The sequence below is a fragment of the Medicago sativa genome, chromosome 7 (assembly GCF_051527215.1).
Source record: "Medicago sativa cultivar Bolivia chromosome 7, Bolivia_mono, whole genome shotgun sequence".
NCBI lineage: Eukaryota > Viridiplantae > Streptophyta > Magnoliopsida > Fabales > Fabaceae > Medicago > Medicago sativa.
In genome coordinates, this window is record NC_140755.1 from 82,514,120 (window position 1) to 82,647,948 (window position 133,829).

Consider the following 133,829-nt stretch of genomic DNA (forward strand, 5'->3'; position numbering starts at 1 on the left):
ATGATTATGTTGCTTCCATTTTTGAGACGATTAAATTAGGAGTCAAGATCATGATAATAGTGAAGTAGGCAAATGAAGCAAAGCTTATAGTCATTTTTGGTGCAGGTGACAATTGTTTGTAAGTTTGCAATGTTTATGACAACCGAAAAACTTAAACTGACACAAAATAATGTTAGAAAATTACAAAAACTTCTTTTGTCAAAAAAATAAGTTTGCTTACAATATCAAGAGTTTAGTACATAGAAACCTCTTAGGAAGGCTATCCTAAGAAAATTTTAAAGCGACAATTTAGGTGTAGATCATAGATAGAAGATAATAAGTGAAATAAAAGAGAAGGTAAAGAAATGCAAAGCTAAGAAAATGACAATATAAATTGGTTAATGGTTGATATAATATGAAGAAAAAAAGATGTACATCTTAGGAGAAGTTGCAGCCAAAGGAATGAAACATCAAGTAATGCGAGTATGGACATTATATGGTGAAATATTTTTTTGGAAAAAGAAAAACGAATAATCTGAAATTAATGTAATTGATACGTGGTTATTGTTAATAATTGATAGCAGTTACAAATTTCATAAGTTTCCATTTTCAAGTGAATAAAAATGTTTGCCTAGAAAAGGAGGTATAGATTTAGTCGTTGGTTGATACATGATTTCAGGTGAAATAATTTTGCGATTCAATTGCAGTAAAGTGGCATCAATGCATACTATTTTTGAACCTGATATTCAAATATATCATGATATTTGAAAGCTGATTTTCTTAGCCTTGAATGTTCAGCATTATAAACAATTGAATCATCACTATAACATTAATAACATTAATTGTAATTTCACCTATAACACTGCCATGTGTACTTGACAATAGAGGAGGGTTGAATTGTTTATATTGTAGATTTTCACTTTTTTATGTTATGTGGTTACTAATTTAAAATTGAACAAAAAATAAATAAAATTTATGGTGAACCTCCAATTATAAGTGGAAATTAATGACAAGCTGATCGTCGTGAAAATTTCTTTTTTCTAAAGAATCGTTGTGGGAATTTCTATTATAATTATAAATGATTATTACATACTTTTATTTACTAGAATTTCCATTTTTGGTGTATTATCTTTTTAAGAAATGATTATTATATATTTTTATTTGTATGAGATTCTATTTTTGGTATTTTTATCATGGATTATTTTATTAAGGAAATCATCTAAAAAAATTAATCGATTTTTATAATCATCACGTGCATTAAATCAAAATTAAAGAAGATGTTTTATCAAAATAAAAATGAATGACAATTAGATATTTAAATGTTTGAATTTTAATAAGAAAAATGATATATAATTAGAGACTACAATAAGTACTCCAACCCTTATTATACCAATTCATCCATTTTTTAAATAAAAAATTATATAACCGTTTTTTTATCCTTCATCAAATCAAACCATGCCCATAAGATTATTTTAACATTATTAACCACCTCCCTTTATTTTGGTGAAGCCAAATTGATCATAGAATGGATAATTAATCTGATCAAATGATGAGTCTTTTTATTCTTAGAGACAATCAAATTGAATCACAATTCCATAAATTACCGCATTACTTTTAACATTATTAAATTCATTTTCAGTAAATTTTAAGTATTTTTTTAAGGAAAATTTTAAGTATTTTAAAACAGGTTTTTTTTAAAAAATCCAATTACAATAAAAACAACATATATATTTCATGAAAGCCTAAAATATACCCCAATAAAATCAAACTAATTAATATAATAAATATTTTGAAAAATAAAAAACTTAAAGGCTAATAATTTTAAGTCTATAACGAAAATTATATTAAATTTATTTTTATTGTGTCTGATAATTGATTGTGTGACTGGATGTTAGTGTAAAACAAACATTGATAGTGTATATCATTTAATCTCATAATTTCCAAAAAAAACATTTCATTCACTAATAAAAAATAAACAAATAAATAATAATTAAAAAGAAGAAAATTCTCACGTGCTTGACATAAGAACGTCTTTTAATAGTATAATAATAATGATCATAAATATCTTTTAACACAAAAAACTTCATTGATCAATGGACCATAATGATTCTTGGGTATGACATTTAATGCCATTATTAAAAAAAATAAAAGTCATAGTGAATTTTTTGTTGGTAAATTTTTTTTATGGTGAATGAATGTTAATTTTGTATAAGGTAGAAAAAATCTTAGAGATAAAAGAGCACTCACTAAGTTATTTAGTATTTACATTTGCATACCTCCAAAGATACTAGAAGGGCTCAAAACCTGTAACCTTTAAATTTAAAGTATGTCTTTACACTGCTAGACTAAACCATCTTTGATGGTCGGTATAGGATAGAAATATGATATAATATGAAATTCGATAGAGACATGATATGATATAGACATGATAACAAAAATCTTATCATGTGTTTGATGCGTACATGATAACAAAATATCATTATAATTATATAAAAAAATTAATCTCACAATTAATTAAATATTGTAAAACTGATATGTATATAATTATAGTAACGAATATATATATTTTCAAACATTACTATCATTATAAGAATGTATTTTGTCAAGTTAGAATAACACATCTGCATTTCAACCAAAGACCAAATATGTAGGATTTTGAAATGACAAAGGTTGAATAAAAAATCGGCTTAATTGCAGTTTTAACTCCCTAACTTTCACAAAGTTACGATTTTAGCCCCCTAAAAAGAAAAAAACTACAAAACGACCCCTAAGTTTTGCATCTGTGGCAGTTTTAGCCCCCAATGCCAACTTTGACTCGGTCTACGCTGACGTGGCACCCTAAGTGAGGTGCCCCGTGTTATTTTTTTTTATTTTTTTTTTGTCTTAGGGGACAAAAACTGCTACAGATGCAGAACTTAGGGGTTGTTTTGTAGTTTTTTTATTAGGGGGCCAAAATTGCAATTTTATAAAAGTTAGGGGGTTAAACTGCAATTAAGCCTAAAAAATATTATGAAAGCGAATAAAATCAAAAAACTAAATTTTAAGATATTTTTTTTTTAAAAAATGACATCCAAATACTTTCAAAATAGTTAATCATAATGTTGATACTCCAAGGAGGAGTCTATACTGGATTTAATCATTAAATTAGTATAAGAGCAACCACACAATTAAGGTTGATAACACATCTTTACTTAGAATGTATAATAAGCATGTATTTTGTTAACTTCACATAACACATCTATGTTTTGCTATTGTCAGATCTCATCAAAGACCATAAGTGAAGGAAATGGAAATAATGAAGGTTGGATTAAAAAAATAGAATTAAAGCAAATGATATAAAAAAAACTAAATTTTAAAATAAAAGAATCAAGAAAATGACAAAAAAAAAGATCATTATAATGTTGGGACTTATGTATGGGCCTAAACAGGATAGGATAATCACATTATGCTAAGAGCAACCACAAAAGTAAGATTGACACCACATCCAAATTCTCAAGGTATTAAGTATTTGGGGTCATCTTACTTATATGTTCATCACCTTATGCTCTTCAATCTAATGTGCAACTTTAACTTAGATATGACATATTAATATCTATCATTTAACCAACTTGGGTAAGTCTGGTGGTATTGACTTGGGACCCAATGCTAAATTGGCTGGGCTAATTTAGCTTATTTAAAAAATAATTATTATCTCTTAAGTTTGAGACTCTCTGCATATGATCTGGTAGCACAACTAAATAAGACTAGAGAAGGTGTAACATGGTAAAAAAAAGTGGGTTGGTGGTGATTTAATGAAGGAAGATTTTTGTTCCTTTCCTGAAAATGGAGAAAAGAAGAGAAAAAATAAACTAGAAAAATTGAGAAGACATAAAAGGAATTTGAAATGAAAGAAATAATAAGAAAAAAGGGGTTTATGCGTTGTCAGTGAATATAGAGAATAAAGTAGTTGTTGGACGTGTTTGTTGAAGGAGTTGTATATTTTTGGAAAATTTTTTAACAAAAAATTAAAATAAAAAAATTACATTATTTTAAAAACTCTAACAAGCGTGTATTTTGTCAACTCAGCAGAACAGTATCCAGTTTTTCTTTGTAATCTCACCAAAGACCAAAAGTGAAGGATTTTAAAATAATAGAAGTGGAATAAAAAATATAACCTGAAAGCGAATGACTTCCAATAAATAAAATTTGAGATAAAAAAATCAAGCAAATGACATCCAAAAACTAACAAAAATGTTTATCATAATGTTGGGATAATATTGAGATTCCTGGTAAGCCTACCTACACTGATATGAATATTTATATTAGGCCAATATCAACCATACAAGTGAGATTGATACCGCATTTTAACACAAAACCATAAGGCATTAGGTACATGGAGCATCTCACTTGTATGTTGTTGAAAATTTACTCTTTCATCCAATGTAGAATGTACAATCACACTTGACATATTAACATATCTTAATCAAGTGTGTGAAGGTGAGAAAAAACACAAGAGGGGGGGGGGGGGGGGGGGGTTGAATTGTGTTTTGAAAAATTCTTCGTTTCTCCTAAAAACTGAACACACTGATCAGAAGCTAAGTGAGACAGCTTCTGAAGTGATAATCAGAATCTAAATGCAGCGGAATAAAACAGAGAGAGAGAAGAAGAACGACATAAAGCAATTATACTGGTTCCTTCCACAATCCGGAAGTAGTCCAGTCCCCCTTGCACTTCCAAGGAGATTTCACTATGAGTAATATCTGATTACAAATGCTCAAGCACACAAGCAAGAGACTTCCTTTGCTCAAGCACACAAGCTAGAGACTTCCTTTGCTCAAGAACACACTCAAGAGACTTCCTGCTCAAGCACAACTGCAAGAGACTTCCTAACTAAACAAAATTACACAGAAAATTGTTTAAGGTTGAACACTTGATATACAATCAGATGTGCTCTCAATACAAATCAGATACAGACTCAATGGACTTAAGAATTTCTAAGATATGACTTTGAGACACAGAAATTCTAAGTGAATGCAGAACAATTTCAGCAGAGGTTTGGCACTTGTAAAAATGTTATGAGTCTTTCGTTCAACGTTCTTGCATTACCAAATCTCTTAGGTCTTCACTCCTTTATATAGAGATGTGAAAGAGACGTTGTGAAATTGCTAGCACACCAAAGAGTTGTTGTTGAAGCTTGATCTTTCACCAATGATCTTTTGCCTGATTTGGTTATTGTCCTATGAAGAACCAATTTGAAATCCATTCCTTAACCAAAGGAACATATATGCAGGCGAGACCGTATTCTGGAGCTGTTTTCTTGTCTTGTAGCGTGGACACAAAACAGAGTAGTGGAGAACGTGGTTGTACAATTCGTACAATAGTACAATGTCAACGCTTTCGTCCAAATTGCAAGCACATGCCTTCAAACACCTTTGAAATGACCGTTGCAATGTTCCACTGATTTTCTGCTGTGTTTTCGAAATCAATAGACAGCTTTTGCAATGTAGATTCTTCAATCTTTGAATGTTTTGCAAATCCAGTTGATCTTCAGCTTCTGGTGAAATGACTTCTGATGAGGCAGCTTCTGATGATGCAGCTTCTGATGAAGCAGCTTCTGCAGCTTCTGATGATGTGGCTTCTGGACCTCTTGTCTTCAGAAGCACTATTCTTCAGGAGCAGCTTTACTTCAGGAGCGCTATTTCTTCAGGAGCAGTTTGACTTCAGAATCATCTAAGCTTCATTTTCTTTTGCTCTTTATTTGCTCATTCAGAACCAATCAATGATGTAACTTTTTTAACTGTGGTCCTGTACACTTGAACAAATATTAGCTAGTCCAATTTACAATTTTTAATACCTTGTTATCATCAAAACTTTTTAAGGTTCATTGTTAAACACATTTTGTTCCAACAATCTCCCCCTTTTTGATGATGACAAACAATAGTATTTAAAAATTGATCAATTGTTGTTAATCTAATTAACAAGTTGACCTTGGGGTTCTGAGGTTTGTAAGCTCAGAGTCTGAGGTTTGTAAGCTCTAACTCCCCCTGAGTCTGATAGTCTTTAAGGTGAGGTTTGTAAGCTCCCCCTAAGTTCTATCCAGGTTAATTAAATTCATTTTTCGCACAATAATATCAGAGCTAAAAAAAATTGAAAGAATTGACTTATAGATAAGAAGAATGGTTCAATTAATTGTTATTTGAAATTTGATACTCCCCTTTTTGATACACCGATAAAAAGGATAGAAATTTTCAAAATTTTCAAACATTAATTAATGGGGCTCAGAGCCTTTAAATACTATCACATGTACTCCCCCTTTTGTCATTAGCAAAAAGACATAAACAAAAAGAAGAGATGAGAAAAACTCAAGATTAAAGGTTCAGAGCATAATTCAAATAAATTAAAGCATATTAACCATCTTCAAAAATTAAATAAACAATCATAGCAAGCAAATAATAACACACAAGGTATAAACAAGATATAAACAGTTAAAGATGTAATATTTAAAGGTGAGAAAAACACAAGATAGAAACAGTTAAAGATTTTTAGAAGCAGGAAGAATTCAGAAGCATCTAATATCAGAAGCAAAAAGACTAAGTCAGAAGCAGAAATGAACAAAGAATATCAAAAGCCTAAAAAGACAGAAAAATAAGCTAAAAGTGTGCAACTATGGGTTTGGCTTATTTCTCTAAAATCTTCTTCAGAAGCTCTTGAACATCAACATACTTCTTGTCCATAACTTTTCTGTAGTTGTCTTCTCTGATCTTGGCTTCTTGCATGTCAGCTTCCAACTGTGATATCTTCAGCTTCTGTTCTAGTAGCTCTGTTTCAAGCCTGTCATTTTCTTCTTTGAGCACCTTGTTCTCCTGAGCTAGAGCCAGGTTAGGTGCATCAATCTTCTCTAGGATCTCAGAAGGAATGATCAGATTCAGCTCCTTAGGCAGGAATTCATCAGGTTCTCTGCCTCTGATACTGAGTGGATTCTTCACCCAAGTACCAAGAACTTCTACATTTCCATCATTCTCTTCAATGCCATTCAACCAATCTTCCAGCTTCTGCTTGGCTTGCTCTTGAGCCTCAATACAGGAATCATGCAGAGCTGAAATCAGGTTGATGACCCTTTCCTTGATCCTTCTCCATTGCTTCTGATAGCTTATTGTATGACCCAAGTCATTTCTACTTGCTATCAGTCTGAGAACTTCAGAAGCAATATCTTCCCACACATCTTTTAGTACTTGAGAATCCAGGTAAATGGTGGGAGGTGAAGGTTGTTTAGAGGGTTTTGGAGGGGCTAGGGGAACAATTGGTAGGTTTGATGATGATTGGTCATTTGTAGTTGATGATTGGCTGGTTGATGGTTGGTCAGGAGTAGGGTCAACTACCATATCAGAGGCATGATCATATTGATCATCCTCAGAGTCTGTGTCCATATCACATACACCAGTATGGTGGATGATCTTGATGACTTGAACTGGTGAAGAAGATATGGAAGCAGAGGTTAGCTCAGGAACAATGTGTTCAGGAGCGGTAGTTTCAGGTTCAGGTTCAGGAGTGGGTTTAGTAACTGGTTGTTCAGGAACAGAATGTTCAGGAACGGTCTTTTGAGGAGTTGGTTGTTCAGGAACAGATGGTTCAAGAACAATTGGGGGTGATGAAGTTGTAGGGGGTGAAGAGGCTTTTTCTGGTGAAGGTGTTTGTTGTGGGGGGTCTTCTGAAACAACTTTATCAGAAGCAGATGCTTCTGGAGTTGTCTCAGAGGCTTTCTCTGAGGTTGTGGTAAAGCCAAATTGGGGTAGTTCACCTAGATAATGACTTTCTAGGTGATCTAAAAGAGATGTGTCTTCAGAAGGAATAGAGGATGTGCTATAAGATGTGTGAGAAACTTGAGATACCTTAGATAACATTGCTGAGTTATCTACTGCTTCTGAAGTTCCAAGATTCTGAACTTGCTCCACATTTTCAGCAACAGCTTCATCCACTATTAGAGTCCTTTCTCCTTCCTGTTCTTTTTCAAGTTCTTTCATGGCTTTCCGTTCTTGCCTATTTGCCAAATAGTCATCAGAAAGTTCCTTAGCCATTCTCTTCATGGCTGGAGTCATTTCAACCATGGAACTTTTCTTGTCAACAGGAGCCTTCTTCCTTTTCAGCTTTGGCTCAGCCTCTTCTTCTTCTATTTCTTCGAGAGCTTCCTCTAGCTGCTCTTCGGTGATTACCAAATCTGCCTTACCTTTTTTCTTTTCTGAGGAATAGAAACAGCACCAACCTTCTGTATCTTTCCTTTATCCTTGGCAGAAACAGATTCATCTTCAGACTTAGCAACTTTTTGCCTTTTGGTTTTAGCAACAGCCGCTTCTGACTCAGTGCTAGTTCTGGCCCTCTTTCCTTTAGTAGGAGCAGCATCAGATTCTGAACTAGTTCTGGCTCTCTTCCCTTTGGGTGCATCAGAAACAGCTTCTGACACAGCAACTGCCTTGGCCTTCTTGCCTTTCCCTTTAGCAACAGCAGCTTCCTCCTGAGAGCTCGCATTTTCCTCCAAGACGTACTCAGCTACTAATTTAGCTAAGTGTTCAGGATTACTTTCCTTAAAGATGAAAGGAAAGTCCCTGATAATCTCAGATTCTTCTGTGGTCATCTCCAACCACTTTTCATCTTTAGGGGCTGTCTTGAAAACATGCATAGAATGCAATGTCTTGCTACTGATAGTCTTCTCAGCAGTAGAAACTTTGAAGCATTTATCAAAAGCATCTCTTGTCTTTTTCAAGAAATCCAGCACTCTTCCTTGATAAAAGATTTCTGATAACAATCTTCCACAGGGCACTTGTTTCCTTCCTTTGACAGTGCCTTCATTAATAGCCCAGCAGAGATAATCCATGACATATCTGGGGAAATTAATCTTCTCAAGCATGGCCATGAAGTAGATTGCCAGTTTCTGTTGATGATTTGGTTGGTCAGACCCTCCTGCTCTTAGAAAGAAGCAATCAGTACAGAATTTCACCAACATCCTGTGATGAATCTCCATTTCAGAAGGTTTAGCATCTTTGTTACCACCTAGAAGAGTGTTGTAGTAGCTTTGCAGCAGGACATCATCCTTCTTAACTATTTCTTGAAACCTTCCTTCTGCATTCATTCTACAAGCTTTAGCTATTATCTCTTCTGTGATGGTTATGGGAATACCCATCACTTCAGACCTTATCTCAAGGCTACTGAAGGAAGTGGGATTCAACTCTATCTCCATCTTTCCTTTCTTCGACCCAGCTTGTTTACCTGCTACCTTCACAGGCTTTTCATTGTACACTTCAGCTTTTAACCAAAAGTCCTTGACCAAGTTCACATAAGTTGGCCCATTTAGCATCTTGAAATACTCAGACAGCTTCTGAGTTTCTATCAATCCTTCCATGTTCACTTTGTACTTCTTAAGTGAAGTGAAATCCACCGGTGATTCTATTTGAACTATTAAAGATTTCCATGGAATATCCATAGTCTTCTCTTTGTAGACTGACCCAGATCCTGATGCGCCTTGCTTGCTTGATGATGCCATTTGATGATGATTGAAGAAGATTTAGAGAATTTAGGGTTCTAATGTTTTTGCGCTTACTTCGCAAGAGGTTTGAGAGCAAAATGTGTTTGTTGTGAGTGAGTAGTGTGTGAATTGACAAAGTGTTAAAAGTAAAACGATTGCAATTCAAAAGAGACAAACAAACATAACATTAATGACAAAATTGGGGGCGCGTGAAAAGTACTTTCAAAGCTATTAAATCATCATTGCCCTTTTAGTTATACACCAACACATACAGGCCACGTAAGAAGTTCACAGAGTAACTACCAAGTTAGTGGGCCAGAAGTTACTTTTAAAAAGTAACTCCCAACGTTTCCACTAATTCAACTATTCAGAAGCAATAAATCCAGCTTCTGGACTTCAGATGCTGACGTCATCATCAGAAGCGAGTTTTCCTCAGAACCTCAATAAAGAGCTTCTGATAGACTACTGCTTCTGAACTAACTTCAGAACCTAAAATCCTATTCAGGAGCAAGCAAACATCTAATCAGACACGTAGTGCATGTTCAAATTTTTCTTTATAAAATCAAATCTTTCAACAGTTAAAGGCTTAGTAAATATATCAGCCCATTGATTTTCAGTATCAATGAATTGTATATCTAAAATTCCTTTTTGAACATAATCTCTGATAAAATGGTGTTTGATTTCAATGTGCTCAGCTCTTGAATGCAAAATTGGATTTTTAGACAAACAAATAGCAGCAGTATTATCACAATAAATGGGAATACTGTTAGTAGTTATCTGATAATCTTCCAACTGATGTTTCATCCAAAGTAGTTGTGTACAACAACTTGCAGCTGAAATGTATTCTGCTTCTGCTGTAGACATAGCAATAGTTGTTTGTCTTTTGCTAGCCCAGGATATAAGATTATCACCCAGAAATTGACAATTGCCACTGGTTGACTTTCTTTCAATCCTATCACCAGCATAATCAGCATCACAGAATCCAATTAGCTTATAATCTAAGGATTTCCTATAAAGGAGTCCAAGATTAGTTGTTCCTTTCAAATACCTGAAGATTCTCTTGACAGCAGTCATATGAGATTCTCTAGGATCTGATTGGAATCTTGCACACAAGCATACACTGAATAAAATATCTGGCCTAGATGCAGTGAGGTATAACAAAGAACCAATCATACCTCTATACAGCTTCTGATCTACTTTAGCTCTTTCATCTTCTTTGCTTAAGGTGCACGTAGGGTGCATTGGAGTGTTCATCACTTTACAATCTTCAAGTTTGAACTTCTTCAGAAGCTCCTTTGTGTACTTTGATTGATGAACATAGACTCCATCTTTGCATTGATTGATTTGAATGCCAAGGAAGAACTTCAGCTCTCCCATCATGCTCATTTCAAATTCATCCTGCATTAACTCAGAAAATTCCTTGCAAAGAGATGCATTAGTAGAACCAAATATTATATCATCAACATATATTTGCACAACAAGAATATCTTTCCCAAGGGTCCTTCTGAAGAGTGTAGTATCAACCTGTCCTCTTTTAAAATCATTCTTGATTAAGAAATTACTTAGTCTATCATACCAAGCTCTGGGAGCTTGTTTCAAGCCATATAGTGATTTCTTCAGTTTAAAAACATGGTCAGGATATTTAATATCCTCAAATCCAGGAGGTTGCTTGACATACACTTCTTCTTCTATGACACCATTTAGAAATGCACTCTTGACATCCATTTGATATAATATTATGCCATGATTAACTGCATAGGAAAGAAGTAACCTGATTGCTTCCAATCTTGCAACTGGAGCAAACGTTTCAGTGTAATCAATGCCTTCTTGTTGACTATACCCTTGTGCAACAAGCCTGGCTTTGTTTCTTGTTACTTCACCTTGCTCATTCAGCTTGTTTCTGAATACCCATTTTGTTCCAATAATGTTCTTGTGCTGAGGTTTGGGTACCAGATCCCACACATCATTTCTTTGAAATTGATTCAACTCTTCTTGCATAGCTAGGATCCATCCATCATCTGAAAGTGCTTCATCAACTGTTGTAGGTTCAATCATTGAGATTAGTCCAATCATTGACTCTACTTGTCTGAAATGTGATCTTGTTCTTCTTGGACTATCTTTGTTTCCAATGATTAGCTCCTCAGGATGTGAAGACTTGTGTTTGAATGTGTTTCAGGGAGGATCTGCTTGATGTGAGCCATCTTGTGCTTCATCAGAAGCAGTTTCATCTTGTGCTTCTGATGTGGGTTCAACTTCTGGACTATCTTCAGATTCAGCTATCTGATCAGGTTCTGGAGTAACTTCAGGAACCTGTATCTCTGCAAAACTTTCATCTTGCTTTGAAGTTTTATCTTCAAGCTCCTTGTCATCAAATTTAACGTGCATAGATTCTTCAACACAGAGTGTTTCTGAATTATACACTCTGTATGCCTTTGACCTTTCAGAGTAACCTAAAAAGATTCCTCTTTGGGCCTTGGCATCAAATTTCTTTAGGTAGAGCTTGTTGTTCAGAATGTAACATATACATCCAAATTGATGAAAGTAAGAGATATTGGGTTTTCTTCCTTTAAAGAGTTCATATGCTGTTTTCTCCAAAATAGGTCTGATATAGATCCTGTTTTGAACATAGCATGCCGTATTCACTGCTTCTGCCCAAAAATGTTTTGGTAAATTGTTTTCATGAATCATGGTTCTGGCCATTTCTTGTAAAGTTCTATTCTTTCTCTCTACAACCCCATTTTGTTGTGGTGTTCTAGGAGAAGAGAATTCATGGAAAATTCCATGTTTTTCACAAAAAGCTTCAAATGGCTCATTTTCAAATTCTCCACCATGATCACTTCTGACTTTCAAAATTTTTGATTCTTTTTCAGATTGAATTTGAGTGCAGAAGCTACTGAATACATCACACGCAACATCTTTACTCTTTATGAATTTCACCCAAGTCCATCTGCTGTAATCATCAACAATGACTAATCCATATTTACTTCCATATAAGGATGCAGTACTCACTGGTCCAAATAAATCAATATGGAGTAATTCTAAAGGTCTTGAGGTTGAAACAATGTCTTTGGTTTTAAAAGATGATTTCACAATTTTCCCTCTCTGACATGCATCACAGAGTGCATCTGAATGATAGTCAATGTCTGGTAGCCCTTTCACAAGTTGTAACTTACTAAGCTTAGAGATTAACCTCCAGTTAGCATGTCCCAACCTTCTGTGCCACATCCATTTCTTATCATTCACTGATAGTAGGCAAAACACCTTCTGATCAGCCAGTTCAGAAAAATTGATTTTATAGACATTGTCAACTCTCTTTCCTTTGAACACAATGGATTTGTCTTCCTTGTTGATTACTGTACAGTTGGGTTTTTCAAAAAGCACATCATAACCATTATCACAAAATTGACTAATGCTCAAAAGGTTATGTTCAAGACCATCTACCAACCATACATTATTAATTGAGGTAGAGGAATTACCAATAGTTCTTGTACCTATGATCTTGCCTGACTGGTTGCCTCCAAATTTCACATTTCCTCCCTCTTTCATTGTTAGGCTGAGGAACATGGACTTGTCTCCTGTCATGTGTCTTGAGCAACCGCTGTCTAGGTACCATGATCTTTGCTTTGGCACTGCTCTTAGACATACCTGCATCATTGACATTTTTAGATTTAGGTACCCATTGTTCTATGGGTCCTGGAAGGTTAGTACTTAAGGCTTTACTCTTCACTTCTTGTACCTTGTGCTGTGAGTTGGGTTGCTTCTGATTAACCATCACCTTAGGTTTTGGTACTTCAGAAGCAGTAACTGTCTTCTTCTGAAACTTAGGCTTCAGAACCCCAGATTTTGGTTTTACCAGACTCTGAGGAATAGGTTCTGATCTTTTCAGGATCCTAACCTTTGAAGTCTTGGAATCAGATTTGATCATAGCCTTTGACTTAGAGTTCTTTGGCTTTGAAGTAATCTTAGCCTTAGGACTAGAAGCTTCAGGTTCTGATTGAACAACAGTTTCCAACTCAGCCCCTTCTGGTACAAAGAATGTTTTCAGACCTTCCTTGATGCATTCACAACAAGATTTTAGATTGGTTTTCTCAAGTTTCACTTCTGGAAAACCAATTCCTCTGCCATTGTTCTTGTAAATGCTATAAATCATAGAAGCTACTCTGCTTCTGTCAATGCCAGATATAATAAAATCTTCAAGAGCAATTTCATGATTACTTAAAGATTTTTCATTACACTTTTCTTGTAGCTTCTGACATAAGAACCTGAGCTGATCTTCATATGTTTTACACATGAAGTCAAAGCCCCTAAGTCCTTGTTCAGAAGCTTTCAGATCCAATAGAGTTGATTTTTGCTGTTGTACCAAATCAGCATATTTTTCTTTTAAATCCTTCAACTCATTGGTTCTTACTTCAAAATGTGTAAGAAGTTCTTTAAGTGACTCAACAAGTTCATCTCTGGGAATTTTGGAATATACCTCGTTTTCATCTTCTGAGTCTGAATCTGATCCAGCTTCTGAAGTTGCTGTTGCTACCAACCCAACAGCTACTTTTGCATCTTCATCAGCTTCCTCTTTATCAGATCCAGATTCACTACCCAAATCATCCCAGGTTGCCATTAAACTCTGCTTAATCTGCTTCTTGAATTTTCTTGGTTTGAATGTAGACCTCTTTGACTTGTCCTTTGACTTTTCTCTTTGAAGATCAGGGCATTCAGCAATGAAGTGTCCTGGCTTCTTACAGTTGAAGCATCCCTTCTGATCTTCTTTCTTTGAGCTTCTGGAGTTACCCCTTCTGGAGAGAAACTTTCTGTTCTTCTTGGCCAGATATTGAAGTCTGTTTGAGAGCATGGCCATTTCAGCAGCATCTGGTTCAGAATCTGAACTTGACTGTTCTTCCTCTTCAGATTCAACCACTTTGAGAGCTTTTGATGACTTGCCTTTGGATGGAAGAGCTATTGATTTACTCTTCTTAGTAGACTCATGTTCATTAAGACTTAACTCATGAACTTTGAGAGAACTAACAAGATCTTCGACACTTAAAGTGTTTAAATCTTTAGCTTCATCAATGGCAGTCACTTTTGGTCTCCATCTGGCAGGTAAGCTTCTGAGTATCTTGCTTACATGATCAGAAGCAACATAGCTCTTCTTTAGAATCTGTAGCCCAGAAACTAAGGTTTGAAACCTTGAGTACATCTCCTCAATAGTTTCATCATCCTTCATCTTGAATAACTCGTACTGATGTACAAGCAGGAGAGCCTTTGCTTCTTTGACCTTCTTGCTCCCTTCATAATTTGAGCAGAGAAAAGCAAACATAGCTTTAGCAGTGGATTTGTCACTCATCTTCATGTATTCTGCTTTGGGTATGGCAGTGACAAGGGCTCCTCTGATAATATGATGCTTCTTGTAAAGTTTCCTCAGTTCTGGAGTATGTTTCTTTCTATCCACAGCAGCTCCTTCTTCATCAAGGACTAAATCACCAACACCATCTTCCAGAATATCCCATAATTCTTCATCTAGGCTCATGATGTAACTGTAAAAGTTGGTCTTCCACCAAGAGAACTCTTCAGCATCTCCATTGAATTTTGGAATCTTTCCAACACTGGATTTCTTACTATCACTATAATCATGTGAGACATGTTTATAGCTAGTATCACCAGAACCAGTAGGAGGAGGAGTAGACATGTTTTTCTCAGATCTTTGACTGTTGCACGGTTAAGTGTTACACAACAGACCAAGGCTCTAGATACCAATTGAAGGTGAGAAAAAACACAAGAAGGGGGGTTGAATTGTGTTTTGAAAAATTCTTCGTTTCTCCTAAAAACTGAACACACTGATCAGAAGCTAAGTGAGACAGCTTCTGAAGTGATAATCAGAATCTAAATGCAGCGGAATAAAACAGAGAGAGAGAAGAAGAACGACACAAAGCAATTATACTGGTTCCTTCCACAATCCGGAAGTAGTCCAGTCCCCCTTGCACTTCCAAGGAGATTTCACTATGAGTAATATCTGATTACAAATGCTCAAGCACACAAGCAAGAGACTTCCTTTGCTCAAGCACACAAGCTAGAGACTTCCTTTGCTCAAGAACACACTCAAGAGACTTCCTGCTCAAGCACAACTGCAAGAGACTTCCTAACTAAACAAAATTACACAGAAAATTGTTTAAGGTTGAACACTTGATATACAATCAGAGGTGCTCTCAATACAAATCAGATACAGACTCAATGGACTTAAGAATTTCTAAGATATGACTTTGAGACACAGAAATTCTAAGTGAATGCAGAACAATTTCAGCAGAGGTTTGGCACTTGTAAAAATGTTATGAGTCTTTCGTTCAGCGTTCTTGCATTACCAAATCTCTTAGGTCTTCACTCCTTTATATAGAGATGTGAAAGAGACGTTGTGAAATTGCCAGCACACCAAAGAGTTGTTGTTGAAGCTTGATCTTTCACCAATGATCTTTTGCCTGATTTGGTTGTTGTCCTATGAAGAACCAATTTGAAATCCATTCCTTATCCAAAGGAACATATATGCAGGCGAGACCGTATTCTGGAGCTGTTTTCTTGTCTTGTAGCGTGGACACAAAACAGAGTAGTGGAGAACGTGGTTGTACAATTCGTACAATAGTACAATGTCAACGCTTTCGTCCAAATTGCAAGCACATGCCTTCAAACACCTTTGAAATGACCGTTGCAATGTTCCACTGATTTTCTGCTGTGTTTTCGAAATCAATAGACAGCTTTTGCAATGTAGATTCTTCAATCTTTGAATGTTTTGCAAATCCAGTTGATCTTCAGCTTCTGGTGAAATGACTTCTGATGAGGCAGCTTCTGATGATGCAGCTTCTGATGAAGCAGCTTCTGCAGCTTCTGATGATGTGGCTTCTGGACCTCTTGTCTTCAGAAGCACTATTCTTCAGGAGCAGCTTTACTTCAGGAGCGCTATTTCTTCAGGAGCAGCTTGACTTCATAATCATCTAAGCTTCATTTTCTTTTGCTCTTTATTTGCTCATTCAGAACCAATCAATGATGTAACTTTTTTAACTGTGGTCCTGTACACTTGAACAAATATTAGCTAGTCCAATTTACAATTTTTAATACCTTGTTATCATCAAAACTTTTTAAGGTTCATTGTTAAACACATTTTGTTCCAACAGTGTGCGACCATCCGTGCATGTAATTATGTGACATAGTCAATTAATGTCAAACAGAGACACAACATGTTCAAAAACGTGGGTTGGAAGTGGTTTCTTGAAGGAGTTGAAGGTTTTTGGGTAAAAAATTAGCATTTTAAAATGAGTTTAGTAAACATGTATTTTGTCAAATCACAATCGTTATAAAGATTCTTCTATTTTCAAATCATTCAAAAGACCAGGCGTGAATGAGTTTGAAATGATAGAGGTTGAATAAAAATAGCATGAAAGCGAATGACATCTAAATACTAATTTTTTAGATAAAATAATCAATAAATGACATTCAAACACCAGCAAAGTAATTCATTTTAATGTTAGAATGATAGATGGAGCCTAAATTAGGTTGGATCACTGTATTAGACTAAGAGCAACCACACAGGTGATATTGACACCGCATGTTCACTCAAATTGTCTAATAAGTATGTATTTTGTCGACTCAACATAATGCTTCTACAATTTTTTATACTGTGACCCACCGAAGACCAAAATGAAAGAATTTAAAATAATTAAAGTTAGACAAAGACATTGCATTAAGGTGAATGACATCAAAAAACTTAAATTTAATATAATAAAATTAAGCAAATGACATCCCAAAACAAAAAAATATCATTATAGTGTTTGGATTTCAGATAAATCCTACAATGGATTGGATTGTCACATTTGAATATTAGAAGCCTCATATGTAAGATGAAAACCACATCTCCATCCGAAACCTAAAGACTAGGTATATTGGCCATCTCACATATATGTTGTTCAATATCAAAAGTAGAAGTTTCACTCACACATGACACATTAACATCTCTCTCAACATCTACTCTTACATAAAATGTGAAACTTTAACTCGAATTTGACACATTAACATCTCTCCATTAAGTGTCAGACTCTATGTGCCCGTGATCGATCACCGAAATAAGTGAGAATGATACCACTCCCCCAAAATAAGTGAGAATGATACCACTCCTACTCCACCAAAATGTTGAAATAGGATATAATGCAACTGTTGTGCATTTTGAGCGAGCCAACACTGATGTGGATCCACACGTTTTAAAAAATAGAAATCAGATAAGTGAGAATGATACATCTTCATCCGAAAGGCTTAAGTATGATTTTTGTTTTTTACTTATTTGTTGTTCAACCTAAACTCTTTTATCCAATGTTAGACTTTAACTGACATTTTCTTCATCTTAATATTATCTCCATTAAGTATGACGATATTCTAGCCCGTGCTTGGCACGGGTGTCCATACTAGTTGAGTAAAATCTTTCAATTTTGATTGCGATTTTATTTATGATTTGCGATTTTGTTAATCCCTTTCGACGTGAAGTAAAATCCCGATTTTGATCTTGATTAAAACCATTTTCTCTCTCCTTCATTAATACATTTTTCTTAATAAATATGAAATGAGTAAAAGGCTGACTTAAATTGGAACAGAGGGAGTACATTAACTATTGTTTGTATTTGTACCAATTGCATTAATTATCAAGCTGTAATGTTGTATGTTCAACTAATGTTGCCAGTTTTCAATCTATTTCCATGTTCAAATTGATGAGTATTTTTTGCACGTATTACTGGTTTATGCGACAGCATGATTTTCATTACACACATTGTCATTTAAGTCATCTTCGAGAACATGGCAATATATTTAGCATGTCATCTTTACACATTGTCATTTATTTAGAGGATTGATACTTCAAAATGCTCTTTTATTAAATGCCCTTATTGTAATTGTATAGATGTTCCTTTTTTTCTGTTATGAATTTAAAGGTACTCACATTTATTTTGTTGGTCTATCCCTTTTATAGATTGTAGCAGCAACAAGGGTTTGGATTTGGCTTCGTTTGTCAGACTCATCATCTAGCCACTCTTGGTACAAGACACCGGTGATTACAGCCAACTAAAACAAGACTCTATTTGATAATGTCAGATTTTGAACTTATAGCTTATAAGTGCATATATCAAAAATGATTTGCTTGGTAATGTTTTTCTCTTAGGAGCTTACAATTATTTTTGTTAGTTTGTAGCTTATTTTGATTTGATAAGCTTGTTCAATTAGCTTATGACTTATTATTTTTTCTCTCTGTTTCATCTTGCTTGAAAACAAATGAATTTTAATTGAACGTATCTTTTTTGTCATTTCATATTTATAAACTATTTTAAATACTAATTTTACCAAAAATATAAATTCAATCAACTAACTTATTTAATATAAATTATGTAAGTTAATTTATAAGTTCATCCACTTTAAGTTAGTTTATTCTTATTAGCTATCCTCTATATTTTTTTTCATTCAAAACACAGCCTTTGTCGATCACTCTATAATGGACATTTTGTTTTGATTCAGTTCAATTATTTGCTATAACTTCTAACTTCTAAAAGGAACAATCCAACAGGAAGAAAACAAAACAATCTGAAACAAAACAATCTAAGAGTTTGGATTATCATAAAGGTAGTGACTCAAAAACTTAAATGATGATTATTTCAACAAATATACAGCATACATTATAAAACAAATACTTTAGTTCAACACAAATGTTATTTCAAACATAAATGTTTGAGTACTGGAATTATAGAATAATCACTTTCAATTATTTGGCTTCATCAAACATACAGATGCAAACATTTTGAGAATCTAAAGCCTCTTGCTGCTGGCATTCATCCATCTTCTCCAAAGCCATCAACTACTTGAATGCTGAGCAATCATGGGTCAGGTACTCACCTGACTGAGGTTAACATTTTCAGGACAACCCTCAATGACCAAGTATTCAAGGGTAGTGAGGCGATGCATGTCGCTTGGAAGACTCGACAGTTGAGGACAGTCAAAAATTAGGAGCCTCTTAAGACGAGTCATTGTTGTTAGACACTCAGGAAGGGTCGTAAGATTGGGAAATTCGTAAATTAGTAAGGTCTCTAAAGTATCTACGGCACCTTCAATCCAACTAGGAAATCTCTGAAGCCCTATAAGTTTCCGGATGGATAAATGTTTCATCATCAATCTTCGGTTTGGTCTTTCATTGTATAGTGATAGGTTTATCGTCTGACAGTCTGAAATTATCAGATCCCGTAATTTAGGAAAAATAAAAAGAGGTAAGGACTCTAGGCTACCACATGAAAGAATAGTCAATTTTTCAAGGGAATTGAGTTGTTGTGCTTCACTGAATAGAAACTTCATATTCTCACAATCACAGAAAGACAAAACTTGAAGATGGTTCAAGTTTTCAAATTCTGTGAGTGACATAACTGATTGCTTTGTTGTTATGTACAGTTCCCGAAGGCTAATCAACATCCCTAACCCTCGAGGCAATGTTTCAAGCTCCGTGCATCCAATAAGTCTCAAAACTTGCAAATTATGAAGTTTGCAAATAGAACAGGGAAGTCTTCTGACTTTGCGATTATTGATAAGGTTGAGAACTCGCAAATGCTCCAATTTAGCAATCGAATTAGGTAGGGTATCAAAGGAAGAATCTCTTAAACCTAAACATCGCAAGTATTTGTATCTTGATATCCATGTGTTCAGCAAAGTTTGACTATCAAGGCCTACTCCTTTCATGGGAAATAAAATAGTTCTCAAACTTTTGGACTTGGAGAATAAACCAATGTCCAGTGAATTATTTTCGACAACTGTTACGGTCTTGTATGTTCAGGTATACAAATAGTTCTCAAACTTTTGTATGTTCTACCGCTATAAACTCCTCTTTCGCAACATAAAGAGCAAGATCATGTATCAAATCATGTACTTTGAACGTGAAACAGTAGCCAAAGTGTTCGAAATCTTGAAGAAACGATCTAGAGTTTAACTCCTCAATATATTCTCTTGCAATATCCTTGAGTTGTTCACTTCCAATCCGAGATTGTACAATTCCATGAGCTACCCAAAGACTACACATATTGTCACTAGAGAAGACATAATATTTGGGATAAAGGGAAAAGTAAGCAAAACATTGCATTAAATAGGATGGCATTTGATCATAGCTTAACTTCAGTGCAGGTAAAATATCATCTTTCTTCTGTTCTAAATTCCATATCCCAGAATCTCTCACGAATATCCACTTATTTAAATCATATTTTGAGAATAAGGAACTTCCTAATGTTCTCACAGCAAGTGGAACCCCTGCACATTTTTTCACAATTTCTTTGCCAATATCCACGAGATTTGGATATTTAACTACTTCACCTTCCTTAAATGCCCATTTGACAAACAAAGATAAACAATCTCCTGGAGTAAGACCTTCCAAAACATACGAGGGAATAGTACCCATCATTGAAGCAATTGAGTTGCTACGTGTCGTCACTATGATTTTGCTTCCTGCTGCACCGACTTTTATCAAATCTATCAACTCAATCCATTTTGCACGATCATCATTCCATATATCGTCTAGGACAAGCAAAAACTTCTGACCAGCAAGTTTATGTCTTAAACGACTTTGTAGCTGCTCAATATCAAAGTTGTTGATGTTTTCTTGGTGAGCAAGAGAAACACTTGGTGGAACTGAAACTGGAGCGAATGTTGAAGCAGAAGCGGAGTTGATGATGTTAATAATTTGATTGATGTCAAAATCATCAGAGACGCACGCCCACATCTTTAACTGAAAAAGGTCATCCATCCTTTTATCATTGAACACCAACTTAGCCAATGTGGTCTTTCCTAACCCTCCAATTCCCACTATGGGGATAACACACAAACTTTTATCAACATCGCGGTGTGGATGGGGTTCAATCAAAAGCTTAATAATTTCTTCCCTCTCATTCTCCCTCCCAATTACACTAGAAGCATCAACATGGGAATGAGTCAATTTTCTCCTTTGCATAACAATTTCGGGACCAAAATCGATTTTCGCAAGACAAAACTTGTTCCCATCAGCTGCTACCTTATCCAATCTGTCCTTGATGTCTTTGATTTGGCGAGCCATCCTACGACGGAAAACAATTGGATTAGAGGAAGATAAGAGGTGGCATACCTTCATCCAAGTGCTTTTAGAAGCTTTGACAAATTGCTTGCTCTTGTGTTGTGTTGGAACTCAAATCCATCAAATACATCTTCAGCATCAGAGCAGATGTTTTGAATTTGCCTCAGCCATTCACGCAAGCCATGTTTTTGGTCCTTCTTATGCTCAGCATCCAAAAGAAGACCTCTAACAATTGCCAAAGTGTCTTTGATCTCTTGTAGATCTTCATACACGCCATAGGCTCGAGAGACTTCATCATAGGCATAAGAAGCAAGCTTCCCAAGCAGTGAATCAGCAATATCAAACACAAATGATTCAGCCATGTTAATGTAAATCGGGAAAGAGCAGAAATGGAGTTTGGATGTATATATTTATTTTCAGAAGTCAACCAACAAATATAGGCAGCCAATTATTTTATGGGAAAATTGCACTCACTTCTTAGAAATTATGGATAGGCCTAACACAACCCCACAAAACCAGCTTGTGATGTGAGAATTGCCCCTTGCTTATAAACATAAATGGTGGGTGGCCCCGATAATGGAAACCTGATAGCAGGTGGTCCAGTGGATCTTAGAGAATGCTCTAATACCATCTTAGAAATCGTGGTCTGGCCTAACATAGTCCCACAAAACCGGTTTGTGAGGTGAGGATTGCCCTCATTTATAAACACATTGTCAGACTATCTCTTATCTGATGTAGGACTCTTTAACACACCTTCCTTTAGGTTTCATTGAATGTCACAAACACCCCTCTAGTTGTATAGATTTTCCTTTGGCTTAAATATGTTATTCGTCCCTGCAAATAAGGGTCGCTTAAAATTTCATCCCTGCAATCGCTAATCCTTTTTTTTTGCACCTGCAAAGTTTAATCAGTTAAAAATTCGTCCCTTGACCAAGTTAATGACTGCCACGTCATCAAATTAACAAAATGGCATGGGAATTGACGAAAATACCCCTGGCTTATTTTTTTTTTGTTTTTTTTTCCTTCAAAAAAAAAATTTCAGTTTTTTCCCGGATTTTTTTTACGATTTTTTCCCAAAAAATTTTCAGTTTTAATTTTAACAGTTTTTTTCCGAATTTTTTTTTTACTTTTAATTATTTTTTCAGATTTTTTTAATTTAAAAAAGAATTTTCAAAATTTTGAAAAAAAAAATTTTTTGAAGGAAAAAAAAAATTAGCACAGGGGTATTTTCGTCAATTCCCATGCCATTATGGTAATTTTGATGACGTGGCAGTCATTAACTGGGTCAAGGGACGAATTTTTAACTGATTAAACTTTGCAGGGGCAAAAAAAAAGGATTAGCGATTGCAGGAACGAAATTTTAAGCGACCCCTATTTGCAGGGACGAATAACATATTTAAGCCTTTTCCTTTTTTTGTTATTAATTTAATTTAAAGGTACTCGTTTTTTCTTTTTCCTTTCTGAAGTGATAATTTATTTTGTTGGTTTATCCCTTTTACAGATTGTAGCAGCAACCAGGGTTTGGATTTGTCATCGTATGGCTGACTCATCAGCTAGCCACTCTTGGTACAGTTGATGGTACAAGATACCGTTGATTACAGCAACTAAAACAAGGCTCCAATTGATAATGTCCGGTTTTCAACTTATAAGTGCATATGTCAAAAATGATTCGCTTGGTAACGTTTTTCTCTTACGAGCTTGCAACTTATTTTTACTAGTTTGTAGTTTATTTTGATAAGTTTATTCAATTAGCTTATAACTTATTATTTTGGCTTAATAGCAGTTTTGACCCCCCTAAGTACTAGCAAGTTGCGATTTTGGTCCCTAACAAAATAAAATACAATCCAACCTTATAAGTACCGCCCAATCCAACCTTATAAGTACCGCCCTTTTTGCAGTTTTGGCCTTCCAGATCAATTTTGACCAAGTCAATGCTGATGTGGCCGCCACGTGTGTAATTTTTTTTTTTAATTATTAAAAAAATAAAATAAAAATTACACACTTCAGCACTCAGCATTGACTTGGTCAAAATTGATCTGGTGTCAAAAACTGCAAAACGGGCCGTACTTAGGGGGTTGGATTGTATTTTATTTTGTTAGAAGGCCAAAATCGCAACTTATACTTAAGGGGTCAAAAGTGCTATTAAACCTATTATTTTTTTCCTCCAATCAACTAACTTATCTGATACAAACTATAAGTTAATTTATAAGCTCATTCAAAACATAGCCTTTGTCGATCACTCTATAATGGACATTATGTTTTGATTCAGTTCAATTATTTGCTATAACTTCTAAGTTCTAAAAGGAACAATCCAATAGGGAAAAAACAAAACAATCTGCAACTGGTTTGTATCATGACAATGCTTGATAGCATGTAGGTTTCATTTTACTTTAGATAACAAGATAAATATTGCAGTAATATGTCATGGTTTCTCACACTTAATCAACTTTATTCTCTATTCTCTTAGTTGAGAAGTAGACTAATGGAGAGGTTTTTTATAGTCCTCATGCTCAAGAGGAATTATAAGAATAAAAAAAATGAAAGCAACTAAACCATGAATGATTAACCTTAGGAGAAACACACTATTAATTTGAATCTCCAATCCACATATAGATTTGGGGGCCTAGTCTCACATTTATATTTCAAGGTAAAAGAATTTATTGCACAATGAGGAGCAAGAGAAAATTGATGGTTCTATTTCTCAATACAAGTTTCGGAAGATAAAAGAAAAATGAAGCAAGAAGTGTACAAAATTACAATGGCACATGGTACATACATATATATAATTAGCAAATATTATTTGGCTCTCACTTCCAGTTATTGGCAACAATGTCAGCCAAATCAACAACCCTTTGTGAGTAACCCCATTCATTATCATACCAAGCAATCACCTTCACCATGTCATCTCCCATGACCATTGTCAATGACGAATCAACGGTTGAGGACACATCAGTGCACCTAAAATCTACAGACACAAGTGGCTCATCACAAACTGAGAGAATACCGCTCAGCTCCTTGGCTGCACTGTCTCTGAAAGCCTCATTCACTTCTTCAGCAAATGTCTTCTTTGAGACTTGAACAACGAGGTCAACAACCGAGACGTTTGGTGTTGGCACACGAAGTGCAATACCGTTGAGCTTGCCTTTGAGTGATGGGAGGACAAGGGCCACTGCCTTTGCTGCTCCGGTTGAAGTTGGCACAATGTTAAGAGCTGCTGCTCTTGCACGCCTTAGATCACGGTGGCTAGCATCAAGAAGCCTTTGGTCACCGGTGTAGGAGTGAGTGGTAGTCATGGTACCCTTGATGATACCTGTGATCCAATGTCTTAATATGTTAGAAATACATAAATGCTATAAACAGCTTAATTAAACGTTTAATTAAAAAGAGTTTATCATACTAGAGATTATGTATAAACTTAATGTTGTGGAGTTTATGAAATATAAACTGAGTATATCAGAAGTTATTTTATAAACAATTTTGTATACATATCTTAAAATAAGTTCAAATAAACTATTCTAGATGCACGATGCTATGCTACACTCTCCAGTTTTTATTATAAGCAAAAAGATACACGTATTTGTTAGAAAATATGGCGATAAGGTACATTACCGAATTTCTGATCAAGGACCTTGACAAAGGGAGCAAGGCAGTTAGTGGTGCAAGAAGCGTTGCTGATGATATCATCAGCGTGGCTGTAACCATCAGCATTGACACCAACCACGTAAGTTGGGATGTCTCCTTTTCCGGGGGCTGTGATGAGTACCTTCTTAGCTCCTGCTGTAATGTGCTTCCCAGCACCTTCTCTGTCCACAAACACTCCAGTTCCTTCAATCACCAAATCTATTCCCAACTCCCTGCAATAGCAATAACAATCTTTATAAATATGTGTATTGCTGCTTAATGATAAAGTAATTAACAGTTGATACACAATATTAATGTATGCCTAAGGCTAATGCGATACTGCAATTTACTGTTGTTATTGTTCAATCGCTAATCACTACAAGAAAATGATAAATAATTGCACGAGTTTTCAATACTAGTATCATACAAACACATTCATGCATCAAACTATCAAATTAGATAACTGAGATCCATTTAAATGGTTAATATAATCCGACAAATATTTTTCTGTATGCGGTCGACTAGAGATCAAATCTTATCAAAGTCTATTTGAATTGATTTATTTGAGTTTACCTACTCTAAAATAAAAATATGCGAGATTGTTTGAGAGAGCTCATAGAAACAACTTATGACATGACTATAAGCTTTTTTCAGCTTATTTGTGTAACATCTACGTGATAGCTCAACTTATCTGTTATATGAAAACAATTTGACTTTATTTTATCTCTTGTTGTACAAATAGTTTATAGACAAACACTCATATGATTTGTTAAAAAATAAAAATAAACACCGTTATAAGTGCCTAATTAAATTGTTTATCCAAATAGAATTGAATATCTATCACTTGTATCATACCATGACGATAGACGATTTCTATTTCTTATTTCCTAATTTTAGTTAGTTACAAAACATTCACATTATGTGAAGCAAAAATAGCTAAAAATGTTTTATCAATCCACACAAGACCACACAATTCCATTGCAACAAAATCAATGAATGAAGGAAGAGCTTACCCCCAAGGAAGGTTGGCAGGGTTACGGTCAGAGACAACTTTGATAACCTTTCCATCAACAGAGATACCATCAGTGCCAACAGGTTTAACATCAGCATCAAAGATTCCAAGTGTAGAATCATACTTGAGAAGGTGAGAGGCTTGCTTTACACCTCCGGTGTCATTGATGGCAATGACATCAAGAGGCGAGTCCTTACGACCATGCCAACATCTCAAGAAGTTCCTTCCAATCCTTCCAAATCCGTTTATGGCTACCTTAATTTTTGCTTCCACTACAACACCTTTCCTGGATCTTCCACTGCTTCCAACCTTCAAATGTACAAACATGTAGAAAGATTGATAGATGCAAAATTGTAAAACATGTCACTTAATTTGTTTAATCAGTTCATGGTAACCATCAAGTGTGTATTTTTGGGATCCGGCTACCCTGTAGTCAGGGATTCTCCGCATTCATGCAACGGGGACTTAAGTGGTCGTTCTATCAAGATCAGATGATCCATATTCAAGTTTGATATTTTAAAATTATTAAAAAAAACAATATTTTTTTGGACATTTTGATCTTGATCGAACGGCCACCTACGTCTCGAGTTGATATTTTTTGTGCAAACACATGACCTAACACTAATGTGATATGATATGAAAACTAGATGAGCCAATATATGAATCTAAAAGACTCATTCTATAAGTAAAATGGAAAGAATAAATTTGTTACATAATTTTGTAGCTATACATTAATATTGTTGAGCATAGATTATCCATAGAAGTCATTAAGTGTGCAATTAAAAAATCCATGTTAGACTTGGTTGATTATAAAAATATCTTGTATTCATACACATACTTTTATCAAGCACTTTATTTTACAACTAAAATTATAAGTCATTCATTGGAGATAAAAACTTACTGCATTGGTTTGGAAGGAAATGACAGAATGAAAGTCATCTGAAGTTTTTCTAGAAAAGGGAAGATATCCTGATGAGTTACGGAGACCAGAGAATTCAGAAAAGCCTTTCCCATTTACCTATATAATAAACCAAAGAATTAAAAAAAAAAAAAAAAAAAAAAAAAAAAAAAACATTAGTATAAAGCAATTAGCCCTAGCTTTATTGCTACAACATGGTACCACTAGTTAATATATGAGTTTATAAAGATACACTGCATTAATAATAATATGTTGAACCTTAAGAGCTGGGTTGGCTACAGAGAAAGTAGCCGAAGCCATGATTAAGCCTACAAGGAAGAAGAAATTGTAGTATAGAGTCTTGAAGAGAAGCAAATTGTTAGTTATATGTTATGTTGTTATTATGTTACTATAAAGTGTAGTAAGATGTGGGTACGTGGATGTGTGGTTGTGACTCATGAACCCAAACCATGTAAGGATTAGATTTTGGATAGCATTTTCATTCAATGAATGGTTGTAATTCATGCTTTGTTTTTGTGCTTGTAATAAGTCCAATCATGAATATCATCTTACTCTCACTCACTCATTTTTTTTCTATTGTAATATGATGGTTGGGCATGAATCTTTATGGCTTAGATTGGTTTTCTAGTTACATCAGTGGACAATAAAATTCTGTGAAACTATATAATTTTCCATTTTGTAGTTTAAATTATAAAAAACCTATTTTTTTCTTAGTCTGGTAAATATATAAGATCGTTGTTTCTAGGCTGAGTATCCTCCACAGCCAACTATGAAGACTAATCCTCAAGTCTAAGGAGATTCAAATGATCAACAAACTCTTCTTAAGAGTTTTAATGATGTTGAATGTTTAATTTCAAGTTTAAACTCATAACCTTGGTTAAGATAGAAAAAACTTATGGCATCTCGTCTAAACGTTTTTTGATAATATAAAATTATGTGAATATAATGTAATAATAACCTTTGAATGAAATTTCACTGGAATTCAACTATTGAAAAAATCGTAGGTAAAAAAAATATAATATAAAATATGTGGGCAACATGAGAAACCAACAAAGAAGGATTCAATGCATATAAAGTTAGTAGAATATATAAAGAGAGAAAAACAAGATTTTTGTCGACAAATTCATGATTTGTTGTGATATATCTATAATATTTATCTTTAATTTATTACTATGCAATATTAGAATTACTCATTTTACATTTTGAAGTAAATAGGTAAGTTTAGAATATAGTCTGATATAAAAAGAAACGACAAATATGTGACAGTGGATACTAATGGATATGAGTCATGTTATGGCCATTCTTCGTTGGGGCTCAAGTTGAACTCGATATTTGCTAACAAGTCCCGAATCCAATTTCCAATTTTTGTTTCTTCTTAAGGTCGTCATTCATCAATAAACACACATGATATATCCTAACGATAGGATATGTTTGCTTTTTCGAAAGAAAAAAAACTTTTAAAATCTCACTACAAATATCTACAAATATCCATGTAGTATCCCTAAATAAATTGGTATAAAATTCTTTATATTGATAAATAAATATCAATTGAACTCTAAAAACGTTGATGTCATTTTTTCACAAATAAAATTTGCAATAAAATCAAATATGGCGACTCGCGGTCTCATCTCTTTAGAGGCTCGGTTTTGTATGGCTGGATGTGGCCACCTTGAAGACGCACATCATATGTTTCTTTTGTGTCCACACTTCGCTTCCCTTTGGCCGATGGTGCGAGCTTGGATTGGGTTTGATTGTGTTGACACTCAGGTTATTCAGGATCACTTCTATCAGTTTATTTATTACACAGGTGGTCTGAAAGCACGGCGTAATTTTCTACCGCTCATATGACTTGTGCTCTTGGATCTTGTGGACTGAAAGAAATGATAGGTTGTTTAAAAAAAAAGGAATGCACTAGTTATCAGCTACTTGAAAAAGTAAAATATTCTTTGTGGTGGCTGAAAGCTAAGCATTTTACTTTTGTCTTTGGTACTCAGTTGTGGTGGTCGAATCCCCTAATGTGTTTGGGTATCGACTAGCACTGTTTTGTTGTTACTCATTGGACTGCTTGTACATTTAGTAGTCTCTTTGGCACGCCTTGTGTTGAAGGGATTGTTGTGGTTTTATTAATATATTTCATTTTGGCTTGTTAAAAAAACAAATTAAATTTGCAAAGTTCATATTTTCATAAGGTCATCAACAACTACACTCTTTGGTAAAAAAAAAAAAAAAAAATTGTTATGGGAATCCACATATATTTGGGGTAAGCTCTTTATGGACATTAAATTGTATTGATCATCTAAAACTGATAAAATAAAAATTGTTTTATTCTCTCCTACTAGGTGAATATTTGGATGAATTGAGAGACGAGAGTGACAAAATGACAAAAACTACACTTTATAGCTTCACAAAATCAAACCATGATGGTTCACTGTAATTTTAAACCCGCACTCATCAGTCCTGTGAGCTTAGCTCAGTTGGCAGGGACAATGCATAATATATGCAAGGTCTGGGGTTCGAATCCTGAACACCACCAAAAAAAAAACACCACCAAAAAAAAAAACCCGCACTCATCCAAACATGCACTAACTTGATCTATCGTTTATCGCGAGTCATGTTTTCCACTCTCCCTCACTTTTAAAGTCTACCTCCCTCTATCCCTAAGCATTCTTCCTAGCTTCGTCTTCCCTTTTCTATTGCGATTGACCTCATTCTTCCATTTTGTTGCCTGTCATCTTCAAGTACCATTGGGATTCATCTTTCATGCTATAGGTTATGATCAAGGCAATTGAGTAATTTTGCAATTATTGTTTGCTTGTGAAGTATATAGAAACATTCTAAAACAAGCTTTTCATGTCGAGTGGCCAAGAGCCTCCCACCCTAAGCTTATCCTACTCATTGCGGGGACCGGGGAATAAGGGGAAGCAAGCAATAGAACTACAATGCTGCAGAAAAAGATATGTTGACGCTACTCATTTTATATTATGTGGATAATATTAGAGGCAATTGTCCACTATTACTATGCTACCATACCATCTGTTTATTCCTCATCCAGAAACAGCCGACATATTTAAAAATTATGCATTGCTCTTAGTTTGTGGAAAGAAATGAATGTTTCACTAAAATAATTAGAACGGTCAAACCGCCACCTTGCAAACCATATTCTTTCCATCACCTTATATCCTATAATTTGACCAGCATAATATAATGTATAAGTACGATTTTGATTGATCTTCTAGACCAAAATGTATTTATTTAATACATTTCTAGCTCAGGTTCCTGCTGTATTTTGCATATAAAAAATATAAACTAGAGTTTCATATCCTTGAATAGTCTAGCATGATTGTAACCCTTGCTTGCTTATACCAGTCGGTTTAAGTTCTCCAAGTCTGAAGTCTCTCTACTTTAGCTAATTATAATCATATAAATTTATCATTTAGTGTAAACAGGCACTGTAAAGAACATTGCAATACTGACCAAAAAAAAAGACCACAATAAATGCATTAACAGTAGTCTAAAATGCACCAAAATTCATTGACATCAAATTTAGAGAATTTCAAACCATTCCAGTTATTCCGAAAGTGGAGCAGTGGAGTCTACTAAAATTATATTCCCAATTGCAGGTTAGGCTCCTCCCTCATTGAACAGCTCCGGTAATTGGAGGCTTCCATTTGTATTTCCTTTCCTCACACAAGACGATCAGATTACAGCAGCACGGCTTATGACAACGACTATACAATAGTAATTCTAGTAACTGTAGTATATGGCTTGTATTCGGATTAAATGTTGTCGAATTGACTTTTAATAGTTCAGTTTATCATAAGGTTTGAAAATCTCAGTCATCGCCCATCCAATTCTATGGTATCGTCTTTCGTCTAAACCAGGACTGATTCATGAAAAGAAAGAAAATAACAGAAAACATGACAGAACATACATACATACATACAATTGTCGATTGTGGATCGCGGGAAATAGTGGTTTGTTCAAATTCCGCTACGCAGCACTGCTATAGTGTTGCATCATCACAAGATTTTGTACTAGATAGCGTATCTACCACATAGAATCACCACCTCACTTTTAATACAAACAAGAAACTTTCTAGAATTTCAAACCAAGGACATTTCCAACACTGTTTGATTTTGCAGATCCAATAGAGGTTTTTATAAATGTTTTTAGTCTTTCATGGTTTCACTGCAATCAGCCTTGTGGGGAAGAACAATATATGCCGTAGTTTGGAGGATTTGATTAAACATTTGCTTTCAAAAACTATAGAATTCGTTTTAATCGGATAAGCATTGTTCCTACCGCTAATCAGTGGGCAGAGTGTTTAGTTTGTGATCTTTGTGTTTCAGACAATGAAATATGAATATGGTAGTCAATAACGATCAATTGCGACACTACAGAGGCCACGCGTAGTGTAGCGGTGACGGACCGCTACAGTTGCGGTCGTAGCATGGCTCTTTGAAATAGCGGCCGCGCAGGCCTGGATAGCAGAATTGCGGGGCATAGCGGCTGGCAGATCCAAGGCCGCTATTTCATTTTAATGGGAAAAACCGAAAATACCCTGATTTTAAAACACTTCCGAGGGTATTTTGGGGAATTTGCTTTAAACCCTAAATTTTTCTACACTTTCCCTCTTCTCTCATCTGCAAGCGCCGCGAAAAACACTTCCTCTCTTCTCTCTTTTCACAAACACAATCTCCTCTTCTTCGGTAAAGCGCAGTCACGATTCCTCTCATCAGGTTCGTTTCCTCCTCCTCTGTTCTCTTTTTTCTTTTCCTGTGTTCCATCTTTTTGTGTGTTCCATCTTTTCCTCTGTTTTATTGATGCCTTTGGTTATCTCAATCTTTTCCTCTGTTCAGTTTTTTTATAAAAGGATTCCTTTCAACATACTGGTTGTCTGGTTTAGAGGGTTGTACCAATTTTACAACTTAGAAATATCAAGGTTATGCATCTAGATTTTATTCTGGTTTAAAGGGTTGTGATCTTGGGCTTTATTGTGTTTATGTTTCATGAGATTTGAGTTTTATATTTAATTTTTATATTGATTAAATAGCGGTTATACTGCTATACTCTGTTCCGCTACCCCACTTTTGGGGTCGGCCACTACGCGCCGCTAACCGGGATTGACTACTATGAATATAATGTTATTTCCTATGAATTACTATCTTCCCTAACCTACTTATGTCTGAGATAACAGAGGTATGCCACAGAACCCTGGTCAGTCCAATGGAGACCAACATACATACCCACATGTAGAGATTTAAGAAAAGGAGCATGGTGGGTCTCCCTATCCCAATTACACCACTTTGCATCAGCTTTCTATTAGGTATAGGGGTTTCCCAATAAGTTTTAACAATTAAAGATATCAGATAATAACCCAATAATGTTCGGATAAAATGACACATATCTCTTACGACTTAAATTGGGTCTCGGGTTTGAATCTGATGCCTAAAAAGGCAGCCGCGCAAGAGCTTTTGGGGAGAATTTATCACCTATTTCAGCCCCATACTGCTATGCCAAAGATTACCCGTGAGAAACGAAAAGATATCGGGTCATAATCATAGTCATACAAACAAAAAGAAAAGAAAAATGCACTCATTACTCATTATCCAGACAAAGCAATACCAAACACAGCCTAAGCGCACAAACAATTAAAACCAAAACTCTTAAAAAGTTAGCATCAAACACATAACGAAAACATAAACAACACTGAAGTCTAAAAACATGTACATAAATGGGATTTTCCAGCTAACAAGAATGTAACAATACATACTAGTATCTTTATCTTACCAGAAACCATCCAATATTTGTTCTTCCACCAAACCCAAAGTATCTTAATCCTAAACCCAATGAAAGGTTAAATCTTTAACAACAACAAAAACAAATACTAATAAAATTTTCAGTTTTTCATAAGACACAACTTGCCTCTTGAGGAAGACTCAACCAAGCAAATTTCCAATTTTTCAAACCCTAAGAATCTGAAGCTTAGTCGAAAAAGCAATAGCAACCCAATCAGGCTGAGAAGAAGACCATTGAAGCTGTTCAATCTCAGCACCAGCAGTATAAGCCAAAATAGGATCAAGCCCACCTTCAACAGGCTGCCCCATTGAAGAAAGATCCCAAATCAACGCCTGAGAATCATCACCAGCAGTGCAAATATGACACGAACTATGCGGCGCCCACGCTATGGCATTCACACTAGCTTGATGTCTCTGCAACTCCACCACCGGTAGCGTTGGAAAACGAATATCAAGCACAACAACCTTAGCAGAATCCATTATAATCGTTGCCATATACCTAGGATCTTGTTTATTCCAACCTAGCCTAACCAACGGTGTATCAGGTTCAGAACTTTCGTAAATTATGGTAGAATGTTCTTTATCACGTAAATCAAAAACCCTAACAGACCCATCAGCAGAAACCGACGCAAAAACACCAACACCACCCCAAGCTATATCATAAACCTCTTTATCATGCGCAATTAACTGCGTATCAACGGTTTCTTTCTCAATATCCCAAATGGTACACGTTGTGTCGATACTCGAAGTACCGATTCGACGTGGTTCAGCTTCATTCCAATCAAAAGAAGTAATTGGGCCACAGTATTCACTGTTTTTATTACCATTGAGAAGACTTTTGAGTTCGACGCCACGAGACTCCGACGCTGATTCGTCGGAATCGGAGATCCGCCAAATACGGAGGAAATCGGAGGAGGTGGCGAGGAGGTCGGGGCGTTGGCAGTCTTTGTCAGGGATGAAGATGGATTTGGTGGGTGGGTAAGGATGTTCGAAGGAGAGATTTGGGTCGGATTTGATTTCGCCGGTGGTGTCATCAAGCTGAACGATTTCGACGCGGTTAGGGTATTGTTCTAAGAGAGAAGCGATAGCGAGGCGATATTTTTTGTCGCGACGGACGCTCCAGTTCATAGCGTAGATGTGCCATGGTGCTTCGTAAGTGTAGATTTCCGAACGTTTTTGTTGCTCGTCGGAAGTGTCTTGGGTTGGGTCGCTGCTTGTGCCCATGAGTTGAGTTGAGTGTGATGAGTGAATGAGAAATGAGGAAGAGAGAGATTGAAAGAGTGGCTATTTGGGAATTTGGATATAGTAGAGAGATAGGGTCAATCCTAATGGGGAAATACTTTGGGACCCACCGTTTTGCTAATTTTTATTTGGGTCTTGCTAACCATTGTCCCCTGAGCGCAATGGTTAAGGAAATCAAAAATACTCCCATCACTTTTTACCACTTCTAATGGAGTGGTAGTTTTACATTGAAAACTACAATTTTTAAACTTTTAAAAAATTGAATCCATCACTTTTTACCACTTCCCAACACAATATTTCTATTATTGTTTTCTTAACCAATGCCCTAAGGGCAATGTTTAACATTTTCCTTTTTATTTTTATCTTTATTATTATTTTTATTTTATTTTTTTTTGTCTTAAATGAAGTTGTAAACCACTAAAATTAAACTCACACACAACTGTGAGGTCCCGAGTTCGAACCCGGGTCATGACGTCCGGCCTTGCAATTTCGGCATTTGCCAGTTGAGCTAGGACTTCTAGACTTATCTTTATTTTTTGGCTTAATTACATAAATGGTCTCTTAATTTATTTGTTGTTTTCGATTTGGTCCCTTAATTCTAAATTTTTCTTATTCGGTCCCTTAAATATGCCCCGTCAGTCAAATTGATCATATCCGTTAGTTTTTTAATATCTAATATTTCAGATGTGATTTCAGCCATTAGATTGCAGATCCATTTTATGTAACGGTGATCCACCAACACCTAATTTGTTTCACTTTTCATCATCTTCCCTCTTTTTCTTTCTCCTCACATCTTCATCATCTTTTCATCCTCTTCTTCTCCCTTAAAAAATTCCAGAAACCTAAAAATTTCATGTATATGGTTCAAATTAATACAAATCAATCTTGTTTCTTCCTCATCAATAAAAAGTAAAGGTGAGAGAGATTTTTCACCATTGAATCCACTGTTCTTTGTTACCCTTTTTCACCATTTTCTACAGTTTGTTGTGCTGAATGAGATGAGATTAAATTGGATTTTGCCCTTGCTGGATCTTGTAAAATCATATTTTATCACACAACTTTCTCATCACACGCGCATATCTGCTTCTGCCTGCGGGTTCTCTCCGCCGTGCTCTCTACCATCCACCACCCTCCTCCTCCAACCTCAACAGAACAACACCACATACACAGCTAATGAATCTAGGGGGTTTAATAATTTGGGAATTTTGTCAATTTAGGGTTTTTATTTAAGGATTTTGTTATTTATCATCAAAATTGGGAATTGTTCTTGCTAATTACTTGTTGATATGCTAAAAATTGGAGATTATTTTAATTGAAGGGATGTGATATTGAAAGTTTTTTTTACACAAATCCATCAATTTTGATGATTGGGTGTAGTTTGTAGCTGGTACGAAATGGAGTTATCAAAGAAGCTTCTATTTCTCCTTCTTTTGCTCTCAACAATGAATTTTATTTCTTATCGTATGGTGTTTATTGTAATCAAATTGATTGGATTAATTATCAGTTTCGAAACGCGGCTGTTCCTGTTTTTGCACCCAACAAATTAGTGGATCCTTATGATGAATTGATATTGCAATTTTATATAAGAAAGAATTAACACAGTTGTTCCTTTTGATTCTCCCTTTCACACATATTTCTTTGATTCTCGTTAATTAATGGCTTCAATTTAATTGATGTGGGGAAAATTATTTTCTGTTCTAGAGTTTTTCCCCGGATTATCCAATTTAATTCTAGATTTTTTTTATTAATAATGAGATTCAATCAATTCTTGCTTTTTGTGGGCTTGATTGTTGTTGTTGATGAAGATGAAGGTCATGAAGAAGGAGAAAAATAAATTTTTGTGGTTTGTAGTTTACTATTACAACCAATGGACTTATATGATCTAAGGGCCTTTTTTTCTTTCAAAACTATTGAACGGTCAAGATTAAAAAAATTAATAAGGTGTATGGTGGACCACAGTCAAATTGATCCATCATATACATTTGGGGTTAAAGACTAACGGAATGGGATCAATTTGACTCACGGAGCATATTTAAGGGGCCAAATGGGAAAAATTTAGAGTTAAGGGACCAAATCGAAAACAACAAATAAGTTAGAGGACCATTTATGTAATTAAGCCTTTTCTTTAGTGGGAAAAACATGTAGGGAATTGGATCAACTACTCTTGAGTAAGACTCACTAATAGGATTTGCAAGTGAGGAGGGGAAAATGGAAATTAGGAAACTAAAAGTGAAAAAGGATAATGAGAGAGATAGAGATATAAGGTGTAGAGAGAAATGTCATAATAGATGATCTTCTCAAAAAAAAATCTCCTACGTCTCCTCCTCAAATGGAAAACTTGTATGATTCTTTCCATGTCGGTCTCATCCCCGATCTTATCACCCTTTGTCTTTGGATCTGACTTCATCTCAATCATTAAGGGAATTTCTCTAGTGATATTATCTTTTAGCATCTGATACTTCTTCCATGGTAATGAAGATTATGGCTTTCTTCTTGAGTTCATCGAGTGTCTCAGACAACCTACAAGTTAGCGAATTTGAAAAAGGTTCATGGTTTCAAACCATATAACATTGCATGTGATTCCACCCATGAACTTAGGTTTATGATTTGAGATGTCTCACCATTGAAATTGTAACACCCCGTTTTCCCAACATAAAATTTTTTCTTAATAAATATCAGAGTAATCCTTCGTAAACGGAATGTCACATATTCTTTTCTTAAAAATCATAAACTGAATAAATAAATATTTATCCTTCAAAATCATTCAACTTAAATATTCAACTTCGCAGCGGATTTAGTTCAACAATTTAAATAGTCTTGGCACGCAGGCCTCATCATAATTTCTTATAAAAAACATAGTTCAACTTAAATTCATGAAATCCATAAGTAATACGTAAGGATCAGAAAGCAATAACAAATTCCCATCCTGTTACGTATCAGAGCACCTAAGACACACTTGTGAGGAGTCCACTCACGACCGCAACTAATCTTTGTTGCCTGCAAGTTACCCATACGAAGAGCAACATTTTCAAGCAGAAGGGGTGAGATTCATAAACAATAATATTAAGCATATCATTCAACAATTATATCTAACATCTTAAACTTCATTAACTATTATCATTACTCTCCCTACATTAGTCATAAACATCATCATATGTCATCAATAATATCACAAACATCATCACATATCATCGACATAATAATCATGAACATCTTCGTATATCATCAAACATTAGTCATAAACATCATCATATATCATCTTAATCATAACATCATATATCATCGTATATCATAACCTCATATATCATCTTAATCATAACATCATATATCATCTTAATCATAATTTATCATTAGATACTTCATAAAACATCACAACTTAACGACTTGACTCGACTATGCAACTCCTTTGTCTTAAATCATCTTGACTATGCAAATGCATGTGGTACCATTCTAGGGCATAAGCCCTCGTCGCTATTGAGCATAAATAGGCTCCCAGGGCTTGAGCCCTCGTCACTTTTGAGCACAAGGCTCCAGGGCTTGAGCCCTCGTCGCTTTTGAGCAAATGCTTCAGGGCTTGAGCCCTCGTAGCTTTAATGAGTATGCATTAACTCAACATCTTACGTCTTAGAACATCATGAACATCTTATGAGACTCCTCAACTTAGACTGACCTTTACATCTTAAATAAGGTTCAACAGCAACATATACAGCATACAAACCATTCACAACATTTCATCATTAATGAATGAACAACAACAACTTAAACATCTTAAATATTCCACATAATACATATATATTAATATCACATTAATAATCACATTAATCATCTCAACTCAATAATAACAGCAACATGGCAGCACAGAAACATCATCATAGTATGGCAAGATCAAACAATAATCAACAGCATCTTAAACATCTCATATAATTCACATAGGCATATATATATATATATATATATATATATATATATATCATTATCATCTTACTATTGACATAAAATCATCTTAACTTAAGCTCTCTGGATATCTTATAATCTCAGGAACAACTCTCATTCCTACCCCAAGGATCAACTCCTAACACTTCGCACAGCAAGGATCACAAAAGCCTAAACAAGGTTACCTAGTCTTGAGTTACTCGCGAGGCGAGTTGGTTTGCTCGCAACGACGAGAAATACATGCCCTTTGGTCCTCCTCTAAATCTCTTGATCGCTGTGGCGAGCGACTTGCTCGCGAGAGCGAGCAAACATGGCTTCCTGGAATTTCACAAAAGACTTGCTCGCGGTGGCGAGCGATTTGCTCGCGAGGCGAGCGATGAAGTTCATCACTCGCGAGGCGAGTTCAGTTACTCGTTGTGGCGTGCGATTAATGTCAGTACGGGCAGAATTCTGTTTTTCTCAATTTTTCATCCAATCACATGGTTCTAACCTCAAAACTACTTCCAATAATCATCCTATGGATTATCTAAAGTATGTACATAGTTTCTACATCAATCTAACAACTTTTCATCCATTAATCCTCAATTCTTCACTTAAACCCTAATTCTCGATCTCTCAAAAACTTTTCCTACAACCCGTGAAATCTAATCTTTAGAATCATACACATAATAAGATTGAATGCTAGTCTCACCCTTACCTTAGATTAATTCCTGAATTAGCAGCAGCGTTCTTCTCTCCTAAGGTCTTCTTTGAGTTCTCCCTTTGTTTTCTTCTCTATAAACCTTGTTTTCTCCAAATCCTTGTTTTTGCATATATTTTCTTTCAACCTAAACTCTCCTCTATTTATAACACTAAATGTTCTTCCTAAATCTGTTTAGGCCCAATAATTCTTTCTATTCTAACCTCCAAATTTACTTACTCTAATAATTCTCATATTCTAATAAATAATATTAATACACCAAATAATACATAATAGCATATTTCATCAAAATATATATGTATATAATATTTTAACACCAAATAACAAATATATCTCTACATCAAGTAGCAAATATATCTCTACATCAAGTAACAAATATATTTCTACACAAAATAACAAATATATTTCTACACCAAATAACATATATATTTGTTACTTGGTTCCTACAAATATATCTCTACATCAACTTCCTAACCTCTATTTTTTCTTGGTTCTTCTTTATTGGACTGAGTATTTTGTCTTGGATTGTACATGCATTACGGATCCTTGACCTAACAGCTTAATTGGTATTCGTGTTGAGCCTATTAGATCGATACAATTACATAATGTCTTGATTTTGATGTAAAATTTGTCAAAAACAAAGTCCTATGGTACTTTTAGTTCACTTATTTATAAATAAATATGATGCCGCCTCTTCGATCCGTTATTTATACAACTATTTTTTTTCATCATTCATTATTGTTGTGTGCGGTTTGGAATTTTTCTCTATCTAGTACGAAAGGCTAAAAGATAAATAATATATATATATATATATATATATAATAAAAAAATGAATTTGATAATCATCGGAATTTTTATGTGAGATTTTTACTAAGATTAAATGATAAATTGAGTGAGCTAAAGGGGAAAACATGATTGATTCGGATTTTATAAATGGCTTCTCGTAAGTTTCAACTCCCAAGGTCTAAAACCTATTTAAACCAAGTTAACAAAGGATAAATATTTGTATTTATAAACTGATAAAAACAAAATTATTACATGCAAATGAATAAAAATATGGCTCAAATTCTCATTTTTGTTTATACATTCATCATCTTTTTTTCTCTATTTTTTGTTGTAACAAACGGAGGTATGTCCTTTTTTACACCATTTTCAAATTTATATTATACACAATATTATATTATCTTTTAATAACATTCCTTTTTTCTTATTTGTCAATGGAGCAACTTCTTGCATTACCGACGATGATTGTCCAAAGGTGGTTTCTTTTTTAGTTTTTAAGTGCATTAATAATATTTGTGTACGGGTTGAAACCTTGTAGATAATGATGAGTTATAATGCTCAACATTTTATTAAAATAAATAGAGGGGCACGTTAGAATTTTTTTAGAGGATATACATGCATGTCCTCGTGAGCTTAGCTCAGTTGGTAAGGACAATGCATAGAATATGTAAGGTCCGGGGTTCGAACCTCGGCCACCACCAAAAAAGAGGATATACATGCATGCGTTTTTTTCCTTCAAGGGATACATGCATACGTTTTTTTAAATGGGGGGTATTATTTGATGATTTATACACAAAATTATAATAATAGATATATACACGTCTGTCCCCGTGAGCTTAGCTCAGTTAGTATGCACAATACATAATATATGCAAGGTCTGGGGTTCAAACCCCGACCACCACAAAAAAAAAATCCATGAACATGACTCTTACTCTATATCAACCAAGAAAGCCGACTGACAAAACATTGACTTTAAAGTCGCAATTAATTATTTTAAATTGAGAGAATAATGATTCTTGAATTTTATGACAAATATATTTATGAAATTGTAACACGAGTCAAAATAATATACTTATATCATGAGATCTTTTTTAGGTCAAACGTGAGGTGTTATTGTATGACACATAAAATGAACATGTGGTTATCCACGTAGATCACACATCGATCCTCCATCACCAAAATTTTAAGTAGGACATTTTGAATTCATGTATTTTACAACAAGGACGACAAGAAAACCAAAACAAGAAGTAGACAATAGTTAAACTAATTCAAACAGCTACATCATCACCCTTTCAATAGTGTATCTTCTTTTGTCACAATTTTTTTTTTGAACAAACCAAAATGGAATTTATAATCAGAAGTGATTCATCTCGTACAATGTGTGCAAAAAATAATCACTTAAAACGATACAAATATCAGTTCACCGGTGCCACAATTACATACACCATGATTTCAAAACCAAAAACAAAGAAGATTACATAAAAATACCCATACAAGACATAGCGTGTTGCCACCAGTCATGGTAACTGAAAGCAAACGAATGCAACCTAGCTTTAAGCCACTGGAATGAGAGTAATTTCACTCCGTCAGATATAATGCTAATTGATGTAGCCTTCTGAGTAAAAATGCGGTTGTTCATCTCCTTCCAAATAGTCCACACACAAGCCAGGCAAGATAATTGTAAAAAAGAATGTGAAAAATGCGGTAAACCCACCATATGTCCAAACTGAAGATAACAGTCTCTACACCCCACCGGAGCGACGTATGATAAACCAAGCCAAAGTAACATATGTGTCCACGCTCGGCGAAAAAAATCACAGCCAATGAGAAGGTGTTCGACATTCTCAAGTGAGCCGCACCCTCCCACACAAGCTACGTTGTCCGAATGCAACCCCTGTCGACGTAACAAGTTATCTTTCGTAGGTAGTGCCAAATGAGCACGAATTAACATCTTTTAAGATAAATAAGTGGAGAATTTGAGATCTGAAATTCAACCATAAATATAGCAATGTCGCACCAACTTTGCATTACCTAAAGTACTATCTTTTTTATATATGGAAGGAAATATCAATCTTTGGACACATGGATATTTCATTATATGGCTATGATTTTAACAAAATTCCCATTCATTTTACAGATGAATACTCTTTCTTCTAAGCACCCTATCTTTCCATTTTCTTGGTTTGGAATAAATGTTACCTTATCCTAAGTAACTGCAACATAACAGAAATTCAAAAAATGAAGGTATCATGTTACACTCCACGTGTTAACATACCCCAAGAACCAAGATTTGGTTCAGAAGAAGCTCGTTTGTTTCTTCAAAACTGCAACAATTTCAAGCAACTCAAACAAATCCATGCTAGAATAATCCGTTTTCGTCTTACTCGTGACCAATTACTTATAAGAAAGCCATGTCAAATTTCTTCATCATATGGTAAAATTAATTATGCTACTTTGGTTTTTGATCAACTTAATCATCCTGATATCTTTACTTGGAATGTTATGATTAGAGCTTATAATACAAGTGGTTTACCTCAAAAGAGTATTTTTTTTGTTTAAGGATATGATTTGTTGTGGTTTTTTACCTGATAAATTTACATACCCTTTTGTTATAAATGCTTGTATTGCTTCTGGTGTTATTCATTTTGGTAGATTAACACATGGTCTTGCAATAAAAATGGGATTTTGGAATGATGTTTATGTGCAGAATAATATGATGAATCTTTACTTCAAGATTGGGGGGGATGTTGATGATGGGTGGAAGGTGTTTGATAAAATGTGTGTGAGGAATGTGGTTTCGTGGAAAACTGTAATTTCTGGGCTTGTAGCTTGTGGGAAATTGGATACTGCTAGGGAAGTATTTGAGAGGATGCCGTCGAAGAATGTTGTGTCGTGGACGGCGATGATTGATGGGTATGTGAAAAATGATAACCCGATTAAGGCTTTTGATTTGTTTGAAAGAATGTTGATTGATAATGTGAGGCCGAATGAGTTTACGCTGGTGAGCTTGATTATAGCTTGTACTGATTTGGGTAGTCTGAAGTTGGGTAGACGAATGCATGATTTCACGTTGAAGAATGGTTTTTAGCTTGGACCTTTTTTGGGTACTGCTCTTGTTGATATGTATAGCAAATGTGGTAGTCTAGATGATGCTGTTAAAGTGTTTGGTTTAATGGAAGTGAAAAACTTGGCTACTTGGAATACAATGCTTTACTAGCTTAGGTGTGCATGGGTTTGGGAATGAAGTGCTAGACCTTTTCGAAGAAATGGAAAAGGCCGGTGTAGTTCTTGATGCTATCACTTTTGTTGGTGTTTTGAGTGCTTATGTTCAAATTAATGATCTGGAACTAGGCCAGAAGTATTTCAGTCTCATGACAGAACATTACGGTATAACACCTATCTTGGAACACTATACGTGCATGGTTGGACTCTACACTCGAGGTAATGAGTTGAATGAGATTCGCACATTAGGGGATACAGTGTCATTGTCAATAGAAGCAAATCATAATGTTGCAGAATTGCTACAAGAGAATAAACACACTGGTTTTGATGACATGGAAAAACTCATATACGAGCATTACAGGGGTTCAAATTTATCAGAATTGGTTTTAGATCATTCTGCAACTCCAACCCAACCAAATTCCAACCCTTGGATTCAAATTGTATCATGAATTCCTGATCCACTTGTTGAGATTTGACTACACTGGACAGAAAGTGTAGGGGGTAAGGGTTACTACGATATCAACCAAACAAGGTACGTGAATTGTGACTTGTTTTAACGTTCTCTATCACACCATGTGCGAGCTTATGTGAATATACCGTCTAGGATGCTATTGAGAGAAGCTTCATACAATACAACCAACTGGTGCCTCTAATTTTATGTACAGTATGCTACTGGAATCATAATCATCTACACTGATATTTAGCATTATAGAATAATAATACCAATTTTTTAAAGCAACACAATGACATCAAGTTAATCTTCAAGTCATTTATATTTGTTTTTTTTAGAGGAATGAATTTATAGCATTTCATTACTCAATATGTGTTCAATACAATCTGGTATGTTAACCAGTGGCTGGAGACTAGCTGATAATGTGGCCGCCTTAGCTAACTCATGGGCAACCTCATTTGCTTGTCTCCGCATAAACCCCACACTAGAGTTTTCATAAAAGGACCTAAGCAAAGATTTACAATTTTGAATAATGCTTCCAAACTCTGTTACGTCATGCCTAGAGGATAAAAAACTATCAACTACTTTCTTCGCATCTAACTCAAAGTCAACAAGACCTAAGTTAAGCTCATGAACCCATTCTAGAGCCGATAATAATCCAAGAGCTTCTCCAACATGAACTTCACAAAGTGGGCTATACCATTCAGTTTTAGCTAAGACAAAAGAGCCTGTTTCATCTCGAATACACATACCTACTCCCACCCTGTTTAAATGCTTAGAGAAAGAATAATAAATGTTGCATTTGTAGCGACCTTCCATCGGTTTTTTCCATCGAACCAACTCAGATGGTTTATGTACAATGGGGGACGGCTGACGAAAAGACATAGCAGATTTCCAATCATGAAGCAACGACTTTGCGTGTTCGAAAACAAAAAATTGAGCATCATTCACATCATTCCAAATCTTATTATTCCTTTGTTTCCAAATACTCCACAAAATACAACAGAACAGACCCGCTTCATCAGCACATAAAACCTGCAGCATATTAAATATGATCCCAGCACAATCTTGCCCATGATTAATCACATTACTCATCCTTGTATAACCATCACACATACTCCAAATATTACTACTGCTAGGACAACGAAAAAATAAGTGAAAATTGTCCTCCTCACCATAGTTACAAAGGACACAATGAGAAGGGCAATTAACTCCTTTATCCTTAATCCTCATACGCGTAGGCAGACATTTTCTGCAAATTCGCCAGATGAAATTTTTCACTTTCGGGGGAATTTTAAGTTTCCAAAGCAAGTCCCAACGACCTTGCACTTTGAAATGATTGATATCAAATAATTCTTGCATACAAAGGCGATATGCACTACGAACAGAGCACTCACCATTCATATCTTTAGTCCACACCAACCGATCTTGTTGAACTGAAGGATATAACGGCGTGTTACTGATATGGTCCACAACCTGTTGGTCAAAAATAGATTGTAATAACAGAATATTCCACTCTTTTACATCAGGAAGAATGCAATCAGAAACTCGCAGATCAGCCAAAGTTGAATTATCAATGTTTTGTGTAACAAGATAAATGTTATCAAAAATCCAATTACTGTTCCAAACCGAGATAGAGGAACCATCACCTATCTTCCACCTACTTCCAGCCTTCAGAATCAACTTAGAATTGCAGATACTTCTCCAAACAAAACTTGATTTATGACCCAAAGTGGATTCAAAAAAATTACACCAGGGAAAGTATCGCGCTTTATAAATTCTTGTAATAAGAGATTCAGGGTTGGTCATGATTCTCCAACCTTGTTTACCCAACATTGCAAGGTTAAAAGTCCCCAAACTTTTAAAACTCATACCACCATCCTTTTTGTTCATGGACAGTTTATCCCACGATATCCAGTGTATCCCTTTCTTTTATGCTCCTGAATGGCCCCACCAGAAAGAGTTCATCATTTTTTCAATTTCATCGCAAAGGGACGAGGGAAGAGTAAACAAACTCATGAAATAAGTAGGGATGGATTGTAGAATAGATTTAATCAACACATCTCGACCAGCTTTTAAGAGACATTTGCTACTCCAATAGTTGATCTTCTTCTAGATTCTATCCTTGATAAAATTAAAGGTAGCTTCCTTACTCCTACCAATCATGGAAGGCAAACCTAAATACTTACCAGTACCCAACACTGCTCGAACACCAATAATATTTGCGACACTGTTATGATCAGTAGTTGAAATATTTCTGCTGCAAAAAATTTCAGATTTTTGAAGATTCACTGCTTGACCCGATGCTTTCTCATAAGTAGCTAAAATGTGTTTCATAACTAAAGCTTGATTTGTATTAGCCAGGAAGAAGAGAAAACAGTCATCTGCAAAAAGAAGATGTGAAATAATAGGCGCATTATTACAAATTTTCACCCCATTGATTTCGCCTTATCTCTTTATTATTTGTGCTGAAGGATTGTCTGCTCTTATTAGGAAGGTTGAAGGTCATTTATATTTGTTGAGAATGTATTATTTGACCTCCAAAATAATATTTTTTACATTTTTGAAGGCATATAATGTTCTTCCCCGCAAGGCTAATTGCGGTAAAACATAAAAGATTAAAATCTTCTGTAAAAATCTTCGTTGTATTAGTAAAATAAAAACAGTGTTGGAAATATCCTTGCTTTGAAATTCTAGAAAGTTTCTTGTTTTTTATGAAACCAATATGATGATTCTCTTGCGGTGATTCTATGTGGTAAATAATTCATCTGTCGAAGTTGCCTTGTATATGTAATCATGTATGCATGTCCTGTCATATTTTTCTGTTATTTTGTCTCTTTTCGATGAACCAGTCTTGGTTTAGACGAAAGACGATACAGTAGAGTTGGATGGGTGATGACTGAGATTTTCAAACCATACACTAAACTGAACTATTCAAAGTCAATTTGACAACGTTTAAGCTGAAGACAAGCCATATACTGTAGTTACTAGCATTTGTGTAGCATTGTCGTTATATCTGTTGTAATCTGAACGTGTTTTATGAGGAAAGGAAACACATATATAGAAGCCTGCAATTACAAGAGTTGTTTCACTAGTGAGGGAGGAGCCTAAACTGCAATTGGGAATATATTTTAGTAGACTCCAATGCTCCACTTTCAGAATAATTGGAATGGTTTGAAAATCTCTAAGTTTGAATTCACTGAATTTTTGTGCATTTTAGACAAATGGTGATGCATATTAGTAGGGCTCGAACCCAACCTTTGAGTTCAAGACATGCATTTTTAGCACTAGACCAAACATTTAAGTTTGAACCTTCAACTCCTTTAACCCTTAATTCATAATCGTTGATCTATCTAATCTCACTTTTGAAAACTTTATTATATTTTTTAATATGTATGTAAAAATCTTAAACGATACAATGAAGGGAGTAAAAATTAACCAACAATTGTTGGGTCTAATGAAAGAAGCTAGGATCCTAACATAGAGAAGTAAAATTTAAGTATCGATGGTAAGAGGTATCCGTAAAATGTTTGACACGTATAAAATAAGATTAACTTCAATCAAAAAATCTATTAGAAGCTAAAAAAAAAACGATACAGATGCCAAACCAAAAACAACCAAACCAACCTGCCGCCATGGTGCTACCTCAATCCAATCAAAAACAACAAACTCAAACATCGTACAAATCCAAAGCTGCTCTCTAATCATTGTCCAAAAAGAGACCTACACTCTCCGGTCACTAATATAAGCAAAATTCCACTTTTTAGATACATTCAATTAATGATGTATATGACATATAATAAAGACTACATACATCATTAATTGAATGTATCTAAAAATTGGATTTTTGCTTATATTAGTGACCGGAGGGTGTCAAACCCAAATTAAACCTGCTTAGAGCTCTCGGGAGTTACTAGTAAGTGAAGTCTGATTCAAATTCTTTGAAGAAATTGAGGATCCAATTCAAATTCAGTGTGAGTTTTTATTTCTTTTATAGTATTCTCTGATTAGTCAAAAGTTTCAAACTTTTCATTTTTTTTATTTTTTTATACTTATAGTATTAACAAATTTTGTTGGTCGGATAATTTAGTAGCTAAAAATTCACTTTTATAACAAATAAATTTAAACATCGTAAGGACATCGTATTAACCACTTATATTTCTTTAAAGAATGGCTTTAAATAAAACAAAAGGCCACATTATCTTTTGCTTTATGAATTAGTATTATTATCTTTTCTGCAGTAAAGCATTACTAGTATTTTTGTAAAATAAAAGTCAACCCCGTGTGCTCAACGCTGTCTTATCTACTTTATATCTAATCCTAAGGTACATATGCTAACCCTAATTCCATAACCCTAAACCTAAAAAATTGGAGCCCAAATTTGAAATTTGAAAACCCTATATTTTCATTATGAATTAATGCATTGGAAAACCAAATTTGAAATAAAAAATGTGTGTCTCCTTCTTTTCCCTTTTAGCATGTATTTCCCAAGGCTTTCTCTCTCTGTATTCAGCACTGCTTGCTTTCTCTCTTCCTCAACCTTCACTTTCTCTTACCGTAAAAAAAAACCATGCTCACCGTCTTCTCTATGTTGTGGACTCAACAAGAAATTTTGATTGTAAGGCTTTTGTGCTGACGGATTTAGTGGTGGATTCGTATTCAGAATTGCGAATCAGAATCTCCCACTGCAACTCATAAATCAACCACGCCTTTGCCACCATCTCCTCTCCGTTGAGAGATCGAATTCCAATACGCACATGTTCATATCCATCTTCATTCCTGTTTCCTTTCCTTATGTGTGCTTTTCAAGATGCAGGCAAACTTCTTCCACTCCCTCTTTCATCCTTTCTATCTTTGGGAACCATGCTTATAACCTAACCCCCTCTCTCTCCTTTTCTCTCTCACACCTATCCGCCACCACCATTGATTCCCGCCTCCAGAACCCTAGTGGAGCTATACAGTATCACCACCACCAATGGTTGCAGCACCAGCTCTAATCATTTCATCACCCTCAAGCCTTTCAACTCTGCCGCATCCATCTTTGATTTCGATCAAATCAAAATCACTGCAGAAAGGGTCTTCTCACTTCTCTTCTCGATAACCGCACGAAAGTGAAAAATTAGGGTTTTTCAGCTCCAACGCAGATTGCAGCAGGTAACAATATCACTTCTCATCGTTGTTGATTTGTGTTCATTGCTTTCATTTTAGCTGTAGTTACTTCTCCTTTTACATGTTTGATTTAATGCCTCATTGGATTTCACTGTTAGCTCTCATGTTCTTTTTGCGTTACAAATGCATTTTTTAAGGAATCTGATTTAATTTATGCAAAATCACATCTATTTGTCTTTTGACCATTTTATTACATATCTATTGATCTAAAATTGATACTTTGATTATCTATTTTTGCATGTTTCAGTGGTTTTTAGTAGCCAAATTCAATATAACGAAGATTGAAAGAAAAATGATTATATAGCTTGAAAGAAAAATGTACAATTGAAAGAAAAATGATTATATCAGATTTTTTAGGAGTTATTGATAATGAGATCTGCAAAATGAATTGTCTACAGAGTGTCTAAAGAATTACAGTATCATTTTTGTTTATTGGTGCAAGTATAGTGTCATAGTGGATCTCATGATATATGTGAAGAGTGTCTAAAGAAGTATGTGTTAGTACTAATAGGTCCTCTTTGCTATTCACATTGTAGTGATATAACTGAAAATTTTCTTAGTGTATATCTTTATATTTCTTTTTAGTTTAATTTTTTTTTTTGTTTGTGTGTTGCATATATTATGCTCTACAATTTTCGTTTGAAATGAAATAATAGGATTTGAAATGTGACTCATGTTGCATTTGTGCGATTGTTGATGTGAGCTGACTTCGTTTTTATTGTCTTGACAGGTATGCGAAGGGATTTAGATAGCATTTTTATATTGACAAACTTGATTCTTTCCTTATCATTTATATCTCTTTGTTCGATTTTGGTTGATGACAATTTTGTTCTACTATTGTGTTTCATTGTTGATAAACAAAATTGATTTCAAAAAATCTAACGAGAAAGAAGAGGTTACTTTAATGATGTTGATATCCAGTTAGTATTGATATTAGAATGTTAGTGGCCTACAATTCTATAGTTCTGCACAAGTTTCAGAATCCAGTTTTTATCTTCGTCCTGTTTTTGAATTGCATTTCTATCTAATTTGCTATTTTCTCTTATATTGATTGTTGCAAATCGAATGCATTAGTTTTGTTTGTTGTGTTTTGAATGTGTACAAATATCATAAGTGTACAGATCTACAAATATTAAATCCTTTATAAAAACCTCAACTGAGATATCTCATTGTATACATTCTATTTATTGAAAGGGACTTATATTATTGCTCAAATATGTTCATATGATCTCAATTATTCTATTGAAGCATGTATGATGATTGACAATTCATGTTTTTTTGGGGTCCTATTTTTCTGGTGTATATGGAAAACCATGCACTGAGTTTTTTAAAAAGGTGAAGGAAACTAGAGAAAGGTAGAGGTGGATGTAATGTTATTCTATGGTTTGGTTTGAAAAGTCCCAGCTGCCAATTGTTTTGAATTTTTTAGAATGAATCGGTTGTTCAGGTGTTATCTGTTGTATTGGAGCTTTTTATTGTACACTATATATTTCGGCATATTTGGTACGTATTATTTTGATAAGTCTCAATTATGGATGAAGTATACACTTCTTTTGGTTTTACTATGAGAGAAAAATAGGTTGCTTTTGTAAGTGTGTGGTAGAAGTGATCTCAATTATGGATGAAGTATACACTTCTTTTGGTTTTACTATAAGAGAAAAATTGGTTGCTTTTGTAAGTGTTTGGTAGAAGTGATAGGATCATGTTATATTTGTTTATTTCTTAAAACTCTTCCTCTTTTGAACCGTTTTCAATATTTTGTTTAGGTGAGTGTATATTTTGATCAACTACCTTCACATGATAAGGATTTGTGGACTTGATTCATAGTAAGACTATTGGATTTATGTCATGTGAAAGTTGTAGACTGCTTCAATTCAAGCTACTTCCAAGGCACCATCATTTCCAAGTCCCAAGGAAGGTGCATGGAAGTTTAATTTACTGTTGAAATGCAAAGGTAATGTGCATTCTTTGTTAGTGATTGTTGCTTAGTTTTTCAAATTATTGAAATCCATTGTGTTATATATGGACTTCAATTTTTCTTTTAATTTAGTGAATGATGAAATTTGGTGAGGATTGGTAACTTACAGATTCTGCAGCTAATTTATAGTTTCTTTTGAATATGTTGAGTTATTTGTGTTCTTTCGTTTTTGTTTAACTCAACTTTGTATTTTTGTGTCACATGCATTATTTAATGGAATGGCGTTTTCATTTTTTTTTTCAGGGTGCTGTTATTATGACTTTTGTTGGTAAAAATGTTCACACCTTTGTGCAGAATGAAAATATTTTGGACTATCCTTTAGATTTGGATATTTGTATGGGAAAACGCATGTTTTAAGTTGAGGTTACTGATGGTAACCTTCTGCATAATTGGCGCAACTACACTTTGAAACGGACATCTGATGATGTCAATCTTATTGACCAACTTATAGCTCTCCATAAAATTAAGGTACACATCTATGATGAATTCTATGTGTCAATTATATAATGTTTGTATATGACTCTAATTTACAGCGGTTCAATTTGTGTCTAAGAATGATGCTGAAGAAAATGAAGCTGACAGTCCAGATGCAAACTTATTGACTATGTCTAATGAAATGGCAATTGGCGTAACTAAAATAGTAGATAATTTTGGATCAGACGTTTATATGTGCGCAAAAATTGTGAAGATGAGAGGTATCCTTAAAAGCATATGACCCCTGGTCTTCTAATTTGAAGATGAGAGTATTGTGGTTACAATTTAAAACTCATATCTTTTCGTGTCATGTGCTTATACTATAACAATGAGATGATCTCATATGTTTGCTTTCAATATGAATTTGGACGATAGTTATTTCAATCATCTGATATTGATCATTGTTATGCTTGGTTATGTAGTAGCATTTAATTGGCACATGTGAGCTTCTCAATATGTATGTTATTATGTTGTTTACAGGTTAGACTGGCTGAGTGTGGTGACTCCACCAAAACTCAACACAAGGATGTAGTCGATGAAGGCACGCCATGCAACAAGGTCGATGGTAAAAAGACTGCTGATAGTGTGGGGTCTGCTACAAATGATGTTCTAGGACTTGGGGAGAATTCCATCACAAAGCCAGTGAAGCTCAAGTGTGTCAAAACGGAAAAGGATGCTCAAGAGATTGTGTTCGTGTTACAATGGTCCCTATGAAGATTAGTCATTGTTCCTTGTATGGAATTTGTCTTTTTTAGTTTATTAAATTTTTTGTTTTGTTGTTTGGATCTGGCTGTGTTATTGTGTAATATTTAAAACTCTTATGTTGTGCGCTAGCACCTTCTGTTTTTCGTACTGTTGGTTGAGCAACGATCTTGGATGAAGTTGCGTTTTGTTTGTTTTTTATATGTTGTTATCAGTTCATGCAATTTCCTTTAGTGTTATAATATTGTTGACGATTATTTATAATATCTGTTATCCTGCTTGCCAATGCCAAATAGATCCTGAGGATGTTGATATATAAAAAAATGGCATTGCAATGGTCATATATATTTTTTCTTCTGAAATCCAACGATCCTTGCTCCATGCTTATATTGAGCAAAGTTCAAAAGTAACTTGGAAACCCATGAAGTAAGTTCTCAATAATATGCTTAGTGTGTGTAATGTCATTTCTGTTATTACTTAATGTCACAACATCTGTAGATAATTTAATAAAATTACAAACCTATTCTGCTATTGACCAATTATTACAACAAATGTATTGGCATGTGTTGGAATTGTATTGAGTTAGTTACCTTGATATTACTATTGCTATTTTTTTATCTCAATCTAGGTGTTTATGGTTTAAAAAAGGTGTAGTTATACGAATAAATGCCCATGCACACTTGAAGCTCTAACTTCTTTGAAGATATGTTTAGGAAAAATTTGATCTTGCATTGTATTGAAAATACGGTGTCAACAATGCGGTTTCTTCTTGGCAGCTTTCTAATCCAACCATGTTGACACATACGCTGGTGTTATAATTCTCATTCCAAGTATGTAATTGGCAGCTTTATAATCCAATCATGTTGACACGGACACTGGTGCCATCCTTTATATTTCAAGTATCTATTATATCTCAAATTGCAATCTAACTTACAGAGTCATATAGGCTCATTTCAAAAAAAAAAAAAACTTACTGATTAAAGCTTATTTATACTAAACAAATTATCGTATATACATATAACATGAGTTTTTATAACAGGCCTAATGATATTTAGCACCTATATTTTTTAATAAAAAGTGCAGGTAATGTTTTGAACTATATATGACCCGTGCGGCAGCACAGGTGAAAAATCTAGTTCTCTGAAATACTAGTTGTAGTTGTAGTTGCTTTCTACTCAAAAAAATATTCACTTTTTCTTTTATTTTCATTTTTTGATAAAATAGTCGTCCATTTTTTTTAAACAGTTGTCGCCATCCACTTTTACAAGCTTTGTTAGGATTTTCCATCACAACAACATTTAACCTACCCAATATCTCTCTCCTGCAGCCTTTGACCTTTTGTTTTAGTATTTATGTGTACTTTCACTATTTCTTCTAGTTCTAAATATAAGAAGAAGAAAACAAATCTCCCGCACACACCTTACTTTTTTACATTTAAAAAATATAAGAAAAAATAAACCTAGAAAAACTGTTGTAATATTTGTTTCAAAATACATGTTGATCGAATGTTCTCTTATTTTTAGGATAAAAATGATTATCATACTAACAAATTCATAATATTGTTGTAATTTTCGCTATTAAATCATGTATTTTGACAAAAAAAATAAAGGTAAAAAAGTGTAATTGAAGTAAAATACACGTAAATAAGAAAATTTCAATAAAAATTGAGTTAATTGCCTAAATTAAATGAATTTTAGCCACACTATCATTAAATAGAGAGAAGTGATTGACATCTTCTTATATTTCATTTTAAGAAATAAGAATGAATTAATTTTATTTACAGTTATACGTTTGTTTGGTTCAAAATGTATTTGGAGTATATCTAGACCAAATACATTTACAATTTTGTTTATATTCAGTCACTAAGACTAGGTTCAATATGAATTGGGATTAAATTGGAATCAAATACATTTACATTTTTGTTTATATTCCGTCATGAGAGTAATATTTTAATAAAAAATTGAAATAGATAAAAAAAATCACATTCAACCACCAATAATAAATTGATTCAAACGGTAAATAATTCTCGATTTATTGAACAAATTCATAAATTTATCCAATTTCTGAATTTTGTACATGAAGAAAATTCGAATGATGCCAAAAAATTCATCTTGTGCATGACATTAACTCTGCCGTGGAAATTTCGTATTGAACCTTTCGGATTTGGCTTGATGAGTGGTTGAAGGGAATGCTCGGATTTTGGTTCAAAGTATTGAACCTTCTTGTGCATGACATTTACTCTGCCGTGATTTGGCTTGAAAGGAATGCTCGGATCTTTCACCAAAAAGAAGCTTCTTTTAATCAATTGTTAGATAAAGTTAAGCTCCAATCTTACTGGTGGGTGAAGGCAAATCGTCCTAGTTTTGTTTTCTCCTACCATTCATGGTGGTTGAATCCTTTACCTTGCTTGGGAATATTTTTGTAACAGGGCAGCATTCTTTTTTGAGCTTGTGTTGGCTCCAAATCTTTGTTATTTCTTGTATTTGACTCTTTCAGCTGGGGTTTTGGCACTCCTTGTGCTGAAATCTCCAGGCTTTCAGTAATTTAATCCATTTTAGCTTCTTAAAAAAAAAATATATAATACAATAAACAAAACATATAACCACATCCAATAAGTCAACGACGATCGACATTTATTCTTTTTTAAGACAAAATGATCGACATCATCTGAAACTCACACACAATACAAAATCTGAATTTGCACTTAAATAAAAAAAAATCTAACTTAACAATATTGACATTATCAATTGAAAACGATTGAAGAAGCGGTTTGTGTATTAATTTAACGAGATGGACACACAACACAACTACCTTGACTTTTATCAGTTATCACTTTGGTATTAACTAATGTCATGCTCGTGCATCGCACGGGTGGAAAATGGTCGACATTTGACTACATGTCGTCCACATTCTACACGACACATCGTTCAGAAATTAATATACGTGCAATACAACCGACGACATGCCACATACTGTCATCCACATTCTACACGACGCATCGTTCATAAATTAATATATGTGCAATACAACCGACGACATGCCACATACAGAACGATGTGCACATCACACAGACACAAAGCGTAAAACACTAAAACTTAAAAATTTTATATGGAATATTCTTGCATTAATTCTCATATTTTAAACGTGAAATCCAATAGTAGGTTTCACATTGTATTATCACAAAATTCAACTATGCATCCAATACATTTGATCGATTATCAACAACATTAGGGTTAATTTCCACATACAAAAATAAACAACGAATACACTTAAGGACTAATTTGATCATGATTACTTTATTAGAGGTTACGACCACCAACAAATTCATAAAAGATTACAATGGTAAAACTATGAAAATACTACATTAATATATGTGACACTTCGGTGGAATTACCATCGACCCACAGACTACACGACATAACCGCGACACATGAACAAATATCATCACAATGCAAGAAATAGAAACAAATCACCTTCACCTTCAATTCCAAAAACGAAATCCAAAACATAAAAAAAAAATGTACAGAGCACTTAAAAAAATTACTACATTAATATTAATATATGTGACGCATGGGTGGAATTACCAATGGCTACAGACCACGCGACCTCACCACGACACATGAACAAAAACTAAAACTAAGAAAGTTATAAATTTTTTGGATAATTTTTTGTACCAATTCTTCTGGGATAACAATTACATTTTACGACATACCTCATATTATTCTTGTTCCATTTCAAGTTATTAAAATTAATTTTAAGTTTTCTACTATGATACCATCATTACACAGGATCACAAACTAAAACTAAGAAAAATAAACTTGCTAGTCCATCTTATTAAGATTATTAATTGTTAATTAGTATAATTAAATCTCGATTGGGCATCGAACCGAATAAAGTAGACATTGAAGTTCAAAAATAACAATTAGTATTCAATTATTTTTATTCTTCGAAATTTGAAAAGAAAAATTGAAGGAATATTTGAAAATATTTTATCCAACAAAAAATATATTTCGAATAAGTTTTTCAAGATATATTTGAAGATGAAGATACTTTGAAAATTAAATGATATAAGGCTCATTTGTTACGAATTAAAATAAAAGTGATTTTGACATAAAATAATTTAGAGAGTATATTTTAGAGATTTTATGAAAAATCAGAATCTATTTTGCATTTGTTTACCGTAATAAAAATCAATTTTTTTAAACAAATAATTTTGTTTGTTTGGATACAACTATATAAAAGGGATTTTTTTGTACGAAATTAGTTTTTTAAACTATAAAAGGGATTTTTTGTTACGAAATTAGTTCAATATTTTAAACCATACTTTATCTCTTCTCTAAAAATAATCAATTTTTTGAGAAGTTGTTCTCTTAACAGCTTCTCATTTAAAGTTGTTTTTAGATTTATTTTTTTTTAAAAAGCTGTAAGAAATGGATACAAAACTCTTAAAAGTGATTTTTTTCTTAAAAAAACTATAACAAACGGACTCATAAACTCTAGGTTTGAAATTGTTTTAGTAAATAGGTTTAAAATGAAAATTTGAACATATTGCAATTTACACAACCGTTTTTGGCATACACCCTCCTATGAAAGTAATCAGAAGCGGGCAAAGCCCAACCTTCTTCATCAAACCCGGTCCGACCCTCTTCTCCCACACTCATTTCTGATTCTTCTCACGTTTTCTCCATCTCCCTCATCAAACCCTTACCGCCGTCGCCGCGGCCTTTCCTCCCCTGAACCACCCCGAAAAACAAACCATGTTTTCTTCTTCTCCTCAACCTTCTCTATCATTTTATCGGAATAGAATCACAAAAAGAGAATATCTAAAAAATGGGTATCTCTTTTGAAGGAGTTTTCTGAGCAACCTGATGTCGTTTCATCAATCGAGTTTCATGTCTTTTATTCTCTACTTCTCCTTAACAAAATCTCGATGGAAGAATCTCACTAAAATGGGTATTTTTTTTTTCATTTTTATTTCAATAGACAGTTCTGCATGTCCTTTTGCAATATCTTGTGTTTCATATTTTTTCTTCATTTTTTCGAAATTAAATAATATACCTTTCGGCTATGTTAAGTTTCTATTCTTTTTGGTTGTGTTAGATTTGAATACCAACTGATGTTCTTTGATGTGTCTGTTAAATTGATTTATTAATACTTTTCAAATTGATTCATGGTCTTATATGTGTATTGATATTTGAAAAAACATAATCTTGCAGAACCTGTAAATTCAGAGAATTGATAGTATGTTGTGTTATTTTCAATTATTTTGAGCTAAAAATATTTACAAATCTTGCCATCTTAGAAGGTTTGCATGAAATAAATACAAATGGTAAGAAATAGTGAGTTAAGCTTATCAAAGTTCAAGAGGGTGTTTTTTGTTTCAATCACTGTACAGATATCATATTTCTCATCAATTTTTGTGTGTGCAAACGTAGTTGGTTATTGGTTATGCACTTATGCTTGATTCAACTGTTCTGTTATGTAATCAGTGTTGAATTTTATACTTAACCAAATTGTCTTGCGATGAATTCAAGTTTAATCTTGTATTTGTTTTGTTGATAAACTTTCATTCAGGAATAGAGCCTTTTCAAAGCTTGTTGAAAGGAAAATCATTGTGTGGGATGCAAACTTATTTCATGATTATAAAGATGATTTGTGTTCCTAGAGTATATTCTTCTTCTCGTGCAGCTGAGACAGTGTGGAATCAACTGATGAAAGAATGGGTCGGTGATCAGTTTAAAAATTTGTCGAGGCCAGTTTCAACCATGTGGTAAATTTCATCCATTCTCAAAGTATGACTAAAAATTTTGTCTGCTGGGCAAGTGTTTGTCAGTCAAGTCTTAGTGATTTAAATCCTTTTTGCATATAAATTTTTGTCACAAGAAGCATTGCTTTCTGTATAATTTGAATGAAGTTTGTTTATGATAGTTTAGCATCTCAAAGAGAAACTAATTAAATTTAAAGCCCATGAGCTGAATTTTGTTTTGCAAAATTAGGATACATTATGCAGATTTTTTTAGCAATGAACAATCATGTATGATAATAGACTACAATAAATCAGGTCTCTCCATCTAAACCAGTAAGTGCCTTAATCAATCCATGAGTATGATTGGGTTATGCAACACTACTACAATATATAAAAGAAAGGAAAAAATGTGAAATTATTATTATTAATCAGAAAAGGTAATGATGTCAAAATTTGGGTTGTTACTGGCTTCCTACATGACTATGTATGAAGGCATTGGCATTTGAATTTCATCTTATAATTTATCTATGTCTATGAGTTGAATTGATTTATGGCTTGATTTGATTTTTGGACTGATTTATGTATAAATCACTAATCCCCCAAGGTTAATATACGTGCAATACAACCAACGATGACAAATGCGAAGATTATATCAAGAGCGCCATGGTGATGTAAATATCAACACCCCAATTTATAAACAACTACACACTAACAAATATATACACGTATGTTTCTTTTATGGCATTCAGATGTGTGTCTTTCATTGGATTTGTAGACACACTTCAACGTACTTTTTATAATGTCACTTTAAAATAACTACTTGTTGCCACTCTATTGTTTTTCCAAATTAATAATCTGCCAATAACCAGTTTATGATGCTTGTAGCTCCTAATTGAGTCTTATATATATGTTGATTACTTTATAATAGCATTTGCGCTTTCGGCAACCACACTGTTAAAAGCTACCTTATTCAAACAAAATGATGCTCAAGTTTAATTAGTTTCTTTCTTTTTTTCTTGGAGAAATTTTTATTGTTTATTTTATTTCATGTGATGTTGGTGTGTTAAGAGGGTTATAGGCTAAAGGTACTGCACTATCCTCACAATATTCTGCATGTGCAGCATATATTGAGAATAATCAACCTGTCATTTCCACTTTTAAATTTGAAAATAATCAACTTGCAGCATATATTGAATAGTATTCAAGTTGTACATATCATTTCCGGAGACATGATCTAAGTTGTGCATTAATAGTATGAGAAATGCTATAGACAAACTCTCTAACACACTCCATTAATCACACTCTCTATTAGTGGTCAACGTCATCATTATTTTAAAACATGTAATTGGCAACCGGTTATGCTGGTTTGAAACATGTCTCAAGCATTTGTAAAGTGTTCCTCCCAACTGTCTCGAGTATATTAATTTCCAATTTCAACGACGCCTTCTGCATCTCCGTTTTGGATCTGTTTGTCATAGATAACAGACACAAATTTCTTTATTCTAATGGAGAGGATAAATATATTTTGCGTTATAAAATTGGATGAGTTTTGGTCTTTCAGATGATATCAATAGGCAATTCGGTGACAATTTTTTGTGAATTTATGGATCTTAACAATCATTACTCAGTAAAGCTAATTATAACTGAAATTTTCCATTATTTTAATAGGATAGTGATTTGGGTTTTTGACCCGTTGACATCCACCAAACAAAAATTGGGTGTTTCGATATCATTTTGGTACAAGCACCATCTATGGGGTAAATGCTTGACACAGAGGAAGAAATCAAGGATAAAAAAGAAAGTTGCAGATGGCAGGAAATAGTAGAGAGAAATTCAAAGAACACATTGAAAGTTTTATTATTTATTTATTTATTTTGCATAAAAGAAGAAAATGAAGATGTGTTTTCTAAACCTGCAATGCCGGTTACCCTGTAAATTGTTTTAAAAGAGTGATGATGTGGACCAATAGTAGAGAGTGTGTTTAATGGAGTGTGTTAGAGAGTTTGTCAATAGCATTTCTCTTAATAGTATACTCCCTATACCAGTCATACATTTCTTTGAGAGGTTATCTATTTTTTCCCCTTAAATGCTGTTAAGCCTGCTTTTGTTCTTATTTTTGCTTGGCTTGTGCTTTAGGTGTTTGTAGCTTTGTATTATAACTAAGTTGCATCCAAATAAACTCAAGTGCTTATGAGAAATCAACCTTGTATTTATTATTTGTTAGTTTTGAATGGCAAATTTAGAGGCTCAAAAAGTATTATTTATAATTGGTACCCAAGCACTTAAAATAGAGAGCAAATTGATTAGTGTAAAAAGTATCAAGTGCCTTAGGTAAGTTTCAAGTACGATGGTGTGAAGTCTAAATGTAAAAAATATGAAGATACTCTCCAAAATATAGAAATATACATATTAGTGTAAGTAAAAATATGAAGATTATATCTTATGGCTGATGCTACTTTCTTAATCTACACAAATCTGCAGGTGATCATGTTCCTGTTGACATGCTTGCTTGGCTCTTTCCAAACACTTTGAGTTACTGTGGGATGAAGGAGCTGTCGAAGTGTCTGATGAGGACTTGTTTACATGCTTGCTTGTTGCTGTCCAAATACACATTTTCACTGTAAGTAAAAATAAATGAAAACAATTGTGTACAACTTGTTCTAATGAATCTCTTGTTTATATTGACCTTAGTTCTTTCTCATTCAATCACTTTATTATTCAACTCTAAGCTGTTATCGATTTGGAGAAAGTTTATTATTTTTAGCTAGCAACTGATTTTTATTACTGTCAATGTAGAAAATATGGTAGACTCTTAGGCGAGATTTGGTTATGTGGCGGGAGGAAACCTGTAGAAAAAAAGCTAGAAATTAGAAAACTATCATTAAGGGAGTTAACAGTATATGTCCAAGAAAAAGGAGTCTAGAGTTATACCTTAAACTTGTCTTTATTTTCATATTAAGGGCTTCCAACTGAAAAAAAATGAAGAGCATAATAGAAATTTAATGAGCACCATGAAAAGATGTATCCCTGAAATTTGATGAGTACTTCTGAATATGTGAAAATCATTAAAATGAAGATGTTAAATATGCAGTTGGCAGTAAACAATCTCACCATGAGTTTTGTGAACTAAAATTCAGTTTTTCTTCCCCACACTAACTTTGTGAAATTCTAATTATTGTGTTCTTTTGACTTGCCTTCTTGTTAAATATTCAAGAATTCCTTGAGTTGGCTGTCGAAACCTATGGATGGGAGACAAAGAAGAGGTAAAAGGTTGCATAATGGACAATGACATTAAGATGTTCATGTACTTGTACTTACAGTGTAAAGAAGAATAAAAAAGAATGCATACCAATGAGATAAGTTAGATGAAATGTGAAGGCAAGGCAGAGTTGAGTGAATGTGATGGCAAGGCAAGGCTCTTTAAATACTACTTAAAGAGAAAGGGCCTTGGAGCGTGAGAGAGAGAAAGAGCCTTGGAGAGAAAGAATATGTGCTGTCCAGCTGGAAAGTGTTTTTTTTTTCCTTTGTTGAGAAGCAACCGATGCACATGTGCACATCCACATTTTTTAGGCTTTATTGTTTTTTTTTTTTTGTTTTGTTTTTGCAATGTCTACATTAAGACATTTCTGACAATGTAATTTTAAAGACTTCAAATGGAGATGAACAGGATAAATTGGCCAAAAATGGCTATTATCTTTTGTAAGATTTATTGATGATTTCTATTTCTATGATGATGTATGTGATGCTGTAACTTAACCCAATACAATACTATTAATTTATTATTTTTTTTCCTCATTCATTTGAATTCTTATCAAACAATTCATTTCTTTATTAATTTATTTATATCATAACTATGGCAGAATGTTATCATCACAAGGTGTATTGGATCCAATTCTCTGTGCAACGAAGAAGAACAAGAACAAGAACCCTTTTTGTTCTTCCTCTGTTTCTTCTCTGTTCTGCAACAATAGTAGAAGAAGAAGGAATCATAAGAATTTGATGGCTTCGAATCATAGAAAAAATAATTACCTACGCCATTTAGAATCAATGAAGATTCTTCCATCTGGTGCTGGTCGCATTCCTCGTTTGAATGCTGTTATTCTTGGTGAATCTCTTGCTACTGAAGAAAATGATTTTGTTGTTCCAAGCGAAGATTTTGCTAATCAAGCAAATGTTAAATCTCCAGAACAGTTTTTTTTCTTTTTGGGTTTTGTTTGATTTTGACCATGTTAGATAAAAATTATTTTTTTATGAAAAAAATTGAATTTTGATTAGTGGGTTTTGTTTTGTGATCTGTTAGTATTTGGAGATGTATAAGAGATCCATTGAGGATCCTGCTGGATTTTGGTCTGAAATTGCATCAGAATTCTATTGGAAACAAAAATGCGGTGATCAAGTTTGTCATGAGAATTTTGATGTCAGAAAAGGAAATATTAACATTGAGGTATTTTTTTTATTTTTATTTAATTGTGCCATTTTGATTTTGATTTGAGTTTTGTTCAAAGGATGATGAGTGGTTGAAGTTGAACCTTTTGTTGCATTGTTTCAGTGGTTCAAGGGTGGGATCACCAACATTTGTTATAATTGTTTGGATAGAAATGTTGAAGCTGGACTAGGTGACAAAGTGGCCTTTTATTGGGAAGGGAATGAACTTGGTGTTGATGCTACTTTAACATACACTCAGCTTCTACATCAAGTTTGCCAGGTATGTTTTCTTTGGATAGATAAATGCTAGTGTATTGCTCCATTTGTTTCAAAATGAGTGTAGTTTTTGCACACATGCAATAAAGTTGTCAGAAGACATGACACAAATACTAAATCAATCTTATCGACTAGTGGCGTGTTCCCAACCATTATAAATGCAAAGTGAAATATAATGTTTTGGAAGTAATGTACATAGTATTAATTAGACCTCAAAATTTGAAGAGAAATTTTTTACATTGAAAAGTGAAAATGACATTCGTTTCGAAACAAATTTTCTTTGCTAAAGTGAGACTCATTTTGAAACAAAGGGAGTTGTTATTAATACTTTACTAGGTTTTGAACCTGGTCCTTTAACTCATTTAACCGTCAGTTCATACTAGTTGAGCTACCAGGTTACTTATGAGTTTTGAAATTTCTCAAGTTTTGGTGCTTGAATGTTTATTTTAATAGATGGTTAAACATTAACGGCAATTGGTAGAATGATTGGAGATGTATTTTTTTTTTCAGGTTGCAAACTACCTGAAAGATATTGGTGTGAAAAAGGGAGATGCTGTGATTATTTATTTGCCCATGCTTATGGAGCTTCCTATCACAATGCTTGCTTGTGCCCGCATTGGTGCTGTTCATTCGGTATCACACAAACTTTTTTGTCCTTGTCAAGTTATTTCTTGTTTACTGATGATTTCAAAGTTATCACGTTGTTTGATTTGTTTGACTTGCCAATTGATTTAATACTGTTAGTTTTTTTTAATTTCTTTAGGTTGTATTTGCGGGGTTTTCTTCAGAATCTCTTTCACAGAGAATCATTGATTGTAAGCCAAAAGTTGTAATTACTTGCAATGCTGTTAAAAGGGGCTCTAAAGTTATCTATCTGAAAGACATAGTTGATACTGCCATCAGTGATTCAACTCAAAATGGAGTCTCTATAGGTAGGAATGCCATTTATTTGTTTATAGTTCCGGCACTATAATATCTTCTCTTCAGTTATAACTAGGTAGTTCTGTATCATGTATTAAAATTCAAAAATGAGTGGATGCATGCACAAACACATTAGAGAGAGAGAGAGAGAGAGAGAGAGAGAGAGAGAGAGAGAGAGAGAGAGAGAGAGAGAGAGAGAGACCAGGATAGCTAATATCTTGCACCTTTTCATAGCGAATGGTAAGTGACAGAGTAATTTTAGCTTGCTATTAGGAAGATTGGTCAATCACTTTCATTGAATAAAACGAGTATTTCCTTTGGACTAAGCACCTTATCAGTGAACTTCTTAGCTCTCTTCTGGGTGTGTTTTCATTCATATTTCTTCCATTTTTCTTTTTTTAGCGAGATATTAAGTATTTGATGTAGGATCATGAGTCCCATATCAGCTTGGTGTGAGACACATAACTATTATCTAAAGCAGAGGCTCTTGCCCCTTAACAGCCAGGCTTTTAGGACCTCATGATAGTTTGAGAAAATGTCGTTTGATGAAACCTAGCATTTAGAAAATGGCAAATACAATTGTAATATTTTTTACTTACTTCATTAGTTGATTGATATTGACTAATAAAGGGTTGACTGGCTGCTGGCACAGAGTTAGCCGATGCTTATTCCCCGGATACCGTCATTGTTTCTTCTCCAGGAAAAGAAGTTCATGACCCGTAGGCCTTTTACCTCCACGCGGCATTGCTCCGTCAGGCTTTCGCCTATTGCGGAAAATTCCCCACCGCTGCCTCCCGTAGGAGTCTGGGCCTTGTCTCAGTCCCAGTGTGGCTGATAATCCTCTCGGACCAGCTACAGATCACCGCCTTGGTAAGCTATTACCTCACCAACTAGCTAATCAGACGCGAGCCCCTCGTTGGACGGATTCCTCCTTTCACTCCTCAGCTTATGGGGTATTAGCAGCCATTTCCAGCTGTTGTTCCCCTCCCAAGGGCAGGTTCTTACGCGTTACTCACCCGTCCGCCACTGGAAACACCACTTCCCGTTTATGTGATCAACCTTCTTCCTTAGCTAGTATTTGTCCAACTTTTTAGACTTCTCTCACCATGTAACAGACGTTCGCTACTGAAGTGAAAAGAATCACCTGATACCTGTAATGTTTGTGCAGAAGTGTATGCTGTAGCCAGTTTCATTCAGAATACCTCATGTTACCTTCATTATCTTATTTGACCTTTTCCTTTTCATTTTGTGCATGTTTAAGCAGATGTATGTGTAACTTATGACAACACATTAGCATTGAAGAGGGAGGAAACTAAATGGACGAAAGGGCGAGATATATGGTGGCAGGTTAGTCAATAAAAGTTTTTTCCGACATGGTTATCTATATGTACTAGTTGTAAGTGGTAAATGAGTTCTCTCTTCTATATTTCTGCAAAATTCCTAGTTGCTGCATCCTATATGTGATCATATACTTGTTAGTAAAAAAAATTCAAATGAAATTCTGTTTACGGATGCCGGATATGTTTTGAATGTTCATGGTTTTGACTTCTATAATTATAAAAGCTCACAGTTTATTTCCTCTCTTTTTTGCTCCTTTTATTGCCGGTGTTGCAGGATGTTACTTGTCCAGTGGAGTGGCTTGATGCAGAGGATCCACTTTTTCTACTCTATACAAGTGGGAGCACCTGAAAACCTAAGGTATTTGTGTGCTGTTATTGCTGTAATGTTCCTTTTTTCTTCTTTTTATGCTCAAGCTTTCCGCATTCTAATATCTAACAATGTTTCTAAAAGGGTGTTGTCCATACCACTGGTGGTTATATGGTATACACTGCAACAACATTTAAGTATGCATTTTACTACAAGCCATCTGACATCTACTGGTATTCTTGAAAGCCTATCTTACACTTTATTTTTATCATCTTTGAAGTGTTCTTGATTAAAACTGGATAGTCTTATTTAACTCCATTATTCCCCGATTACAGGTGTGCAGCTGATTGTGGTTGGATTACCGGGCACAGCTACGTCACTTATGGACCCATACTCAATGGTGCCACTGTTGTTCTGTATGAAGGGGTAATATTTCAATACGAACATAGTGCAATCATTTATATGCATGATAGAACTAGACGAGATGAATCCAAGAATCTTTTTATTAGTGCAACCAAACAAAATAATTCAACTCTAGAATATAAGAGTACAAAAAAAATAGTTTGCCTGTGTAATAAGAAAACCAACGGAAGCCATGTCCAGAATACTTGATCAAATGGATTAGGTTATTAAAGGTAGAGGAAGACCAAGAAAAGCACTTGGTAAAACTGGTCAAAAAAGGACTTTAATCGAAATGGCCTTCTTGAAATGTTGATTTTTGACATGATGACATTGTTTGATCTATGTAACTGACTCCACATAGTGTGAAAAACACTTTCATTGTTGATTCTTGTTGGTTTAGAATTCATAAAGGAAAAAGAACGAGTTTTATCAATTTATATAGAGTTGTGAGAAATGACATTAGATTTTCTTTCTTTCTGAGCTCATAGAATTGTTACTAAAAGCCAAAAAGAAAATGAGTAGTTACTCCATATTTTATCAATTAGCCACTTGGTTACCTAAAGTTGCACCATGTTAGGATAAGTCAGGATTTGGCTACTATTAGACTGATACACTTAAACTGCAAAATGCCCTTTAAAGTGATTTACTTTATACATCAAGGGGCTGTGGAATAGGTGATGTAAAGAATTTAAAGGCTCCCATTTGCAACTGGTCAACAATTTATGCCGGGTCTATTGGTTGTCTAGGTATGGCTACTTACATCATGTGATTTTGATTCCCTCAATCTGAGATTTGTAGACCTGAAAAAGTTTGACTTGGCAACATATTTTAGAAAGATTTATATTATGGGATTTTTTAATAAAATGTACAGTAATTTCCACCAACATCATTCTATTAATTTGGCATTTTGTGTTAATGGATAAAAACACTTCGGAATTGCAAAGAAATACTTTGTTCTAAATCTGATACCATGAATGCAGGCTCCCAATTATCCTGATGCTGGGCGTAGTTGGAACATTGTTGACAAATACAAAGTATCAATATTCTACACAGCTCCTACATTGGTGCGGTCCCTCATGCGTGATGGTGATGAGGTAAGATACCTCTATGCCTACTCTATACCTGATACCTCCCTGAAAAATTATTTGTGATGGTGAGCAAAAGGTTCTGCACATGGAGAAACTTTAAAATTTTGTTGCAATTTTAAAAAGGTGAACTGTTATTGTATTTTAGCAGCATGAGTTTCGCTTTGAAATGTCATCACCTTTTGAATTACCCATTTCCTTTTCTTTACTGGACACTATTTACATCAGATATGTATTTTTATTACTTGAATTTTGGACCGTAAACTCAATATTAGGCATTAAATTTTCCTTTGCATAAAATATACATATTAAAATGTAAGAGTTGAACATTGTTTTGTAGAGTTCTTATCTTTGTGTGGAAGTTTGAAAGATTTCCGTTATCCTGAAAGGGTTGAAGCTGATATTCCTGATAAATGATAGTATGATACTTCATGAATTTTTGTATTCTTATTTGAATACTCATCCTAGAAATTAACAGAAAACAATAGGAAAATACATTCAATGTTAATGGGTAAAATTGGTATAACATTTTTGTCGCATCTCCTTAGGATAGCCTTTTTTTTCATAACGATGATGGTTTTAGTGTTTCAAATTTAGTAGAATGGTGGTTAGAAGAGCATACAAGTTTAGGCTAATAACTTTGTCATTCGAATCTTAGCAAGGAAAAAATTAAATTAAAACATTGCAAAAGAATGTATACGATGTCAAACAGGATTGAAAGCATCATTAGCATGGTTTTTGGTCGCTTGAGCCTTTCTTGCCTCTTCTGTTCCACTGCACATATATGATACAAGCAGTAGGCACAACAAATTTGATGTCATATTCTCCCTTTTCTCATTTGTGTTGCTTTACAAATATTCAACCTTGCAGACATTCAGATTTTTGGTCTAGAACCTCTCTTGTTACTTCTTCCACGTATATAAACACATGCGTGCAAATATTTTATATTTTTGTTTCAAGTTCACTGATGTCAGTCTTAATTATCCAATTATTCATCTAAAGAAGGTTGAATGCATCCTCTTATGAGATTGATATCTTTGCATGTCTTAGAGGATATAATATTTGTTTTATATACATCAATTGCATAGAACAAAGGAACTCCGTCCAATGCAAGTGTTTAGAGTTCCATTTGTTCTAGTTTTATTTAGTAGTTATTGTTCGCTAAACATGGTTATTCATGCAGCATGTTACCCGCTACTCGAGGAAATCTTTACGAGTCTTGGGAAGTGTAGGGGAGCCCATAAATCCAAGTGCATGGAGGTTGGCATCACTATTTTTCCTATGTAATTACAGCTTAACTTCCCAGATCAAATAACATTCTGATGCATACTTTGATCATTCTCTTTCAGATGGTTTTACAATGTAATTGGAGACTCAAGATGCCCTATCTCTGATACTTGGTGGCAAACGGAAACTGGTGGTTTCATGGTATTTTATAACTTCTGATGGTTATCTTTGTTCAATATGATTCTCATGTCGGACACTAAACATATAACTTAGGTTCATTCGTTCAGTAACAATACCACATATGCACAGCTGAAGTGGTAATAGAGAGCTGGGTTTTGTATAAGTCTTCGCATGCCCGCATACACATTTTTGTGCATTTCTGTCTTTTGGACTCAAATTCTTCACTTTCGCCTGCAGATAACTCCACTACCTGGAGCTTGGCCCCAGAAACCTGGTTCTGCTACTTGCCCTTTCTTTGGAGTTCAGGTCTGTTGAGCAAACCTTGTTTGTTCATTTTATAATATGTAGTTATTTTTTCCCCTTTTTTTACTACAGTTCACTGACTATGGCAACCTCTCTGACAAATTTATTGTTACTTTAGCCTGTAATAGTGGACGAAAATGGTGTTGAGATCGAAGGTGAGTGCAGTGGTTATTTGTGTATTAAGAAATCATGGCCAGGGGCATTCAGAACTTTGTATGGTGATCATGAACGATACGAAACAACATATTTCAAGCCCTTTGCTGGCTACTATTTCAGCGGTGATGGCTGCAGCAGGTCAGTGTTCCTAATATTTGATGCTCATAATATACGATCTAGGAGTCTTGTATAAATATCTTTGAGTTTGAGTGTAGGCTGTGTAAATTATATTTCTGCAGCCTTACTTCAAATACAGGAAACACCAGAAAGAACTTGTAAAAATGTGTGGGATAATTATGCTGTACGTACTTGATTTGGTTCCAGGGATAAAGATGGGTACTATTGGCTTACCGGAAGAGTTGATGATGTCATCAATGTCAGGTATTCTTTGAATTTCATAAGCTCTCTCTAGTTATTTGTCAGCCCTACAATTTCATTATTTATAGGTGCAAGCATGTAAATATGAATTGAATAGACATGTAGTTCTCTTATGATGTTTAAATCTGATAGTCTTGTTTATATGCAGTGGCCATCGTATTGGCACAGCTGAAGTGGAATCGGCTCTAGTTTCACATCCAAGATGTGCCGAAGCAGCCGTTGTAGGTGTGGAGCACGAGGTACGACTTTATAATGTTCTCCTATACGTATGGTCAACATCAAGTGTGATTTTGTGTATTAAAGAATTTAAGTAGTTTCTGTATGGCATCAACATAGTATTGCTGTCTGTATGAAATCTGATTCAACTACCATAACTAATGTAGGTTAAAGGACAGAGTATATATGCCTTTGCTACTCTTGTGGATGGTGTTCCATACAGTGAAGAACTGCGGAAGGACCTCGCACTCACAGCAGGTCTATTCTTGATCAATTATAGCCTCACTGTACATTTGCCAACCATATATGCAGAATTAAATGTTATTCTAGACTCTATGGTCAATCAATAATCGCCTGAGTAATGACTTATGTCAAGAGGTTGCATCCTGATAGAACAAATTTAGGCCCTATTGAACTACTGCAGTTGTTAGTTATTTAAGACATTCTTGGTAATTTGACCACTTCCTGGAGAATAACGGAAAATATGTCCTGAACTTTTAATCAAGGTTGCTGGTTCCCTTGAATAATATGTGGAACCAATGGTATCCTAGATAACAAGTCTGCTCCAGCGAAACAGATTCTACTACATTACAATTTCTCGGCAATTGTGATCATCATGTAAATCCATGTCGTGTGATATCATTTTTCAGAACAAACATTGATGCTTTGTTAAAAAAATAACTTATTTTCACAATTTTTGTTTAACATTTCAGATAGGAGCCTTTGCAGCACCTGACAAAATCCATTGGGCACCTGGCCTCCCAAAAACAAGGAGTGGAAAGATAATGAGAAGAATCCTGAGAAAAATTGCTTCTAGGCAGCTAGATGAACTTGGTGATACAAGTACCCTTGCAGAGCCAAATGTGGTCACTCAACTTATTGAACTTGCTGATTCATGAAGCCTCACACTTTGTACTATTTAAGGTATATTATCAGAAAATTAGATCAATTACAGGCGTTGTAGTCAATGTGAATTGAGAGGACAATTTTTAAATTATACATCATTCTGTAGTCTGTATTTTTGGGAATAATGATGCCCATTTACATGATAAATAAATAATTTAGTTTGAGCTAGGTAGGAAAGTGTGGAAAATAAAGGAAACTGAAAGAAAATATTTATGAAATTTGAGGTTTTTCACAAGTTATCTCTACTGGAAATAGTACTATTTGAAGTACTACTGGACAATAAATGAGAGACACTTGTTGTATGATATATATAAAAGTTGCACTCATCTTCATTGAGGTATATTATACTCACCTCCCCTAAAAACATTGACCTCCTTTAAACGTTAACGTCGTTGAGTCATCGTTACTTATCTTCCCCTTTTTGCTAAGCATTATGCCGCTTGGAAAATCTGTAATCACTTGCTTTGAGAGCTTCAATGATGTATAACAGTATCAGCTGGGTAACATTTTGTATGATGAAGTAAACAAAAATATATGCCATTATATTAATAATATCAACAACTTATATATATATTTCTCTTCTGTGCCAAATTTATTCAAGAAGAATTAATCTCTTAAATTTTTATGAGCAAGAGCAAAACATATAGAAAGAACACAGAAAATCTAACAAAACAGGGCAACAAAAGGCCTTTAAAAATAACATAAAAAAAAACTAGAGGGGTCTTTTGTCTTAACCATTAACTGTTATCCTTTAAGGGGGAAAAACCAATACTCCTAATTAAAAGGGAAAACAAAGCTCGTTCTTCATGAGCAATTTATCAAACAGGTAAAGGGCATCTTTAATTTCTGAATGACGGACAATCGTTCTTCATGAACAATAGCAACACCGATAAACAATCAAAAACCAAACTAATGCAAAAGATGTGGATGTGAATTGAAACACGTATCAATGAAAAGGACTACAAAAGATCACATGGAAGCACACCATATCCCACACCAAACTAATGCAAAAGATGTGGATGTGAATTGAAACACGTATCAATGAAAAGGACACCAAAAGCTCAAAGAAACAATCCAAGCAAAAGTAAATTCACATAAAAACAAAGTAAGTGAGTGATGATGATTCAATTGAAGGAATTGCTACTAGTCGCAATATCACTTTGTGGATGAATCGTATTGCAAATCGCCGCCCTGATATGTATGGTTTGTTCAAGCAAATCGCAAATCGCTGGTAGTTGAATATCCTAGTAAGTTTTCTCCTGTTAACCAAATATTTTTTTCTTTATAAAACGAGACAAATAATATTTTTTTTATTCAAGCCAATCTAATTGCTATAAATTCATAATAAGATAGAATATCTTGTTAACCAGCCCTAAGAAAGTTAAATATGAAAAACTTTTATTGGAAACAATAACTTTTTGACTTTTAACAAGTTGAATATTCACTTTTTCATAATTCTCAATACAATTTTTCTAATTTTGTAGTCTTAACTAGTGCCCAATAAACACTAATTAACATCTTTTAAGATAAATAAATGGAGAATTTGAAATATGAAATTTAATCATAAATATAGCAATGTCGTACCAACTTTGCATTACCTAAAGTACTATCTTTTTTATGTATGGAAGGAAATAACACTCTTTTGGACACATGGATATTTCATTCTATGGCTATGATTTTAACAAAATTTCCATTCATTTTACAGATGAATACTCTTTCTTCTAAGCACACTTTCTTCCCATTTTCTTGGTTTGGAATAAATGTTACCTCAACAGAAATTCAAAAAATGAAGTTATCATGTTACACTCCACATGTTAACATACCTCAAGAACCAAGATTTGGTTCAGAAGAAGCTCGTTTGTTTCTTCAAAACTGCAACAATTTCAAGCAACTCAAACAAATCCATGCTAGAATAATCCGTTTTCGTCTTACTCATGACCAATTACTTATCAGAAAGCTATGTCAAATTTCTTCATCATATGGTAAAATTAATTATGCTACTTTGGTTTTTGATCAACTTAATCATCCTGATATCTTTACTTGGAATGTTATGATTAGAGCTTATAATACAAGTGGTTTACCTCAAAAGAGTATTTTTTTGTTTAAGGATATGATTTGTTGTGGTTTTTTACCTGATAAATTTACATACCCTTTTGTTATAAATGCTTGTATTGCTTCTGGTGTTATTCATTTTGGTAGATTAACACATGGTCTTGCAATAAAAATGGGATTTTGGAGTGATGTTTATGTGCAGAATAATATGATGAATCTTTACTTCAAGATTGGGGGGGATGTTGATGATGGGTGGAAGGTGTTCAATAAAATGCGTGTGAGGAATGTGGTTTCGTGGACAACTGTGATTTCTGGGCTTGTAGCTTGCGGGAAATTGGATACTGCGAGGGAAGTATTTGAGAGGATGCCGTCGAAGAATGTTGTGTCGTGGACGGCAATGATTGATGGGTATGTGAAAAATGATAACCCGATTAAGGCTTTTGATTTGTTTGAAAGGATGTTGATTGATAATGTGAGACCGAATGAGTTTACGCTGGTGAGCTTGATAAAAGCTTGTACTGATTTGGGTAGTCTGAAATTGGGTAGACGGATGCATGATTTCGCATTGAAGAATGGTTTTGAGCTTGGACCTTTTTTGGGTACTGCTCTTGTTGATATGTATAGCAAATGTGGTAGTCTAGATGATGCTGTTAAAGTGTTTGGTTTAATGGAAGTGAGAAACTTGGCTACTTGGAATACAATGCTTACTAGCTTCGGTGTGCATGGGTTTGGGAATGAAGTGCTAGACCTTTTCGAAGAAATGGAGAAGGCCGGTGTAGTTCCTGATGCTATCACTTTTGTTGGTGTTTTGAGTGCTTGTGTTCAAATTAATGATCTGGAACTAGGCCAGAAGTATTTCAGTCTCATGACAGAACATTACGGTATAACACCTATCTTGGAACACTATACGTGCATGGTTGGACTCTACACTCGAGGTAATGAGTTGAATGAGATTCGCACATTAGGGGATACAATGTCATTGTCAATAGAAGCAAATCATAATGTTGCAGAATTGCTACAAGAGAATAAACACACTGGTTTTGATGACATGGAGAAACTCATACACGAGCATTACAGGGGTTCAGATTTATCAGAATTGGTTTTAGATCATTCTGCAACTCCAACCCAACCAAATTCCAACCCTTGGATTCAAATTGTATCATGAATTCCTGATCCACTGGTCGAGATTTGACTTACACTGGACAGAAAGTGTAGGGGGTCAGGGTTACTACGATATCAACCAAACAAGTACGTGAATTGTGACTTGTTTTAACGTTCTCTATCACACCATGTGCGAGCTCATGTGAATATACCGTCTAGGATGCTATTGAGAGAAGCTGCATACAATATAGCCAACTGGTGCCTCTAATTTTGTGTACAGTATGCTACTGGAATCATAATCATCTACACTGATATTTAGCATTATAGAATAATAATACCAATTTTTTAAAGCAACACAATGACATCAAGTTGATTTTGAAGGCATATGATGTTCTTCCCCGCAAGGCTGATTGCGGTAAAACATAAAAGATTAAAATCTTCTGTAAAAATCTTCGTTGTATTAGCAAAATAAAAACAGTGTTGGAAATATCCTTGCTTTGAAATTCTAGAAAGTTTCTTGTTTTTATAAAACCAAGGTGATGATTCTCTTGCGGTGATTCTATGTGGTAAATAATTCATCTGTGGAAGTTGCTTTGTATATGTAATCATGTATGCATGTCCTGTCATATTTTTCTGTTATTTTGTCTCTTTTTTATGAACCAGTCTTGGTTTAGACGAAAGACGGTACAGTAGAGTTGGATGGGTGATGACTGAGATTTTCAAACCATACACTAAACTGAACTATTCAAAGTCAATTCGACAACGTTTAAGCTGAAGACAAGCCATATACTGTAGTTACTAGCATTTGTGTAGCATAGTCGTTATATCTGTTGTAATCTGAACGTGTTTTATGAGGAAAGGAAACACAGATATAGAAGCCTGCAATTACAAGAGTTGTTTCACTTGTGAGGGAGGAGCCTAAACTGCAATTGGGGGAATATATAGTTTTAGTAGACTCCACTGCTCCACTTTCAGAATAATTGGAATGGTTTGAAAATCTCTAAATTTGAAGTCACTGAATTTTGGTGCATTTTAGACAAATGGTGATGCATATTAGTAGGGCTCGAACCCAACCTTTGAGTTCAAAACATGCATTTTTAGCACTAGACCAAACCTTTAAGTTTGAACCTTCAACTCCTTTAACCCTTAATTCATAATCGTTGATCTATCTAATCTCACTTTTGAAAACTTTATTATATTTTTTAATTTGTATGTAAAAATCTTAAACGATATAATGAAGGGAGTAAAAATTAACCAACAATTGTTGGGTCTAATGAAAGAACCTAGGATCCTAACATAGAGAAGTAAAATTTAAGTATCGATGGTAAGAGGCATCCATAAAATATTTGACACGTATAAAATAAGATTAACTTCAATCAAAAAATCTATTAGAAGCTAAACAAATAAAACGATACAGATGCCAAACCAAAAACAACCAAACCAACCCGCCGCCATGGTGCTACCTCAATCCAATCAAAAACAACAAACTCAAACATCGTACAAATCCAAAGCTGCTCTCTAATCATTGTCCAAAAAGAGACCTATTTACCATTGAAAATGTTAAACCCAAATTAAACCTGCTTAGAGCTCTCGGTAGATACTAGTAAGTGAAGTCTAATTCAAATTCTTTGAAGAAATTGAGCATCCAATTCAAATTCAGTGTAAGTTTTTATTTCTTTTATAGTATTCTCTGATTAGTCAAAAGTTTCAAACTTTTCATTTATTTTTTTATTTTTTTATACTTATAGTATTAACAAATTTTGTTGGTCAAATAGTGTAGTACCTAAAAATTCACTTTTATAACAAATAAATTTAAACATCAACCCACGTATATGTAATAAAATATCTCTAACTGAGATAAACTCGTAAGGACATCATATTAACCACTTAGATTTCTTTAAACAATGGCTTTAAATAAAACAAAAGGCCACATTATCTTTTGCTTTATGAATTATTATTATCTTTTTTGCAATAAAGCATTACTAGTATTTTTGTAAAATAAAAGTCAACCCCGTGTGCTCAACGCTGTCTAGTTGCTTTCTACTAAAAAAAAAATATTCACTTTTTTTTTCTTTTCATTTTTTGATAAAATAATCATCCATTTTTTTTAAACAGTTGTCGCCATCCACTTTTACAAGCTTTGTTAGGATTTTCCATCAGAACAAACAAACTACCAATTCTTTGATATCTCCACCTAATCATTTGACCTACCCAATATCTCTCTCCTGCAGCCTTTGACCTTTTGTTATTTATGTGTACTTTCACCAATACTTCTTCTAGTTCTAAATACTACTATAAGAAGAAGAAAACAAATCTCCCTCAAACACCTTACTTTTTTACATTTAAAAAATATAAGAAAAAATAAACCTAAAAAAACTGATGTAATATTTGTTTCAAAATACATGTTGATCGAATGTTCTCTTATTTTTAGGATAAAAACGATTATCATACTAACAGATTCATAATATTGTTGTAATTTTCGCTATTAAATCATGTATTTTGACCAAAAAAAATAAAGGGAAAAAAGTGTAATTGAAGTAAATTACACGTAAGTAAGAAAATTTCAATAAAAATTGAGTTAATTGCCTAAATTAAATGAATTTTAGCCACACTATCATTAAATAGAGAGAAGTGATTGATATCTTCTTATATTTCATTTTAAGAAATAAGAATGAATTAATTTTATTTACAGTTATACGTTTGTTTGGTTCAAAATGTATTTGGAGTATATCTAGACCAAATACATTTACAATTTTGTTTATATTCAGCCACTAAGAATAGGTTCAATATGAATTGGGATTAAATTTGGATCAAATACATTTACATTTTTGTTTATATTCCGTCATGAGAGTAGCATTTTAATAAAAAAATTGAAATAGATAAAAAAAAAATCACATTCAACCACCAATAATAGATTGATTCAAACGGTAAATAATTTTCGATTTATTGAACAAATGCATAAATTTATCCAATTTCTGAATTTTGTATATGAAGAAAATTCGAATGATGCCAAAAAATTCATCTTGTGCATGACATTAACTCAGCCGTGGAAATTTCGTACATTTTTTTTTGAAGGAAGAAGGTTCGTACATATATAATATAATACAATAAACAAAACAGATAACCACATCCAACGAGTCAACGACATCGGTATTTTTTCTTTTTTAAGACAAAATGATCGGCATCATCTGAAACTCACACACAATACAAAATCTGAATTTACACTCAAATAAAAAAATCTAACTTAACAATATTGTCATTATCAATTGAAAACGATTCAAGAAGCGGTTTGTGTATTAATTTAACGGGATGGACACACAGCACAGCTACCCTGACTTTTATCAGTTATCACTTTGGTATTAATTTCTTCTATTTCAATGATGATGTATGTGATGCTGTAACTTAACCCAGTACAATACTATTAATTTATTATTATTTTTCCTTATTCATTTGAATTCTTATCAAACAATTCATTTCTTTATTAATTTATTTATATCATAACTATGGCAGAATGTTATCATCACAAGGTGTATTGGATCCAATTCTCTGTGTAACGAACAAGAACCCTTTTTGTTCTTCCTCTGTTTCTTCTCTGTTCTGCAACAATACTAGAAGAAGAAGGAATCATAAGAATTTGATGGCTTCGAATCATAGAAAAAACAATTACTTACGCCATTTAGAATCAATGGAGATTCTTCCATCTGGTGCTGGTCGCATTCCTCGTTTGAATGCTGTTATTCTTGGTGAATCTCTTGCTACTGAAGAAAATGATTTTGTTGTTCCAAGCGAAGATTTTGCTAATCAAGCAAATGTTAAATCTCCAGAGCAGGTTTTTTCTTCTTCTGGGTTTTGTTTGATTTTGACCATGTTAGATAAAAATTGTTTTTTTCCTGAAAAAAATTGAATTTTGATTGGTGGGTTTTGTTTTGTGATCTATTAGTATTTGGAGATGTATAAGAGATCCATTGAGGATCCTGCTGGATTTTGGTCTGAAATTGCATCAGAATTCTATTGGAAACAAAAATGGGGTGATCAAGTTTGTCATGAGAATTTTGATGTCAGAAAAGGAAATGTTAACATTGAGGTGATTATTTAACTTACTTAATTATGCCATTTGGATCTAGATTTTTGTATGTAGTGTTTGATCAAAAGTTGAACTTTTTGTTGCATTGTTTCAGTGGTTTAAGGGTGGGATCACCAACATTTGTTATAATTGTTTGGATAGAAATGTTGAAGCTGGACTAGGTGACAAAGTGGCCTTTTATTGGGAAGGGAATGAACTTGGTGTTGATGCTACTTTAACATACACTCAGCTTCTACATCAAGTTTGCCAGGTATGTTTTCTTTGGATAGATAAATGCTAGTGTATTGCTCCATTTGTTTCAAAATGAGTGTAGTTTTTGCACACATGCAATAAAGTTGTCAGAAGACATGACACATACTAAATCAATCTTATCGACTAGTGGTGTGTTCCCAACCATTATAAATGCAAAGTGAAATATAATGTTTTGGAAGTAATGTACATAGTATTAATTAGACCTCAAAATTTGAAGAGAAAATTTTTACATTGAAAAGTGAAAATGACATTCGTTTCGAAACAAATTTTCTTTGCTAAAGTGAGACTCATTGTGAAACAAAGGGAGTTGTTATTAATACTTTACTAGGTTTTGAACCTGGTCCTTTAACTCATTTAACCGTCAGTTCATACTAGTTGAGCTACCAGGTTACTTATGAGTTTTCAAATTTCTCAAGTTTTGGTGCTTGAATGTTTTTTTAATAGATGGTAAAACATAACGACAATTGGTATTTGGTAGAATGATTGGAGATGTATTTTTTTTTTCAGGTTGCAAACTACCTGAAAGATATTGGTGTGAAAAAGGGAGATGCTGTGATTATTTATTTGCCCATGCTTATGGAGCTTCCTATCACAATGCTTGCTTGTGCCCGCATTGGTGCTGTTCATTCGGTATCACACTAAAACTTTTTTGTCCTTGTCAAGTTATTTCTTGTTTACTGATGATTTCAAAGTTATCACGTTGTTTGATTTGTTTGACTTGCCAATTGATTTAATACTGTTAGTTTTTTTTAATTTCTTTAGGTTGTATTTGCGGGGTTTTCTTCAGAATCTCTTTCACAGAGAATCATTGATTGTAAGCCAAAAGTTGTAATTACTTGCAATGCTGTTAAAAGGGGCTCTAAAGTTATCTATCTGAAAGACATAGTTGATACTGCCATCAGTGATTCAGCTCAAAATGGAGTCTCTATAGGTAGGAATGCCATTTATTTGTTTATAGTTCCGGCACTATAATATCTTCTCTTCAGTTATAACTAGGTAGTTCTGTATCATGTATTAAAATTCAAAAATGAGTGGATGCATACACAAACACATTAGAGAGAGAGAGAGAGAGACCAGGATAGCTAATATCTTGCACCTTTTCGTAGCGAATGGTAAGTGACAGTAATTTTAGCTTGCTAGTAGGAAGATTGGTCAATCACTTTCATTGAATAAAACGAGTATTTCCTTTTGACTAAGCACCTTATCAGTGAACTTCTTAGCTCTCTTCTGGGTGTGTTTTCATTCATATTTCTTCCATTTTTCTTTTTTTTAGCGAGATATTAAGTATTTGATGTAGGATCACGAGTCCCATATCAGCTTGGTGTGAGACACATAACTATTATCTAAAGCAGAGGCTCTTGCCCCTTAACAGCCAGGCTTTTAGGACCTCTACATCAGTAATTTGATTGATAGTTTGAGAAAATGTCGTTTGATGAAACCTAGCATTTAGAAAATGGCAAATACAATTGTAATATTTTTTACTTACTTCATTAGTTGATTGATATTGACTAATAAAGGGTTGACTGCGGCTGCTGGCACAGAGTTAGCCGATGCTTATTCCCCGGATACCGTCATTGTTTCTTCTCCAGGAAAAGAAGTTCATGACCCGTAGGCCTTTTACCTCCACGCGGCATTGCTCCGTCAGGCTTTCGCCTATTGCGGAAAATTCCCCACCGCTGCCTCCCGTAGGAGTCTGGGCCTTGTCTCAGTCCCAGTGTGGCTGATAATCCTCTCGGACCAGCTACAGATCACCGCCTTGGTAAGCTATTTCCTCACCAACTAGCTAATCAGACGCGAGCCCCTCCTTGGACGGATTCCTCCTTTCGCTCCTCAGCTTATGGGGTATTAGCAGCCATTTCCAGCTGTTGTTCCCCTCCCAAGGGCAGGTTCTTACGCGTTACTCACCCGTCCGCCACTGGAAACACCACTTCCCGTTTATGTGATCAACCTTCTTCCTTAGCTAGTATTTGTCCAACTTTTTAGACTTCTCTCACCATGTAACAGACGTTCACAACTGAAGTGAATAGAATCACCTGATACCTGTAATGTTTGTGCAGAAGTGTATGCTGTAGCCAGTTTCATTCAGAATACCTCATGTTACCTTCATTATCTTATTTGACCTTTTCCTTTTCATTTTGTGCATGTCTAAGCAGATGTATGTGTAACTTATGACAACACATTAGCATTGAAGAGGGAGGAAACTAAATGGACGAAAGGGCGAGATATATGGTGGCAGGTTAGTCAATAAAAGTTTTTTCCGACATGGTCATCTATATGTACTAGTTGTAAGTGGTAAATGAGTTCTCTCTTCTATATTTCTGCAAAATTCCTAGTTGCTGCATCCTATATGTGATCATATACTTGTTAGTAAAAAAAATTCAAATGAATTTATTTCTGATGATAAGTTTACTCGAAATTTGAAATTCTGTTTACGGATGCCGGATATGTTTTGAATGTTCATGGTTTTGACTTCTATAATTATAAAAGCTCACAGTTTTTTTCCTCTCTTTTTTGCTCTTTTTATTGCCGGTGTTGCAGGATGTTATTCCTCAATATCCAACTACTTGTCCAGTGGAGTGGCTTGATGCAGAGGATCCACTTTTTCTACTCTATACAAGTGGGAGTACCGGAAAACCTAAGGTATTTGTGTGCTGTTATTGCTGTAATGTTCCCTTTTTCTTCTTTTTATGGCTCAAGCTTTCCGCATTCTAATATCTAACAATGTTTCTAAAAGGGCGTCGTCCATACCACTGGTGGTTATATGGTATACACTGCAACAACATTTAAGTATGCATTTGACTACAAGCCATCTGACATCTACTGGTATTCTTTCTTGAAAGCCTATCTTACATTTTATTTTTATCATCTTTGAAGTGTTTTTGATTAAAACTGGATAGTCTTATTTAACTCCATTATTCCCCGATTACAGGTGTACAGCTGATTGTGGTTGGATTACCGGGCACAGCTATGTCACTTATGGACCCATACTCAATGGTGCCACTGTTGTTCTGTATGAAGGGGTAATATTTCAATACGAACATAGTGCAATCATTTATATGCATGATAGAACTAGACGAGATGAATCCAAGAATCTTTTTATTAGTGCAACCAAACAAAATAATTCAACTCTAGAATATAAGAGTACAAAAAAAATGGTTTGCCTGTGTAATAAGAAAACCAACGGAAGCCATATCCAGAATACTCGATCAAATGGATTAGGTTATTAAAGGTAGAGGAAGACCAAGAAAAGCACTTGGTAAAACTGGTCAAAAAAGGACTTTAATCGAAATGGCCTTCCTGAAATGTTGGTTTTTGACATGATGACATTGTTTGATCCATGTAACTGACTCCACATAGTGTGAAAAACACTTTCATTGTTGATTCTTGTTGGTTTAGAATTCATAAAGGAAAAAGAACGAGTTTTATCAATTTATATAGAGTTGTGAGAAATGACATTAGATTTTCTTTCTTTCTGAGCTCATAGAATTGTTACTAAAAGCCAAAAAGAAAATGAGTAGTTACTCCATATTTTATCAATTAGCCACTTGGTTACCTAAAGTTGCACCGTGTTAGGATAAGTCAGGATTTGGGTACTACTCCCTCCGTTTCAAAATGAGTGTCGCTTTAGGCTTTGGCACACAGATTAAGAAATAGAATGAAATAATCATTGGATATAACGCTTTTACTAAACTGCCCTTACTTTATAAGAAAAAGACAAAATTAAAGTTGCATTGAAAATTGTGTGAGAGAAAAGTTGGAGAGGGTAAAGTTGGAAGAAAAAAATTAAAGTTGTATTGGAAATGTAAAGCGACACTCATTTTGAAACAAATTTTTTTGGCTAAAGCGACACTCATTTTGAAACGGAGGGAGTATTAGACTGATACACTTAAACTGCAAAATGCCCTTTAAAGTGATTTACTTTATACATCAAGGGGCTGTGGAATAGGTGATGTAAAGAATTTAAAGGCTCCCATTTGCAACTGGTCAACAATTTATGCCGGGTCTATTGGTTGTCTAGGTTATGGCTACTTACATCATGTGATTTTGATTCCCTCAATCTGAGATTTGTAGACCTGAAAAAGTTTGACTTGGCAACATATTTTAGAAAGATTTATATTATGGGATTTTTTAATAAAATGTACAGTAATTTCCACCAACATCATTCTATTAATTTGGCATTTTGTGTTAATGGATAAAAACACTTCGGAATTGCAAAGAAATACTTTGTTCTGAATCTGATACCATGAATGCAGGCTCCCAATTATCCTGATGCTGGGCGTAGTTGGAACATTGTTGACAAATATAAAGTATCAATATTCTACACAGCTCCTACATTGGTGCGGTCCCTCATGCGTGATGGTGATGAGGTAAGATACCTCTATGCCTACTCTATACCTCCCTGAAAAATTATTTGTGATGGTGAGCAAAAGGTTCTGCACATGGAGAAACTTTAAAATTTTGTTGCAATTTTAAAAAGGTGAACTGTTATTGTATTTTAGCAGCATGAGTTTCGCTTTGAAATGTCATCACCTTTTGAATTACCCATTTCCTTCTCTTTACTGGATACTATTTACATCAGATATGTATTTTTATTACTTGAATTTTGGACCCTAAACTCAATATTAGGCATTAAATTTTCCTTTGCATAAAATATACATATTAAAATGTAAGAGTTGAACATTGTTTTGTAGAGTTCTTATCTTTGTGTGGAAGTTTGAAAGATTTCCGTGATATTCCTGATAAATGATAGTATTATACTTCATGAATTTTTGTATTCTTATTTGCATACTCATCCTAGAAATTAACAGAAAACAATAGGAAAATACATTCAATGTTAATGGGTAAAATTGGTATAACATTTTTGTCGCATCTCCTTAAGATAGCCTTTTTTTCATAACGATGATGGTTTTAGTGTTTCAAATTTAGTAGAATGGTGGTTAGAAGAGCATACAAGTTTAGGCTAATAACTTTGTCATTCGAATCTTAGCAAGGAAAAAATTAAATTAAAACATCGCAAAAGAATGTATACGATGTCAAACAGGATTGAAAGCATCATTAGCATGGTTTTTGGTCCCTTGAGCCTTTCTTGCCTCTTCTGTTCCACTGCACATATATGATACAAGCAGTAGGCACAACAAATTTGATGTCATATTCTCCCTTTTCCCATTTGTGTTGCTTTACAAATATTCAACCTTGCAGACATTCAGATTTTTGGTCTAGAACCTCTCTTATTACTTCTTCCACATATTCCGTTGTGAATAAACACATGCCTGCAAATATTTTATATTTTTGTTTCAAGTTCACTGATGTCAGTCTTAATTATCCAATTATTCATCTAAAGAAGGTTGAATGCATCCTCTTATGAGATTGATATCTTTGCATGTCTTAGGAGGATATAATATTTGTTTTATATACATCAATTGCATAGAACAAAGGAACTCCGTCCAATGCAAGTGTTTAGAGTTCCATTTGTTCTAGTTTTATTTAGTAGTTATTGTTCGCTAAACATGGTTATTCATGCAGCATGTTACCCGCTACTCGAGGAAATCTTTACGAGTCTTGGGAAGTGTAGGGGAGCCCATAAATCCAAGTGCATGGAGGTTGGCATCGCTATTTTTCCTATGTAATTACAGCTTAACTTCCCAGATCAAATAACATTCTGATGCATACTTTGATCATTCTCTTTCAGATGGTTTTACAATGTAATTGGAGATTCAAGATGCCCTATCTCTGATACTTGGTGGCAAACGGAAACTGGTGGTTTCATGGTATTTTAACTTCTGATGGTTATCTTTGTTCAATATGATTCTCATGTCGGACACTAAACATATAACTTAGGTTCATTCGTTCAGTAACAATACCACATATGCACAGCTGAAGTGGTAATAGAGAGCTGGGTTTTGTATAAGTCTTCGCATGCCCGCACACACATTTTTGTGCATTTCTGTCTTTTGGACTCAAATTCTTCACTTTCGCCTGCAGATAACTCCACTACCTGGAGCTTGGCCCCAGAAACCTGGTTCTGCTACTTGCCCTTTCTTTGGAGTTCAGGTCTGTTGAGCAAACCTTGTTTGTTCATTTTATAATATGTAGTTATTTTTTCCCCTTTTTTTACTACAGTTCACTGACTATGCCAACCTCTGACAAATTTATTGTTACTTTAGCCTGTAATAGTGGACGAAAATGGTGTTGAGATCGAAGGTGAGTGCAGTGGTTATTTGTGTATTAAGAAATCATGGCCAGGGGCATTCAGAACTTTGTATGGTGATCATGAACGATACGAAACAACATATTTCAAGCCCTTTGCTGGCTACTATTTCAGTGGTGATGGCTGCAGCAGGTTAGTGTTCCTAATATTTGATTCTCATAATATACGATCTAGGAGTCTTGTATAAATATCTTTGAATTTGAGTGTAGGCTGTGTAAATTATATTTCTGCAGCCTTACTTCAAATACAGGAAACACCAGAAAGAACTTGTAAAAATGTGTGGGATAATTATGTTGTACGTACTTGATTTTGTTTCAGGGATAAAGATGGATACTATTGGCTTACCGGAAGAGTTGATGATGTCATCAATGTCAGGTATTCTTTGAATTTCATAAGCTCTCTCTAGTTATTTGTCAGCCCTACAATTTCATTATTTATAGGTGCAAGCATGTAAATATGAATTGAATAGACATGTAGTTCTCTTATGATGTTTAAATCTGATAGTCTTGTTTATATGCAGTGGGCATCGTATTGGCACAGCTGAAGTGGAATCGGCTCTAGTTTCACATCCAAAATGTGCCGAAGCAGCCGTTGTAGGTGTGGAGCACGAGGTACGACTTTATAATGTTCTCCTATACGTATGGTCAACATCAAGTGTGATTTTGTGTATTAAAGAATTTAAGTAGTTTCTGTATGGCATCAACATAGTATTGCTGTCTGTATGAAATCTGATTCAACTACCATAACTAATGTAGGTTAAAGGACAGAGTATATATGCCTTTGTTACTCTTGTGGATGGTGTTCCATACAGTGAAGAACTGCGGAAGGACCTCGTACTCACAGTTCGAAAGCAGGTCTATTCTTGATCCATTATAGCCTCTCACTGTACATTTGCCAACCATATATGCAGAATTAAATGTTATTCTAGACTCTATGGTCAATCAATAATCGCCTGAGTAATGACTTATGTCAAGAGGTTGCATCCTGATAGAACAAATTTAGGCCCTATTGAACTACTGCAGTTGTTAGTTATTTAAGACATTCTCGGTAATTTGACCACTTCCTGAACTTTTAATCAAGGTTGCTGGTTCCCTTGAATAATATGTGGAACCAATGGTATCCTAGATAACAAGTCTGCTCCAGCGAAACAGATTCTACTACATTACAATTTCTCAGCAATTGTGATCATCATGTAAATCCATGTCGTGTGATATCATTTTTCAGAACAAACATTGATGCTTTGTTAAAAAAATAACTTATTTTCACAATTTTTGTTTAACATTTCAGATAGGAGCCTTTGCAGCACCTGACAAAATCCATTGGGCACCTGGCCTCCCAAAAACAAGGAGTGGAAAGATAATGAGAAGAATCCTGAGAAAAATTGCTTCTAGGCAGCTAGATGAACTTGGTGATACAAGTACCCTTGCAGAGCCAAATGTGGTCACTCAACTTATTGAACTTGCTGATTCATGAAGCCTCACACTTTGTACTATTTAAGGTATATTATCAGAAAATTAGATCAATTACAGGCTTTGTAGTCAGTGGGAATTGAGAGGACAATTTTTAAATTATACATCTATCTGTAGTCTGTATTTTTGGGAATAATGATGCCCATTTACATGATAAATAAATAATTTAGTTTGATAGGTAGGAAAGTGTGGAAAATAAAGGAAACTGAAAGAAAATATTTATGAAATTTGAGGTTTTTCACAAGTTATCTCTACTGGAAATAGTACTATTTGAAGTACTACTGGACACTAAATGAGAGACACCTTTGTTGTATGATATATATAAAAGTTGCACTCATCTTCATTGAGGTATATTATACTCACCTCCCCAAAAAAATTGACCTCCTTTAAACGTTAACGTCGTTGAGTCATCGTTACTTATCTTCCCCTTCTTGCTAAGCATTATGCCGCTTGGAAAATCTGTAATCACTTGCTTTGAGAGCTTCAATGATGTATAACAGTATCAGCTGGGTAACATTTTGTATGATGAAGTAAACAAAAAAATATGCCATTACATTAATAATATCAACAACTTATATATATTTCTCTTTTATTACCGACTTTTCAACCTTGGTTATAGTTTATCTTGGCTCTTCTGTGCCAAATTTATTCAAGAAGAATTAATCTCTTAAATTTTTATGACTAACCAAATAATATTCATAATAGAACCAGCTCAAGTACAATATGTGCAAACTTGAACAAAACAAAGCAAGAGCAAAACATATAGAAAGAACACATAAAATCTAACAAAACAGGGCAACAAAAGGCCTTTAGAAAGGATGTTATGGTTCCAACTAATACATCATACATAAGCAAATCAATACTAGTAGAATGCTGCAAAATAACATAAAAAATCTAGAGGGGTCTTTTGTCTTAACCATTAACTGTTATCCTTTAAGGGGGCTAAGTGTCCGGCAAAGAAATAAATAAGGGAATTTAATGTCAAAAACTAGAGCGCGTTTTTGTGTTGTTTAAAGAGAACTTAAGGGAGGTGAGTGGTGAGGGTGATTTACCCTATAAATTATTTAAAATATTAGGGACTTAATTATGCATTATTTAAAATCCGAAAGATTCAATTAAAAGCATTTTTAGTTCAAAGACTTAATTTTAAGTCATTGACATGTTTAAGGACAAGGTTACTAACCTTTTAATTTGGAAGACTTATTAAAAAAGGCTAATGTTAACTTGTGCCCTCAAGGCACAAGTTAAGAAGTAAAAATAGAAATGTTTTGTTGTAATTAATGTATTTGAATTTAACTTTTTGACTTTTAACTAATTGAATGCACAAAATTTAAGAAACAATTTCTACTTTTGGGTTGCTTAACATGTGCCCTAAGGGCACAAGTTAACATAACCCATTAAAAAAAGGTTTTTCTAACATGTGCAATCTTGCACAGGATAAAGCAGTGATAAATGCACCACTTTATTGGTTTCTCCAAATCTTATTAATGAGTCAATTTATTAGCTTTTTTTTTGAAGCAATTTATTAGCTTTTTTTAAAGGGTCATGTTAACTTGTGCCCTAAGGGTACATGTTAAGGAACCCAAAATGAGTAACTTTGCATTGGAAAACATGATAATTTAACTTTTAGAAGTTGACTGCACGACTTTTGATACGTATATTTCTATAATAAGTTCTTTAACATGTGCCCTTGAAGGCACAAGTTAACATTTGCCTTTTTTAAATTCTGTTTTTTCTCTCTCTTATTTTTCTGAAAGGCTCTCTCTTATAAACATGAAACCAACGCTGTTGTCAAAGAAGAAAAAGACATGAAACCACCGTTATTTGTTTTTATAGTGAAACCCAGTTTTTTTTTAAGACAATTATTTTACTAATGACTCTATCCAAAACGAGCCGGAACTGCATAAATTTTGTAAGGTATAACCTGAATTAGCTAATCCTGTAAGTAATATCTTTTTGGCGTACCTTACAGTAATAACTTATGCAATGAATTAGGGGGAATTAGTCACTTTAGTCCCTGAATGGGAAAGGAGTAGTCACTTTAGTCCTTAAATGCAGATAAATTGCAAAACAGTCCCTGAAGTAGACTCTGTTAGTCAATTTCAGGGACTAAAGTGACTAACGAAGTTTACATCCAGGGACTAAATTGACTAACGGAGTCTGCATTTAGGGACTAAATTGACTAATAGAGTTTACATTCAGGGACTTTTTTGCAATTTCTCTGCATTCAGGGACTAAATTGACGAATCGTTCCCCATTCAGGGACTAAAGTGACTAATTCCCCAATGAATTAGCAAAGAATTAGCCAATTCTTTCACTTACAGCCAATGTATAACATGAATTATACCTTTGGTAAGATTCATCATAATTTCTTCCAATTCTTCTTTTACTTTGAATTTATAGAATGAAATGTGTCTTTTAAGTGACGTGAGAGGAGAATAAAAAAACTGGGTATCTTTAGTGTTTTTGTAGAATGTGTTTTCAAGTGGCAGTGCAGAACTGTGTAGTTAATAGAGGAGAGAAGGAAAAAAAAATCAATTTTCAAGAGAAAGACTCGTTAATAATTTGGAGAAACCCATAAAGTGGTGCATTAATATCACTCCTTATCCTGTGCAAGATTTCCCAGGTTAGAAAAACCCAAAAAGGTTGGATTGAACAAAAAGGGTTGGATTGATACTTGAAACGAAAAACAAGAACAGGGATCGACATACCTAAGGTTGGATTGATAGATCTCTTCAAAATGAAAGTTAATTTTGATTCGGACACCCTTAACAAGCTCCTTGAAACTCTGGCACCAATGGTATATGTGGAATTCAAGCAAGAAGGGAGGAGCTAGAGGGAATCAAAAGCTTGGAAGGAATGGGAAAGTTGGAAGAGGTAAAAAAGAGAATGGTGTGTTGAAGGGGAACCATATGCCTTAAGCACACTAAAGGGTTGTTACCAAGAAAGTTTAGCATGAAATATATGAAGCCATTAGCAAAAACATCGGCAGCATTCAGAGTTTCCACACTAGAAAGTAGTGGGAATGCTTCTGAGTTCCGCTTGGTAAATGCAGTATGTGGTGTTTGATCAATTATAAAGATGAATTAAACTAAATTAAGTAGTGGGAATGCTTCTGAGTTCCGCTTGGTAAATGCAGTATGTGGTGTTTGATAAATTATAAAGATGAATTAAACTAAATTTTAAGTTATGTAAAAAGTTATCTAGCGTTTATATCCAATCTTTAAATGAATACATTTGTTCAATTATACACACCATCAGCCTAAAACTATTAAACACGTGCATTCAATTCAATTATATTTCAAGATGTAAATATTTATAAAATATTTTGGAAACTGGAATTTTATAAATTATATCCTAAAATTACATTAGGATATAATTTGATCAAGATGCATAACAATTAATCGTAGTGTATAGAACTTTTTTTTCCAAAAAATATGAAAATGGAAAAGTGGTAGAAGTTGCTGGCAGCCACTTGCATTGACAAACCCAAAAATAAAATTTAGGAGGCAATAGAAAATAATAGTGAACAGTAAGCTTATGATAGATGTCGCAACAAAGGACTGAGTATCAGTACCATCTCAGTAGCATAAAATTCAAATGATCTGTAGGAAATATTTGGTGAAAGTCATTCATCCAATTATCCAAACAAAAAACAATGACAGGCACTAGAATAACAGATGTTTAATGCATAATTGGAATCAATGTGAATTTGACAAATTCCCGAGGCACCATGATTTTGTGGGACACTGGTTCTGCCAAAATAACTGTCAATCCAAATATGCACTTAATCGGAATCCTCGTACACTCCATCATCATCAGATAACTCATCGAATGATCTGATATCAAGCTGGTAGCGAAGCATACCTCCAATACCACCAAACCCTCTGCAAAACTGCGACCCTTCTTGAGATTTGTTGGTCACGAATTCCAGCGAGCATCCAAATCTTTTGTACTCATTCGCAAACCACTCAAGTAATGGCATCTTCTCCTGAACCTCCAAATCTGCAGATGTGGCCGCATCGCGGAAGTGGCTTTGATCACTTTCTTGTCCCTTCTTCAAATGCTTTATTACAATCTCACCAGTGGTAGCATTTTTCAGCACATACCTAGTAATATCCAAATTCTCCCATACAATGAGTGTTTCAACTGCACCCATTTCTAGAGCCTTCAATGTGTCATCAACTCCGTAAACATATTTACCAGTCTCTTGGCTTATCTCTTCAAAGTATTTTCCTATCAAGCGTTTCTCTTGAATGAACTTCACATTAGATAGAATCTCTGCAGATAATTCAATAGCTTGATTAAAGCCATTTTCCCCACCATACGAGACATCAACCACGTTCAATATTTTTGCTTGCAAACGAGGATCAAACATATCTGATTGACTCAGCTCAGTCTTGAAATCAGCTGAACCAGCCAGTATGAGTCCAGCAACATTAGGCTGACTAGTAGCAGGGTTGATGTAAAACTGAGTGGCAAGTTCTGCAGTCTTCCTGACGTAATTGTGTCGTTTTTCCATCCGGAGACGAGCAAAACGCAAAGCTGACTGTCCTCCTCTACCATGTTTCTTTGGTAGATCAACAGTAAATTTATGAAGCACCTCGCGAGTATTTCCACTTAATGTCCCGAAAAGGGTTCCATTTCCATCCATAACAATAAAACCAAACTTGTCATCAGATTCTAGAAGTTCATTTAGAGCTTCTGTGTGAAATTTGTTGTCGCAGAGATAAAGTGATGCATTGATTGGTTTGAAAGGTTCAAAATCAAATGTCACCTTCTTTTCCTTGCCGTCCTCAGTGAGAATGGTACCGGTATAAAGAACCAATCCATTTGGAGGAACCTTGTTATATAGTTTCAACCTCTGTTGAGCAGAAGTAATGGCTCCAAGCACTGATTGCCGGTTTACCCTACTCTTGATGTTTGAAGCAGTTCCAAATTCATCTCCCAACATCTTAGTGACACGAGATATTTGATCACGTGGAGGCATTATCAGAGAAATCATACTAGTACCATTACCTCTTGCAGCTTCCAGTCCTTTGATCAACTTTTTGATCTTCCATATCTCAATATTCTTGTCTGATTCACCATCGGCCATTGTTTATGCAGACAGAAAGAATAACCTACAAACAAACCATGCATGTGAATTGAACCAAAATAATGAAACCATATATTAAGCATATACTTTTTGTTATACAGGACTTATGATTTTCATTATAGGCCTATAAATTCACAAGAGGACTATAGTTCTTGAAAAACAACCCCTTAGCTTTGGTAAGTAATATTCATACATGTGCACAAATTGAGAATCGATTGAAGATACTTCAGTATAACTTTTTCTCATCTAGTAATCAAGAAATACTTAAAAAAACACAATAGAAAATATCATTCCATTGCGCAACAAAAGTTAATACCAAGTGCCTCTCTACTCGAGGCATTTAGTAGAACAAGAAACTAGTTGAAAAGCATTTTTCTCAAGATAAAAGCTGTTTTCAAAGAGACCACGGACATGAAATGGAAATTTCAAAGCGAGGTCAAAATGGAGTCAAATGCAAATATCAACACATAATTTATTGAATAAAATCACCTCTAGTCCCCTATAAGCTATATTGCAATATAATTTCCTATCATTCATGTTGAAGGTTCGAAACCAATGAGTGGTAGACGATGGATGACAACTGAAAGGTAAAATACCTAGTTAAAGTTTAACCATTATAAATGGCATAAATCATAGCATTAAGAATCATAGTATTATACTACCATTTGTAGTATTATACCTACAAATGGAATGATATTTATTTTCTACCTAAACTTAGCGACTAGACTTAAAGAACAATCACAGAATATAATTGTAATATCTGCAAGCTAATATGATTTCATAATTGATTAAAAAAGTATAATTACAAATAAATAATGATCAAACAACAAGAACAATTGAAGCCTTTTCCCACCAGGTGCATTGGCTACATGGATCAATAAACACCATAATTTCTTGTCACAAACAAAATAACAGTGGTCCCGTGAGGAAACAAAATTAACTAAAAACATGCAACAAACAAATTGATTGATGAGAAAAAAATTGAACCCCAAAAAAGTATAGTATTGTCCAAAATCCAAATATCAATCCTATTAGAAAACAAGCTTTCACTCAATATCCAAAGTAAAGATACAAAAAGTCAATTAGCAGTAAGCATTGCACTGACACTTCTTGTCTAATGTGCGACATGTGTCAATGTCTGTGTCCGTGCTTCATAGAAGCAGTAAATAAAAGAACTTAATGAGAATTAAGTCACTTGAAATATCAAACCCATCTCAATCAATCAACCTTAATATTCAATCAGAACACCCAAAAAAAAAAAAAAAAAAAATCAGACCCATCTTCAAAATTCTCATTTTCCTAAAAACAACCAAAAAATGTTCAATTTCAAAACAAAACAAAAAAATAGAAAACGTTACTATATTCATTTTTTTTTGTATTTTTAAAACCAAACTAATCCCACCGAAATTGGCACCAACGAGAATCAAACCTGAGACCTTGAGAGTAGCATACTCCAACGTCCCAAGCCAACACCATCAGACCAATCCAAGTGGGTTACTATATTATTTGTTATGTTAGTATTTTCTCTCATACCATGATTCGAACGCTAAACCTTTAACTCTTTTAATTTCTTAGCTCAACCAAGTAAGCTACCCATACCCCAACTTTCAAGTCAACACATGAAAATTTGAAGTCAAATTGCAAAACAAAAAGCAAGTTCTATCAATAATCAGTAAAATGAAACAACCCTAGATGCAAATCTTTGCACAACTACAACTACCCAGAAACAAATCAAATCAAAGATGCAAACTTTACTTCAAATAAATAAATAAATTGAAAAATTGAGTGAACAAAATAATGGAACGGTGATAATTGAATGATGAAAACTCGTAAAGGGTTGAATTGAATAGGAATTTTACCTGCCGCAAAGGAAGGGTTGAGAGAAACTAGGGTTTTCGCCTGCAACAAAATATAAACTAACACTCACAAAGTAACAAATTTAAAGGTAAATATATATTTGTATTGTATTTTGGATGATATAGATTAATAAAACTTGGATCTGATTTCTCCACCGTTGGATATTTTATTATTTGGGCCCAAGGACAAATATTTTAATGTTTTTAATGAAGGTTGAGATGCATTATGGGACTTCAATAATCATGTTACTTTAAAAAAATAAAAATAAAAAATATGTTCACCAAAAAAAAGAAATATTATCTAAGGTATTTGATGCATTTCATTTGAAGCCAAAATTTCAATAAGGTAAAAAATGTTTTGCAAAAAAAAAAGGTAAAAAATGTATTGAAGCTTAATTTGATTTGATTTGATTTCATTTGTCGCGACGTATGTTCGAATCCGCGATACTCTCTTATTCTCAATTTTAATTGTCTCTTTTATAGTTGTATTGTTCTTAAGGAAATGATTAGTTAAATTGATTTTAATCGTTAAATTAGTATAATTTACTAAACTATCATTATTAATTGTAATTGGTGGAGTAGTTAAATGAAGTGAAATCATTATATAAGAGTATATTAGTGGGAAAGAATAATAAATGTTACGTTGATATTTTAAAATGACAGTTATTTTGAGAGAGAGAAAAAAAATGCTAAAAAGACTATTAAAATGAGATTGAGGGAGTATTTCTCTTTTCTATATTTAGGCTATGTTTAGTAAAAAATATTGAATAATTGATAAACTAGTGTACATCAGATGAGCTTGTGGCGGAAGAATTGATTGCAAATAAGCTAACAGATTGAATTATAATGTTTGATAAAATTAGTGGGTTGAATTAGTTTATAAATATAAAATGACATGAAAAATGTATATTTAATTAATATTTATTTTTTACAATTAAGATTGCAGGGTATAATTGAGATAAAAAAAAAAAAAGAAAGATAAGTTTTAAGTTTTATTTTAGAGGAGATAAATTTTAAGTTATAAGCTACTCGAATGAGCTCATAAAACACTATAAATTTGTCAAATTATGTGCCTTACCAAACTAAAATTTGTAAGTTTTATCGCTAGTCTCTTCAAAACAAAAAATCAATACAATGTGAAACATGATAAAATAATTAGGAATTAGTTATGAATAGTAAGTACTTCCTTTGTAGAGGAATGAGTCACATTATTGGTTTGACGCTTAATTACATTAAATTTGGGAAGGAGAAAAAAAAGAAAAAAGGAATGTCAACGCAGTCACTAACGATCATCTTAAATTTAGATATATCAAATTTGGGATGATTAGTAGCTAAAATGATTGCGATATTTTGTTGAGCCAAACAAATTATTGATCTCTTTTTGTTATAACATTTTCATTGCAACTTGTTAATTGGGTAATCACATATTGTATTACCGCTGCACTGTTGAGGATATTGATTCCAAATATTCCTTAATGCATCATGTTTTTGTATACATAGTCCGTGAGTATCAATTATAATGTATAGTATAAACTCACGAGTAAAACAAGTGATAATAAAACACAATTATTCACTAGCTAATAAAAGTCATTTTATTTTTTTTATTTTTTTTGAGGGATAAAAGTCATTTTATTATGGACTCGTCTATTCCATCTTTGATGAAATTACTGTACTTGACAACAAAAAACAACTTGAAATACGACAAATCATGTTATAACTATTCATGTTTTGTGGTACAACAAAAAATGACCGAATGACATTAATTTCCTTTCCTTCGAAATCTCTAATTCCATCAGCAGACGTCCCTTTACGGATATCCTGTACAATTTGGAGAGGGCTTTCTAGCCTGACTCTTGAGGGCCAAAATTGTGGACATATACAGAGGAAAAAGTTGCAGAAAAATAATGATGGAAAACGGTGAGGCACTTTAGAATGGCAGGGCGCCACGGTGGACTATACAAACCTCATCGATTTACAACAAATGATACAGGTACCGTCAGAAAAAAGATAAGGTGCCTCATCAACTCTTCAATCTGCATGCTGAAATTTGCATCAGTTAAAGTCTAATCTAACATGTTCCTGCAGTTATCAAGTCAGATTTGGAATATTTCGGTGAGCATCGGCAAATTCCCGAACCAGACGCTTTAAAACTCTCCCGCCCTTCCCTTGCATATGTCCAAAATCGCTCTTCAATCCATTAGAGTTCTTGCTTTCAAGATAATCAGAGGCTGCGGCGGCAAGGGCCTTGGACCAAAGGGGAACTAGGGTCTCTGCTTCTCCATGGTTTAGGTATTCGGCGGGAAGAGCTTGAACCTGAAAAGTCACATGGTCAATCAAACTTAGCACAATACAGACCCATAAAATTGCAATGCCCATATAGACAGCAAAGTACATAACTGAGCTAGACACCAACTAAGCTACACTGTTGATCAATCTGTAGGACCTGCCTGGATTTTTGACAAAAATGCATGAAATAACAAATACATTATGGAGCAGATTTGTTACAGTTTCATATCCATGCACATTTTTTTATCCCCAGTTCTCTGCCCTTGTTTATGCATTCAAACAGTAATCAGTCCGTTAATCCTGCACAAAATTATTTTCATGCCCGGCTTGTATTTAATTATTTATAGACAGCTTCAGCAAGACTTGTATTAAGTCTAGGAGGAAGTAAATTAAACCACTCATCAAGTGAGGTGTTGTTCAAGTTTGATAGAGTCTAGTGAAAGAAATCCTGAGTTTTGACACAATCAACTATAGCTCTTTGGACTTTAATCATTCTCTCAAGTTGAGGTTCGTCTCTGACTTATAGTTCATACATTAAGAAAGTTAACACTAAACTAGTTGTTATTTGGGTCTTATCTCAATTTGATGAATGGGGCTATAATATGCCTCACTGTTTGCAGTCTATTCAATTGACTGCAACCACATGCAACTCTCTTGACAGTAAGCCTCTAGGAAAAACTTAACCGCCAATTCATGTTCAGTCAAACGAAGCCAAAAAGAGCTCAGTTGACTAGGCAAGAAGCAATCCATCAAACAATTTGTAATTAAAATATAAAATGTTATGATACGGTGGAAAAGAAAACCACAACCATTTTATGATTCAAGTCTCAAGAACACAGAAAATTTAGAAGAAAAGCCAACCCTAACTCCCTGATTTAGATAACGGCAAGTCAAATAAAATAGTAAAACTTAAATGCAACATAATAACAATATATGCAGGAAAAAAGGTAAAGAGCAGAGAGAGACCGCTGACTGTAGCCATCCATTAAGAGTTTGCCAGCAAAGTATAGGTTTCCATGATGTTCTTTCAGATAAAGTGCAAATTGCTGCCAGTTGCTGCAGTACTGTTGCACACTTGTGAACCTATCATGTAAAACAGAATTCTCTTGGTTATGGATCAATTACGAGCCGCCGTATATATCAGGCTAAAAGAACAATTAATATTGAAACAGCACCAATAAAGGTAGGGAGTAGAGAGAAGAGAAGAGAAAAGAACATAAGAAAACTTGACCCTGAGACACTCTCGGGTTAAGAACATATCAAAGTAATCATATAATTAGAGAAAAGGCGGTTACATTTTCAATTTTTAAGTAAGGGTGAAGCTAAATGTTTCCAAACTAACTAAACTAAAAAAAATACGATTCAAAACCTATTTTTCAATTGTAAGCTGTTTTTTTAGCCCTCTTGCTTTTATGAATCACCGAAGTAATCCAAAAAAATTATATTTTCCCCCTCAAAAAAATTATATGTTTAAAACCCTAATAGACTTCAGGTCCTGCACTGAAAAAGTAAAAACAGGGAAAATCTTGGTGGACAATGACTCATTTCTACATGAGATGCTTCTGAGGGAAAGAGGAAAGGTTCCAACACAAGAACCATTTCTTTAAAAAACTATGTAGCCAATATCATCCAAGCAGAATCAAAAACTCCATATTCTATCATCTCCCATTGCTTTGCTTCAACTTCAGCATATAAACTTACATTTACCGGTTCTTGAGAATATTATAGCAATTCGTTTACAAGGAGATACTTACACGTGACATTGCAGACACACCGAGTAAGGCATACACCACATTAGAGACAAGTCCCTCACCACTGTGGGATATGACATGAATGGTGGTCGTGTTGGATGACCCCTCAGCAATACAATTCATAGATTCTAACAAAGAAACAAGGCCCACATCTAAGAAACCTGAAGAGTCAAAGAAATGAAAATCAATCAACCACATGTAATAAGTATAAAAAGGAGATATGCACCCTGAAAAATACGAATTGTTGTTACTCTAAGAATTATAAATCTAATTCCATGAACCTGGAGTAGAGATATCAAACTAAGATTAAGCACATGTATAATTTAGAAGGCAATTACAAAGTCAAATGTTAAACATTACTCTTCTAGAAATCAGTAACTTAATTGAGGATTACTTATATATAAAAAAATAAAGGCTTAATTAGTCCCCAAGTCCCTTAACTTAATTGTTTGTACCAAATTGGTCCCGTAAATATAATTTGTACCAAATTCGTCCTCAAAGTTTTGCTCCGTTAACACTTTAGGTCCTTTCTGTTAGTTTGTATCAAAAAACGTTAACATTCGTCAACACCATCATCATCTTCATCATTTTTCCAGAAAAATCCAGAAATAACCCAAAAAAAAATCTTTTAAACAACAAATCAAAACCAAAACCAGAACCAATTCTTAAAACAGCAACACCAACGAATCAATTAAACAATAACAACATCATCAACAACAACATCATTAGATATGTTTATAAAACAACACTCCAAATCAAGGAAAGCTTCAAATCATTGATTTCACAAACCGATCATTCATCTTCATAACAACACAAGCTTCAAAAGCTTCAAATCCAGTCACGAATTTTACAGCAAAATAATCACCAACAATATTCCTCAAAACCTCAACAAATCCATTTCCAACCATTTTTCCGAATCTAAGTCTTGCATCGTTCAAATCGGTCTCACAAACAACACACAACAACAACCATTTCCGTCCCATTCTTCTCACCAACGTCAAATCTGAAGCCGCGCCGTTCAAAGTATAAGGAAACAAACCGAACTAGCCTTGTGAAAGAAGAAGGTGAGCCGAATCTGAAGAATCCAGAAGAAGAGCAGCTCGGATCCGTCACTTACAGATTCAAACAGAACCGGATTCGTGAAGAAGGAAGCAGCAGGATGAAGGATCGGTTCTGTAATGGATTTGTTGGTGTTGCTGTTCGCTGACATCATTGATTTGTTGGTGTTGCTGTTCTAAGAATTGGTTCTGGTTTGGGTTTTAATTTCTTTCAAAAAAAGATTTTTTTTTTGGGTTTTAATTTGTTGTTTAAAAGAATTTTTTTTGGGTTGTTTCTGGATTTTTCTTGGAAAATGATGAAGATGATGATGGTGTTGATGAATGTTAACGTTATTTGATACAAACTAACAGAAAGGACCTAAAGTGTTAACGGAGCAAAACTTTGAGGACGAATTTGGTACAAATTATATTTACGGGACCAATTTGGTACAAACAATTAAGTTAAGGGACTTGGGGACTAATTAAGCCAAAAATAAAAAATAAAAGCAATACAAACTTTTCTTACAAGACAAATACGACATTGCAGCTAGAGCAGCACCACGGTGCATGGCTGTGCAGCATATAGCTGCTTTTTGGATAGAAACTTCAAGAAGAGAACCACAAACTGAAAGAACATCCTGTGACATATCATCAAACTGGTAAATATATAGACTACATTTTGACCGCAGCGAATAAATCCAACAAAAAAGGAAATCATGAAAAGAAAAAAAAAGACCTTGTTACAGGAGCGAATAAATGTGGATGCAAAATTGGTGTATGCCTCCACTAAGTCAGGTTCTTGGTCACATATGTAGGAAGAATTTAGAGCCATTACAGAAGTTGAATGAGTAAATCTTTCAAACATGGTAACAAATAAAGGTCCATACTCCTCTCGGTGACCAAATTCTTCAACGACAATAGAAGCTGAAAAGTATTAACTGAATTAGCAAATAAGTAATAGTTCGTTCAACAATCTAGAAGGAGCTCAAAAACATTATGCGAATATATAAACTACTCCCTCCGTCCCAAATTATAAGTCACTTTGGAAAAAAAATTGCCCCAAATTATAAGTCGCTTTACAATTCCAATGAAGCATTAATGCTATTTTTCTTATTGTACCTTTAACTATTTATTACTCTCTCTACTTTCAATTCTTTAATTTATCCTTCCCATACCATTTATTATGGACGATTTTGTAAAACAACTCATAATATCTCTTTCCCATACATAATTAATTACATTTCTTAATACATGTGAAATGCCTAAAACGTCATATAACTTGGGACGGAGGGGGTCACATACAAACTCCTGATTTCATGTGTCATATGACAATATAAACAAATGAAAAAAGAAGAACAAAACATATAAAGTAAGAAGCAAAATAATAACTTCTTTAATGAGGACCGCTAGATTTTCAAAACAAAATATACAACAGAAATGCTAGCAACAAATTTTCTAACACGTGTTTCCCAACACACTCCTTCATTAGTTGAATTGAAATCTATATGGGTCCCACCAAATTTATGTGAGACCCAAATGATATCCAACCAACTTGGAATACGGATAATCGAGTATTACATGAACACGAGATACCAGAAGAAAAACCTACCAGTTCGTATATAGCACTCATGACTTTGAAACAAAACAAAATTTGTCGATAGCCAATCCAGCACTTTGGGCAGTAGGGTCATAAAATGCTGACCTGCATATTAAAAAATAAAATAACATTTCTCGCGAGAAGAACTCATGAAATGTCAACAACTGTGTCCAGGAAGAAAACGAGTAAACCTGAAGATTGAATAGCTGAGGAAAGAGCTCGGCAAGCTGCTATCGATAAATTGCCACTCTCCATATGCTCGGAGGTAAAAAGTTTCTCCAATACGGGCCAGAAAACCCGTAGCAGTAAAAGTATCAAGTCATCTGGAGCAGGTTCGTTTGCCACTGATATTGAAAGATGACTGAATACAGTTCCTATTCTGAATTTAAAGGATTGTCAATGACAGAAGGGTCAGAAAAAGTGATCATGACAAATTTATACTGTCAAATATGGAACACATAAAGAAGGGATAAGAATGATAACAATTGATAGAAAAAACTCAAGGAATTCAATCCTACAAGAAACAGTCCAATCTATGAGCAAAATAGTATGAACAAGAGTTGTGTTAGCCTCTTATTGATATAGAGTCTAGAAAAAAGGTGTCAATGTACATAATATTGTTGCTTTTGCTGGAAATTCGGGAACATATATTTATGGAAGTGTTTCCGCTATTGATTGGATCAAAATTGTCACAACACATTCTATTCTTTCAAGAGCCAGTTGGCAATATAAAACAAAGAGGAATGGCACATCACCCATTTTTTAAATCTTGACCTGCAAACCGGATAAGCAAGTTACAACGAGATTTTATATTTTTTTATTTTATTTTGTATTATTAATTATCACCCTTGACGTTGCCAAAGACCGTCCCAATCGCAACCTCTTTTGGCCACTGTCTCTAGCAAGTGCTCTGTTGCCAACATATTAATTTTGATTTTGATTTTGGCTTCTCGCTGATGCATGTTGTTAAAAGTCATAAATAATAAACCTCTAAGATAATGGGGTTGGTGAAACATCCTGACGAATCAGTAATTTGAATCGGAAGTAGTAATTAGCAGAAGGATATAATTAGTGCTAATTTTCTCACCAAGGAAGTTCAATTTGAAGACAGGTTGTTCGCATGGCTGATCTTAGGTTTTCACATTGCAAACTTCCGATTTGTTGTCTTGGGAAACAAAATAGATGTTTGACGGTGGGGGAGTAGCAGAGTCGCAATTTCTGAGAAGAAAGCTAAGGCATGGTGTCTTTTGACATGCATTAACCAAGAGATCTAGCGATACAGTCGAAAAATACACAAACATTGATACAGTTTGGGAGAATTGGAGAAGAAGATGAACCAGAAGATGAGAAGTTCAGTCCAATTAATAATACAAAATAAAATAAAAAAGATATAAAATCTCCTTGTAACTTGCTTATCTGGTTTGTAGGTAAAGATTTAAAAAATGGGTGATGTGGCATTAATTGATTGGAGTGTGTTAGAGGGTGTGACCCTAGCATTCCTCATAGAACAAATATTCAATGGACTGAGATATAGAAAAAGTGGAGTCCAGAAACAGCTGACATGAAGATAAAAGTCACAAATTTATAGAAAAACTTGACAGATAACTCGTAGTTTCATGAATTCGATAGTTTTGAAAATTCAAAATACAAATTCCACATCAGAAACTATCTTGGAAGTCCAAATCAGTGTTATATAAAAAATGCAATGAACAAGGGAAAAACCCAAGATCAATTTGTCCTATACTAAAGTAAACTTAATTGGTTTGAGTTAACATAACAGAGCCTGCACAGAGTATATAAATATTCACCAGGATACCTGTGCAATCCTCTAGAGGCAGCATTCAAAATTTGGGTATAAGAAGCAGGATTCTGTTTAAGACAACCGTTGTTTTCTGGATCAACCTGAAAAAGCGTAGGATGAGATCACCCAATTCAAAGAGCGGTTTAAATTTAAAATGTTCTAAAACAATTGCACTCAGAAATATATAATATGGCAAAAAAAAAAAAAAAATGTTACAGCGCAAGAACAATTTGTTGCCCCCCACAGGAGCCAGGAATAGCTTCAATTTATTAAGTCGTGCAACGAACATTCTGAATAATCCAAATGTTCAGCTGCAACAAACATCGCAATTTTCCTGCTTGGACTTGCTTTGACATCAATAAAATCTACTTTTTAAAATGTATGGCAAAAGAAAATTGATTTTATATGACTTCAGAAACAGAAAATCTTCTATTACAAGGAAGCAATAAAACAATGCTTCTCCTAGGAAGCCAAAGTATAAACAAAAGCAAAATTTTGTTCTTTATAATAGTGTTTTTTATAGAAGTACTTTTAAAAAAAACTATTCTTTTTTTATATAGAGACTAAAGCAATTCTTACAAAAGCAGAAAATGCATAGTAAGGATAAATACATACTTGGAACACATGTGAAGAAGTAGATGCTACTCTCTGGAAATAGCATACATACTAGTACTAGAAATTGAGAAAAGAAAGACAATCTAGTTTCGGAAACATGAAATAGATGAACTCACAATCATCATATAATAACAAATGAAACAAGAAAGCAAGTCAAGAATCTATCCTTATTGATTAGCACCTCGAGCATTCTACATATCTAGCGAGAAAAATATTATTTAGAGAACATAATTTATAATAGTCAGTTAGGTAGTAACTTTTACACTAAATTATAAGAATTCTTATCTTCACATAAAATTAACATGCAGTGAGTTTTGATTTCATTCTCCAAGAAAACATTTAAAACCAACTACAGGTTAATCATGCAGACCGCTGATAAAATGCAACTGAAACAAACAGAAAGCATCAAATATTGAAAAACAAAGGCAGTGTGCAGAATGGGAAAAAGAAGGCTCACAAGTTTCCCAATAGCATCATAGCTAGACGAGAGCAATTTAGCCAATAAGTTGCTCTTTAATTCTAGATTGGGAACAGAACCAAGGACCAGACTTATTGCGTGCATAACTTCTTCCTCGTCTTCCAAAGATAAATGCCACTTCTCTAACCCCTACAAGAAAAAGGCATGACTAATTGAGAAAGATATAATATACTGATCTGGAAAATAGAGAATATTCAATAAAAGCAAATCATAAGCTTGCATTTAACTTAACATGCTGAGCATTTTTGGTACTGGACACTAAATTATAAGAATTCTTATCTTCACGAGTATCAAACATGTAGAGAAAGAAATGATATCAACAGAAATTCAAACACACAATGCATCGCAGTCGCACAACTACATACATAATATTATCATTCAGAAATGTACTCTGTTGTAAGCGCAGAGAGTAACTACCTCTCCAATCCACATTAAGATTTCCAAATGTGAAGGTTCATAAATTACTACAGGAGCATCTTCACAGACTTTGCGCAGAGCAGACGCACAAGCATTTGAAGAAAGAGGTTCAGAAATCCCAATAGCAAGGAATAATCTGAAAGAAAAAATGTTATGGCCCAACATGAGACGTGGCTTTCAGAAAATGATCCATCAGCGATAAGCAAATTAAGCTCAACATATCTATCTTTAGGTTTAATTGAGCAAAATATTAAATACAACCAGGAATGTCTACCAGACATAAATGATCGTAAGGTAGTTAAAAAATAATAGAAATGAGATAAGAGACCAGTGGATTCACCAGTGGTGAATACCACAGGAAAATGGATTCTTTTAGTACTCACAGCAAGGGTCTAAAATTTTCCTTAAAGGCAGATATCCACTTGGAATAAGAACCGATAGTATCCGCTAGAGATCTGTATACCTAAAACAAAAATACACTTTTAAATGTCAAGAAAGTAGAACAAACTGTTTAGAAGCAAATGCTGCCAATGGGGGATATGAGAGAAAGAACATATATTACTCACAATGCAAATGAAACCCTTTAAGCCATCAGAAGGCTTACTCGATAACATTGTCACCAACTGCATGACTGCAGAGAAATCGAAACTTTGGCCATCCTGTATGATTACATCAGCAGCCTGGAGGAAAGCAAGTGTTACCATAAATAACGTGGGTATAGAAAAAGTAGTCAACAATTTAAATTAAAAGTTACAGCAATGCATTAGCTTTTCAGTAAGCAATAGTGACAGAGTGGACAGTCCACTACTGCTGCTGAGCTATATGCATCACTCTTGACTAGCAGCAATGAAAAAACATCATGGGAAGTTAGGAACAAAAATACAAATCAAACATGCATTGAAATAAATTTCCTCACTAAAAATGTACAAATGGAAATAGTGATCACCAGTGAACATTTTTTATTACAGAAAATCAACACAACCATACTTTAAAATGAAATATTTAAAGGTTGCCTCCATCAATATAAAGTGAAACAAATCCACTCTTAGAAGTATGGGCACACTATAGATGTGCAAAAGAATCATTCAACACAGTAACAAACCAGTTGGGGTTGGCTACGTGGACCATATGACACCATAATATCCTATCAAAATTCATGTCTAAGAACAAAAATATATATTTTTCTTAATGTTTGGCCTACAGCCTTTTTCTTGGTCTTCCCTTATCTCTAACTATTTGACTGCCCCATCAAGTATTTAGTTAACAAATACGGGCAACATAACCTTCTTTCTTCTGCAAAGTCTTTTCCAGTATCTCTCTAGGAACCCTACTATACGCCTTTTCCAAATTGTTGTAAACCATATGCATGTTTTTTAATTCTTCCTATATCTGTCCATCAAATTATGTTTTTCATTATCAACCTCCTTGAAATAAAACTAAATTGATTTTATATACTGTGTGCCCCGTGTCCTAATATTTTCTCAGTTACCCTCTCTTAGAACATCATATGATGCCTAATGAGCTTAGTCTTGTTATAACCTGTACAATTTTGCATGTCACCATTGTTCTTATAGATCCATTCACACGACATAAGTTAAGAATTTATAATTTACCATGAAGGTGCTCTTTAAATATAATTTAAAATCTACAGAATATTTTGTGGCCACTCATTTACAAGTTCATTAATTATAAAAAAGACAACAACTTGAAGCAAGGATAAGGCTAAAGAAACACCCGAAAGGCCTTTAATTGTAATGAAATTAAGCATAACATTGCCAAGCCTTAATTGAACATTTAAAAGTTAATCATTTGATATGCATGAACTATTGATTTTGATGGATTCCTCAAGTACTCTCTATTTCAATTCCATTTTGCTTTTGATTTGCACGAAATACTTTCTACCTGATTAATGTTAGATCCCCAACTTTCATGTTTAGAGTAGCATGCATGCCAATATTTGTTTCAACAAATAAATATTATCACCCGTCCCTTTGTATCATGGCAAGTGCCAGCCTAAATGCTGCAATTAACAGGTTAATAAAGCATCCCATGAAAAATGCAAATGGTACTCACAGAATTAAGTGCAAATAACTTGCTTTCCATTTCTTTCCAAGGGAGTGATAGATTCGAAGATGCGGACCCACCTATAAAGATCTGCAAATACACCCTCATTACTGTTTTACATTCGATAAGAATGATTGATATATGTGAAAGCATATTGGGTAAATTTTCATTGTAAGCAAGACTAAAAAATTTCAAATTAAACTATGTGAACGATTTTGATCAAATCACCATTTTACCTAGCAATTATCAATAGTATATCCATTTATAATAACACAACAGAATCAAACAGGCTAACAATTAGTGATTACCACGGTTATAACTGATACCAAAGTAGCTATTATACCATAATAAAAGGGGTAAAACATAAACCAAAGCCCGGGAAATTAAGTCAGAAAAGAAAAGAAAAATATGAAACTTTACAAAAGCACCTTTTGCGTAAATATCATAGATCCTAACAGGTGACATATATCCACCAAAAGTTCTACTAGGTTCATTCTGAAATGTACGAGGCCATCAGGCAAGTCGATCACTCTTCCTTCATCATTGTATGTAGAATCATCCACCTGTTGACCATCAGGAGGTTAAAAAGTTACTATAATATTTGCTATTTAGATCTATGAGAAATTTCAACAAGAATCAACACAAAATAAAAAAGAAAATTAACCACCAGAGCTGTGCACATGAAGGAAAAAAAAATGATGAGTAAGTTACAAACAAAAATGAATTCCATGCTAAACATTTGTTTTAAAAGTAGTTGGTAGACATTTTCAATGGGACAAATAATAGATCAGTAACCCATTTAACTTCAGCTGACCAACTTTTTAATAGTACATTATATGATCTGTCCAGGCCAATACAGTCTTCATTCGTGCAACTAACATACAACAACCGTAATTCTGAAAATTCACGTGCAACAAGTCCAAAATAATATCTAATATTCATCAGATCTCGGTTACTAATTAGAACAAACAACTAAATGGAGTTCGGAAAATTTTCATTCACTATTTAATTAAAGAATAAACCATTTTAAAGATTGCTTTGAAAGAATAATTTCTCATCAGCGCCAACTCATGTTCAATGGGAATAACAATCACAGCGGATACAGGTAGAATGTTATACTTTAGATCCTCTTAGACAATATAACTGATGTGGATGGGTGCAAAAAATAATAAATCACCACAAAAAAGGAAAGAACATTTACAGACATTGATGCCTATACTGCAAAATGCAAATAGATTAACAATTAACCTGAGAACGTAATAACAGTGAATCAAGTAATGCTGAGAACACGGGTGAAAAAATGGCTTCTGTGTGTTTTCTTTTTGCACCATCTACATCAATAGCAAGTATATAGCTTGCAAGAGTGGACCTGTGACAATATATTGTGCTTATGATGAGCGTGTACAAAGGCTTTGTCTAAAATAGAAAATAGAAAACAATTAAAAGTTGAAAAACAGAGAAGCTCAAGAGTTCAGCAAGGCCTACAAATCTCTCTGCACACTAGTACTCAGCCAGACATCAAAACTGTAACATCTCCTCACATATACATGAATTGCTGTAATTACAATAATATTCACTCACCCGAGTTGGCTTCATGCACAGGTAAACATCAACCTGGTTGAGACAACCATATGATTTAGCGTGTGAATACTGAAGAATTCAAAAAACAACTGATTATGGATAAATTGTGTGTCTAGACAGTCCACACAAGGCCTCCATATGTGTTTCCTATAGGTTGTGAAGGCTCGTCTGTCAGGTGCAGGCCCAACTAACAGGGCCCACTTTAGGCTGATTGTTGGTCAGAAATAGAATAAGGGTAGGAAGTTGATAGGCATTCGGTTGTTTTATGTTGGATTAGGTGGGGAGACTATGCTCTCTAATTCCTAGAGGTAAGGTTTGTTATTAGCAGTTAATTATTTTAATTACAGAAGTTTGTAAATTGCCTCTGTTCTGTAACTGTGTCTTCTGGAAGTTATCCACAGAGGGTGTTTGAATAATATTCCCAGTATTATTTTACATGTAGCTCTCCAAAACATCAATGTTCTACCATTGTCATGCTACATGCAGTGAAGTAGAGTCACATGTAATTGGTCTAGCAATTCTGAGCCTCTTACCACAACCTCAAGCATGTCTTGAAGTATTGAAAATGGTTGACCATCCCTGGGTCAGGGGACTGCTAGAAAACACGATGTAGGAAGACCAACATATGGAACATTCCCAAGCTTTCTGTTTAGGCGATTTGACTGACATTGCCTCGGAAACCAAAATTTCACATGGAACAAAACTTTTGAGTGGCAACCAGATCAATTTCCATGCGATAAAAAAAGACAAGAAACTTATGTCGGCTAAAATAGCAGAGTTATAGGCCGGCTGAATCAGAGGGAACATTCTGAGAGAAATCAAAAACATTGGAAATGTTCTCTCCTATTATGATTAATTGAATTTATATTACCAGAAACAAATAAGAGTAACAGTTGGAGTACGTCAAAAAGGAATGGGAAAGTCTGAATATGCAATGAATCATCTGAAGAACACCAAAACCGTGGAACCCCTGGAATAGCCATCAGACATTATATATGAATGTCACCCAAAAGTTGATTGTCGGTGAAAAATCGCCAGAAAGTGTTGTGATAGGAAGGGATTGCCAGATTAATGCCCAGTGCGGAAGGATTTCCCCCTAGGCAGAGGAGGCAGTGGATTTAGGATTTTGTTGGAAGAGAAAAAATGAAGTCTGCATGTTAGCAACTCAAGAATTTCAAAAACAATCAGATTAGGGATAGATTGTGAGTCTGGACAGTCTATTACACTGAGTCAATCTTAATTATACAGATCTATAATCCTAAAATAGTCCATAAGATTGCACCTAATCAATTCTACCATATGTAAGATATAAGATGTTCTGACAAGAACATAACCAGAGAACTTATATTGTTATATCAACTCAATAATCAATTCGCAACATGAATAATAATCACATGTTCCACATACTTGAGAGAATAACTGATTTCCCGTAAGTTTGTAATTCTAGCAATCAGAGAGAGAAACAAAAAGGAGAGCAGGTTGACAAAAGATAAAGCAACACAAGGATATCGCATGCATACAAATGAACAATATTCACAAGAGTATAGATCTGTAAGCTAAAACAAATTGTGAAGTCTTACTAAAACTGCATTACCAAAACTGTAGTGTTGAGTCTGCAATCTCCCAATCTTCACTTGGAAATGCCACACAGCTGCTAGCATATTCAACAGTTTAATTTAAATTGACAAAATCTATAATAATATGTTTTATGCGAGCAAGCTGATTAGAAATATGCAAAACTGACACAATATGAGAATGTTGAGAAAGTTCCTTCTCAAATATGTGAATATGTCTTGCAGGTTTCTAAATTGCAAATCTTCATTCATCTCAATTATTAATCAAACATTATCCTTTTAATATATATATATATATATATATATATATATATATATATATATGTATATGGGGAGGGATATATTGACTCCAAGAGTAAGTGTTTAAAGTTACTCCAAATCTTAGCCCTTAATTTGAATATTAATTGATGGTTGTAATTAATTACTATGAATCCCTATCATAAGCCTTTTTCTACTCCTTCGTGTACATCCCATGAGGATCTAAAATAAATGGCTAGCTCAACGTCGCTTGCCTTCATCAATACTATCTCAGCAATTTTTTTATTGAATCGGATTGAAGAATATGATGTCAATTGCATCACCTTTGTTTTCTATTCATAGAGATCATCCAAAACCTAATAGAATTTTAATATTTCAATATGCAAGAACGTTGTTGAATGAAATCATGAACCATGTGTCGATGAATTACATGATTCCTCTAATTAGCCAATTCTTAGAAGTTGAAGGTGTATAAGAAGCTTTGTATGTGTTAATTGGAAGTTATCAATTTGTTCATTCATGGCTATGTTGGTGAAATGGCAAATACCCAATTCAATAAAATAAAAAGGTATACTTTCAATTCAATACCTAAATAGACTTCTCACCATTAATTCAATTGAGAAAATTGTGTTTTCAATTTCATGATCATTGATCAAAATGGATGAGTCGTCATGATGGAATGCAAAATATTCAGTTTCGCCTCCATCTTCCAAAAGGTTTCATGTCTCACATAAGCAGGCTGGATAATTTTCAGATAGTGTGTGGAAGTCTGTCTCATGGGAGGAATAATTAGTAATTAATCATAACCACTCATTAATAACAAGATCAATGGTCAATATTAGGAGTAACTTTAAACACTTACTCTTGGAGTCAATATATCCCTCCCCTATATATGGGGGCTGTTAACTTGCACCCACCTAAAAACACTAAGGTGCAAGTTAACAAGTTGCACCTACTTGTACTTTACTAAAACACCCTTTTGTCTCTATTAAACTTTATTTTAATTAAAAGGACATTTTTGTAAATAGCATAAATAATATTTGTTTATAATAGAAAATCATGGGTGTTTTGGTAAATAACTAGTAGGTGCAAGTTAACAAGCTGCACCTACTTGTACTTTACTAAAACACCCTTTTGTCTCTATTAAACTTTATTTTAATTAAAAGGACATTTTTGTAAATAGCATAAATAATATTTGTTTATAATAGAAAAACATGGGTGTTTTGGTAAATAACTAGTAGGTGCAGCTTGTTAACTTGCACCTTAGTGTTTTTAGGTGGGTGCAAGTTAACAGCCCCCTATATATATATATATATATATATATATATATATATATATATATATAATTTAATGTGACAACATCTTAGGTCCACAAACTACAGCATGAATAGTTCAAATTCGATCATTATGTTGAAAGGAACATTGTCTAATAAATCTCTGAAATCCTTGAATCCATGGAATGAAAAAATAAGCAGAAAAGACCACAGCTATGAAAAAATTCCGATAGATTGTTGAGATATCACCTCAAGAGTGCATCTGTCACGGCAAGGGCTTCTGCACTTGCTTCTACAATTAGAGATGGAGCCTGGCACAGATTCAACCAGAGTTACAAGTTAAGTGAGAAACATATGGCTTGCTCACATGGAAATGAAAATGTAAATAAATGATAGTGACCACAAGTAATTGAGTGATTCGCATACATCAAATAACATGTAAGATGAAATAAACAAAAGTCACCCTATAAGTATGAATTTATATTAAAGGTATTGCTAACAAGTGGGCACTTGTTAAGGAAACAAACAAAAAAAGAAATAAAAGAACAATTTTACAAGGAAAAGATCAATTTTTAAAATTTCAAGGTATTGAATGCACTACTTCCAAGATTAAATTTCTACATTTAGTTTCTTAACAAATGCCCTAAGTGCTCTTGTTAGCATTTCCCTTACATTAATTAATCATACAACAAACAAAAAGGTATCCATAAAAAGGACTTTCAAAGTCCTAGGGAACACAAATATACACTCAATACTTACAGCTTGCCCAATTTCTGATAACAAGCATGCAAGGCCACCAATTACTTTCATGTCTCCCCTATTAAGAGCTGGAAAAAGAAGTACCTCCTTCAGATAATGTACTCTGCATAACAAAATTTGGGGCACACCCTATAGAAAACCCAAATCAAAATCAATACATAACCTATTCTCAGTGACAGAGCATAGAAAAGTACAACGTGTGAAGTAAAAGATGCTATTTTTAACTAGTAAACTGCCTAAAAATCCATCCCGTATTTACCTAGAAAATAAATTAGACAAAAAATATAGAAAAGTTATAGTTTCATCTGCAGTTGAACCAACTAGTAAAAATCCATTTCTTATATAGTTCGTTTTCACATATGACAGTATAGTTTGTTACATATGACAAACTTAAGAACCTGCCAAAATTATACAACCTAGAGTATAACTTCAAGTCTTGAAGACAATAGAGTATGAGAAAGTACATACATCAAGCACATAATAAAATAACTTTCTTAAACAATTACATACACATTCAATTAAGCTAAACAGATCAAGACACAAGATTTAAATGGCCTTTCCATCAGAGTGGACAACCATACCTCGTGTTTAGTCACAAGTTCAACAAGAACTTCAATGGCAAGATCAAATGATGTAGAATCCTACACAGAAAATAAATGAATATAAATTAAATTTTAGTAGTCATCGATACTCCATCTTTAAGAAACAAGTATATGAGAACTGGATTACCTGCAATGAGTTAAATACAAAATTAAGAAGTGGGTGAGCTGCCAATGTTCCTGGAGAAATTTCAGAGAAGCAACCAGCTCTAACCTAAACACAAGAAGGCCATGCAAGAATAAGATAAAAAAAAACACAAGTTTTTCAAAGAAGCTCGGGATAGATGAATATTCATGTTATGTACAAAACAGGAGAACCAAGCAGAGGATGTCTTGCCCAGAAAACAATCAGGCTTAACAACAACAACAACAACCCACTAAGTGGGGTCGGCTACATGGATCAAATTACGCAGGCATAAACTAATATAAAAATAATACAACTCTAAAAGTATGCACCATGGTGAAATTGCCCAAAAGCAAATGAGTCATCGATAGAACGTCATACCCAGCTCAATAAGCAGCGCAAAATTTTTCTGTTCCTTTCATTATGTTGTGCTGCACCATCAAAATTTATTTCAGATTGCCGCAGCAGGAACTCGAGAACCATAGGTGTGTGAGAGAGAAGCTGTAAAACAAAAGTGTGTGTGGATATTCAGGGTTAGAGAAAGGAAGTACTGAAACACGGCACTTAGAGGAGCATATCAAAAGCAAAAGTTTCAAAACCTCTTGGGTATAGTGGCTTATGTGTAACGAATTAATTTTAGAATCAATACGTTGGTTGTCAACAACTTCCTCCGGCAGCACAGTGAGCATCTCCAGGACAGCAATATTGCCATTCTCTTCACTCTGCAGATTCCGGAGACTGTAAAAAAGCTGCTCAATTGGGTTTCCATGTGCAACAACTTGGAGTACGAGTGCAGAGAGTGCAAGACAGATTTGTGTTAAAAGCTGTCACGACAATAACAGAGCTGATTTAAACCAAATTGTTTTAGACATAAATCCATCTTTAAGACAACTAAAAATGCTTCTACATTCCTGAAGAGGCATAAAATAATGAAAGAAAGAAAAACAATGCACCTGTGGAGGACCACTACTAAATCTTTTGACGGCAAGAAGAAGTGCATTTAACAAAGCGTCCTTAGGTCCTGATTGCAGTAGATAACCTTCGTTTTGTATCTGTAATTCGAAAAACGTAACAATAATCATCAGTCATTAAACCAGGTTTTAAATTTTGGTCGCAGTTTGCTGCTATTGTGGATAAATGTTGTTGGTGCGGTCGTTGATTATGAATGTTTTCACGGACTTTTATTAGAATATAAAGAGTTCCATACAATTATCATCAGTTACAAAGAAAATTCTAAACTGTGTTTGTAGTATCACAAATAAATGTGAATGTGGTTGATGCAAGACTTGGTCATTAATGTTTCATGGATTTTTATTTGAATTTAGTTTATTGACTACACATTGACAATGTAAAAAGTTTTACACCAACAACCAATCATATCTATCAGGAGTTAGAATAATGGTTAATTAGGGCAGTTAAAGTGATTAAAAGTTGTTATAGAAGTTAGTTAGTTGGTTGGTTGGTTGTCTACCCTATTCTGCGACAGGTTTCATGTTGACATAGCCTTTTGCAGTGCCTGCACGCTTGCTTTTGCCTCTCAATTCAAGCAGGATCTCTTTGCTTTCAGTTAGATTATTCAACAATTTATCCATTTTGACTAAATTTTCATCCATTTCTAGTAACATCGGCACTCTCTCAAGGATCCGGCAGGTCAGACCAATTGTTAGGAACCCAAGAATTGGATTCTAAGGGTTTCCCCTTCACAATAGAGTTACCGCTCTATTCACAAGTGTTTGCAATGCTCAATGGTGATCAACTCTACATTGTATTCTCGTTTTTATAGGCACCCGGATTTGCTACCTTTAAGGCGGGAAATGCATGGTACATGTGTCTATCTCTCTCCTATATTACTCTCTTTCTCTCCCATCTTATCTACCATTTCTCTTTCGTCTTTCTCTCTCATAAAATACACTAAAGTCACAGTGACTTTCCTCCTGCCACCAAAGCCACTGAATCCTAATCCTATTTAGGGCCTGTTTGGATTGGCTTATCTGAGCTTATCTACTAGCATAACCACTAGTGAGACTATTTTGGAGAACTTACGAAAACAACTAATGATGACATTTTCATACGCTGTTTTTAGCTTATTTCATAAGCTGTTCAGGATAGTTCATGAACACTGCTTATAGCTTAGAAAATAATTTCACTTTATTTTATCTTGTGTCGTAGAAGTAGCTTATTTATAAGAGGTTATATGATAAACTCTAATGCTACTAGCTGCAAATTAAGTTGTCTGCCTAAACAGGGCCTTACACAAATAGCCCTGTAAAAACCTCAACTGACTAACTAACTAGCTTCTATAACAACTCTTAACTGCTTTAACTACTCTAATTAACAATTATTCTATGTCCTAACAATATATCACCATATAGATATTTGTATACAAATTTTAGAAAGTAATTTAACAAAATGAGATTATTATGATAAAATGCGACGAAATACAAAATTGATTTTTTCATATAGCTGAAAAAAGTTACCACGGTAAAAACTCAGTTAGTTAAAAACGGAAACTGTTAGATTAAGAGTGTGAAGAAAGAGGGAATAAAGGAAAAATGAAAGCATTTGAAGTTCGAAGTGAATTACGAGAAGGACCTTGCGTTTGAGAATCTGAGCGGCGAAGAATTCGAGTTCGAAATTGGAGGCGTGGCGGCGATCGGAGGTGAGGATGTTGGTGGCGACATCCCAGGCGGCATGAGTTTGTTGAAACTGAACGAGCCATTGATTCGCCGCGACGCGGTTGCAGGATTGCGTATCGTGGTTCAGCACATGAACTGCTTCACCTACCTTCATTGCCAATTCCATTTCTGATTTTTTTTTTGTCGGTAATTATAAATAAATAAAATAATAATTGGGGGAAAAAAGAGAGGGAAGAGAGTGATGAATGATGGAATTGGAAGAAGGTGACGCCTGGAAGGGAAGGATTCTGTTAATCGTTGTTTTTGTTCCTAATTCATCGGACGGCTATGGGGATATGGATGTAAGAATGAATGAACAAGTGACACAGTGAGTGAGGGTTTGGGTTTTCCAATTATTTTTTTTGGACTCTTTTGTCCTCCTTGTGAAATTTATTTCACTCTTTTTTTTTTTTTGTCGGGATTTGAACCAACTGAGCTAAGCTCACGAGAACTTTATTTCACTGTTCTATTAACGCTAACTAGTGTCTTGTTAAAGAATTATAAAAGAATTCTACCAAAAAAAAAGAATTATAAAAGAATTTTTTTTGAAATTGTGCATTTTACTTTTTAAAAATTTTAAAAAATGTTTCTTTTAATGTTAATTTTATCTTTTTTTTTTCATTTTTAATTGGTTAACTAGTGTATTGGGCCACTCATTAGCATGATCATTTCTTATTTCAAGTTTCAACAACTGATTTTAGACAATTTTAAGTATCTAATGTACACCTTTAGTCACTGTTATAAGTAAAAAGTTACATCTTAGGTTCATTTAATAAATTATGTATGTGGTTTATAATGTAGATCACATACATCATTTATTAAATAAACTAAAATATGGATTTTGCTTATAATAGTGACCGCATGGTGTAGTTACTAATGGATAATTGTATTTTTGTAAATAATTGTTTTTGATTACGAGTCTCTTAATCATTTAGTATGGGATTAATCCTTAGACAATACGTATGATAAAATATTTGTTGGAAGAAGTCAATCTATCGAAAGAACTTCTGTTGTTAGTGGATTGGGCTCCACGATTGCTTACAAAGGATACATTTGGCTTGGAAAAAATAATTATTTTGATATTTGAATGAGTGTTAAACAAAAATACATTTTCAAGTGCCTCTTTTGTTTATAATTTTATGAATAAATTAATCAATGAAAAACACATGTGTGAACTACATTGACTAACAAAAGACCTAAATGGATAATTTAACAAACACGTTAGACTGCATTTGCTAAATACTTGTGAATTCGCACATGTCACACATCCTTAGTTGAAATACGAATATGTGGATACATAATTTTTTTATAAAGTTACGATATGATATGGTTAGGATAACATAAAATTTATGATAAAACTCGCATGCATATAAAATACTTGAGAGAAATATGTGTTAACATATTAGTTGGGTTAGTTATGGTGGTGTTGGTTTGATACCCTGAAGTGTGCTTATTCTCAAGGTCTTAGGTCCGTTTCTCGTTGGTGTCAATTTAGGTGAGTTAATTTAACTTCTTAAAAAACATATATGCATAAAAATAATTTCAGAGGAACATATGTTATTTTTTATGATATTAACTAGACATTTTTCCTTTTATAATGTTCTAGACATGTATGCATAAAAATCATTAAAAGAAACATGTTGGCTGATCAACCGAGACTAAAGTTGCGTGTATGGAAATTTTATAGAGACGCCAAAATGTCATTTTTTTTACGAGGACAAAAATAAAAGTCGATGATTTCGTAGGAATTATTAATTAATAATTAGTTTCCTTCAAGAAAAATTAAGACCGGTGTGAATATATAAATACCATTTTACATCAATTTATAATTAATAATTAGTTTCCTTCAAGAAAAAATTAATAATTAGTTGTACGATTGATTTTACTAAAACTTTTAACCACATAAGATTTGTCATTTTGGCACAACGGAACGGGGTGTCGTCCTTACACAAGGAAAAGACTTGTCCCATTGAGTGGTCGTTCATGGGACTTGTAATGGATTCAAACGTATAAATAAACATTAAAATTAGTTAATTTGTCGTATCAAAATTTTGCTATACCATATCAATTAGTTTATTATAATTATAAACCATTCCAAAATATTACAAGTAAAATGTGTGAGTCGGGGTTCGAACCCAAACATCTCACGTCTCCACAGTTAAAATATGTGAGCTTTAACCACTAAAAAATACTACAAGAAAAACAAGTTTGGAAGTTCGTTTTCATTTTAAGTAATGCTCAAGAAAAGGCCAGCAATAACACAAGTTTTTATCTGCTTTTATTTCACCCACAATATTACATATCTTTATTTATTTTCCAAAAGTTGTCCTCGCGAGCTTGACTCAGTTGGTATGAACAATGCATGATGCATGCAAGGTCCGAGGAACATTGTCTCTTGAGATTACAATGTTAAACTCTTATCAATGAAGTTACAATTATATATCTATTTTATTTTGTTTTTTTGTACAAAAGAGAATAATATATTTTTGCATATTTTTCTAATGTCTATTTACTATATCTATTCTATCACACCAACTAATAAACATTTTTGCATATACAACAATCTAATTACATACAACAACTAATTATATATCTACCTTTGGTTTTTGCCAATTATAAGTTGGGCGCTTTTACCATTCAGCCATGGATGCAAACTTATGATCTTAAGGTACAAGTTAGCATTTTCCTTAAATATTTTAATATTATTATTTATTTTTTTATGAAAATTGGTCCTTTTGAATTGAATAGCCATTGACACGAGTCATAATAGTTATCCTGATCCAAACGTACAATAATTCAAATTTAATTATATCATTTTTCTGCGTCAAATTTTTGCTATAATTTAATTAGATTATTTTCCATGTCATATGCGATATGCCATTTTGGCATATCAAAACGAATCTTTACATAAGGAAACAGTTGGCTGTTTTGAACGGAATGACTACTCAGTCAATCATAATAATTATTCAAACTTACCGTAGTTAAAAACAATCATATCAATTAGAATATAATTTCTATAAAATTAACATAGAATATTACAAACATAAAAAAAAAACTACTCCCTTCAATATTTTTTTTTTTAGGAATACTCCCTTCAATAATTGACGAATTATTCAAAATAGTCTAAATTTAATTCATGGGTAGAACAATTTTTAATCAAACATAATTATATTTCGATCGAACTTTGGATTACCGGTTCTTTCCATCTAAAAACCATATAATTAACACAAAAAATACCCCATTTTATATCATGTTACAATATCAAATAGACATCACTCTCATTTTCCTTTTTTATTTCTTGAATTAATGTTTTCCACACCATTGATTAAAACTAATATTTTAATTGTTGTAGTCAAAAAAATAATATCCCGAGTTTCAATGCATATGATTCTGTTTCTCTTTTGAAAAAACAAAACTTCAAAATCAAAATCAAATAAACCCAAAAAGAAACGCCGAAAATCTCTCCAATAAATCCACCACCACCAATGGAAGACTCTCAACAGCAACCACCGCAACAAATCGCGCCGATGACAATCGACGGTGCCGACGAAGACTTAGCCCTCGCTAACTCCTCCGTTTTAACCCGCCGCGAGGTCCTCGTCCGCCGCCTCCGCCGTGTCAGACAACTCTCTCGCTGTTACCGAGGTCATTACTGGGCGTTAATGGAAGAGCTTAAGGCTAAGTACAGAGAGTATTACTGGACTTATGGAAGGAGTCCGTTCAAGGAAGATGAAGAAAGAAATTCGGGTAACGCTTCTGCTGCTGCTGCTGCTGCTGTTGATAATGGTGATGACTTTGTTCGGTGTGCTTCTAGTGGTTGCAAGACCAAGGCTATGGCTCTTACTAAGTATTGTCATGCGCATATTTTGTCTGATCCTAATCAGAAGCTTTATCGTGGTTGCACCGCCGTGGCAAAAAGGTGAGTTTTTTTTAATTATTTATTTATTTTTTAATTTAATTTATTGATTTTTTGGCGTTACTGTATTGTTTTTGATGATGGTAATGTTGAGTGATGTAGAATTTTTTGATTAATAACAAATATGGATAATTGTGTTTCTTGCAATTTGGTAATTTGTGTTTTTAGGGCTTGTTGTTATGTAGAAGAAGATAATGTTTTTTTTGGATTTTCTTGTGTGGCTTTGGAAAATACTATTATTTTTTTGACTGGGTTTTGGAATAATGAGTATTGACTGTGGTTGTGGTTGATGAGAAAAATGGGTAACTTTGTTTGTTTATATGTTTTTGGTAATATGTTTTATGAGAAGCACCGACAAAGACACGGACACCGGAATGACAATGACACGCTGATACCTGTAATAGTCTGAGAAAGTTGATTAATCAAATGTGATCATATATGTTTTGGTGCCTTCAATCAGAAGTGTTGTTGTTCTTGACATATTGGTTATTGACTATGAAGCACATGTATAGACACAGACGCTAACACGTCAACTCCGATAATAATTTGAAAAATTGACATAATTCAACGTGATGGCATGTCGGTGTCGGACACCGGGACATGTCTAATCGGTGGGGCGTCTGTGCTTCATAGGTTATTGATTGTTTTGCTTTCTTGCTGAATGCATGCTCTTTTGTTTTCTAGTTAAGTTAAATGATGTATATCTGTTCAAAATTGTTTTTCCTTTCGGTTAAAACATGACTACTTTTTTCTCTTGTTTTTGGTTGACACATAAACACTTGTAGTCTATGGAGCACAAACACATATAGATTGAATGGAACCAGGTACACTGATACATGTTAGACACCAGCCATGATTCAGACACTAGACACATTGTCAATCTGAAATGTTGGTGCTGCATAGTGTGTAGTTATAATTGTAATTCAACAGTGTGTGGGACATTTTTTGTTTTGTCACTTTTATTCAATTTTGTCATCCTCAATCTTTATTCAGTTCATGGACCCGAATAATAACCTGGACCTTTTTGGCCAAGTTTGATTCGAAGTTCTTGAGAATGTACAAGATTACCTTCTTTCAATCTTGTCATCCTTGCTTATGATAGAAACTTGGGTATTATAGGATGCCTAAGTCCCACGTCAAGTAGGATGAGATGCTCGTTGGAGTACTTAGTGATTTGATTCTTCTCCCTTGAGATGTAAGTATTAAGGGAGAATTTTCCAAGTGCTTGGGGTGCTTATCAGCTTATAATATACAAAAATCACTCCATGACTTCCAACTTCCAAGCATCAATACATATCTGTTGCCTTCAGTTTAGTTGTGTGGCATGCAGTGTACATGTTAAAAGGGTTAACTTCACAACCTCACCAATGTGAATGAGCCATCTTGCATTATACAGTTTTTGGTTTTTATACAGGAATTTCTATTCAAAACTTACACCTCTGTCTGTACCTATCCTACTAATTAAATTTAATGCTTGTATTGTACTGTATCATTGTTTGTATCATTTATTGTCAACAATTGATAAATTGATTTTCTTGTCCTTTTCTGTTTTCATGTATTACTTATTGTTTTCTTATTTGTAATAATTATTATTACCTACAGAAGACAATTCGGCTGATAAACTTTTGGCTTTATGCAGTTTGCCAACAGGGCCAGTCTTTTGTAATAAGCCAGTATTGAGATCCATGGTTCCTTTGGTATGCCCTGCTCATTACCAATTAGGCGAAAAATGCTTGCTTCGTGCTGTAAAAAGGGCAGGTCATAACGTCCCAGTTAATGGTAAGCCTAGTCCGCAGTTACATCTATTAATTCCTGAATTTGTCCGCCAAATTCAAAATAAACGAAAAGCTGCGCGCAAGGCAGCTTTACCTAAACCTGAGACTGATTAACCAAAGATAATGATGCTGATTATTGGAAATATTATTGATTCACTAAAGACATTGCACAGTATATAGGGAGGGCAGGTTCCAATATCCGAGAAACAGAGTTATGATTTGGTGTTTACTGTTGAAGTATCAAGTGTCAATAAGAAATGTACTTTAGATACCTGTAAATTGTGAGTATGCTAGTTATGTCCTTAAATTTTGCGACTCTGTATCCTTACCCGGTCATTTTATTGGCATTCTATGAGCAGCATTACAATACATTAAATTGTTGCTTGTTATTCATAATAACAATTTGTTGATTGGATCTGGAATTTCTATCCTAAAATTCTTGATGCTCATATGGTAAAGTCATTTAACTTTAGTAAATGGCTTGCTGGTTTTTATAAATTAGTGAAGTGCAAAAAGTGCTTGATGAATTCATTTGATCTGTTAAAACTCAGCACGGCAAAGAATATCACCTCAGGTTCTGTTTCTATCGGGGAAAAAAATGAAAGGAAGTGCAATTATTTGCCTTTTTAAAACCATTTGTTATAGATTAAAATAAAAGTGTACTCGTGAGTATAGCTCAATTGGTAGGACAATGCATAAAATATGCAAGGTTCGGGGTTCGAATCCCGGCCACCACAAAAAAAAAATATAAAAGTGATTTTGGTATAAATGATTTGGAGATTATTATTCTTTATTAAGATTTTTTAAAAAAAACACAAGCTATTTTGTGTTGCTTTAAAATTATAAGAGATTTTGGATTTCTCTCTCTCCCCTATTAAAAATATTTTTCTTTAAAAGTTAAATCAAAATAGTTATTATTTTCAGCGTAAAAATATTTTTTAACCGATGGTTTTTGAAAGAAAAAAAAAAGCTTTGCACAAACCTAACTAATACCATGTTTGGTTTAGCTTTTGCTAATGATAGACTCACGTTTGCAATACATTTTACCGTGGATATATGAAGCTGAAATCTCTGCTTCTAGGAGACGTTCGTGAAAAGTGTTTTTTATTTTTTAAAGTGATTTTCTCCTCAAACAAACACACTGAAGTTAACACATGTCCTTGGCAAAAGAGATGTTCATGACATTTCGGTTCTTGTGTTGCAAATGGTCCTAACTATTATAGTATTAGGAAATATAAGTAGCTACTATTTCCTTTTGTTATTTTTGTTACATTTATTTCTAAATGATGAACCGCTGGCCGTGAAGCAATAAGTATATTTTCCTTGTGAAGCAATAAGTATATTTTCCTTGTGAACCACCATGGCTTGACTCATTGATCTGGATGTGAAGCAATAAGTATATTTTCCTTGTGAGTTTCCTCCATTTCTTTTATTGACAATATGCCAATGATAATTTGCTGCTTAAAGCCCTTCTACTTCATATTCCAACGAAAAACTTCATGTTTGTTCTTAAAATTTAGATTGAGTCTAACTCAATTCTACAAAGTTGGCTTGTAAGGAGAGGGAGGTGATACCTCATCAAATGTGAGACCCTCGAAACACCTCATCATGCCTAGGGTTGAACATTAAAAGCATGACCCAAACAGTTATAAAACGAGTGGCCCAACATATTTTAGGTAAACTTTGAGTACATCTTAAAGTTTTGGCTGAATATAATTTAACTCTACAACATCAATTTGTAAAGTAAAAGATATCATACTTCATCCAATGTAGATCTCTAAACACTTGGTTTTTTTAGTGTAAGTGTTTTTTATTGAAGCTTGATCCCTTGCTAAAATTCCTCTTCCTTTCTCTACCCTGAGTTGTTTCTTTATAGTAATGTTTTCCCATCTCTATAAATGAACATTAGAAAAACATTATTAATGTTATGACCCACTAAGAACTTATCTCGGCCTTTGGTTCTCACTTGTATAATCTTGTTGCAAGTAGCAATTTGAGTGGCTTTGACCTTATTCCATCACTTTGCATATTTCAAATGACATTTAGTTCAAGTTTTATTAATTGACTAGTTTTGACTCTTGACATTGTATACTTGTGTAACAGGAAAAAAGATATTAGGATTAAACCGTTAATACCTAATCTTTACACCAGAAACTTCTACTTAAGAAAGAAGTTTGATACCGTAGAAATGGAATTTGGGAATTAGGGATTTGAAGGAGAGAAGAGAAGTAATTTTTAATATCAACTATGTGTATTTCATTTGGCCAAAAGGCTATACATAAAGGGTAAGTTGACCACAAGATTAAGTCACTCATTACCTAAACTTAACAATTAAACAATCGTCTAATACCAAATAATTACCAGCTCATGCTAAAAGCCAAAATACAAAAGTCTAAGGCAACATAAAATACAAAAATAAAAGAAAGGGAATACATTGTCACAATACCTCTCCTTTTAGAGTCCGTTTGGTTCGAGATTTTTGGAGGGGAGAGGAGGGAATATTTTAAACTTTTTGTGTTTAGTTTAATTTTTAGGACGGCAGGGGAGGGGAGGGAAAGAGGGGAGCAAAATCCCTCATAAACTCATTTATTGCCCCCTTCAAATTGGAGTTTTTTAGAGGGGAGAGGAGAGAAGGAGAGAAGAGTTAATACAATTTTAATTATATTGACATAATTATCCTCATATTTATTTTAAAACGTCAAAATTGTCCTTATTAAAAAACCTGGCTTATGGCGTATCATGACTGTTTTTCTTGGTTTGACCTGGCCTGTTTAAAAAAATGGATTGGTCTGAAAGCCTACTTTCAGACCTACTTTACATTAAGGTCATCAAATAGTTCATTTGGCATACTAAATAGACTAAACAAGTCTTAAAGCCTACTTAAGATTTTTTTTATTTGTAGATAGAGAAAAAAGAAGTTTCTATTTTTAATGTATACATGCAGTTATTTTAATATAAAATAACACTTTTTAATAGATAGGTATTAATAGGTTAGTCTATTAAACTTAACATGCTTTTTTGGAAACCTAACTTATTTAACTAAATAGACTTTTTAAAAAACATAAGCCTAGGCCTCTCAACTAAACAGCCAGGTAGTAGGCAGAGGCGGATCCAGGGGGTGCCATGACCTCCCCAAAGTTTAAAAAATATTCATTTTTAATAGGTATATATACACATTTTTAACTAAATGTTATATTATATATATTAACTTTGCACTACAAATCATGTCTTTACACTCTAACAAAGCGGTTAAGAACCTCACCTTCTAGTGTTAAGTCCTACAAACGAACCACTTGGCTACAACTTTAATTGTAAATATTTTAGTCACAATACATATTTATATCTTAAAAATATGACCCCTTCATAAATTTTTTTAGCTCCACCACTGGCCGTAGCCCCTGTAAGGCGGTCTGGCATATTCCCAACCAACCATACTCAGGGGCGGTGCCACTCTCAAGTGAGGGGATGCACATGAACCCCCTGAGTATTAAGAATTACTCTTACAAATCATATATAATTCCTCTACGAACCTCCTGAGTTTTAATTCTTGCACCATACTTCTGCACCTCGGTATTTTCCTTCTTACGGATATGCACCAGCACCAAGTACACCTACCTTTTATCTAGTTATTATTACTAGTTTTGTTTTATCTAGTTATTATTAACTTTTTTTAAGAGGATTATAAGATTATTACTTGAAGAATCTTAAAACAAGTAAACAAGTGAAACAACTTATAATTTTGAACTACAATTTATACATTGTAGTCCATCCATCCCTATTTATAAAACCATATGACATATGTTGTAATGAATGTTTATACATATTTATTTTATAAAAAAAAATAACTTATAGTCTTTCATTAATAATCAAAGTCGAAATACAAAGAGGTACAACATTAAAAACACTGGGACTAGCTAAGAATGTTTATGTTTTTTGTGTGTAACAATTACTAAATTATCTTTTATTTATAGATATGTTTATTTTTATTTTTCATCTTCAAAAATAAATTGATATCTATACTATATATAAAGAAAACTACCCCTTTCAGCACACTTTTGGGTTGGAATTTTCTTTCCAAAAATATCCTTAATTTTAAATACAAATAGCCAATTATAAAATAACACTTGGATTAATAATCAACGTCACTAATCGTCACCGTTAACTTTCTTTTACCACCGTTAACGACATCAAACTCACAAAAAATTTAAAAATTATATTTGCATTCTTTTTGTCTCTTCTCATAAATTCAAATCGATCCAGAATTCATCATAGTACCCTCTGATCACATCTTATCACCTCTAAAAAATTAAAAAGTTTCAAGGCTCACGAACTTGATTAATACTTTTAAAGCACCGTTGAATTGAATATCTTTAAGGTCCACTTCATGAATTGAATATCTTTCTGTTTTATCCTTCGAGCAATTTACTTTCCGCCAACATACAATTCAAGCTTTGTTTTTACTTTTCTTTGTTAGAAGAATGAATGAATCAGAATTTGAGAAAATCAAAGTTGAACAATAATCACTTATGAAAAAAAATAATCCAAAGTTTATGTTTTTTCCTGCTTTATTTCTCACGAGTCTATGAGTTTTTTTAATTTTTTTTTAAACAAAAATAATAGCCGATGAGGATTGGACTATAAACCCTCTAAAAAAAATTATTAATAAACGTGAGCAAAAAATATTGTTAAGGATTTTGGACTTTAAATCCTCTAAAAAAAAGATTAGTAACAAACATGAACAAAAAATAATGTTAAAGATTAGACTTTAAATCCTCTAATAAAAGATTGGTAATAAACGTGAGCAAAAAAAAAAGATTAGTAACAAACTAAGCAAAAACTAAAGTTAAAAATTGGACTTTAAATCCTCTGATAAAAATATTAGTAACAAACGTAAGCAAAATATTATGATTCAAAATCTTTTAGAAAAAGATTTGTTAGCACTATATTAAATGGACTATAAATCCTCTAAAAAAAGATTAGTAACAAACGTGAGCAAAAAATATTGTTAAAGATTAGACGTTAAATCCTCTAACAAAAATATTAGTAACAAACATGAGCAAAAAATAATGTTAAGTATTAGACTTTAAATCTTCTAATAAAAGATTAGTAACAAACGTGAGCAAAAAAAAAAAATAGTAACAAACATGGGAAAAAAATAATGTTAAAAATTGGACTTTAAATCCTCTGATAAAAATATTAGTAATAAACGTGAACAAAATATTATGATTCAACATCTTTTAGAAAAAGATTTGTTAGCACTATATTAAAAATATTAATAAGTAGGGTTCTCACAGTTCATAGTTCGTTCCCGCATTGTTTAGTTTTTCTCAACTTCTCTCTGCCCTCTGCATCAGAATTCAGAATTAACCTGTAAGTTTTTTTTTTCTTTCATGTTACAACTAATCAAAGTTGATTAATTTTATGGATTATTTTACTTTGCTGGTTTATAAGTGATTATGATTCAAATTATTTACGATTAATTTTAAGAATTATTTGACTTTGCTGGTTTATAATTGCTTATACAAACTATGATAGTGTGCTTTTTTTTTTTTTTTTTTATCTACAAGCATACCTTTGGGTTGGACTTTTCTTTCCAAAAATACCCTTAATTTTAAATACAAATAGCCAATTATAAAATAATACGTGGATTAGTAATCCATGTCACTAATCGTCACTTTTAACCCTCTTTTACCTCTGTCAACCAAAGATCAAACTCACAAAAAATTTAGCACAAAACAACAACTCATGTTACTTTTTTATCAGCCGCTTTTATGTTCTACATCTGTGTTGTTCCCCTCAATACAACCGACAAAGATTGTCAAGTACTCCCTCCGTTCCTTTTTAAGTATCTTTTTAGAGTGAATTTTTTATTCCTATTTAACTGTCGTTTTGGTATTTTAAGGGTATGATTTGTCAATTATACCCTTTATCAATTATTCTTATATTTTTTTATAAAACTAATTAATGCTATATATTTGTAAAACTAAAGTTTGTTTTTTTAAACAAAGTTTGTTTGTTTTATTTTAAAACAAAATTTGTTTCTTGTTTGCTATCTTCAAATTTAAACAAAATTTTGTTACCTATGATAATAGTTTCTTGAAGAGTTAAAATTTTATAAATAACATGAGTAGTACTCGTTAAAATTTCAAGAGATATGCACAATGTTTAGAAAATTGTTTGTTATGAGAGAAAGATAAAGCGCGCAAAAAAATAGGAATTTGTTGGAGAAAAAAAGTAGTAACTAACAATTGTTTGTTACATATTAAATTTATTGGAAAGATAAAGTGTGTGCAAAAAAATATGAAACTACTAGTAGATTAAAATGAGGGTATAATAGGAAAAAAGTGTGCAAAAATACACTTCGCTATTTTTGTGTTAAAATTCTAAAGCGACACTTAAAAAGGAACGGAGGGAGTATTTTCATATCCCTTCCATAAGAAACAGTATTCCATGTTATTTTATTGATATAAATTACCCATCCTTAGTTTTTGATCAATTGTAACAAACGTGAGTAAAAAATAATGGAAAAGATTGGACTTTAAATCCGCTAAAAAAAGATTAGTAACAAACGTGAGCAAAAAATATTGTTGAAGATTGGACTATAAATTCTCTAAAAAAAATATTAGTAACAAACGTGAGCAAAAAATAATGTTAAAGATTGGACTTTAAATCCTCTAAAAAAAGATTAGTAACAAACGTGAGAAAAAAATAATGTTAAAGATTGAACTTTAAATACTCTAAAAAAATATTAGTAACAAACGTGAGCAAAAAATAATGTTAAAGATTGAACTTTAAATCCTCTGGAAAAAATATTAGTAACAAACGTAAGCAAAATATTATGTTAAAGATTGGACTTTAAATCCTCTAAAAAAATATTAGTAACAAATGTGAGCAAAAATTAATGTTAAAGGGCAGACCATTCCCAACGTCGGAATCTATCTTCCACGACATGTTTTCAGTCATGGTCAATTATATGTAGCTTTATCAAGAGGAGTTTCTCAAAATTCAACAATAGTTCTCATTAATGAAGGGAAAATAGAAGGAGAAGATGGAGACTTTACGAAAAATGTAGTTTTTAAAGATATTCTTTTATCGCAATCATAACAATGTTTCTTTTACATAAAAATGTCATTTATACATTTATGTTATGATGTTACTAATTACTATTAGAATAAACAATAAATGATCATTATTTTTTCTTTATTTTATATGCAGACAAACTAAAATATGTTGAGTTCATAAATAATTGTTATATAACTTGACAACATTTTGTTTATAAATCAATACATCAATAATTTCCATTAATATTTAAAAATTTAAAAAATTTAATCAAAATATACAAACAAACATATTAAAATAATCACATGCGTTAGTGCAGTACGTGCCCGTCTTTCCGCTGGTTATTATAATGGATATATTTAATAAAGGATTAATAAATGTATATAGAAATTTGCATTAGGTCTTATTTAGGGAGAAACAAAATCTCCGAAAAAATCATATAATTAAGGACAAAAAGAGAGTATATATACTGTTGGTTTAGGTTTTTGTATTAAACATCAATCCAGGTTAAAAATATCTGCACTCGGTCCCTGTGATACACAATATAGAGAAATCTAGTTCAAACTCTGTATTCCCCGTTTATTCTTCTTAAGGGTGAAATTACGACCACTAGAATAATTGACGAATAATTTTTCTTTTATCTTGTGACCCAGGGTCCTGAATTTGCCAATGGTTCAAAAGTTTGAACCCCCTGATCTAGGATCCTGGCTACGCCACTGCCCATACTTCCACTGTACCCCAAGTAGATCCACCACTGGGCATTAGTTAATCCCTATTTTTTATTGATTTACCGGATCATTATGTTGTGTTAGAGTGAAAGCTAGTTGGCAGTGACTAAACAACCAAAAATTTCCTTTTTCGATTAATTGGAATACTTACGTTTTTTAGTTAATGATTTTGATTAATATGCAGAATTGAACTAGGATCCAATATCAATAGGAAAAGGAAAATACAAGTTTGGGAGGAATATGCCAAAGCCTAAAAAAACAAGGGTACAATCAAAGGAAAAAAAAGCAAGAAAACCACCTAAAGAAACACAAGAATGGATTCAAGTGTCTCTTCCACAAAACAAAAGGTGCCTTAAAAAGTCACTAAAGCATAATGCATGTGAAACCTAAAGCACTAAAAAGTAAGGCTTAATTACCTTTTTGGTCCGCTAACTATTTAATTAGTATCGGATTGGTCCTCTAACTAAAAATTGATTTAATTCGGTCCTCTAAGTTTCTCACTGTTACTACATTTAGTCCTTTCTGTTAATTTTATTCAAAAAAACGTTAGGGTTTGTGTTATGTGGGTACCTGACCTCCTGTTTCACACATACATATGAACCATAACAATAACTAATAATATCAGTCACTATTTAATCATAATACCTTAACAAGTATAGGACCAAATTGATACTAATAAATAAAGTTAGAGGACCCACATAACACAAATTTAACGTTTTTTTTGAATAAAATTAACAGAAAGGACTAAATGTAGTAACAGTGAGAAACTTAGAGGACCGAATTAAATCAATTTTTAGTTAGAGGACCAATCCGATACTAATTAAATAGTTAGAGGATGAAAAAGGTAATTAAGCCAAAAAGTAACTATGGAGATCATCCTATGAAGCAGAAACACAAACATTAGACACAAACACATACACCAGACATAACACAAACACCGATATCATGTCGATCACCAAATATCATGTTCTCAAAAAACATAGACATAGATAAGGACATAAGGACACTCCTAATCCAAGGAGTGTCCGTGCTTCATAGAGACCACCAATGCTATGTTCTCAAAAGTTTGCAAGATAGCACTTGGAGGGTACGTGCCATCAGAGGTCATGTCTTCAACGGAGATTTTAACCAACATAATAAATCAAACTATTTTCATGATGTCGTAAGTTATCAAAAGACTGCAAAGTTCTGCCATTAAAAAACAATAAAATAGAAGCAGCAAAAACTAAAGGAAGTTTCGGTGCAATGTCTATCCAAAAACTAAATATCGACAATTTTACTATGAATCTTTCACTAAGATTTCAGAAATGGAGCTAAGAGAGATGGAAAACCATCATCAAACTTCAAGTGATATCATATAGAACGGGTTTGAATACCTTCATTGGTTGACATTTTAGTTTGATGCTTTCAATTACCTTTTCACACACTCTTTAGGAATCCACAAGAAGGAAAAAGCTCAATCCAAGATGAGGGTAAAATTATGGATGACAAGATGTACCGGTAAGATAAATTTAGCATGTGTTTGGCCTAGCGGCTACCTGGACGCTGCCGCACGTTTAGTGAAAAATTTGAATGTCCAACTTCAACAAATCACAATGTAATGGACATTGGAACGCAAGAATCCTAGTTTCAACGTGAAACCAAACAAACCATTAGATTTTACTGTAATGGATATATTAAAACAACTCATTAATTTATTTACTACTATCCACTAAAAACTCAAAAATAAAATTCAATACAACCCATCCATTAATAATTTCTAATCGATGGATACTCATCTCATCCATCCAGCTAATTATTATTTTTTTAATGATTTTCAAAGTTGAAAGTTCAAATACTCCGTCCGTCCTTATATCTAAACACCATTTTGACTAAAAATCTGTCTCTAAATATAAACACTTTTTCAAATTACTAGATGAATTTATTATTTTTTTTACTAAACATACTCATAATTAATACTACTCCCTCCGGTCTCAAATGTAAGAAACAAAAAAAATAAAATTGGTGGTCTCAAATATAAGAAAAAGTATAGTAAAATGAACCTATTAAATGTCACAATTCCAAGTTTACCCTCATTAAACCCACCTCATTAATTGTTTTTACTACTCCAAGACAAGGGTAAAATTAGAAAAATATCACTTTTTATAATGACTTAAATGTAGTCAATCCATTTTCTTAATACTAGACTATTGACCCGTGCTACCGCACGGGTCATACCACGTAGAAGTTAATTGAATCAATAGCAATAATGTAAACATATATAGTTGATAGAAGTTTTATATCAGTTTTAAAAATATGTTCACTTCGAAGACAACAATAGCAAGAAAATAAAATGGTAGCATACATAACAAAAAGGTTTGAACATTAACCATCAAGATACATTACGAAATACTTCGTGATAAAAGGAAGACTAACCAATGATAAAAATATTAATTGGCTTAAAGAAGAGAATAGTTGTATTCTCACAACAGAGTGGTATTTAAATAGGTAATTGGCAAGTCTTCTTTGAAAGTTTACTAATTTACCATCTATTCATGACCTGAAATAACGATTAGCAATAATGAGCAATAAGTTTCTTTTATTCACAATGAAATATCATTAATCAATTTCATAAATATATAAAATTTGACTTGTTACATGGAGGACAGTCAAATTTCTAATTTGATTTTTGCGATAACTACGTGCTAATCTTTCTTTCCTCTTCATGAAATGTCATTAAGTTCCAAAAATATCATTACTTTTTTCTTTTATTCGATTAACATTACTAACCTCTTTCATTTCGTATGAGCACTAAGTTTCTTTTATTCAAAATGATGTTAACGATTAGCAATAATGAGCAATAAGTTTCTATTATTCACAATCAAATATCATTAATCAATTTCATAAATATTTGAAATTTGACTTGTTACATGGATGACAGTTAACTCTCCTAAACGATTTTTGCAATAACTACGTGCTAATCTTTCTTTTCCTTTTCATGAAATGAAATGTCATTAAGTTCCATAAATATCATTACTTTTTTCTCTTATTCGATTAGCACTACTAACCTTGTAAATAAAAGTAATTCTCAAACATTTCGTGGATTACTGCATAGTGCATAAAAGCAATTAAACGCAATTACTGCATAAATGTTGGAGAGTCTTATGTTAATATCATCATTGCAGTCATAATTGCTTTTAATAGGTAGTAATTGGTAGAGCAATTAGTGTATACTGCATAAAGCAATTAAAAGCAATTCCTATACGAAAATATGCACCTAAAACGGTTCTGTAATCAAGTCCTATACAAAAAGCAATTAACAGCAATTAGTTATAGCAATTAAAAACAATTCCTATACGAAAAGCAATTAAAAGCAATTAGTGCATACTGCATAAAAGCAATTAAAAGCAATTCCTATACAAAAATATGCGCCTAAAACGGTTCAGCAATCAAGTCCTATACGAAAAGCAATTAAAAGTAATTAGTTATAGCAATCAAAAGCAATTCCTATACGAAAAGCAATAAAAACAATTGGTGCATACTGAATAAAAGCAATTAACCTTGATACGTATTAATTTTTGAAATAAGTACGTGCTAATCTTTCTTTTCCTCTTCATGAAATGAAACGTCATTAAGTTCCATAAATATCATTACTTTTTTCTTTTATTCGATTAACACTACTAACCTTTTCCATTTCGTATGAGCAATAAGTTTCTTTTATTCACAATGATGTTAACGATTAGCAATAATGAGTAATAAGTTTCTATTATTCACAATCAAATATCATTAATCAATTTCAAAAAATTTTGAAATTTGAATTGTTGCATGGATGACAGTCAAATTAGTAATTCGATTTCTGTAATAGCTATGTGATAATCTCTCTTTCACTCTTCCTGAAATGTCATTAAGTTCCATAAATATCATTACTATTTTCTTTTATTCGATTAGCAATAGCTACGTGGTAATTTTCATTTTATCCTTGCACGTAAATGTGAGTATCAAAATAAAATTGACTACTTGTTAACAGAATTGCACATAGCCCTGCATTGCTTGATCTTAAATCACATCATAAAGACAAATGGAGAGCATCAAAAAAGTACCATTTCCATAAATAATGGAAACAAAAAATTTAACAAAAAATATATTGCATCAATTTTTTGTCGCCCATAGAAGATTTTTCGTGATATCTATACAATATTTTTTTCTATATTGAACTCGCAATCTGTTAACAAACTTGTCCAAATCCGTTACAGGATTTGGATTTAATGGAGCTGAAACAGATCAAAGATTCAAAAAAATTAGTGCAATCTGAAAAATATAAACGAAACAACACATAAGAGATCAAGAAAGAAGATGAAATATTGTACCCTTCAAGCAGTGCAATGCTAAGAGAGTTAGTGCATCACTTTCCATTGTTAAGTCTAAACTGTTTTGATGTAAAAATGATGGTAGGAGGGGATAATTGGTATGCAATCGTTAATATTGAAAGTTTCTCAAGTTAACATTAGGAGAGGATATGGTTTAAAAGTTTGTAGGGGGTTGTTAATCGAATTGGCATTAACTACATTTTCAATTGCCATTAAAAGTTTGTTATTCGTTTTCAATTGCATTAAAAGTGTGTTATTCGTTTTCAATTAGCATTAACTAAGTTATATGATTGAAAATGAGGAGTTTGAGAATAGAGATCGAATCAACGGGTGAGATTAGATTAGCATGTTTAGGAGGGAAAAATGCTAGGGATTAGGGCAAATTAGGGCAACATGTTTGCTAACCAAGTCTAGCTTTTATAATAAAGGATGTGCGCATTTTTTTTTTGTTTCTTACATTTGAGACCGGAGGGAGTACTAACTTGTCTTGAAATATGAAAAGTCAAATTTAATGCACATACAAACAAATGATAATTTGGTAATATTAACACACAAAATGACACATTAATTTATTTAAAGTATTATAATTGTTATTTTTAATTAAAGACTCATAATTAAATAAGAGGAGTGTTATTTAAATAACCATTTGGTTGACAACTTACGTGACAACCATAATTTACAAAGAAAAAAAATAGGTATTTGTACGAAAATTAGGCATGGCAATGGGGCGGGGTGGGGACGGGTTTTACATTCCCCATCCCCATACCCGATTCTCATATACTTACCCGTTACCCTACCCATACCCAACGGGGATGAGAAATCGAACCTCATCCCCGTCCCCGACTGGTTCGGGTATCCCCGCCCCATCCCCTCCCCGCATTGAATAATTTTTTTTAATAAAAAATAGATTTTTTTTTGCAACCCCTAGAGAAATATTGCAATGCATTATCCAACAATGTGTTCACTTTAACATTTGTTAGACCGATTGATTTAGTTGCTCCTTTAAACATCAATGGTAGTTTTTGTAACACGACAATTATCAAACAAAATAACATGGCATATCAACATTAAGTAATTTTCTTCATTCGGGACGGGTTTGGGTATGGGTTCGGGGTGGGTACCTATATACCCGTTACCCGTCCCATACCCGTGTTTTGAAATCGGGGAAAACCCAAACCCAGTCAAAACGGGGAAAACCCGTCAAGTTGGGTTTGGTTCGGGTGGGTAACCACGGATATGAGTTTTGTTGCCATGCCTAACGAAAATCAAAACAATAAAAAGATAAAATAAAAAATAATATGAGTAAAAGAGAGAAAATTGTCACAAAAATCTACAATCTACAATATAAACATTTCAAAGCTTTCATTCTATAGTACACGTGGCGGCTTATTAGCCTAATTAACATTTATTAGTTTTCTAAGTCAATGTAATTCTAATCAATTTATTCTAACCAAAAACGTTTTATTTTATTTGTTTGACTAAAGAATCATTTCATCTTTTTCTGTTTAATTTCAATCAATTAATTACCTAATTTAGACTTTGTTTTAAAATCCCAACGAAGCTCAACATAAATCACGGAATACAAATATCACAAAATATACATTACAAGATACAAATATGCTCTCATTAGCTACAAAACAAAATAGTTCCTAGGATTTTCACCAAAAAAGTTAAGCATATATGATTAAATGATTTAGCACCTAATCTCAACACGTTAAAACCTTTTGTGCATCTTCTCACCCTCTCACCGTTTGTCTTCCTCTTTGTGTCGTCATCGCCACCATGCTCTATTAATTTGTTTTGATGAAGTATGAAATCATATTGTTCTATCCACCATGCTCTATTAATTTGTTTTGGTGAAGTATGAAATCATATTGTTCTATCTTTGATTCTAGGGTTTTTGTACTACCCCATTATTTCTTACAATTGTTTTTTACTTTTGGTATTGTAATCTTTTTGTTCTTCCCTTTGTAATTCTGGTTTTACTTTTTTTTAAGGAATTGAATTGAGGCTTATTTAGGTAGTTTAACATTGCTATGAACGAAAATAGTTTTAAAGGTATATTTGCATCGGAAAATGTTGCTTGGACGTCCAAATGCCAATTTACATCTAGAGAGAGATAAAAATAGAAGAGATGTAAGAGAGGGAAGTGATAGATGCATGTAATAGGTAGATGATGGAGAGAGATAGAGAGAATGAGAGTGGTTAAATGGTGTTGATCGATTTGTTGGATTCTAAATATCACATCCGGTTTGAATAATCCTCTTTTGTTCTCTTTATGTCTTTTCATCCATTTTTCTATATTTATATCCTCCAGCATATTTTGAATAAACTCTTTTTTAGATTATGTGTTTAGTGAGATAGTTTTGTCTTTATTTTTTATGTTTGATATTTGATCGAGCAACCAAATTCTATGTTGCCAATTAAGATGTGATTTGAAATTATACAATGCAAAATCGTCAAAAATAAATCAAAATAAATTTAATCCAAATATAAAATTGCAATGCTTCCAAATGTATTTTTTTTTTAAAAAACATTAAAAAAAACATGTATTATTACAAATGACTTATAAGCCTATATATTTAAAAGATAAATTATGTTTTGAATTTATAAACTCTTTTTTCTAAGTTATTAATCAAATGCTTTTAAATTAAAATACCAAATGCTTTCGAGTTAAAATTGTTATTTAAGTTTTGTTACTTAGAAAAAAGGTTTATAAGCCTCATATACCCCTTTGATTACAAATGACTTATGACCTATAAAATGTGATATCTCTTAACTTTATTGCAAAATTAATCTTAGAGAAAAACTTATTGTAAATTATTTGATATCTCACACTTAATTAAGCTTAGAAAAAAATGCGTTACAAATAATTAAAAAATAATATTGAAAAAAAAAATGTGTTACCTCTTAACCAGTGTAATAATGTGTTGACTATCATTGTAATAAACTACTACATGTACACTACCAAAAAAAAACTACTACATGTAATAACACTCTTTTGTCAAAAAAAAAAATGTAATAACACTCAGTTAACACAAATAATTTGATATCCCACAAATCAATGATAATTAATTTTTTAAATAAAAATATTATTTATGGTGATTGGTCTACAATCTTTTATATCTAATCCTAGCAGTCATCCTAACCCTAATCCCACTTACTTAACCTAATTTTTTGGCTCCAAATCATTCCAGCCGTTAGATTAATCTCTGTTGCTTAATTAAATTGGCTCCTAATTTTGAAATTTGAATTCCACATTTTCATTATGAGATAAATCATGACAATTACTATGCACACTGCTCAATACTAAAAAACGTGTGCCTCTTTCTTTTCCCTTCTAACATTTTTTTCCAAGGCTTTCTCTCTCCCTCTCTCCCTCTGTATTCAGCACCACTTTCTCTCTCCCTCTCTCCCTCATGCTTTCTCTCTCCCTCTGTATTCCCCATTTTCCCAATGCCACTGTCCGCTCTCGCCGCCAGAAACATAGCGGAACTCCGCCATATAGAAGCTGATTTTGCAGGGCTCCCTTGAGCAATCGAAGAACAGAATCG

General features: G+C 33.6%; 7 protein-coding genes, 2 long non-coding RNA genes and 3 pseudogenes across 17 annotated transcripts; 5 read left to right on the forward strand and 7 right to left on the reverse strand.

Annotated features, from left to right (window-relative positions):
* Positions 1 to 19,115: 19,115 nt before the first annotated feature.
* LOC146909267 (putative disease resistance protein RGA1) lies at positions 19,116 to 21,979 on the reverse strand (annotated as a pseudogene).
* Positions 21,980 to 24,203: 2,224 nt separating this feature from the next.
* GAPA-2 (glyceraldehyde 3-phosphate dehydrogenase A subunit 2) lies at positions 24,204 to 27,485 on the reverse strand. The gene is made up of 5 exons (XM_085727156.1): positions 27,380 to 27,485; positions 27,104 to 27,220; positions 26,204 to 26,511; positions 25,179 to 25,423; positions 24,204 to 24,879 (listed from the first exon to the last, which is right to left on the reverse strand). Exons 1-5 carry the CDS (start codon positions 27,419 to 27,421, stop codon positions 24,377 to 24,379), a joined length of 1,215 nt encoding a protein of 404 aa, XP_085583282.1. The 5' UTR covers positions 27,422 to 27,485; the 3' UTR covers positions 24,204 to 24,376.
* A 5,346-nt stretch (positions 27,486 to 32,831) lies between these two features.
* ATAN11 (Transducin/WD40 repeat-like superfamily protein) lies at positions 32,832 to 34,285 on the reverse strand. The gene has a single exon (XM_085727157.1). The coding sequence runs from the start codon at positions 34,141 to 34,143 to the stop codon at positions 33,085 to 33,087; it is 1,059 nt and encodes a 352-aa protein (XP_085583283.1). The 5' UTR covers positions 34,144 to 34,285; the 3' UTR covers positions 32,832 to 33,084.
* Positions 34,286 to 36,907: 2,622 nt separating this feature from the next.
* LOC146909270 (uncharacterized) lies at positions 36,908 to 39,447 on the reverse strand. The gene is made up of 2 exons (XR_015019861.1): positions 39,270 to 39,447; positions 36,908 to 37,158 (listed from the first exon to the last, which is right to left on the reverse strand). It is a non-coding gene; the product is annotated as an uncharacterized LOC146909270 (long non-coding RNA).
* A 222-nt stretch (positions 39,448 to 39,669) lies between these two features.
* On the forward strand, positions 39,670 to 43,543 carry LOC146909271 (pentatricopeptide repeat-containing protein At3g26630, chloroplastic pseudogene; annotated as a pseudogene). The gene is made up of 2 exons (XR_015019016.1): positions 39,670 to 39,923; positions 41,715 to 43,543. The product of XR_015019016.1 is annotated as a pentatricopeptide repeat-containing protein At3g26630, chloroplastic pseudogene (transcript).
* Positions 43,544 to 56,226: 12,683 nt separating this feature from the next.
* LOC146909272 (acetyl-coenzyme A synthetase, chloroplastic/glyoxysomal-like) lies at positions 56,227 to 69,676 on the forward strand (annotated as a pseudogene). Its single transcript, XR_015019411.1, has 21 exons — positions 56,227 to 56,526; positions 57,148 to 57,343; positions 59,801 to 59,939; positions 61,180 to 61,508; positions 61,618 to 61,763; positions 61,869 to 62,024; positions 62,531 to 62,653; positions 62,784 to 62,952; positions 64,206 to 64,288; positions 64,556 to 64,639; positions 64,733 to 64,821; positions 64,924 to 65,014; positions 65,971 to 66,084; positions 67,259 to 67,335; positions 67,425 to 67,503; positions 67,720 to 67,788; positions 67,904 to 68,079; positions 68,266 to 68,322; positions 68,468 to 68,558; positions 68,703 to 68,790; positions 69,238 to 69,676. The product of XR_015019411.1 is annotated as an acetyl-coenzyme A synthetase, chloroplastic/glyoxysomal-like (transcript).
* On the reverse strand, positions 60,006 to 60,736 carry LOC146909273 (uncharacterized). The gene is made up of 4 exons (XR_015019412.1): positions 60,669 to 60,736; positions 60,431 to 60,558; positions 60,251 to 60,288; positions 60,006 to 60,165 (listed from the first exon to the last, which is right to left on the reverse strand). It is a non-coding gene; the product is annotated as an uncharacterized LOC146909273 (long non-coding RNA).
* Positions 69,677 to 70,567: 891 nt separating the features above from the next.
* On the forward strand, positions 70,568 to 73,081 carry LOC146909274 (pentatricopeptide repeat-containing protein At3g26630, chloroplastic-like). Of its 2 annotated transcripts, XM_085727163.1 has the most exons (3): positions 70,568 to 70,688; positions 71,147 to 71,423; positions 71,696 to 73,081. In XM_085727163.1, exons 2-3 carry the CDS (start codon positions 71,376 to 71,378, stop codon positions 72,656 to 72,658), a joined length of 1,011 nt encoding a protein of 336 aa, XP_085583289.1. In that variant the 5' UTR covers positions 70,568 to 70,688; positions 71,147 to 71,375; the 3' UTR covers positions 72,659 to 73,081. The 2 variants fall into 2 exon arrangements, with proteins under 2 accessions (XP_085583289.1, XP_085583288.1); XM_085727162.1 differs by having other exon boundaries at positions 71,147 to 73,081.
* Positions 73,082 to 75,922: 2,841 nt separating this feature from the next.
* Positions 75,923 to 84,851, forward strand: ACS (acetyl-CoA synthetase). Of its 4 annotated transcripts, none has more exons than XM_085727160.1 (19): positions 75,923 to 75,979; positions 76,105 to 76,423; positions 76,535 to 76,678; positions 76,773 to 76,928; positions 77,438 to 77,560; positions 77,693 to 77,861; positions 79,084 to 79,166; positions 79,469 to 79,570; positions 79,665 to 79,753; positions 79,860 to 79,950; positions 81,184 to 81,297; positions 82,454 to 82,530; positions 82,620 to 82,698; positions 82,913 to 82,981; positions 83,095 to 83,270; positions 83,457 to 83,513; positions 83,659 to 83,749; positions 83,894 to 83,992; positions 84,219 to 84,851. In XM_085727160.1, exons 1-19 carry the CDS (start codon positions 75,972 to 75,974, stop codon positions 84,237 to 84,239), a joined length of 2,067 nt encoding a protein of 688 aa, XP_085583286.1. In that variant the 5' UTR covers positions 75,923 to 75,971; the 3' UTR covers positions 84,240 to 84,851. The 4 variants fall into 4 exon arrangements, with proteins under 4 accessions (XP_085583286.1, XP_085583284.1, XP_085583287.1 ...); XM_085727158.1 differs by having other exon boundaries at positions 84,426 to 84,851; XM_085727161.1 differs by having other exon boundaries at positions 75,923 to 75,950.
* A 3,276-nt stretch (positions 84,852 to 88,127) lies between these two features.
* On the reverse strand, positions 88,128 to 91,632 carry LOC146909276 (eukaryotic peptide chain release factor subunit 1-3). 2 transcript variants are annotated; one of them, XM_085727164.1, is made up of 2 exons: positions 91,565 to 91,632; positions 88,128 to 89,730 (listed from the first exon to the last, which is right to left on the reverse strand). In XM_085727164.1, exon 2 carries the CDS (start codon positions 89,703 to 89,705, stop codon positions 88,395 to 88,397), a length of 1,311 nt encoding a protein of 436 aa, XP_085583290.1. In that variant the 5' UTR covers positions 89,706 to 89,730; positions 91,565 to 91,632; the 3' UTR covers positions 88,128 to 88,394. The 2 variants fall into 2 exon arrangements, with proteins under 2 accessions (XP_085583290.1, XP_085583291.1); XM_085727165.1 differs by having other exon boundaries at positions 90,195 to 91,632.
* Positions 91,633 to 93,127: 1,495 nt separating this feature from the next.
* LOC146909277 (ARM repeat superfamily protein) lies at positions 93,128 to 112,769 on the reverse strand. 2 transcript variants are annotated; one of them, XM_085727168.1, is made up of 24 exons: positions 112,369 to 112,769; positions 110,730 to 110,828; positions 110,376 to 110,600; positions 110,158 to 110,277; positions 109,783 to 109,866; positions 109,635 to 109,694; positions 109,054 to 109,182; positions 108,544 to 108,605; positions 106,783 to 106,839; positions 104,856 to 104,976; positions 104,036 to 104,170; positions 103,617 to 103,697; positions 102,110 to 102,223; positions 101,927 to 102,006; positions 101,544 to 101,679; positions 101,106 to 101,255; positions 100,049 to 100,134; positions 98,424 to 98,611; positions 98,245 to 98,337; positions 97,372 to 97,559; positions 97,162 to 97,273; positions 95,602 to 95,759; positions 94,814 to 94,930; positions 93,128 to 93,874 (listed from the first exon to the last, which is right to left on the reverse strand). In XM_085727168.1, exons 1-24 carry the CDS (start codon positions 112,576 to 112,578, stop codon positions 93,650 to 93,652), a joined length of 3,030 nt encoding a protein of 1,009 aa, XP_085583294.1. In that variant the 5' UTR covers positions 112,579 to 112,769; the 3' UTR covers positions 93,128 to 93,649. The 2 variants fall into 2 exon arrangements, with proteins under 2 accessions (XP_085583294.1, XP_085583293.1); XM_085727167.1 differs by having other exon boundaries at positions 106,783 to 106,842.
* Positions 112,770 to 115,827: 3,058 nt separating this feature from the next.
* LOC146909278 (INO80 complex subunit D-like protein) lies at positions 115,828 to 118,564 on the forward strand. The gene is made up of 2 exons (XM_085727169.1): positions 115,828 to 116,370; positions 118,007 to 118,564. Exons 1-2 carry the CDS (start codon positions 115,937 to 115,939, stop codon positions 118,254 to 118,256), a joined length of 684 nt encoding a protein of 227 aa, XP_085583295.1. The 5' UTR covers positions 115,828 to 115,936; the 3' UTR covers positions 118,257 to 118,564.
* Positions 118,565 to 133,829: the final 15,265 nt, after the last annotated feature.

Bases quoted from the DNA above. Each gene is read 5' to 3' on its own strand.
- LOC146909274 (XM_085727162.1), top strand. From the start codon at position 71,147: ATGAATACTCTTTCTTCTAAGCACACTTTCTTCCCATTTTCTTGGTTT.
- LOC146909276 (XM_085727164.1), bottom strand. From the start codon at position 89,705: ATGGCCGATGGTGAATCAGACAAGAATATTGAGATATGGAAGATCAAA.
- LOC146909277 (XM_085727167.1), bottom strand. From the start codon at position 112,578: ATGGAATTGGCAATGAAGGTAGGTGAAGCAGTTCATGTGCTGAACCAC. The intron at 109,695-109,782 runs GTAATCCAGTTC...TTTTCTGTGTAG, and splicing joins TTGTATTTAACTCATTGCAG to GATTCTACATCATTTGATCT. The intron at 102,224-103,616 runs GTGAGTACCATT...GCTTTCCTCCAG, and splicing joins AGTTATTTGCACTTAATTCT to GCTGCTGATGTAATCATACA.
- ACS (XM_085727158.1), top strand. The intron at 77,561-77,692 runs GTATCACACTAA...TAATTTCTTTAG, and splicing joins GCATTGGTGCTGTTCATTCG to GTTGTATTTGCGGGGTTTTC. The intron at 83,514-83,658 runs GTATTCTTTGAA...GTTTATATGCAG, and splicing joins GATGATGTCATCAATGTCAG to TGGGCATCGTATTGGCACAG.
- ATAN11 (XM_085727157.1), bottom strand. From the start codon at position 34,143: ATGGGCACAAGCAGCGACCCAACCCAAGACACTTCCGACGAGCAACAA.
- LOC146909278 (XM_085727169.1), top strand. From the start codon at position 115,937: ATGGAAGACTCTCAACAGCAACCACCGCAACAAATCGCGCCGATGACA. The intron at 116,371-118,006 runs GTGAGTTTTTTT...GGCTTTATGCAG, and splicing joins TGCACCGCCGTGGCAAAAAG to TTTGCCAACAGGGCCAGTCT.
- GAPA-2 (XM_085727156.1), bottom strand. From the start codon at position 27,421: ATGGCTTCGGCTACTTTCTCTGTAGCCAACCCAGCTCTTAAG. The intron at 26,512-27,103 runs GTAAGTTTTTAT...GTACATTTGAAG, and splicing joins TTTCCTTCCAAACCAATGCA to GTTGGAAGCAGTGGAAGATC. The intron at 25,424-26,203 runs GTAAGCTCTTCC...TTGCTATTGCAG, and splicing joins CCTGCCAACCTTCCTTGGGG to GGAGTTGGGAATAGATTTGG.